Source organism: Pithys albifrons, chromosome 7 (genome assembly GCF_047495875.1).
Source record: "Pithys albifrons albifrons isolate INPA30051 chromosome 7, PitAlb_v1, whole genome shotgun sequence".
NCBI classification, from domain to species: domain Eukaryota; kingdom Metazoa; phylum Chordata; class Aves; order Passeriformes; family Thamnophilidae; genus Pithys; species Pithys albifrons.
Genome location: NC_092464.1, coordinates 43,069,679 through 43,195,757, shown reverse-complemented (window position 1 = coordinate 43,195,757; position 126,079 = coordinate 43,069,679). Strand labels below are relative to the sequence as shown.

The 126,079-nt window shown below is 41.4% G+C and overlaps 3 protein-coding genes across 7 annotated transcripts; 1 reads left to right on the top strand and 2 right to left on the bottom strand.

The window, feature by feature from the left end:
- Positions 1 to 10,295: 10,295 nt before the first annotated feature.
- Positions 10,296 to 64,787, top strand: ZNRF2 (zinc and ring finger 2). The gene is made up of 5 exons (XM_071561193.1): positions 10,296 to 11,281; positions 41,490 to 41,585; positions 61,428 to 61,533; positions 62,254 to 62,331; positions 63,467 to 64,787. Exons 1-4 carry the CDS (start codon positions 10,798 to 10,800, stop codon positions 62,309 to 62,311), a joined length of 744 nt encoding a protein of 247 aa, XP_071417294.1. The 5' UTR covers positions 10,296 to 10,797; the 3' UTR covers positions 62,312 to 62,331; positions 63,467 to 64,787.
- Positions 64,788 to 76,740: 11,953 nt separating this feature from the next.
- Positions 76,741 to 102,463, bottom strand: NOD1 (nucleotide binding oligomerization domain containing 1). Of its 5 annotated transcripts, XM_071561191.1 has the most exons (14): positions 102,377 to 102,463; positions 100,270 to 100,445; positions 95,187 to 95,521; positions 93,168 to 93,342; positions 92,162 to 92,309; positions 90,510 to 91,979; positions 88,362 to 88,445; positions 87,266 to 87,349; positions 85,670 to 85,753; positions 83,540 to 83,623; positions 81,443 to 81,526; positions 80,736 to 80,819; positions 78,551 to 78,634; positions 76,741 to 77,100 (listed from the first exon to the last, which is right to left on the bottom strand). In XM_071561191.1, the coding sequence occupies exons 3-14, from the start codon at positions 95,400 to 95,402 to the stop codon at positions 77,028 to 77,030; spliced, it is 2,670 nt and encodes an 889-aa protein (XP_071417292.1). In that variant the 5' UTR covers positions 95,403 to 95,521; positions 100,270 to 100,445; positions 102,377 to 102,463; the 3' UTR covers positions 76,741 to 77,027. The 5 variants fall into 5 exon arrangements, 3 of the variants coding, with proteins under 3 accessions (XP_071417292.1, XP_071417290.1, XP_071417291.1); XM_071561189.1 differs by having other exon boundaries at positions 90,510 to 92,313; XM_071561190.1 differs by lacking the exon at positions 83,540 to 83,623 and having other exon boundaries at positions 90,510 to 92,313.
- Positions 102,464 to 103,078: 615 nt separating this feature from the next.
- On the bottom strand, positions 103,079 to 113,618 carry GGCT (gamma-glutamylcyclotransferase). Its single transcript, XM_071561188.1, has 4 exons — positions 113,445 to 113,618; positions 109,751 to 109,896; positions 106,443 to 106,578; positions 103,079 to 104,532 (listed from the first exon to the last, which is right to left on the bottom strand). The coding sequence occupies exons 1-4, from the start codon at positions 113,583 to 113,585 to the stop codon at positions 104,383 to 104,385; spliced, it is 573 nt and encodes a 190-aa protein (XP_071417289.1). The 5' UTR covers positions 113,586 to 113,618; the 3' UTR covers positions 103,079 to 104,382.
- Between the last annotated feature and the right edge of the window lie 12,461 nt (positions 113,619 to 126,079).

Genomic DNA, 126,079 nt, shown 5'->3' with positions numbered 1-126,079 from the left:
ATTTTCTAAAGCACTTTCCCTCCACTGTTATTGTCTAAAACAGCACACTGCACAACCATCATCATGCATTTACATTTTTCTTTGTTGCTGAGGACAGCCAGCTTGAATTAGAAGCTGTGCATAGCCAAATTCTGAAGTATCAGAATATTAACTTGGATGTGGCAATGGGTTAAAGCAGGGCTCTTCCACCCCTTCTAGCCTCACAGGGGAGGGTGTTGAAGGGTCATACATCTGCTCCTGGACTGCCACCATTCCTGACTGACATATTTTTCGCTTTACTTGAACACATCAAGCTGTCTGTATCCTTCTGTCAGCTCCAGGCAAGGATGCCAATCTCCAAGATAAGGGCAGCACAATCAGGCAAGGTTGGTATTGTGTCAGCCACCCCAGCTCAGTCTGCTGCTGCTGCACGGGTCTGTACACTGCCAAAACTCTGTCATTCCTGTCTCATCGGCAGCAGCTGTTTGTAAACCACTCTACTGCTTTATGAAAGCTACTCCTTCACCCCAGGCTGGGCATTTGTCAAAGTTCTGAGTCACTGAGTCACTAAAAGGCCCAATAGAGGCTCTTTGACTTGGGTTGTGGTCCCCCAGCCCTTGCTGACAAGTAGGCCTCACTCATGCTCTTTGTATGAACAGGAGTGTTCCCTTCACTAAACCACACTCCTGAGCACAAGGCAAAAGATCAGGTGGGAGGTTTAATCTCAAGTGCAGAACGCTAAATTATTGCCATTCAACCTAACTCACTGGTCCCCAAAATATACTGAAAATTTCATTAAAATAATTAATGTTCTGCACAAAGCAAGTCAGTGCTCTTACTTGGGCATGTATCTGTTATTACTTAGTACCATAATGAATAATTCACTGCCTCCAGACTGCATGCCCTTTGGGCCCACTTGGAAACTGAGCAGGAATGGATGGACAGGAACATGCTATGATGACAGCAATGTTGAATTCAGTGCTATTAATATACATTTGGAACATTTTTCCACCATGTTTTTAAATGTCTTCAGGGAAATTTCCTGAATTCCTGCATTCTTTTCCTGGCATTTCTTTCGGCTTGTCATTTTCTTTCACTTTTCCTTTCCTCTTTCCTGTCCCCCTCCTCTCCTTTTCCTTTTCCATTTTTGTTTCCTTTTCCTGTTCCTTTTCCTTATTTTTCTCTTCTACTCCTGTCTACTCTGCATTCTTGGCTTTCCTATTCTGTAGCTTTTTATTTCAAGAAAATTCTAGACATGTGATAGAGTTTTGCATGCTTTTGCTCCTAATAATAGTTATGGGTCAAATTTGGCACCCTATAAATTTGGATGGATAAATTTGCTGCCATTCCACTGATATTAATGGAATTTAAACTGACATCAGACTCTAACCTGACATTTTAATGATTGATTTGCATGGTCTCAGCTGTGAGACAATTTGTCTTAAGCCCCCATTAAATCAGAAAATGAGTATTTCTGACTGAACATGCCAATCATTCTGGCTTATCTAGTGAGAGATGCCACATGCTTTCTACTGCTTTAGCCTTATTTTTTGACAGCTACTTATGCTACTTATTGTGTAATTGGGTCTGCCAATTCTTCCTGCACAACCCAATCTGTCCAGCCCAGACACAAAAGTCTGAAACATTTCAAAAATCTGCATACTGTTGTTGATTACAAAAGATGGGGAGGGGGAAAGGCAGCCTAGATGTGACAACATGCTTACTTCTATATGATTATTTCTCAGAAAAATAAAAAATTGCAAAAATTGAAGGAAGAAATCATATCTGAATACTTGGGCTTTCTGACTATGGGGGAGAAAGGGCACTGTGGACAGGACAAAACCACATTTCTTCTGAGACATTCGTACTTGCAAGGCAGTAGGGGCTAAATCCTGCAGTTTGTTGCTTTCTGTGCTGTGAAGGAGGAGGAGGTAAGAGCTGTTTCCCAGGTAGTGCCAAATGTTAGGAGATACAGCCTGCTGATGTGGCTCAATGCACAGCATAGGGTTTCTGGAGCTAAAGGATCCCCTCACATGTAGCAACGACTGGTAGTGTAAGACCTGCTTTGCCTCCATGCAGAGAGAAAAGAAGTGCTCCATGCTGGGTCCCATTGTGAAATCGGCCTCAGCAACACCAGGACTCTTTCCATGGAGGATACATCTGCCAACCTCTGCCTAACCTTATGGTTGTGGCTTGCCAAACAGCATGCCAGCATTTGGACTACAGTTTCTCAGTAGGGCTGGCAGAGCTCTGACATCCGCTGGGACCTGATCCAAAGCGCCTGGGATTTAATGGGGAAAAAAAAGTCCATTGATCTTGGTAGCTTTGGGTCTGTCCTTTTGCTCATCTCCTTTGATGATTTATACAACACTAACGTGCATATTTCACTTCTGAAGCACACAGAGCACATGGTTTTAATCTCACCATTTCCCTGGTGACAGGGAAGGAACTGTGCTGGCAGCTAAGATACTGAAAAACACTATTTTGTACATTATTATTACCTTTTACTTTCCCATGAAAGACAGAAATTGCAATTAAAAAAATAAAAAATATTTAGTTTTACAATCTTTGCCTGCCCTTAAAGGCACAATAAATTATTATGAAGTGCAAATGTTTATGTGTGTGCAAAAATGATGGCGATGTTTTGTGTTGAAATAGGAGGTAAGAGAACATGAACAGCTAAAAGCCACTGCTAAACAAATTACCCCCTTCCCTAGAAAAGCCTTAGAGTAGGGAATCTTTCAAATGTACCAGGAAATTCTCTCCTCTGACTGGAAGGTAAGAATATTTCATCCTTGTGAAGTCTTTGTTTGTAAAATCCAGATTACCAGGCCATTGGCAGCACAGCAGTGCTCTCTGTTATGTGGCTCCAAACCAAGTCCTACAGTAACAGTGGCTAAAAAACAAACTTCAAATAAGTCACAATTCCAGATTCCTTGTGTCCTCAAGAGCAGTTTTCAGGGGCAGCCAGGGCTCGCTATGCTCTCTGGCTGCCAGACCTGGTACCGTGTGCATTTCTCCAAGGGATGCCCCAATGCACCCAAGTTCATGGAGCCAAACACCTCCTGCCCACCAGACAGACCCACAAGCAATCAGCCATTTGCATAAAGTAGGAGGGATGCTTTGCTATATTTTTAGATTTTTCATTCCAGTTTAACACCTTTTTCCTTCTTTGTTTCCTCACTGGCTAGTGCAATTTTTTCAGCACTAGATGTCAGTGTGGACTTGCAATACCAGATTGCTCTGTATTGTCAAGGAAGAATTGCCATCCAGAATGAATCCAGTTTCTCCAGCCTCACGATGGGCTTCCTACAAAACAGGTCTTTTGTTTACTGTTTGAGCTCCATGAGGAAAGTGTATGACTCCATTCTGTCCTTGACTGTTAAAGGGCCCTATCAATTTTGTGATCATATAATGTCTGAGTTAAAGAGAAGCTACCATGAGTTCAGAGGAAAAGCTTGGTTTAGAAAATAATAAAGAAAATAAATGGCTCTGAATTATCTTGGTAAGTTGTGACCCTGCTAAGGTAACATTGCATAGGTGCTCAATGGGGGTGATTAGTCCTGTGACTAACAGTACTCATCCCAAGGAGAACCTACTGACAAGACTGAGTCTTTGCATTCCTACTGCCTAGAAAGACAATTGCAACATCTAGAAATGTTTTGCTACACCAGACTGTTACAAGGGCTGTTCTAACTCAAACTGGATTTACTATTTGCCTGGTAATTTCTGAATACTGAACTGAAACCAGCCTGGGGCAGAGCAATGAGCCAGGAAGTGTATGTTGGCTTTCTGAAGTGATGAAATGACTGGTTTCTACCACTGTTCAGAAAACATTTTGTTTCTTTAAGAATTTTAAGTTCTCAGTCTAAATTGTGAGCAGTCCCTGTGCAGTTATGGGACGCCTGAGGAAGATGCATGAAGCACTCCCACTCCCCTCATTCTGCAAGCAGCAATTAGAACAAGACACTGCTCTTACTCCTGCAGAAGTACAAACTGGGGAGGGGCAAAGCAGGGAGAAGAGGAAGCGGGTTCACGATTCTGATTTCTCATCTCTTACTTTCATGGGTTCCAGCTTCTGTCAAGTGGATCTGAGCCAACACAACAGATGGAGCCTTTTACACCACCCTCGTGCTTGGTTTACACCAGGCGTGATGCACAGAAGCCGAGGCAGAAAATGTTGCTGGCAGAGAACGCAAAGTGGAGCATTCTGACATTCCTCCTGACTCGGTCTAGTTGCAGCTGTGATCTAGGCCTTCAAAAAATCCAGTTATGCACTTTTGTATTCTTCACTATGCATTAGTTAATACAGTATGACCCTGATGCATACATCAGTATGCCTGGCTTTTATTATACTTTGAGGTTGTTACTGTCCCTTTGACTTCTGTTGCACAAAGTCACTGCAACACATGTGACTGCCTAGACAGCTGTGCTTAACATTCCTATGAGTAACTACCTAGTGTGTTTTTGTTTCTCATTATTAGGCTTATCAGTAGTAGACTGCACGTAGGAGGCTATAGAATATTAATTAATAATTAGTATTAATATAAAATATTAGCAAATAAGAACAAAGGTATTTTTAATTCTGGATTCTGAGAAGTTAAGGTAAGATTTGGCAGATAATATAGAACCTGAGAGAATATAAACTGTACTTGGCAAATCTAATGTCATATGGCTCTACCACCTGCTGTCATTTCTACAGGTTTCACTGTTATTTTTCTGTAATACTGTTTTCTATTTACTCACCTCCTTCTCTAGAAATCTGGCATTCAAGCAATTAGTACCAATAGCAAAAGATGTATCCTGTAGAAGAGCTTGCTTGAAATCAGCCTCTGAAGACTGAGTTACTTGTGCAATATTCACTGTGCCACACACAACTTGAAGTGCCTTCCTTATTAACTTCCATGAACTGCTCTAGATAAGGCTCTCTGTAAAGCCAGCTGCCTCTTTAGGTGCAGAAGGGTTTTCTGGTCACACCCTCCAATGCAAAGCAAATTAGTGTAATTCAGGAATATACCTTGAAAGATTACCATTATTTTCCTCTGCCCAAGTAAAGGGAGCTTAGGTGATCAATCGTAGTCCTCACTCTCATCCAACTCCTGAATCCACAATTCAGCTGGCATTGCTAGGTATCAATACATGAGATCTGAAAACTAGAGAGAGTAAACATATTTTCCATCTGTTAGTTTGTCCTCCGCCCCCTCTTCTTTGGAATCATAAAAACAGAAAAATGAGCTGATTGGGACCTTGATATGTCAGCTCATCTGCCCTGTACTCCTATCCCATGCCTTGCCCAGATAAACACAAATTGATGTCCCTTCATTTATGAATTGGTGCAAATGCCTTTAGTGTAGAAATGGGCAATAGTCTAAGCAGCTGTTTGTCTTCTGCTATTCCTTGAGCATATAAGGAAAATTATCTGCACATTAGCTTCTGAAGAAAGATAGCATTAGGGGGGCTAGAGTTGCATGAAAGGTCAGGAAACTATCCAGTGGGATGACTGATGCAAAGCTGATACCAAAAAAACTCCCACCAACAGGTAAAATTAATATAGTTTATGGGAGAACCAGTAACAGTACTGGCCTGATCATGTACTGAAATGGCAAATTCATATCAATAGCATTTGGTATTGCATCTGGTTGCCTACACGGGTACCTAGTGGCTACAGTAATACAACTGTGAATGTAGAACAGCTTAGAAATTATTATGGTGAATACCCTTTCCTATGAAAATTCTTAGACTGAAGTATATTTCTTAAAGTACTTACTTTATAGCGTATGGTAGAAGTGCACAGCAGAAATTACCATTTCTTCAAGTATGTTATTTACAAGTATTTCTTCTTGTACAAAATGTCAATCAATAAGGCCAGTCAAAATGTCAGTTTATTTTTAAGATTAAGTTATCTTTTCTGTGAACACCAGTTTTCTCTACAGGTAACTCTAGTGTACCAAATCAAGCATACTGTTTGCAGTGTGATAGAAATTCAAAAAAGCATAAAATTTGACCAAAAGATAGATGGCTTTAAACAGAATTTTTATAAAGCAAGGATAAACTTCCTTATCCTTGTAAGCATCACTACACATATCCATAATAATTTTAGGACCCAAACCTTGAGTTTGACAAGCCGCTTATTTTTTTATTCCATGGAGAGAGATCACAACTGTTTTTCAGACATCAGTGTAAGCACATGCGTAAATCTCCATAGGATTAAAGTCAATAGGTACAAAGAGTTATTCAATGCAAATCAAAATCTAAGATATTGGATAATAGGGTCTCCCGCGTTGAAATACCAGTCACCAGCTGGAGATTCACTCACACCAAAATGTCTCTAAACAGATTCCTACAACAGGTTTATGTATAATTTGTAGTCACACTGAGAGGGATAATATGGGACCCATTTCCCTTAGTGTACAGATGTGAACATAGAAAAGTCTCACCTGCTGTGTAGAGTAACTAGCTGCAGATGTAAGGCATGTGTATTTTACACATCTTATTTCAGAGGGATAAAATGTTCCGTTTTGTTTTCTCTATGAGCAACAGAGCACATTAGAAGTCTCTGTTTTCAGTATCTATGAAGAAGTGGTATGCAGCACTATTTATTTTAAACAGATGAAATACAAGTAATGTAAAAATCGCATTGATCTCTTCCAATCGCAATGTGCACTTCTAATTTGGTGTCTGCTCAGAAAATCTAATTGACCAAACCCTTTTAGGAGCCTACACTAGGTATTGTAAAATTAAGCTTTATGTTATGAGTGTGTGCTGTTCCTTTTTAAATCTTTGTCCTTTAGAAAAGAGTGTCTGATCAATCCTGAACAGAATGAAACTCTGGCTGCCTTTATTAGTTCAGGATCAGATGTTTCTGTCAGAAATGAAACCTTGCTTAAATCCTTGATTCAGTGTCCCTTTAAAAGCCACCAAAGAAGGGGACAGGGGGGAGAGGGGGGTGGCCTGTCTTCATAGCTCACTGTTGAGCAAAATGCAGACCCCTGTTCCATTTAGCAGCACACATTTTCCAAAACGTGCAATATTATGGATTTACAGCTAATTTTGTATGCTTAGGGCACACCTGCCACCTGGTATGCTCAAGGAACCTGGTCAAGAAACAAGTTCATTATTTTCAGTTGCTGATAGATGAGGTGGTATAACCAGAACTGAAGCGGAGTTATGCAGCTTGTAACAAAGAACAGCGAGTGTATTTGCCTGTCTAAACCAGTTTTTTCCCACTATCCTGGACAAGGAACAAGTAGTGCTTATTTAAGTATGAATAAGATTCCCTAGATATGTTTCTACAGGAATAATAGCAACATTCACCAATATAGACCTATCAAAGTAAATTTTTATATAACTATCTGCTTTCCACCAAGTCCTTGAAACCTGTGGAAATATGGTCAGCAGCAAGAGATTCTACTTTCTCCCTGTACTGTTTCCTCTCATTACTAGTTACTTTCTTTTGCAACTTAGGAACGTTTTATGCAAACTACCTTTGGAGTGTGTGAATGAACAAATGGGTGGAGGTTACAGTGCCAGATACTTGCCTCTACAGGACTCAAAAACAAGCAGACATTTGTTAGAAGAAATGTTAGCTTGAAAACCTAACTGTACGGCTGCCTATACTGTACTGCTGCCTATGCAAAGCATATTTCAATATGTAGAAAAATTCTATTCAACAATTTTTAAGAGAGACAGGAAGAATTGAGGGGAGAAAGCTGGCTCAGAGGCATGACACATTGCTTTTCTGAAGATCTAGGTGTTCTTTGAGATATGTGTCTTGTTTTGACTCTCACTTGATATGAGAGAGCTGCAAATATGTACTACATGCAAAACAAAAACTGAAGCCTCACAAAAAAAAGATATAAAAAGAAAAATCACATTGCACTGGAAACACTAATGCTCTCTGAGAAGGGAACACAGGCTTTACTGTTGTTGTGACTTCTTTTCTGTGACATATCCTGTGCTGTTAAAAGTTATTTTCTGGCTGTAAGGCAGTAACTGCTTGGATGTCTTGAGGGCTTTTTTTCCCCCCATAGATTTTATAAATTAATCCTAAATTGAATAAAAGGTTATTCACAGTCAAATATAATCTGTATTTAATACCTGCGCAACTCTTAGATCCACTGTGAAAAAAAACCAAAACTACAGAAAGTGCTGTGGTACTGTGTAGCAATGTACTGTTTTCAAAGTGGTTTTTATTCTAGCAGCTGACCAGCTCTCCTAGCACTCAGTAGTGGAAATTTTAAAAACTCCATAAAATTCTGAGCATGCTCTCTCTAAACCTGCTCCAATAGTGCTTAACATGCCACAGGCATTCTGTGAGCAGCAGAAATTATGAGTCATGTTTGCAACATCCTTTGCTCAAGCAAATTCTTGGAATCTAGCAAGAGAGAAATTCCTACGGTAGCTTTTCTTTCTGTGGGAACATTAGGATCTCTATCTGCTACATAACCATTTATTTTCTATACTGTTAATGTCTCTGAGAGATCTGGCTGAAGCTGAACAAGGATTTAAAAAGTAGCCAGTGGTAGAGCAGACAGTGTATTCAGTGATTTTTTTTTCTATAGGAAACTGAACTAGAAAGTGCTCATGATTGATGCACTTTGGAGTATCTACCACTGCTAGCAGAGACAGCAGCTTATAATTCACAAGTGGGGATGACATAGCTTGGGACGGCCGATTATCGACCCCAGCTGTCTGCCCAGCACCCAGCACACAAAGGACCAAGCTGTTCCTGAGACAGCTGTGCAATCACTGCCTCTTACTGAAACGGGCAATAGTTTACAGCAGCATCCTTTAAATGGGGTTCAGATTATTCACAGAGTGCCTCAGCTATCCAGAAAAGTGGTGTTGGAATGAAGAGTTGGGGCTAGTAACCTCCTGTGCCACCTCCAGCTATGGTACCTCTTCGTGCAAATTCAGCTGTGCGCTGCACTGATGCAAGAATGTGACCACATGCAGTTGTAAAAGATGGGGAAAGGGAGGCCCTTTGCTTATTCACATCTGAGGAGGAGCATCAAATATAGCATAAGTGCACATGTAATGTTCCATGTAGATGTAATGTGTACGTGCAAATGTTAAGATTAATACATCATATATACATAATACATATAAAATTATATATACATGTAATATGTGTAGTAAAATGTTACATAATACTTTGTATATTAAGGGTTTGATCAGTTTTATGGTATTAATTGTAAAATAGCTTGGGTAATATGCCATTGTGACACAGATGTGAGTGTACTCGGGGTCCCTACTGAGACAGTATGATGGACAGACCTGAGTTGGTGTGTACCACTGCCTGATGGTGACATACCTTATTTTATTGCAGACAATAATCCATACAACCAAGCAGTTTTCCTTGGATGACAGGCTGTAGGAATTGCATTTATATAAATTCAATGTACACAACATGTAATATCGTTTACCTTTAAAGAAGAAAATAATTTTATGTCTCTGATTGTTTTATCACGAGCAAACCAAGCCTGTTATCCACAGGGGTATTATTCACTGGGCCAAAATTTTTTGCTTAGTCAATCCTTGTGTAAAAACATGAGTTTTTCCCTGAGTGAGAGGCTGAGGTCTACACGATTTTCCTGTATCGCCTGTGAACCAAAGGCGTAAGAGATTTTCATCCTTCTTGCCCAGCTTCTCTATACATCCCGGTATGTCCTCATTCCAGGAAAACCAAGACTCGGGCAAACTGCCGGGGCTGCAAGTCCCTGACCCGGGAGAGCTCCTGATGGGGACAAGCGGCGCTTACACGGACCTCGCCGCCAGCCCGTGGCTCGGGGAGCCCTGCCAGCAGCGGGAGCCGCCGGGCCCCGAGGTCGGGCATCCGGGCGTTCGCTGGAGCCGCAAGGGCAGCGAACCGAGCGGCACGAGGGGACCCAGGGAGCTGCCTCCCGCTGCAGCCGCTCCTCTCCTCCGTCACCTGCCGGGGCTGCGGGCAGAGCGGACCCAGCGCCCGCCTCCCTGCCCCGGGCACCGCGGGCTGGCTCTTCACTCTTTGCCCGGCGGGGCAGCCGCTCAGTCACAGTCTGCGTGTGTATGTGTCTGTGTGTCCGTGTCCCCGGCAAACTCCCGCGGAGGGGGGCGCGGCTGGAGCCGTGGCGGGGCCTCACCTGGCGGTGCTCCGCACCTGGCGGGCAGCGGGGCGGGATGCGGGGCGGGATGCAGGGCGGGGCGGCGGGCCCGGCCCGTTGCGCCGCCGCTGGGGGCGGGTGCCCCGCGGGGCGCTGAGGGGAAGGAGCGGTGGCGGCCCCCGCCCGCCGTAACCGCTCGCACCCCGCCCGCTGGTGCCGCCCCCAGCATGGCGACACGGTAGAGGAGCGGCTGCGCCGGGCGCCCGCCCCCTCCCGCCTCCCTCGCACGGGCACGGCGCGCCGCGGGCGAGCGAGCGGCCTCGGCGGCGCTGCTGCCGCCGGTGCCCCGCACAAGGCTCAGCTGCGGCGGCGGAGGAGGATGGCGGCGGCGGTCGCGGCGGCGGCGGGCACAGCAGCGGCGGCGGCGGCGAGGCCGAGCGGCCGCGCGGCGGGAGCCAGCACCGTCCCGAGCAGCTCATGGTGGCGCCCCAGACCCGCCGGCAGCGGCCGCGCCGGGGCCGCCAGCTGAGCCGGATCCCGGCGGGCGGCTCTCCCCTCTCTACACCGACCCACCGAGCGACCCGTCCCGCTCCCCCGGCAAGCCCTCTTCCCCTTCCCCGGCGTGACCCGCGCCTCGGATCGCCCCCGCCGCGGCCGGACTGCCAGCACCGCCGGGCGCCGCGGGGGAGGCGGCGGCGAAGGGCACCGGGCAGCAGCGCCAGGCGGCGGCGGGACCATGGGCGCGAAGCAGAGCAGCCCCACTGCCGCCAATGGCCGCACCCGGGCGTACTCGGGCGGGGATCTGCCTTCCTCCAGCAGCAGCAGCAGCGGCGGCGGCGCTAACGGGACCGGCGGGCGCTCGGCGGGCGCTGGCGGGCGGTACGCGCACCTGGCAGCGGCGCCCCATGCCGCTCCCGGCGGCGCGGCGGCGGCGGCCGGAGGAGCAGCAGGAGGTGCCGCGGGGTCGGCACCCCGGAGCAGGTCCTTGGGGGGCGCCTCCGCCTCCGGAGCCCGGGCGGCGCAGTCCGCCCTCAACATCCTGCACAGCGTCGGTCCCTACGGCTCGCAGGACTCGGTGAGCAGCACCCCGGAGGAGGGCGGCCGGGACCGGCCCGCGGCGGGCAGCGGCGGCGGCGGCGGCTCCTCCGGCCCCTCCTCCGGCGGGCCCCGGCTGGTGATCGGCTCGCTGCCCGCGCATCTCTCGCCGCACCTGTTCGGAGGTAAGGGGCAGCGGCGGGGCGGGAGGGTTTTGCTGCGGGGCTGCGGACAGTGAGTGTGGGTGCTTATTTCCCCGGCTCCCGGTCCCGAGTTGAGGCTCGGGGACATCATTCCCGGGACAGCGGCTGCTCCTCTAAACTGGCGTCCGCCGGAGGGGGTACGGGTTTGGAAACGGGGCTCTCGGGTCGGCGTCTCCTGTCGCCTGGGGGGAGAGCTGTGAAAGGGGGAGGTTAAAATTGAAACGAGCTCGCGGCGGGGAGGAAGCGGAGAGTCTCCGGCCGGCGACTTTAGACTCTAATAGCTGTAATCAGTGCCTGTGTAAATACTCTTGCCTACTACTTACATAATTAGAATTTAATTGGATCATGTGTCTCCGCCGTTTATTCTAAAATCGGACCAAACTCCTCTTTAGGTACTGATTAATGTGTGGCTGATTCTTACTTCTCTAAGTTCTCGGGTTCTCGGTTCAGAAAGTCGATAAACAGAAGTTGCAGTAAGTTTCATTGCTTATTGCCGCCCCCTCCCCAGCGATGAGTAGAGCCGGATAGCTGCCCGTGCCGATGGAGTACGGGCTTGCAGCACCGGTACCCTGTAGCCTTGAGGATGGGCAACTGTGCTTTTGAGGCAGGAGAAACACTCGGCTGAACTCGGAAATAACCAAGAAGCTGAGGCACTTTAAGAAGCGTATTAAACGCGGAGTAAGTTGTATTTTTTTTGTCTCTTCTGCGATACCGAGATGCATTGGACTGCATAGGATGAGCATTTTGCTGCCCGTGCTCTTTACCTTAAAGCTGAAAATCATCTTGTTAGTTGCTAGCTGCTTTCAAAGTTGCTGACTCCTTATAGTACAGCTTATTCTGAAGGTCGTTGTTCACATAGGTCAAACATTTGTGTAAGCTGAGTTTTTCAATGGATGCATTTAACTGATACATCTAATATATATGTGTATATATATATATATACACAGACACATGTATTTTAACCTTTCTAAACACTAACCAACTTCCCTAAGGCTAATATAAAATTTCTGTGTTTCTCTGTTCTTGTTAAAACCTTTGTGAATACCATTTGCAGCAGGTTAGTTTTCTTGTTTTTTGTAATTCAGCCAGGTTTTAGCCAAAGTAGAGCTGTCTGCGGCCCGACCCTCGCAGGGTATGTGAGGTTTGAGTCACATGGCCTGCCGCCTCTACGTTGTTGGTGTGTTAACTTCGAGAGTCGTAGCTGTTACTTCCTATTTCTAAAACTGCCTCATCCCAGTGGTCGAACGTCAACAGAAAGCTATTATATTAAAAAATATTTTCTCTTAAGAAAGTAAATATTACTGTTCTCATAGTACCAAGCTGCTCAGTAGGAGGGCTTTGTTGCAAGGATGCTCATTACACTATCAAGGTAGCTTGAAGAGGAAGAAGGTACTTGCCTTTCTCTTGGTGGTGAAACGATGCCCTACCATGAAGCCTTGTGCAGCTTGTGCTAAGCAAAAGGAAATTAGTAGAACATATAGCCAGTTGTTGCTCAAAGGTGAAAGCTTTTCTCCTTTCTTAAACATTGTATTGCAACCTGCTTTGCTGCCATGAGGGAGTGCATTAAATGTAAATATGAGGATCAGTAACCTAGAAAGTTTTATTCAGATGCAGGAAGGTCTCTTCAAAATAACTCTGAATTTGATCTTATGTTTTTATGCCACATAATAGTTTTTTATTTGCTGTACTACAGGGTATTTTGTCCTTTGCAAATCTCTCAATTTGTTACATTAAAGAGGATAGAAGCTGAAACGTTGCAAAACTTGTTGCTTTTACCAGTGCAAGAAAAGTGCCAGGAGAGGTACCCTCTCCTTACCTACTCACTAATACATAAGTACTGTCATATGGTAAGGGCATGAGTAGCAAGTTTCAAGATACACTACCCTTACGTGGTCACAAGATGGTCATAGATCTATTTCCTCCTTCACTAAAAATCTTAGTGTATCTTATTGGGATGAATAATTATTTAATTGTCTAACACTGCAACACCTATGAAGAAGGCCTCAATTAAAGGTACTCTTTTTTTCAATTCAGATTTTGTGCTATCAATGATACATTACTCTACATCACACTCAATGTTGCCATCCTTATTTAGTTGTGTGCTTTATTTTTTTTTGATTCCTTACAATAACTGGATACTTGGAACAAGTAGCCCCACTGGAAATCATGCATTAGTAGCATCCCCATAGTGACAAATAATTTGAAGCATTGTTTTTGTCCTAATGGTAACTAGCTCAAGCTTGTCTAGGTGTGGTGTCTGGCATTTATCTTGTGTATCATAAGCATGCTTGAAGTCCCCTCCCTTGTTTTGTAACTTGCAAATTAGCTGAATTGTTTCTTTTTATCACGAAGACTGCAAAAAGTAATTTTGAGGATTTGCATAGCAATTCTATGAGAATTAAAATAAAAAAGAATAAGAGTAACTTCTGTGAGTTGCCAGTCAGTGACACGTGGGTGTTGCATTTGTTGAATTACTGTCATTAATTTGCCATTAGTAAATTATAGTCTATTGTCACTTTTACTGAGCTGTTTTGCATGCTGAAGTAGTGTATAAATACTAACCCTCCAATGTAACACACTTAAATTCATACTGTGCTTGTTAATGTGCCATTTGAATGAAAATATAAAAAATCATGTCCCTGTCTTGGAAAGTATGTTCCTTTAATAGAAATCACAGTAATAACAGCCTTTCCTGACTGAAGGTCTCATGTTCCTGACTGACCTCAGGGTAGTGCATTTTTATGAACAACATAACAGTGGAGTAAATACTGCTGTGTGACTTACATTTCATCTCAGGGAGAGTTCAATTCACTCAAGAATCAGAGGCCCTGGTCTCACAGAAAAAATATATGTGTGTTTAGCTTTGTGCTGTGAGGATGTCTGAAGTAGGCTTAGAGCACTAAGTAGAGTGAGACCCAAATTCACTAAGATCTTACGGCACTCCCAGATGCAGGGGCCAAACCTGTGTGTGACATTCAAGAGCCTTCTTGCAACACAGTGCCAAGTTCCAGTTTCCTTTAAGGTGATAACACTTATCAGGAGTTTTGACCAGTAGTTTCCCTGCTCTGTTCCTCAGTGAATGAGACTTCCCCTCTCTTTCAGCCCCAGAGTAAATATTCTTACCTTCTGTTATGAACAGTGTGTGGAAGAGTTGTCCCTGAGATCCACAGTTGTTTTTCCACTGTGTTTTTAGGCATTACACAGTGGTGCATGGCCTGTCAGCACTGCAGCAAAGCTACTGCTGTAGTTACAGTATGCCTTGTTTTTGTCATTGATGCCTGCAGCAATTGGTTCAGGTAAAAGTGGATGGTATTTTGGGTTTTATTTTTGCTTTGGGTAACTGCTGATGTGTTATTTCCTCACTTAAAATGTTGACAGATCCTTAGAACCTGATTCATGTTTGTGTACCTGTTTCTGGGTGGTCATAACTGGGAGAATTCTTGGTGAGAACCCCTAGTCTAGTATAAGTAACTTTCTGGTGTTCGTATTTAAAGCTGTTCTTTGGAAGGTTGTTATAAGACAACAAAGCCTTAAAACTTCTTTTTTCTTAAGAGTGTCTTGGGGAATAATACATAAAAATTGAACTGAAGATAGCCGAAACTCACACTGAGTTTTTTAAATTCCCACATCAGTCCTTCATTCAAGCTGATTGAGAACAGACTGTGCAAGTGTTATACAGAATCTCAGATTGTGTTGTGTACAGTCATACACAATTTTATATGGTGTATTTATGGACAGATTTTTAAATATATAGCATTGTCAGATACAACTGTTAACAGCTTTCAGGCATATGTCAAGATTTGAAATAATAATTTGGAGATTAAGTTGCATCTGTTCAACTTTATTAGGAGAAGAAAGTTTATGTTCTTCTTAAGTCAAATAATGATCAGGTTTTTTTTTTGTGAAGTACTTTACAGTGCAGGATTTATCACCAGCTACTGAATGTACATAACACAATGTGGGTAGAACCTTATACATATGTTATAGTAGCATCTGTTTCTAATAATAGCTGGCAGAAGTAATGAATGGATTCTTCATTCTATAAAAGAAAGTTTATGAAAGCCTAAGGTTATAACCTGAATTCCGAGTTGGGATTGTGGAAAGCAGATATCAGTAGAACAATGATGTGAATTCTCAGAAAGAAGTTTTTTAGATGTCTTTCAAACTGACTAGAAAGCCACATCTTGTTTTGTTTCTCGTCAGATCTGTTGAGTTATATGATGCATTTGGAAATGTTTTTGGGGTTCTCTTCATCTTTCTAACAGCTATTTTTGTAGGGCATGACTATCTTTTGGTCACTTTCTTGCCCTTTTCTTCTAGTATGACAAAAGTACTGTTGCTTTGAGAAATCATGAAACTTTTAAACACTTCAGACTGCAATGCTGCTCCCATTTTGCCAGCCAAAGGGGTTGGGGTAAATCTGGGATTTTTGCCCCCTGGACTGGGAGAGGTGTTGTGAATTGTGCCTTGCAGCAAGACTGTTGGGATATCCTGTCTGTGGGAATCACGTTTGAAGCACTGAAACTTGCTACTGTAGTTTCAGCCTGTATGCCTTGGTACCACTTGACATACCTTCTCTTCCTGGCAGTTGGAAATTTTTTTATATTAGAAGGAGGCCAGTGAATCCTTGATACATTTCTCTAAATTGCTTGTTAACCATTCAGAATGAGGAAAGAGTGTAAAGATTTAGTCTAATAAAAGCTGTAACAAATTCCACCCTTTTTTAGAGGTATGATAACATCTCTATTTGCTGTTGTGAACACAAAAAAAATTCCCATGTGTGTTTTCAGATAGTTTTGCTGTTGCAGTTCATAGGTCTTACAAGGTGCAGAACAGTAAAAGTGAAGGCGCTGTCTCTGCATTGGTGTTTTGATATGTTTCTATTCCCTTGGCTGCGCCAGTGAAACACAATCATATCCATGTTTGTGCACTTTGAAAAAAAGAGGCTGACTGAAGTCTACTGATTGCAGAAGGTTAAAATGTAGGCCAGTCTGAAAGCTGAGAGAAATACAAACATACCTGTATGCATACAGGTAACTTTGCAACCACATAGCTGGAGAGGGAAGAGATAGATGTGTGCCTTATTTTCTATTCAGTTATAGCACTGGCCAGACCTCAAAGTGGGAGTCAAGAGTCAGCATTGCAGTCTCTGAAGATAATGTGAGATTTTGGAAATGTGTTAGCATCCCCTTAACCAAAATACAGATTGAAAATTCCAGTGTGGTAGGAAAGGCAGTCCAAGGATGTCTGTTGATAGTGGGTTTCAGAAGAGCTGTTCTGGCAGATGGGTTTGAGGAATCCGATCCCCTTCGGGGTCTCACTGTTCCTGTATTTAGTGGACTCTTCTGTTCCCGCATACATTCAGTGGGCAGCACACAGTTCCCGGTTGGCAGCACAGGTGTAAAACCTCCTAAAGAGGGGCCAAGAAAAAGCAGCAAGAGGTCCAACACCACCAGCTGCCTGTTCCAGCTCAGTGAAACGTTAAATTTTTGGACAAAGTGAGCGAAAAAAACTGTTTGGATCTTCTGGTAGTGCTCACGAAGCCCCTGGGAGCCATCTTTCTTTTCCTTCAGCTGGAAACAGGTCTCTGTGATGACAAGGAGCTTGGGGCAGTGAAGTAAAGACTGAGGTGTGTGTAAGAGGCTCTGGGAAGGGCTCTTTTTTTTTTCCTCTTCCTGCATGGTAAATGGGAGGGGTTAGGAGAAGCCAAATAATATAAAATAGCAGCACTGCATTTGTGGAGAAATGTAAATAGTTAACCATGTGAAGAAAAGGAAACTGCCTAATTGTAATGGCATATATAAATATTTCTTTTGGCTGTCAGGGCAGTGATAATACCTGATTGAGCCTTTGCAATGCCAGTTCAAACAAAGGCCCTCCTCTTTAATGTCTTCTGAATACCTATCCTACCCTGATATTCTGACAGTGTGTCTCTTCATGTTCTGTCACGTAATTGCAGACTAGTCTCCAACAACCTCCCAAGTAATTTCTTTGTCTAATAAAGAAAGCCTTTTGTCACTGCTGGAAATACAAAACTATTTTTAGAACACATTGCCTACACGTCTGTTTGGGTAAGTTCTCCTCTTCTGTTCTTGCCAACTGTTCATGGAAAACTTGATCATGCAAATGATCTTGATTTGCTGTCTTATTCTTGCAGGAAACTTTTACATTTTGAATAAAGTTATGAAGATTTTTGGGTAGGTTTTCCCTGCTAGTTGCATGCAAGCTATTTTATTTTTTTTTCAAATTTTTTTTTGCAGTGTGTCTACGGCCCATTAATAGCTTAATTAGTTTCAGAAGAGATGTATGGTAATTTCTACAGATTGTGTTCATTTACTTTGGTAATGAAGCATGTTTTTCTTTCAGATTTTTAAGTCTTGAAAAGAAAGAAACCTTTGAGTGCTCTGAGTTTCTATTGTGGAGTATCTTTAAAGACGTGCATCTTACCAATCAAAAGAAAACAATTTGTATAAAATCACAGTTACCTGAGTAAACCAGAACAGCACTTTTTAAGCATCTAGAAAAGTGGTTTTGCTGTCTATTTTTTGTGGTTATATAATCCCCAAACAGGTGTTTATGTTCCCAAGGCCACCTTTCCTTTGTAAATGATCCTTGCGACTTTCATAAGGATGTCTTGGTGTGTATCCAGAGCTCTTTCATGTCTGTTGTTTGGTGGACTTCAAAGTACTGATGCTTGAAAAACGGGAGGGTAAGCCATAGAAAGAATGAGGCTGGTTCTCACTTTCACTCAGGACATGCTTCTATTTTTTGCATGGAAATTGAATAGTATTGACCTAGAGAGATCAGGAGGCATGGAGGAAAATCTCACAGGGCTCAGGGTGTCTGACTGCCTGCCAAAGAGAATACTGAGTGTTATGTGGGATTTGCCTCTATTGCTCTTAGTTGTCTTTAGGAACTGACCTACCTGGGTGTTTTCTTCTTGCTTGTCTGCTCTGTCTAAAAATCAGACCACCACAGCCTGTGAAGAGTCCCCAAAGGGTGGGTGTGCTGCATACCATTGGGGATATTTTTAGTAGATTCTGTTTGCTGACTGACTTAGTGTGCTATAAATAGAGTTCTCATCTGGCATGCACTTTGCATGTCTTCTAGTAACTTATAATAAATTCACCTAAGAATAATGGCAAGAAAAAACAAGCTGTTACAATTTATTTGGCTTTCTATATGAAGTGTTATTTGTATAAAACAATTATTTTGTAACATTTTAACTGTAAATGGCTTTTAAAACTAGTGGTATTCCAAAACACTTCCTAGTCAGGGTCCATAATTAATCCTTCTGTCAAATTGATTTATACTGTATTTTCATTATGGTTTTAAAAGTTGGAAGTGGAGTTTTTAGAGGTTAGTTGAGGATCTGGAATGCTGTCAATACTAGCAAATTACAGTCTTTGTTATGCCAATACTAGCCCATTGCTTGAACATGCATAGAGGCTATTCTCTGGGGGAAAATGAAGCCTAGTTATGATTCTCCTGGAATTTTTTCCTGAAGTATACGTGTATATGCAATTTTTTGAGTTGAAATATAGTTAAGGCACTTACCATGTTTTTCTAATTATTAGGACTCAAGGCAAAAAGGGGAAGATCCCATGTCTTATACAGTTGCATCTGTCTTAGTATTGAATTTGACACAAAGTTGAAGGATGGCTTCTTGCTGAATTGAGCTGAGTGTAACCTAAATGCAGTTGTTCTGTGCTGCTAAAATAAAAACTGTCAGAGATACAGTAATAGATGTGAAGTTTTCCATGTGCAGCAAAGGAAAAGTCTGCATAGAGGTGCAGATTGCCTGGGCACACAAGCAGTATTTTCAGAGTCTTAAATTTCTGTTATAATGACATCTGGACCAATCTGGTGATAGTTTTTCAGAAAACTTACAAAATAGATTGTCGCCCTGTCAAGAATCAAAGATAGTTCCTTAAAAACCATGTTGATTTTGAATCCTGGCTTCCTGCAACTATCCCAAGTTTTACTTGTGAAATGAAGAACACCACTCCTTCTTTATTCTTCAGTGTCAATAAGGATTGAGTTGAATATGGATTGAAGTTCCAGTTTGGGGAAAAAAAATCTCGTTTGTCTTGAGAAAACGCTGTGACCCTACCAAACAGACCGAGCATCATCAGTTAAGCAGATTTCAGAGAGTGGATGATCACCAGAATATAAGGAACAGTGACAATAGGTAAAATGTGGTTCTCTATGGCCATTAACTGCTTTCACTGTGAGGCAGTCCTCGTTGTCTTTGCTGCATCAGTAAGGATGACTAGAGTAGCCTAAAGCAAGGATGACTGAATTAGCCTAAGATGCCAGACTTGAGAATTTGCTGTCCATTTTTTTGTGTGTGTTGTTGTCCTTTGGGAGAATGAGTTTAAAATCCCACACCTGTGTTCTGAATACTGGAAGGCATACTGTGCTTGTGCAGTGACTGGCTCAGGGCTCCCGTAGTTTCTTAAACTGGGTGATTGTGGTTCATACTCAGAGCTGTTTGTGATGAAGTTTCCTGAGAGGTCGTATGACTGTGTTCAGGTGTCAAGTGCCCAAATACAGGGTTAGTTATGCAACTTTCTTCTTTCTAAATTTTCACATTGTGATTTTACAACCTTATTGGTAAATCAGGGCTGGTTTCAGTGTTTTGGTTTTGGGTTGGTTTTTTTTTTTACAACCTTATCCATATGGATATAGTTGTTCAAAGTAGTCAGATCAGTGTGCAAAGATACTTGTTTTATTTTTCTACTGGGAGTAGCACTAAGTGAATGACAAGTAGATTGACTGGCCGAGTACAAAGCAGAGCAAAGAAGACCTAGCTTTTTGTTAAAGCTCTAGTAATCTATTAATGAATTACAAACCCAAAATAAAACATAATTGCAAAACTCCTTATTTATTTTTAAAGTCCTGTGTAAAGAAAGAAAATACTTTTCCACCTCTGCAGTAGTGCCATAAGGCTGTTGCTGGCTGAAGAGAAATGATCTATTAGAACAACAAATGAATGAAACCAGCATGCAAATCACATATGTAAAAGGACTGTGTGCTGTCAAAGAAACACCCTTTGAATATCTGATTCGGCTGTCCTAACATTTGCATACTAGATGAGTAGCATTTAGATATTAGATGACACGTGTACAGGCATTGCCTTGCTTCTTAAGGACTGAAATACGTTACTCTTCAGTTAATTTTAATTGTATGCTTGCTACAGCTGAGCCTTGGATTAGTTTATATCTAAGTGTCTCATATCTGTGAATTTGTGTGTTTTGTAAGTGATAACATTTTCAAAGACACGTGATACTGAGTTTCTTTGCAACCATGGATGTGAAAAACCAAAGTGCTGAAAATGCTATTGAAATAAAATACAATACTGGAATAGCTTCTGCTTTTGGAGAAAAAACAGATCCCATTGCTAGCATAATAAACTGTGTACCAAAATAAACTGGTTTACACACACTTGATAAGATCAAGATCCAGTGACAGCATAAAACTAGGGAGTGGAGGAAATGTTCCTTGGAAATTTGTGACTAGTTCTGCAAACAAAGAAATAAGAAGGCTAATGCAAATAATGTGTTTTTTGTTGTGTAAGTGGGGGAAATGGATGATCCGTTTGGCCCAGGTTATTCTCCTTTATATCTCTGCTGTGCCTCTCCAGTTGGAAAGCACACAGTTGTGTTCAGCTGATCAAGTTAGGAGGAGATGATGAACACATTCAGAGCTGGAGAGCAAAAGTTCTTGTGGCGGGCTGGACTGGTATATATTACTTCCCTCTACAGGTGTGCAGGCAACCAACCTTTTACATGTATTTAAAGACTGTACATTTTGCTTTAAAGCTTCACTTGGAAGAAATGCTTGAAAGAGTTTTTAAGCTTGGATGATGTAATTTCTTCACATTAAACTATTTAGTGTATTGGGGAAATCTATTAATTTATGAAGTGAGCTAGAATTAAGCCTGCTGAAGATGGCTTGGACCAACAGCAGTGTTGAGAGTGTTCCTATCCCCACATACAGTGTCATGGAATCTGAAGTCATGGAGCACTTCTCAAAAGCAATCTAATTTTTAAATTCTGACCAGGGATTGTCCAGCTGTAGTTTTGACCACTGGCTAAATCATTCTTTCAAACACCTGTTCCATATTTGACCTTTTAACTTATTTATCATCAAGTGTCAGAGCAAAAAATTTCCAGGACCTTATCTATAGTCCTTGCTTTTAGAATAGTCAGTAGGAATTGATTTCTGTAATTTCTTGCAACTCTTGGAAGAAAATTCTACTCTGAGCAGTCTTTATCAATGCTAAGCATGACTTGCCTTATATTTGTTGTAACAGACATGGCAGTCTTTTTCTGCAAAATACTTGCTTATGTATGGCTGTTGCCTGATTTTTAATAGTGGGTTAATGATGTTGATCTCCACCAAATTGGGATTTTATTGATGAAAAACATATACTTTGGCAGCAAAGCTAGAAGTAGCCAAAAGCATCCAAAAATGAAATGGTCTCTTGTTCAAGTGTATTGGAGAATTGTTTCTCGTATTTTCGTTGTGAAAGTTGTTCCTTCCATCTTTGCCATACCACAAATGGTTCTTTAACTAATGAAAATGGCAGTTGTAGTATGCAGAGTGTAGGCTGGTATTGAAGAAGGTGTAGGATGGTATTGTATGCTGGTGTTTTTCTGAGTCTGAAAAGCGATGCAGACATGGTTTTGGTTTGGTGGTGCACCTGGATTGCTAACTATGCTGAGGAATACGGTGCTGGGCTACTGTAGGATCATGGAATGATTGTTGAAAAGGATCTTAAAGATATTCTAGTTCCAACCCACCTGCCATGGACAGGGACACCTAGACCAAGTTTCTCAGAACTTCATCCAGTCTGGCCTTAGACACTTCCAGAGGTGGGGCATCTACAGCTTCTCTGGCCAGGCTGTTCCAGTGCCTCACCAATGTTGAAAACATGCATTGGAGAATGTGGGCTACATGGCTATTTTAGTATTGGAAATTACTGTACCTACTTGCTCTACTATAATGAGCTGAGAATGGGAGACCTGAAGGTGTTCTAGTCTAGGTGAGATGACACCAGTTTGGGGATTAATCTGCTTTTCCACTTGTTTTGTTCAACAGATACCTTAGCTTGAAGGTTAAGAATGCAAAAGTGATGCATAATTTGTCAATATGAGGAAGGCTCTTCAATAATTGCAAGTAGTCAAACATCTTTACTTTTATTTAGCTGTAGTATTTGTAACATGTTCTATATTTTCCAAAGTGCTGCAAATACTAGTTATAGGATGCACCTCCAGGGACTCCTATTTTATTTCTTTTTCCCGTCAGGGATTTGCACTGTTTCTGGGCTGTTTCACACTCTTTCCCGTGGCAGCCTATTCCTAACTGTAAAACCTTGTTAGCTGCAGCAAGCCAACATTCTTAGAAATATGTTTAAAAATGAATGTTTGTATACAACATGTGGCTGGCCTGACACTATCAACAAAGATGCAGAAATAGAATGATTGAAAAGCATAAGCACCTCAGGAAATGTTAACCTCAAGGGAAATGCTCTGGAAGGAATGCCAAATTTGTAAGCAAGAAAGAGGAGGAAAGGTCCCTACGGAATGCTGGTGTTTGTTACAATACTCTTACCTGGAGGGAATCAGGATACACGGATAGGAGCGCTGATACAGTTGTTTTCCAGTCTCTTAAATTACGATCCTGTGACACTAAAGCTCTGTTTGTGTCAATTATTGAGAGCCTCTCCTATTTTTTCTTCTTTTCCCCTGCCCTTGTGCTGTTTTCTGTGTGGATGAGTCATCTTACTTGCAACACCTTTATTAGTAACTGAAGTGCTGTTGAAAACAAGAATAAATGTGCAGACGTACTGATTTAGCTGGATCTTAAAAAAACATTAAAAAAACCCCCAGTGTTTGAGTTTAGGACTTGTTTCTTTTTTTTCCTTGGAAGACATAATTTTAAGTATTATATTTAATTTGGATTTTAACTTCATTATTCTAGTTTTAACTAGCAGTTGTTATATACCGGTAGTGCTAATGGAGGAGTAAGATTGAAGAGAAACGCACTGAAATGGATAATTAGTTCCATATCAAAGAGAGGCCATTTTGATTAAATTCTGTATTTTAGGGATCTATTTTTTAGGTATTTTGTCTTCAGTTTTTCTAACTTAGATTTCCCCCAAACTGAAAATTGTGATGTAAATTTTGCTTTTCACTAGAAGTATCTCAAAGCACACACGAGTTAAAATGATTAAACTTACTTCTCCAAAGATCTAACCGTGTAAATATGCTGTACGTATAGCACAAGGCATTAAAGCCTGGAACTTAAATATCAACATATTAAGTTCTAATCCTGTTGGTTTTCTGTTCATACCTTAAGGATGTGTAAATTTACAAAATTACACACTTGTAATTCGATTTTGGATGCGAAATTTCCTATAGAAATAGGAAAGGAAGAAAAGCCTCCAGACAGTACCTTATTTTTCTTGTGCTTCATGCTCCTGTAGTTTCTCTCTGGCATATTTAGCCTTGTGCTCCTCCAGGCAGTGATGATAAATGTACTATGTATGATGTCTTTAAGCTATTGGTACAGCTAAAACACTGTGAAGACAGCTTTACTCAAGTCAGTCTTGCACATGCAGAACTTTGGTATACTCACAAATCTGCCTTGAAGAGCAGAATCCCACTTGTCAGGAATTGTCATCTATAACTGACAAAGATTCCTTCCTCTTTTGAAGCAAAAGCTCTTTCTGTAATCTCAGAATCCATATCCTTAAATTTAGATTTATAGCCCTCTGCAGAAACTCCTAAACAGCAACCACATCTTAATGGTGCTTTCCTAACCCTGAAAGTCAGTAAATGCTATGGAAATTGAACCCTGTAACTGAGGAGTAGGAATATCACCACAAATACTTGTCCGTAGAAGGGTAAATATACAACATATTGTATAGAGGAGTAAAGATACAACAGTTACTGTTATACGCAATACTCAAACATTGCATTTCCCTTTCTCACAGAGAAATGTTGTTAATGTTCATAACACTTGCAGGGACCTTGGTTCCTTGGACAGTTCCTTCCTGGCACTGGAATGCAGGATCAGTGGGGTTTAGCCCATTCTGAGTAGATGCTGTTTATCTATACTTTCTTAATCTCTTAATGGAAACCCATCTATTCCCTTGGGCATTTTATTTTGACAGTGAATTTTGCCATTGGAAAAATTCCTAATAAACAAATTACTCACAGTGCTTCACAACTGATTCCCAATTTTGAGAGCAGAAATTTGCAAATGATGCATTTTTATTAATGGGTAGCTCTTTCTTCATTACAAACATAAAGGGTTCTTTTTTCCTTTTTAATTGTACTTGTCTCTGTCTAGCTGTTACATACAATTTCAGTGATGCATAAAGCCTTGAAATGTAACTCAAAGCTCATTTAATTGCAATGTTAGAGTTCAGTATCTCTCAATTTTTTTGTCCGCCTACTTTGAGTTAGGCTTGTAGAAAGCTCCAATTAGGTAGATGTGTCTGACAGAAGATAACCAGGGTGGCAATGAAGAAAACATCATTTAACAATAAAGTAACTGTCTTAAAAAACTTAAATTGCTTGTTTCTGTCAGTGGCTGCCTGCCTAGCCAGATTCAGGAGGATAGCCTGGTAAGAGAATTCATTAAAAACAGACTTATGTGGAAAGTGATCTGGTGTTATTGTTTGTGTTAGGTGGCAAATTTGAAGCTGCTGCTTCTTCTATAAACAAGAAAGCCAGCAGCAGTTATTCTTTAAAACGCAAATCAGCTGTTTGGGCTGTGAAAAACCTTTCCCTAACACAGACAAAGGTATCACTGTGACTGTTTGTACAAATTGGCACTGGTGCTGTATAAATAGGGGGAATTTCATGCCGGTTTTGTGCTCCCATATGCCTCATCATCCTGGTACACAAACTGAAATAGTTATCTTTGTGCCTTTAAGCCATGAATCTCGCTCAAAGACCAAGAGTGAAAACCATTGAAAGGGCTCCATTCTGGCCTGGTTGCAGAAGACAGGCCTTACGTTTGTGTCATTGTTGTGCTATCTGGCTAACTGCACTTATAGCAGGATTAACAAAAGACTGGTAATCGAGGATAGATTGTTCGGGGTTTAAAACACGCTCCGTGGGAGCCATGGAGAGGAGGAGGAAGCGGGATGTGTTCAGCACCCGCGCCCTGGACAGCTCAGCGGAGTCGCGTCCGCGCTGCGCCCGCCCAGGCGCCGCTACTGCCGCCCGGGGGTGGGGACGGGGCCGCCACTGCCGCCCGGGCCCGGGGGTCCGACCTTCCGAGGATGGGGCTGCCACTGCTACCCAACTGCGGGAACTGGCCCAAAGCCTTCTGGCTGGGCTACTGAGCTGGATTGGAAACACCAAGAATTTGTGATTATTGCCTCAGTGCCCTGTGGTTCAGAAAGGAGCTTTGACAGTCCTGAGAGTAGACCAGATGTACTTCCCTGGAAGGCTCTTTGTAACTCTAAATCTGATTCGTAGTTGCATCTTTCATTTTTTTCCCTATTCTCTCTTTTTTTTTAACCTTAATTGGGTTTCAGAAGTTCAGTGTTGATCTATTTGTTCATTTTCATCTTAGAAAATAGGTTTTCTTGTCACAGCTTTCCAAAACATTGCTAAGGTAGCTTCCTTGTTCTTAGTTTCATCTCTGTAGTTTGTTTTTCACGTGGTTTCAGGACTTTCTGGAGCTAGTTCTCATTTTCTGCTAAAAGTTTTGATAAGCTTGTAGTTTCAGCTGGACTTCCCTGCTTGGTTCCTTACAGTAAGTGGAAGTAGAAAAAGAAGAAGCAGATCCTTTCTGTTCTCACACTGTCTATTCAGTTTTCTTTGACACTGTGTGACACCACTTTTTAAAAAGTATTTGACCTTAAATGTTTAAAACCAGGAGAAATTTCTGATATATTTTGAAATTATTATTAGAAAGATGCCTAGAGTAGTAGGAGGCTCACTGAAGGATCCTTTTGTAATAATATTAGTTTTTCTTGACAAAAAAATAAAATCTACAAGGTGGTATTCTTTTGAAAAGGGATAGTTTTGCATTCAGTAAAGTTGAGGTAACAAGACAAGATCCATCTTCTGTGTGCAGGAAAAAGAACAAAACATGTAAATAATTAATTTCACTTAATGGCTTTCAAAGGCAAGATGGAAAACACAGTAATACTTTGATTCATGTGTGAAAACAAGTTTTCTAAATACTTTAGTGACCTTTTTCCTTTCTTTTTCTGAACTTACTGCAAAGAGCTATGCACTTTCTTTTTTTTTCATACTGTTAAGTGTAGTTTATTTAACATAGTATGTGCTGCTTTTCCTCCTTACCGTTACCATTTTAGAAATGTCTTGCAGGACTTTCCTTAGAGGTGGGAATCCTAAGTAAATATTAATTCCTTTTTATGCTGAAGACCTTTCAGTATACTACCATACCATATACCAGCTTCTATGAGAACATTGGTGACTTTATTCATTTTTGTACTAAACAAATAAAAAGAGGAACCCACATGCACTTGCACTCCCTCCCTACTGGAAGAAATAAAGTGAAATTAAGGAGGGAAAGAAAATAAACTGATTTTGCTCTTTCAGTTGTAGGAGTACATTTTCTAAATGAAAAACGGAAATCCATCATTAAAGAAAATTAGTATTAAGAGTTTTCTCAATGTCCTGGAAAAGATGTGCTTCCAAATTGCCTGTCCCTAACATGAGTAACTTTGCTTTGTTTAGGATGGACCTCTGCCATGTATCTGGGAAGTATGGCAAGTTGTTGGGTAATTCCCAGGTTTGCACTCCACCTTTCAATATTATTCTTTTTCCTCCCCTTAAACCTGCTTCATTTGAGACATGATATATAACATAATTTTATTTATAAGTCAAAGGCTTTTACTGAAGTCACATTCTAGAAGTTATTTCCCTGGTGTTCTGATTGTCTAGGTTTGGTATAAGAACAGTTTGTTCCCTGAGTAGTTACAAAAATACAGAGATTGGACAGTGCATAAAATGCTATTTGTATTTGCTTGGTTGGGGGTGGAGCCACCATCTACATTTATATTTTTATAAATTTAAAACCTATTTTAATAGATTAGCCAGTCCGAGACAAAAGCTAGTAGTTTTATAAGGGGTTTTTTTCCTTGCCTTGTTTTAGTTTCTTTCTGAAAAACTGCCCCTGAGGGAATAGAAATTGATAATACAAGTTGTCATAACAGGTACTTTAGAAGATGTTCCTGTATCTTTTATGAATTGCTTGTGTGCAAGCCATTTGTCTATGAAAAAGCTGCCCCTATTAATACATTTGAGATCAGGATTTTTATCTAAATGGGTTTTAAAGACTCAGATTTGTGCAGATTCTTGCCAGAATACTAATAGATCATAATATTGTTCTTTTAGTACTTGAAATTGATTCCAGAAGACTTGCAGTTATTTTGCTGGTTGGTACTACCCTCAACTTCTTGACATACCAGCCTAGGCCAATAGCAACCATAACCCGTTGCAGGTTTATAATCCCACGTAAATTGTAGGTTAGAAACATGCTGACTACAGTTTAACTAAGAACTAGTTAAACTAGGAGCAGGATTTCAGTCTATGCTACCACGTTTTTTGCAAAGTACCTGACAGAGTGTGTCAGGCCGAAGTCTTCTTTTTGCAGAACAAGTTCAGCATTCACTCATTTTTCAGCCTAGAGCTGAAGGATTAGACAGCTGTCAGTTTTCTGTAGCATGCCCACTGCCCTGTGAAGATGTCTTCCAAATAAAAACTCCTGTTGTAGATTATAGGATTAATAGAATGAATGGTACAATGTCTACAAAGTTCTGGAAAGCAAAGACATAATTCTAGTGGTTTAAATGGCATTCTCACTGCCCAGAACTAGGAATTGTATTGAGTATTGCTTTATCTCAAGGAAAAAAATCATAAAAGTTAGTTTTTCTTATTGGCACATCTGGTTTACTGATACCTGAGTTGATAAAACTGCTGTAAAGGACAGGTGTGGCAAGATCTCCTCCAGAAAGAGGAATAGTGTACTTTTGTGATGACCAACAAGAATGCCAGGCTTCCCTCAGGAGCTTTTTTTATTAGGTGTTCTTGAAAATGGTACTTAAAGGCAAGTTTAAAAAAAGTTATGAGATAAAACAACAAAGCCTGGAGGCAGAGGCTGCCCTTTACATGCCTATGGCTTACTTCTCAGAACTCTTTAATACAGATAGAGTGTGCTCTGGAAGAACAGGAACAGGTCTATCTTTTCAACAGAGCTGGCTTAATCTTGCTGTTTTATTGGTGGTCTTGCTGTGAAATCTATCACAGTTGCTGTTGCTGCACTCATCTGTGTGCAGTGGACTTACCTGCCTTCTGAAGCCTTCTGAGTGGATTTTACACTGTGTCCATGAGGGAAACAGCTCCTTTGACCTCTCCTAAAATCTGAAGTAAGAAAGCTGCCTTAGAAAACTGGTAACAAGATTTAAGTGTGAGAGATTTATCCTTCAAGAGCATCATAGGACTTTTATTTTATAAGGCATTTGAAGTAAATCTTCTGTCTACGGAAATGGAAGTCTCTTTGAGGGACTAATGTTCTCTTAGATAAAGCAGGAAATCTAATTTGAAACAGAAAAATACCTATGAATTATGTTGTTAATTCTTGAAACCTGGGTTGTGAAAAGTAACAATGTGACAATGCAGTGCCCAAATACTTAGCAGTATAAAATCTTCCTTGCTTGGGCAATGATTTGCTTAACTTAAAATGCCTTTTGAAAATTATAACTTTTTCATGGAAGATTTTTGAAATTTGTATTTTTTTTCAATCTGGAATGAAGGGTACTGTGGGAAAATTGATATAAATCTGTCTTGCTAATAATTGTGGCATTTGGTTAGTAGTAGTAATAATCCTGAGTAGTGTCACTTCAGGACTTCAGATGTCCAAAGTGATAGATTTATAAATTTTTTTAATGAGTGCTTTACACTTAAAAAAAGCCTATGAGTCTGAACAGAATTAAATCCTCATTGTTTGAGAAGTGCTAGGTGTTGGGGTATTTAACATGTATCATGGAAGTTTTATTTCCTCAAGGAAGGTTTTTGCAGCTGAAGTAGGTATGTAGTACACATTTGGGGTGCATCCTTCATTAGATGTACTCTTTTTCTAGAAGTCCACAGTATTTTGGTGTGGGTGGTTTTTTGTTTGCTTGTTTTGTGTATATCATGGAAGGGTTTCCTTAAATGCAACTTACTGGTCTATGCCCTCTGGCTGCTGCCTTGATCCTGTCAGTCTTCCTTTTGTTTTATACACTGCTGGCAGCTGGCTAAGCAGGTGAAGGGATGAACCTGTAAGTCAGCTGGGGGAATGCAGGCTCAGACTCTGGCATTCTTTATGCTGCCATCAAGAACTGTTCATTTAATGGAAGAGTTATTTAATTCTTTCAAAAACAGCATTTTTTTTTCATTGAGCATTATATATGTTTTAACTGCCCAGTCACTGGATTTATGGATCTGTGGTAAAGCTTGCTAACTCGTTAGGTAAGGCTCTGGTTAAGAAGGCAGTGCTTTATGGAAAGGCAGAGCAAATTTGTGTCATGATTTACTTTTTCTGTGACCCTTGTCTCAATGTCATTGTGGGCAAATAGGCATTTTTATATAAGGTGACACCTAGAGGCTTAGCAGAATTGTTTGACTTTTTGTGTAAGGCAGGGTGAGTCTCTTACTGCCTTTCTAAAGTATATAATGGAGACATTGCTACCATTGTACATTCCTTTTACTTGCCTGTTTTGGAGTATAAGCTCTTTGGAGGAGGGACTAATACCCATATGGGAACAAACATTGTTTATAGCACTTGGCATGCTTTGATACTGATTTAATAAGGGCATTCCTGAAATTGGAGCAATCATGTTTGTTAAAAAACCAAACAAACCCCATAAAACCCAAACAAACCTCAACACTCTTTCTTCTTAAAATATAGTTTATTAGTGTGCTGCAGTTTCAGGCTATCTCGATATTCAAACTGAAGACTGTTCCCTTTTTTTTATGAGTATTTCTGTATCAAAGGACAGATCACGATTGTGTTTGAACAGTGAAGAACAAAACATACTTCTTAAATAGCTGCAGGTTCTCTTACCTTCAGTAGCCTTATGGATGACTAAAGCAATGAAAGCATATAATACTTTACATAAAATATCTAATTAGATAAGTAAAAGCATTTGAGTTGATGTCATTTTTCGAACTGCTGAAAAGTGAAAATATAATTTCATCTAATTTTTTCCAACTGCACATCCCTGTTAACACTTATTTACAATCTCTGCTCTGTGTGTGTATGCATGCATATGTGCATCTTATTAGTGTGATCTGGTTAATGTAAGCTAGATGTTTCTCTTCTAAGCATAGATTTTTGAAATAGGTAACTAATCAAATTTCTCAAAGCTTGACTGATAGACCAATGTAGCAGTTGTAAACAGCAAAAAATAGAAAATGTGTAGTAGCATTGTTTACAAAGGTTAGTTAAAATAGGAATGATACAGAAAATATTTAACAGTTTGTTCAAACAGTGACATCTTACACATGAAAAAGCAAGAATTAGATTGCTGACTTAGTTGCTGTGGTAGGAATAGTGTAGCATGTCACTTGAAAGTTGTGGGTTTGTTTTATGGATATTCTGGAAGATTTTGCGTGTAAGTCACTACTTGATTTTCTCCAGCTTTTATTGACAATAGTTAAGAAAACTTGGTAGAGGGGTTATATCCATTTGACTTCAGTTCTGTCTTCTTCTGAACTAACTGTGCAACTTCTTTGCTGTTCCTCTTACTAGGCATTTTGCATCTTTTCTTCACGATGGTACATCCACAAATGTTCTTAAAAGATTCTGTCTTAGACATAGGAACTTTTGCAAAGAATAGTAATTATATTATGTAAATGTGTATCATTCAAACTTCAGAAAGTGCTCTCACGTTTTATCAAAATTGTTACATAATTCATGTTAAACACTCAAATTTTGTTATTACTGAGGGATTTAATGGTCTAATTTCAGTGTGCACTTTTGAAATTATGTGTTTTGTAATCAACCCTGGGACCTCTCCCCATTTGGTAATAGTCTCTTTAATTACGTTAAAAGTTTGGCTTCTTATATTTCAACACCCTAGTTTTGGCAAAGTCCATACACCAAGGGAAATGTTTCCACATTGGAAGAAGAGAAGTGTCATTGCAGAGTGAACTTGTCTTAGTTGAATTTTCCATTTAAAAACAAAGTGTTGCTTTATGATAAGCAGAAACGTCAGTACTTTTAAATAAAAAGTTCATCTTGAAACAAAATTCCTTTGTGCTAAGAATAAACAGTATTTTTCAGCCTGGACTTTTCTAATTGGCTCAGTTCTTATAAGCCATACTTTTACTATGGAAAAAAACAACCCAAACAAAAGAAGACAAAACAAAAAACCAAACCAACCAACCAACCAACCTAAATACACAACCAACTGATGATATGTACTTTACTCTCACCAGTTTCAATGGATGAAAGTAAATGAATCCATAGGTTAGAGGTTTTCCTGCTGATTTAAGAAACTGGTAGAGGACTGCTACTTTGTAGAGTTAAAGAGAGAAAATACAGAATATAATAATACAGGAAAGTCTGCTGTTGTACTTAGGTAATGAAAATTCTTGTATGTGTGATTAAAAAATTAGATGAAAAGCACAAGAAAACAAAGTATGCATTGAAACATTTGTCCTTGACTTTCTTGGAACTGTACTTTTAATAGATAAAATTCTTCTGTTATACTGAGTAATAAATGTAATGATAAGTACTTTTGGTATATAATTTAATGTTGCTGTCAAAAATGAATAATTGTTATGTTTCAAATTAATATATACATTCCTGGGAACACCCCACATAATAATTTAAGTTTTTACTTGCATATATTCTTCCCAGATGTAATCTTTTCTATTTTGTACTCTGACTTTTTTGTCATTGATTGGTTTTCCCCCTTTTTTTTTTTGTCACTGCTACCTCTAGTTCTACAGGAACGAGTAGGTTATTGGTAAGTATTTCAACTAAATCAGACTTCACAAAGTTTTGCCTTAGTGAGGACTTTTTTTTTGCCCTCACTTACTTTGGTAAAAACTTTGTAGACAACAGACCAATTGTCTGTAAATGCTGTGCTTTCTCAGGTCTCCATTATCGTCTTGTTTGTGTAGTAGAGTAATAGTTCTCAGATTCTCCGAGAGACTGTCTTCTGCATGCTTTCAAGCAGCATCGTTATCTGTGCTGTCTTCTAAGATGCTGCCTTCTCCTGGGGCTTGCTCCTTTGTTCCTGTCTGCTGCGTTTCAAGTGCAGTGTTTACTTTGTCTCTCCCATTTCTTTTTTTCATAAGACCTCGTATGCATTTTGGCCAGTTTGCTCAGAAGACTTCTCTGCGTCCAACGACGTGCTCTGTTTCACGTGTTCAGTTTAGTCATCTTTGTCCACCATTATTCAGCCATTTTCACATCATACCTCTTCCCTTTTAGCTATCATGAAATAAATTATCAGCATGGTATAGCCACCCTCTCCTCTCTTATTATTGTGCTTCGTGTAATTTTGATCAGATTTGTTGTGCTGCACAGAGGTATTTAAGTCTTCATTTTGAAAAAGTAGACTTAATTCTTCTGATCTGGAGCAGCTCTTCCTATACTCTCTTTTAAAGGATGTGATTTCTAAAGGAATCCTTTTTTCAACCCTAGTATGTTTTTGAAAGTAAAGACTTTATTGATGATGTGAATTAGCACAGGGGAGTGTAGACAAACTGGTTCCCTGCACTTAAAAATTTGTAGTTGTCTTGCCAAATTAATGTTACTCAAGAATTGCCTTCTTCTGACCATAGAACACAGTTGTCCTGTCTCTTTCTCAACTTGCATTGTGAAATGATGAGTGGAAAAACATTTTTCAGGTGTTTGAGGAAAATATTGCTCCAGGCAATAAGAGAAAATTGAGGGAGTAGTAAAATTAAGAAAGAAAGAAAAAACCAAATATATAGGTTCAGGAGAGATGAGGAATGGAGAGAATTGTTCCTTCTTGAACTGTGATGAACTGTGATGTTAGTTAAGAAAGTTGGATATCTCTGAAGTAAGGGTTTTCAGGCACTTCAAGTTTGCATCAAGTTTTCAGACCTCCATGCTGGCCTGAAGTAAATTATTTGTCATCATCTGGTAATGCAAGAACTGAGCTTGTTTGACAGGTTAATCTTGCCTGGCAAGTGTAAATAAAATACTTTTGTGCCCCAAATAGTTGACTGTACTTTCTGGCTACTTGTTTTCTGAACAAGGTAGTCATTCAGAATGTCTCTGCTCTAGCTGAGCTGCGTATTCAGGCAACAGCTCAGGTCTGTAAGATATCAGCGAAGTGGCAAGAGCCCCCCACTTGTGTACAGAAGGTTCTGAAATGGTGATAGTATTAGTTTCTTTCCGTCCCACTGATAACAACTCTGCTGGTGTGGCTGGAGGGGACCTTGGTCTTATCTCTGCTCGCAGAATATCTGATGATGAATAGACCGGAGAGACAGGAAAAGTGTCTTTCATTTGTTGTCCCTGGGTTTTTTTGAAAGGGACTCATCACACTACATAAAAGAGAGAGAGGAAGTGTGTTCCCTTGGGTTCTCCCCCTTGCCTCCCTCCTTTGTTCCCTTGGATTCCCCCCCCCCCGCCCCCCCCCACCTCCCTCCTTTGGGAAAGGTGCAGTGGAAATGAATGGTATTCTTCTGGGGAAAGTCTTGTTAACTGGAGTTTTTGGTTGCTAGTTGAAAATACACTTCTCAAGCATAGCAAGCAGACAGCTAAAATCATTTGGGTTTAGGGTGTGGGTGGAGCCATTTTTGCATGAAAACTGATGCTTGCTCTTGCCTTTAAATCTGCCAAATGCAGCCTCCAGTATAGGCTCATATTCACACTTGTCTATCTTCAGCTGCTTCTGGTCCATTGAGAAATTTCTGGTATGGATCTGTGATGGGAGGGATGCGAAGTGTCTGAAATGCAGGTAATAAAGTATTGAGTTAAAGAGTCAATTAATAGCTTACAAGTCACTTTAAAAACTGTTCTTGTTTTTGTGCTTGTCAGTTTGAAAGTGCAGAGACTCGGGGACTTTGGATGAAGGAGAATTGAGCAATCTCTCACTTAGCTTGACTATAAATCCCTTTGGATGGTGGGGTGGGGGGTAAACCACACCCACAAACACAGGTGATGCTAAGGAGATCTTTCCTCCTCCATCTGGGTGCCTGCATTGGTCTGAAATGTCACTCTTAAAAAGCTGTTCCTCTAATAACAGCTGTTCTTATTTCTGTATTAAGGCTTGAAATCAGTCTTTCCACAGGTCTTTCCCACCTGTAATTTCATCTTCTGTTTTGCAAGTTGTTTTAGAATGGGACTTTTTTCTCTCTTTTAATGGTTATATTTATTCAGTTTCTAAAAATGTGCAGTCTCAATTATCATCATCATGATGTTACTTTTACGTTGGTACTAGACACATGAAATTGTGCAGCTGATAAAGGCTTTATTTATGAATAAAAAAGTGTCTTGTTCAATTTCTCTTCTTCATTCTACACTGCATTATTTTTCAGTGATTGCTACTGAAGGTCTCACTTTCCCAATTATGAAGATGAAGTGAGCTGACGAAGTTATGTAATACCATTCTGTCTTTCATAACTTTTTGCTTAGGAGATGAAGTATTATCCAAACATATCTTTTCTAATTATTCTGTGAGCTCCTTAACTAAAATAGTTCAGGTTTGTTTTTATTGCCCACTTTACACATCCCCCCTTTCTCACTGAGTGCTGTGGGAGTTTTAAATTGAAAAATACAAGAGAAAATCCCATGTTTCCCTCAAGGAATTCACAAGTTTGTTTACTTCAGTTTTGTGGTACAGAAGTGGGGAAGAAAACCCCACTAGATTATGAACCCAAAGTCAGTAAGTGCTGAGAAGAAATTGTTTGTACTTATCCTGGTTCAGTTTTCTAGAAAAGACAGAGCTTGGAACATTTGTATTTGTTCCTTATTTCTGTTTGATTTCCTATTCTCTCCCAAATTGAGGGGAGTATTTCTTTATTTCTTTTCATCTCCAGAAGTCTTTCCAGATGGTGCTGTGTTCTCGTGGTGTAGACAATTGACAGCATAAGGAAGGATGAAAGCTAGAGAACTGGATGTATCTTTTCACCAAGACATTTTCTTCCTTAGCAAAAAGGCGTCTGTACATAAAATGGCAAACTTTCCCTGAGTGGCCACTTGTATTTGCAGCTACAGCAACTAGAAATTCTCCTGTAGAACTTTCCCTGGTAATTGGTAATGCTCTTTCTTCTTCCTTTTAACTTAAATGTTTTAAATGATAGTTCTTTGTTCTTGAATTTAGTATGAATAATTTTCGTGTTGTCTTTGATGGTTAGGGCAGACTTGCTGGGTAAGATGTTATATGCAATATGCTTCCATGTACAAAGCTTCATGGTTTTGAGCTTACACAATTACTCTATCTTTCCACTTCAGCTGTCTGAGAAGAGAGAATTCTGTGCCGTATAACTGATAGATTCTTCTTCTAAGTTTCACAAATTAGTTTACAGAAGAAGGGAGTAACAGAATTTTGACTTGAACAGAACTGTTACTTCACTGAGAATCCGAATTATTTCCATTTATTTCTCCGCTGTTCTTACAATCTCACTTTTCTTCTATAATTTGAATGGGAAATGAAGAAGTGGAAGAAGTAGAGGTATTTGACTTTGACTTTAAAAAATGCTTACGCTACTTTGCTTTATATTCTCATTAGCCAACTTAGATCTAGGTAAAAAAGTAGGTGGATGCTGAAATAGTTGGGGAAAAAACCCTGCAGCCTCTCTGGGAGGGCACTTCAAATGAAGTGTCACAGAGGGTCTGCTTTGGGTCTGTTTTCAGTCAACTTTTTGCAGATTGGGCACTTTAAAAAGAAATAAAATGCTAAACTTTTAAGATCTGAGAGCTCTGTGGAGGGCAAAATTGGAGTTCACAGTTGTTTTTATGTCAGAAGAGTGTTCATAATTGATTTAAAAAGCCAAATGAGAATTACTAAAGGTAAGCAGAAATACACCACTAAAATGTGACTTGGCTAGTAACAGTTCTGCTGAAGATTTAGGGATTGTTGTAGGACATGAGAGGAAAGAGCCAATCACCTGTTGATTTGTTTTAAGTGTGCCTACCTGTATACACACACACACACACACACACACAGAGGAGGTATGTCTATGTACAGGTAGATCTATATATAGCTATCTAACACCTGGTGTAATGGAATGATGTGATAGGGACCTATAATGTCTGTTTAGGACTTGTGAAGTCTTACCCGAGGGCTCTGTCCAGTTCTTGGCAATGCAATATGTCAAGGCTGAAGAGAGGCCAGAGGACAAGAGGAATAAAAGGTTTAGACATCAGGGCCTGTGAGGGAGGATTTAGAGTAACTTGGGTTTTTTTCAGGCTGCAGGAAAAAGATGAAGGGCACACACTTTCCAGCATGAACATGTGTTTTATACTGAGCACAGCTGCTGACTGTTCCACGTCTACTGGACACATAAAAAGTAATGAACTTTTTGTGTGTGTGTTGTATTGTTTGCTTTTAGTATCATTATGCAGGCTTTATTTGTGTGACAGTAATTTTGCATATCACCCTCATACCATCATCTCTACTGGATGTTGTGCTTCCAGATTATCTATACATCTTTTTCTAAGTGCCAAAGAACAAGTGTGAATACGTAAGTAACATTTGTGAGGCTTCTTATTGTCAACTATATCTCAGAAAAAGTGTGTGGATGCAAGGATTTTTCTTACAACTTCTTCAGATGCCAACAAGGTGGATTTACCCATCTTATTTGAAAACAAAAGGATACAAAGACTTAAAATACTAATATATTGCCCACGTATTTTAAAAGAGCAGCTGCCCTCATTATACTTTGTTAGGCTTTGGCAGTGTTCCAGTTGATGTTTTCTGCTGAAAAGTTACTCTGATCAGGCTGATTCAGTCTTTTGTGTTGTTTCAGGTTTCATTTGTGCTCAAGTCTTGCTCACAGCTGTTTAATATTGACTAAAACAATTACCTGTTCTTGTGTGCAAGTCTAATACTGCTTTAACACGTTTTCTTTATGTGCGATTCTATGACACTTTGCACTGTGTTGTCTGGAAGCTCTTAGCTCTTTTTTTTTCTTCCACCACAAACTAGATATTCCAGAATAATTGCCAGTATGATTTTGCAAAAATTTTAGAGGTCCAGGATGCTGGTTGGATTCTTAATGTCTGCTCCACTATGCACTGAGCAGCAAGTTAAGCAGTCTGATGTTTGCAAAGCAAGGCAAACCCAGTAAGATATCACTAACAGGTTGAAATTGGTATTAACAGAGTGAGTGGCCACCCATCAACCTGTCCATGTGGGTAGTTTTTAAGCCTACTAGAGATGAAAATTGAGTTTGGTTGATGGATATGAGAGAAGATGGGATTTCTTGGCTAACTGAAGGTTCAGTTGCAGAAGATGGTGGTGTCTCAAAGTAGTGATGCATTCAGGAGAGAATGAGAAACAGAATCCACCTCTGAATACAAGTTCTGATACTTAGGCATGTTTAGTTATTTCAAACTTTCTGTGCCACCTTGGAATTTTCTAGTAGCTTTCTGTTCTGCCTCCATTTCTTGTAACTGTACTTTTTTCCAGGATTTTGGTTTTGTTTTAAGTAATGTGTTACTTTCAGTACTGTAGTCAGGGTTGTGAAACTAGATGATGGGAGCTTGTAAGAATCTGGCTCCCTGCCTGTTAAGGATGCAGTTGGAAAAGTCAGCTAGAGGTGTGTGTTTGCTCAGTTCTTTGAGCTGTCCTTCTGTATGCAGTGAAAGGGGTGAGAGGCAGTTCTGTGAGTGGCAGGTTGTATCGCTGGCACTGTGCTCTCTACGCTGGGAGAAGGGCGGGCAGCTTTGCAGTGATACGCTGACAGTGATGACACTAATACAAAGGGGATAGTATGTCATCTTGGATAAGGGATGCTGTGAAAACAACACCTTCATAAGACCTGGATATTCACCTAGAACTGTGCATTCTCTTGTGCTCTCCTTGTAAAGAGAGTGAGAAAGTAGTGAAGTTTCACAGATTTAGAAGACACTGCACGTGATGGGACCTCATCTGATTACTTCTTTGTTTTCCAAACATTTGTGTATGCATTGTTTATCTACAAAACTCAGTAAAACAAGTCATGTAGAGAGCAAGCTATTTCTGACCTGTTGTTGATTGTTAAAGTCATGTGAAACTTTAAGTTATTGGAATTGTTCTGTGAGACTGATGGTAAAAACAAACATAGGCTATAAATGTTGTTAGCCTGCTGGGCAGGAGCACAATAGAGTCTTTGTTCTTACTAAGTACTTAATTGTAAACTGGGTCATGAAACTATTGCCTTCTGATTTGAGAAAAAGTGGGAAAATACCAGCTTTTTTTTAAGGACCTTTACCTGACTTGTGGACAGTGTTGATTGTTCACTTATTTGTATTTTTCAAAGGCAGTTATAGTAAATATTGTGTCTGCAGTCAAAATAATCTGTTCTTTGGATTACTAAATGAATTGGAAATAGTAATTTCCTTCACACAAAACCTGCACTATGCATCTTTTGGAAAAGATGGCTAAATCCAGGAGCTGGTTATTGCAGCAGAACATTGTGAAGGAATAAGAAATCGGATTTTGCTTGCATTTGAAAAGTGTTACTGCAAGTGTTGTGAGCCCAAGGCTCTTTTTCTGTCATTATTCTAGTCTTTACCATGCAGCTGATTCTGAACACTGAAAAAACATTTTCCACATTTACCCCTGTCAGCTAAGTTGTTCCCTAAGGCTTAGTTAGGTATGATGTCGTCTAGTCTTTGGGTTCTTCAGTTCCACATGCTGAGTAGAGCTACAGCAGTCAGGTATCCCAGACCTGCTGTGTCAGGAGGATATTTGTAGTTGTTTAACCATTACCTTCAGATCTCCCTTGACACGGGACAAGCCACAAGATAACATATTGATGCAATACTTACTATATTGCTAGAATGCAAGTTGTATGTACTTTATTAATAACGCTGTTAACTTTAGCAATGGTTCTAAGGAGCTGTCGGTGGTTGTCCCTGTCCCCTGTCATTCCCAATTACAAGTGCTGATGACACCGGGGAATAAACTTAAAAGAGTTCTGTCCAGAAAGCAGAGAGAACCTGTTAATGACTGTCTCGGTGCTTAACTAGCCATGAACATAAATGTTAACTTGCTGTAATGCAAACACTCCCTTCTGTCACAGCAGGACTCTGCAGCATACAAGGCAGTTACTGGCTTTTTCACGTCAAACTGTGTTGTCAATTATGTCTTACAGAAGCACATAAATGGAGATAATGCATGGGTCTGAGCTCTAGTCCAAACCTAGTTATTGGCTCCATTAGGCTGATAAAGACTGAGTGAAAATTTACCCTGGGTCAGTTCTTGAGGAAAACCATAACAAAACAGCAGTGGGTGAGTTTGGGTGTTCAGAGAACTGAGATACTAATTTCGATTTTGGTCATGTTGAGATGCATCCTTGGGGAAGGAGGCTACACCGGGGCTGAAAGGTCACTGATAAAGCTTTCTACGAGTAAGTTAAGCCTTTCAACTTCTTCTTTCCAGAAGGTGTGTTTGGCTGTTGTATGCTTATTATTAACCTGGGTTTTTAACTGTTGTTTGTAAAGATGTGGGTTGGGGGACGAGGACTAAAAATATGGAGAGAAGAGCAATATTTCAACTGAAGTATAAGATTGATACAAAAAAGAAATAGATATGAACTGCTTATGACTAAAAGGGGAAGAATCAGAACTGCACCTCAGGAAGTGGTTTTCAGTACATGTGTAGCTGCTGCTCTGAGTTCCTTATGATTGTTAGTAGCTGTCCTCTTTGATTTGCTTCCTATTAGCTGTCCTAAAGAAACAAATCATTGTCCTGATAAAGGGAGTGCAGTACTTCTATCAAGTGCTAATGTTTCGGGTTAGTTGCTTGATCTACATCTGGATAATAATTAACAGTAAAAATGAAAATTCTCAGGCATCAGTAACTTGAAAGTACAGCATCAAGTCGCTTGTCATCCTTGACTGACTCTGTTCATTGTGGACTCCCAAGGTTAAAAGTACAAAAGTAAGGGGCAACAGACTAAAACATGTGGGAGCAAGCCCAGATGGGCATGTTGGTGGAAGGTGCAGTGGCCTTTTATATAGGCCTGCATCATTACCTTTCAGCAGCATCAGAAAAGTGTGCCTTTGCACTGGGTGTGGACATAGATATTTTTGCTAAAAGTTGTCCTATTGGACAACCTACCTGTAGGTATGCTCCTTAGCAACTGTTATGCATCAAGATCCATGTTGGTGGCTTTTTGTCTCTTCAGTGGTGTGTTAATTATTCAGCAGATAAAAATCTATCAGGCTTTTCTTAGACTTCTCTGTGGACCATAAATCTTGTCCAGCTGATCTTGTCCTTTAACTGGAAGAGTGCTGTCTTTGGTCATGACATAAATTAAGGTATTAAGCACTTTTGTCATAGACTATTATGCAGTTGCATCACAATCCAGACTGTCTTAATTATTCTTTACCCCATGTTGCCCGAGGCTGTGACCTCAAAAGCTAAACAAGTTGTGCTTAGCTAGGATGAGAGAGTCAAACAAATTCAGTGCTACAGGAAATATTAGTGATTCAGTAAGTGAGGCAACACTCCTGAGTTAATGTTTTCCCAGTGCCCCAAGCCTGGTAACAAAGATGCTGCAGTTTGTATAATGAGATGTAAAACTGAGATCCTTGGTTAAAGTTTCAGTGCAATTCTTCGTAAAAATAGGCATGTTAATTCAGAGTTCTTGCCCAAGTTCAAATTTTCATGACTATGTGCTTTACACATTTCTAATGACTGTTTTACTAGTGTCATATTACCCTCTTCCTCCTGTCCTAAACTGTTTGTAGGATTGTTGGGAAAGTTTGCATTTCAGAGGTGCTGACACATTTGCAATTGGCAACAGAATGATTTCCAGAAAAAATTGTCTATTTGGAGATCTTTTGAAATCAAGGGAATCATATTTATGTAAGAAATGTCAGGTCAAAACTGAAAAGCTTCCAGAATTTTTTTCCTTTCTTTTAATATGTGCAGAATAGCTTTTTAGCTTGAATACACATATTTGCTACATGGTCGAGTGTACTCACATGGACATATTTTTATTTTCCATAGGATTCAAGTGCCCTGTATGTTCAAAATTTGTATCTTCTGACGAAATGGATTTACATCTTGTGATGTGTTTGACAAAACCAAGGATAACCTACAATGGTAAGAAAGTAGTAAGCTGATAATTATTTATTCATTTTAAACATTAGAGTGATAATAGTTCTATACATAATAAGATAATCTGTTAACTTGTTACTGGACTCAGAAATTATGTATGTTTTTTCATGTTTATTTTTTCAGATTCCTAAGAACTCAGTCTTTTTATATTGCATGCCGATATAATTTGCACTGTGTTCTGCAAATATAAAATTATTCTTATTATTTGAGTGTGTATTCCATTTTTTGACCATTGGTCAGTGTGTGTTTAGTGTCCACGTGAGATATGTGTAGCTTACATGCCCTCATCTAATGACATCAAGTAATGAGGTGGGTCAGTAAATCTATTGGAAACTTTATTAAGGACTGTTACGTGGCATGCTGTGCATTTGCACATTGTTCAAGAAAATGACCCTTCTTGAAGGAACTAAAGAACTTCCTCCCTCTTCAGCTGATTGCAAATGTGATACTTCATAAGGACTGGTAGATATTTTTGTTACTTTAATCAAACTGGCCAAATGAATCACATGTAAAGTGGCTCTGCTTTTTTCCCCCCTACTGCTAAGCTCTCCTTCTAGGCAACCTTTGATGCAAGGCAAACAGGACTTTTGCCACTGAAATCAAACCTTTCTGTCACTGTGGCTTAGGCTGGCAGTTCTATGGTGAGCACACAAAATGGCTTCAGGAAACTAGGAATGAGAAAGTTCTACTGAACTCTTAGTGACTGCTTTGGCAGAGCTGCCCTACCATCAGAAGATCTTACAGTGCCTCTTCAGTGAGATTATTGCTCACCAGTCATCAGATGTGAGAACACAATGCAATTAGAAAGCAATTGTAGAGGAGATGAAGCTGGAGGGTTTTTTTGAGGTGCTGGTGCTCACAAGTTGGTGTATAAAAAAATCTGATTCAGTGTAATGTAGAGATGTTGCATAATGAGGGTGATCAAAGACAACAGCAGGTACCTGAAGAGGTTGTGGACCCTCCATTCTTGGACATGATCAGAAATTGACTGAAAAAGGCCCTAAGCAATTTAGTCTAACTTGGTTGTGCTTTCAGGGAGGGGCTGGACCAGAAGACCTCCAGAGGTCACTTCCAACAGAAGTTATTTATTGCATAAATAACCTGCAGTGTTATGGGCTCTTTGACCCTCCAGGCACCTTGCTGCTATGGTATTCTATACTGGACTTTTTTATTGGAACAGGTCTTGAAGAATGGTTGGGCCCACCTTATTCTTTGTCTGGATAGCAATAATGCTGGCCCCTAATTGCAAAAATAATTTGAAATCATACTGTTGTGAAATCCATTTCACAGCACAGCACTTAGGAAAAGTAAGTATTTCTCTTTTCCTTGTGGTGTTACCGCACATATATTTGAGAAGGTTGACTTCATCTAACAGAGAGGGCTTTTTTTCTCTTTGTTTTTCCTTTTTAAATTTAGGACTGAGCACTATTCAAGATAAGTTGTGTACTGAGGGATGTGGACGTTGGAGAGAAGAGGAGCAGGCTAGTCACCCCAGTCAGGGCGGGATAATGTGCTTGGAATCAGTTAAGGGTGGAGCAGGAGGAGGCAGACTGGCAGAGAACAAGCTCTGGCAGTAATCCAGCTGATGGGATGTGCACAAATTATGAGTCAACTGACTGAAATTCTTTGCCCCTGCTGCTTGCTAGATGTACATTATGAGTGCACTCAGCTGACTAACGTCTGTTGAAAGATACAGCAATTACATAAGGTAACCTCTCAGCATCATTTGTGATGTTTGTCTGTATCACAGCAGTGCCATGTTCAGACTCTGTTTTCCCTCCTGCACTGTTTCTCTCAGCTGGCACACTGAGAGAAGGTTGGAGCTCCTTTGGGCCATCTTATTACCTTTGAGCAGTTATTATCAGCAACATGTCATTTCTCAATTTAGGAGTGTACAGTGAGGCTCAGAAAGTCATTCTGGGCAGTGATTATATAAGCTTGAAAGAAGGAAACTACTAAATTAGGTAGGCAGGTTTGAGAGAGATGCTTACTTAGAAGTATGGTCTCATTCTCATAAACACTTAATAGAAGTGTACATTGATCCTTGTTAGCTCCTGGAGTCAGGGATTAAATCTTAAATTATAGCCTAGAGCTGGCTATTCAAATGACTGCAACACAAAGAAATGGAGGACAGGCTTTAGAGTTGTGCAGAGCTCAGTTGTTACTTCTTGGTACAGTTTTGGTCCCTTTAATGAGGCTCATGAATGCAAATTAACTAGCTGATTGGTAACTTAATACTGCCATGATTTCAGGCCCAGAATTGTATATGAATGTCCAAATGCATGCTTTTTCTTGTCTTGCTCTTTGCCATGGTGAGATTAGTGATGAATCTGCCTTTTTGTCAAAGGCCATAAGGGCCCCTCAAGTTTTGTTTGAGAAGGAAAGATGCTGCTGTCAACTTTTGATACCCCCTTCTGAAATGGAAAGCATTTCATTGTGCTTTACTTTCCCATTGTTATCTTGGCCTTATGCCATACTTACTCAAATAGAGCCAACTAGGCACCATTTGCTTGTGTTGGTTACTGATTGTTCCCAGTCCTGTTACCACTAGCAGGAAAAATACTTTTTTTTTCATTCCTTTTTTAATTCTCACCATCTTTTGTCTCTGAGTTTTGTGTTGCACATTGAAGGGAGCCTTAGACTTTGCAGATGCTGAGATATTTAGAAATTGAGCAGTTGGGTTGAACTGTACCTATGTCTAGTTCTGTTCTATTTGTGTTTCCTTACAATACTGTAAAATGTATTAGTTGTTCTTTCTAAGAAACACCAGGGAGCAAATTGTATGCATTTTGTCATCCTGAGAAGACAAACTTTCTTTCTTTTGAAATATGAATCTGAGGCATACAGTCCCTCCCAGAAAAATGCTATAAAACTGTTTAGTTGTCATATGAAGTTTAAAAAAAATTAATAAGTCCTCCCAGCCAATCTCTAATTGCTTTCTGAGCTACCTTTGTGCACTGCATTTGGCAGTTGAAAGGGTCAATGAACTGCAAACTCGGGCAGCTCTCTTATTTACATGTGTTTTCTGAAAGAGAGTGGTCACAAAATTGTCCCAGTTCTCTATGCTGGAAGTTGCACTGATTTTCATATAAATAAATCAGTACATTTTATTATACTTATTCTTTCAAAAATCACATGACTTGCCTGCAACAGAGATCTCATTGCTGACTCAATTTAGCATGTAAAAAGAGCTCTTTCTTTTTTCTGTGGAACTTTGTTCCACATCTCTTTAAACTACTTGTGGTGCTCACACATGAACCAATATCTCGGCATTTTGATACAAAAGCTAATTAAATGAATAGTATTGTGCAAAAAACATTGTAGTGTTTGGTGCTACTGTCTTAAAGAGCCTTCCTTTTCTTAACAATTAGAAAATTGTGTTACTTGCTGAGTTGCTGAGGAACCAGAGCAAGTTCCATCCACTGGTTAACCACAGGTTGCCAAAAGCCACTTCTATGAAGAAAGTGGGTTGCTTGCTAGTTGACAGATTCTTTTAAAAAAAACACTGCTAAAATATTCTGCAGCCATACCTATTTTTTGAGCTTCTCCAGAGTGTTAAATGAGGCCCCTTGCACCATCTTGTTCAAATTTGCCATGGTGAGTTACGAAAGGATCCCACTTAGGCACTACTCTTCAAAAGGTCTTGCTTACAGTGTAGTCCTGTGTTGTGGTCAGGCTGGGGCATTTCTGTCAATTTACTCAGTGCTTTGGAAGCAAATTGCCTTTAACTCTTTGCTGATGATTAGAGCTGGTTTAGGTTTTGAATATAATTATTCATTTTGTGTTGTTACAGTATTGCTCTTTTGTCACTGGAAGGTAGGTGTTCTATAAAAAATTGAGAAGACAACAATTACACCCTATTCCTTCTGAAGAAACCTTGCACTTGGTTCTGAAATAATTCTAGTTTTCTTTTTAAAATTCCTTTGTGTCTCAGAATACTTTGTAAGACTTTATTATTATTAAAGGGCCCCTCTGAGAGCAGGGACTGGCAGCCTGGCACCTGGCCAGGTGGGGAAGCCAGTGACCCCGGAGAGCTGGGCAGAGCCAGTCAGCTTACCAGACTGGTTGGCTGGCTGGGCGAGCCGGCCTGTCCCCTTTCAAAAGTTTTGATTGAATTAGCACATTCCTGTGGAATATTTTGGGTTTCATCAAGTCAGCACTTTCTGTTGGAATGGTGTTCTACTGGAAACTTTCTAAGCTGATCTCCTCAGCCACTCACTCAGGGGTGGTGCTGCTTTGACATTAGTGCTGCTTTCACTCAGACCGCCCTGCATTTAATTCACATGTGGCAGCGGGTCTGACTGTTGGCCAACATTTACTGAGGCTCATTTTGAGGGGAAAAGCTTTTACTAGTGTAATTCAAAGAGGTGGAATGTTGTGCATGAACTGTTGGAGGTTTTTTCCTTACTTGAGCTAAGGACTTTGTGCTTTTCTTTTTAAATTACAAGTGCATTTTTTCAGACCTATCATATTAAAAAAAGAGCAGGAGATCAGACATCCCAGATAGCAGGGATTACAGATGTTATATTGAGAGTTTATCCACTTTCTTTGAAATAGAGAATTAATCTATGGAAAACTGTTACAGACAGAATATTGAAAATTAAGGTAGGTGTACCAGTAGGAAAAAGAGGAGCAGGACTCGGTGTGCTCTTCGTGTCTGACAATGTACTTGGTTTTCTGAGGTGTTTGATCTTGCACCAAGCACAACTAGCTGAGTATTCCCACACCGTCTAACCGAATTCCAATTGACTTGGGCCACAGCAGTGCAACTGATTCGGATTAGCAAGGATGAAAAGGGTTTGGCATGATTTAAATACACTGTTTATTCTAAACCAGTTTCAGGTATTGGGTCAGGTTGTGTCCTGTGCTGAAAGCATTTCTTGCTGGCACTGCCACATTCTGAGGCCAGCTTGTGAGCAGGTGTCAGAATCCTGAGCTGGAATCTGTGTAAGCAATAATCCTGCTAGAGAAGCTGTCAGCATCAAAATGACAGCCATAACATAGGCATTTTGGTCAATGTAGGGACTTAAAAGCTGGCATGAGTCATCTAAGGGACTAAATAAAAAGATATTGGAAATGTTCTTTGTGAATGGGGCTGACCTAATTTTTTTCTAACACAAGTTATAAGCTTTATTGATTGCTGTCTGTTTCAACATCTTTTGGGCAGCTAATTATGCCAGAACTTTTTGAATTTATATAGCACACTAGAAGAGAAGAAAAACAGTGCTCCTTAACCTGATGTTTGAACCACCAAAATACATGATTCTAGTAGTCCTGCCCACTACAGTGACTTGATTTCCTTGGTCACCTTTGTGCACCATGGGAGAGTATTTTATTCAGCAGAGTTGGTGCTCTCAACTGTTTTGACTGATGCACTCAAAATTTCACTCTGAAGTGAAAGGAATTATTAACTTCAAATTCACTTCTCTTCCAGGGTTCCTGAGATCATACCCTGAAAGACCTTGCAAAAGGGCATCTTGCCAGTCAGCCTGGAAAAGCTTAAGCCATCCTCTTTGTCCTCATCCTTTAATAGGACTAGACTTTCAGTAGAGCAGTACAAAAAAAGGCAGACCAGCTCTTCCATTCCACTTCATCCAAGGTGTAAAATTATCCATAGAATTTGTCAATTCTTCCATTTTTAAAGTTTAACAAGACTCTTGACCAGAAGTTTCTAGCTTCTTGCTATGTCCTAGATGGTTCCTGTGCTCTGTCCTCAGGGATGCCAGGGAGGGAGGAGAGCATGCTTTAAGAGGTAGTTTAACAGAACATGTAAAAAGACACTGATCCTGGGCTTGCAGTGAAAATAGTGATATTTACTCTTTGTTTCGATCTTGTGTACTCATGAACATCCTCTGGAGTATGTAGGAGGTTCATTCAGTGTCCCTGCTGCTTTAAAGCATTTTCAAGAACTACTGAAGAAAACAATGCAGAGGTGTTGAACTTGAAGATTTAGTTTAATGTGGTGACAAGAGAACATTACAATAGTAAATTAAGTTTTCATTCCATACACTTGCACAGCTGTTCTTCTGTGAACTGATATAGTATCAGTTCAAACTTTTCATAGCTGGTCTTGCAAATTTTTGTTGCATTTAAGGAGGGAATTGTCATTTTAAGGAGGAAAATTGTATTTGAAGGACTTGTTCAAGATATATTGATTGGTTTATATTTTCTCCCTTCAGGAATTGTTGGTAATGTTTGAACAAGGAGGAAACTTGCACTGGTGTTCACCAGTGTAGGCCATGGATAGCTACTTGTCCAAACCAGAACCAAGAAGAACAAGTGTCAAACTGTACTTCTTCCTCCCTTTGTACAGTAAAGCTGTAATTCCTTCCCACCATTCCAAATCTCCTTCAGCAGTTTTTGGTACCTCACAGAAGAGCATCACTGCAAACAGCCTGTTACAGTTCAGGTTTTGTTGCGAAGGGAGTTTGTTCATTTGAAAGAGTAATGCTGACAAATGTCACTAAATAAAACCACACTCCAGTTCAACCTGTGCCTGCCTCCTAAAGGTGGTAGCACCTGCTTCAGTGACCCCATTTCAGCCTCAGTCACTGGATGAACTGGGTCAGTCCATGATAGTGTGGAGTTGCAGCACTTTTAGAAGCCATAGTCTCTTATCTTCCCTCCACACCCACAAACTGTCAGCCCTTTGCTGTGGAGTCACAAAAGTAAGCTGTGTGTTTGTAATGGTGTGGCTGTGAAGAAAGCTCATGGAATGGGAACAGTGTAGCTGAGAGGGAAGTGCTTTCAATGTCTGGAGCAGCAGTTCCGAGAACTGCAGACTGCCCCATTTATCATGGTAAAATGTAATCTTGAAGGTTTAGTGGTAGTGGTTGAGCTACCGATACTGTTTATTATTTTACTTTTCACACGGGAGAAGGGAAGGTATAGATTTGTAAAGAAGCTGTGACAGCCTCACTTTCATGGTTCAGGTTGGAGATGCTCAACAGATTATGCTGAATTTTCTGTCTGTAATGAAGTAAAGGTGACATGCTTGGATCCTCCTGGGATGGACACACCACAGAGATCACACCTATTACTGTCTTAAACTTTTCTCTGATTTGTTATGCATGTGACTTGTTTAATGAGCCTTTGAGGAGAAGTATATTTGGTGGGTTATTCTCTGCATAGTCTTCCTTGAGTTAGGCCTAAATCTGCTAGACTGAACTTCCTGTGACAAAGCCATGGCAAATCAGTACTGGCCAAAATAGCTACAATGTCACCTCATGCTTAATTCAGTTCTTGAGAGTGAGACAATTTTTTTTCTCAGTACACTGGAACTGCATTTATATAAATACATACCTGTGCCACCGGAGTATTGTTCATGCAGCACTGCATAAATACAGTAAAGCTTTTGACAGCTGTAGAACAATGCTGCTTGTTTCTGAAATAAATAGAGAAAATGGGATCATTCTTGTGCTGAATAGCTCAAGTTGTTTCTTTTACTTCTAAACTACTCCTTAACCTCAGATACTGCCATTGCCTTGCTGTGGTGCTGCTAAAGTCAAATGACAGTTCTTGTCCTAGAAAACGACAGCAACCCCTGTGAACCAGCGCCGCACAAACATGTGCGGGTGCCGGGAGGGGCGATCCCGCTCGGTGCGGTCCTGCTCGGTGCGGGGTACCCTGCGCGCCGCGCTGTGTGCAGTGTGTGCTCTTACATAAGGCAGCGCAGCGGCGCCGCCGGGCTCGCTCCTGCGCCGTGACTCCGCATCATGTGATGCGGCCAGACAGGAGCTACCTTCCATGCCTTACACTTAATCAGTCTTTAGCTCCGAGAGGTCATTCGGAGGATGTCATAAATCGTGTCTGCAACTGCTGCAGTCTTGTGACTGCTGGGAACTTGGCTCCAGGGGAAGTAGCGTTTCTAGTTTTGTATGGTAATTCTGCAGTTTTTTAAAGCTGATACCTCTAAAACCTAAAGATTTTACTCATTTGCTAGCAGCAACATGCGTTTTTTTTCTTCTTTAAATTGCTCTGTGGAGACAAAACCTTGAAAATACCCCTTATCTTAAAGAAATGTCTTCATTGTCAGGATTTTGAAATAAAACTACTTGAAATCATTAGGTTTTTTAAATAAAATTGCCAAACTACCTCTCACTGAGTATCTGTGTAGGAATTTCATGGTATTTTCTTCCCTAAATTCCTCATTGTTTTGCAGGAACTAATACAGATTATTTTCAGACCAGGATTTTTTTCCCCAAAAAAACTATAGAAGAGTCACTCCTTCTTGCATAGAAACTGCCCCAAGGGCAGATCAATTTGAAAGCTTTACCTGACATGTCATTTGTAATTTATGTTTTTCTTCATATTAAAATCTTGCTTTAAAACCTTCTACCCTTTGATTACTTAAATAGTCTTGTGCTTCTGAGTTGCAGACACAACCCTTCAATGTAGAAAAGGAGTCCATCCAGCTTTTGCAGGGGATTTCAGTGACAAAACAAGCCTAATTTAAGAAACAAGCTGGGTTAAAACAGTGTTAATGTGATAGTCTCACTTCTAATCTGGGGATTATTATCATTGCTTACACAGGGCTAAAGTTTGCTTGTTTCTATTATTTTCAACAAAATCCAGTGATTCTAGACCAGGTTCTAAATTGCCTACTGACATAGATGTGAAATACTAGACTTGCCTGTTGTAGCCTCCCTGGAGGAACCTACTTGCTCCCTGAAGTTTGCTCAACTTTTTCTCACGTGGCTACAGATTTGCTTGGCTGCAGAACTAACCCAAAGTTTTAACACACAGGTGAAACATGAGAACTTCGTTCTTGCCAGATTTAGTGCCGAACTATATTAGCACTTAGGAAACCTTGTTGAAGTTTCCTCATAAAAATATCAACTTCCATTTTAACACTGCACCAACAGCTATCTCTAATTTAAAGCTGTATCAAATTTTCATTGTTTGGACTGTGTTCCCTTCGTGCCCTCCTTCCTTGTGTGGAGTTTCATTAGATAATTTTCATGTAATGTGAGGTATTGGATAGCCTCTGTGTAGCTAAGCAATAATGTAGTATTTATTGATAATTTTTAGTCCATAAATAATGTTTATCTGTTTGGAATCGAGATGGGGGGAGCAATTGTTTCATTAACACTTACCTGGTTTTTTTCCTCCCTAGTTCCAAGGAAGTCTATTTTAATCAATGGCTTTATCAGCTGAAATGCTTTGTAGTCATAATGGTGTCAAATAGTTTTCTGAGCCTGTAAAGTGAAAGAAATTAGGAGAAAAATAAAACTTTAATATGGTTTTAGAAAGATACTGCCAGGTTTGGGCATGTAACTTGGTACAAATACTGGAGAATTGTCTTTGGGGACTTCAGTTTTCTTAAACACATTTCCCATGTTAATCTTTTTGTGTTATTTGCGAATGATCATGATTGCTGAATACTGTTGAGATTATATGGGTGCCTTTTATTTAACTTAAATGCTTTAAAATTTAAAAGAAAGTTTATGGGTGGTTTTTTGTTTTGCTGGGTTTTTTTCCCCTCTTCTTGCAATTAACGGCCCATATACTCAGTGTCTTACTGGGCTAGTAATAACTTGTAGGTATATATTAGCACCAGAAATAGTGTCTCTATGCTTGCTGGAATAAATTATAATAGTGGATAATGGGTTAGTGTAGAGCAGAAAAATGGAAATAACTTTGAAAACTCTGACTCATTAGTTGATGTTATCAGAACCTTTTGCATTCAGACATGTTTTGCATTCCATCTATATGACAGGAATAATTGCATTTAAAATAAGAATAGCTTGTAAAAAGCAATCTGTCTGCTGTGAACACTAAAGGCAGGCAAGTAAAAACTATGCAGTGATTTATATCCCTGTCCCATGAACACACGTTAACACCAGACATTCAGTTTTAACTTGGAGAAGGCTGATCTCAAGCCTGGTGGGAAAAGCACCCTGTGGGCCTGGCACCTGGCACTGGGGTTACCAAGCCAGACTTTACCAGCGCTGAGTTTTGGCACCGCTGTTTTCATTGTGTGCCGCTCAGTAATACATTGTATCTTCCCTAAGAATAGTGTCTTAGTCACACACACCTGTCTTTTCTCCCCTCCTCCTGTTCTGACCTTAGGCGCATGGTTTCATCTTTCATGCCATATTCCTTAGTGGTGCTCCCCATGCATTCATTTTGCATCACATCAAACCAAACTCCTTTGCAAGCTTGTGAAGAAATGAGTCAGTTACTTGGCCAGTGTTAACAGATTGGCACAACTCATTGTGCTCAGGGCACATGTAGGAAGCCTGGAATAGTAACCTGAAAAAGGACAAAGTGAACAAAATGTGGAATCAAATCCCTCATCCAACTTCAAAACAAGTCACCATGAAAGTAACCCATGTTGCCTAGAGTAATAGGACAGCTAACTGCATTTCAGCTGCTTCTCTCCATTCATTCTCTGCCTTTGCTCTTCAGGGACACTTTCGTCCTATCCTTTCCTTCCATGAAGTTTTTTAATGTGTTTGCTTCATCTGCCTTCTGTCAGATGAGAGTCCTCACAGATGTCATTAGGCCAGCATGTCCCCACCACACTGCTGATTCACTGCAGACCATGAAGAATGAAACTTCTTAATTGAAAATCATTTCAATGGCTTCTAACTGTAGTTTCAGTGATGGTGAATTGTTAAAGACTTGCCAGGTAGAAAAACTGTTCTGTAGTCTTTTTGGTTTCCTTTCATATTGGGGAGAAAATAAATATAGCTGCTTAAAAAAAGCTGACAAAGCAGAAGGCATTTCCTAACCTCAGTGGGGATGTTTTTTGTACAGCCTCATCAACATCCTGCACTTGCAAGATCTTAACCAGTTTAGGTCTTTCCTTCAGCTTGATCAGAGACTCATCCTCTGTTGTACCTACTCTGCCACATCCGTGCTCTACCTTACTTACCCAGTTTTTATGAATGCTGTTGGTGATAGCATCCAGTTGTGATTTGGAAAAGTTGCTCATTTTAACAGACTTTCAGCATCTTAGTTAGGTCTTATGATTGTAAAGCTATTATAAGAGATCTGTCTCTACACAGTATATTAAAGGAATTCTTCGTTCTCCTCTCTTGACTACAGAGAGATCTTTTCCTCATGAAATCAGTAACTCAGATTCCCAAGTGATTTACTACCATAAGAAGCTAATATAGATAAATATTATTGGGGTTATATGCCTGGACTGGTTGTGGTGTGGTTGTTGGTTTTGGTTTGGTTTTTTGTTTAGTTTGTTTGGTTTGTTTTAGTGTGATTTGGGGGTTTTGTTTGGGTTTTTATTTGTTGTTTTGGTTTTTTAGACTTTTGGTAAAGAAGTTACGTGCTATGCAAGGCAAGCGGGACTTCAGGCCTCTCCTTTTTCTTGAGTGTACCCTGCTGGGTGACAAAACTTAATCTCTGCTGTTTGGTTCAGCCACCTTTGAAACTGGATCTCTGGATTACAGTCCCAAATTTTCAACAGGCCTCAATTGATTTTTCATGTATCATAGCTTCTTAATTACTAGTACAGATTGGCAGGTATATATAAGTAGTGTTTAAATATTTTGCTTTGTTTTACACCACAAGACAAAAATGATAAAATTTATTTTAGCAAGCACAGAGATACAGTATTTCTGGTGCTAACATATTACTATCCCAGTAAGATACTGAGTATACGGGTCTTGAATTTCAAGAGTAGGAAAAAAACCCCAAACCCCCAAAGATCTGTGTGTCTGTAAAATACACTGGTATTCCTTCTTGCCTGCGTCTGTGAGTTTCCTTCATCCAAGCTCTCCAGCTCCCTGCAAGAAGCAGTCCTCTCTAGGTGCAGCACTCTTTGTCAGCAATGCATGCTGGTTGCCTCTGGCCATTCAATCAACCACTCCTCTTTTTGTAGCATATTTGTGGTGTAAGATCCTCTTTGATGGTAAACTCAGCCTTGAGAAGTGTAAATCATTCTTACCTGATGGGGAGCCAAGGAGGAGGCATTCCCCAGGTGATACTTTGTTGAACTGTTTCCTAAGGTATCTTATTTTGCTGCCGTGTTTCTTGTGAATTTGCCCCTTCACGTGCTGCTTTTAACTCCTGACATTCAAGATTAATACCTGATAACCTGAGAGATCATGTAATAACAATGAAAAACCAAGAAATCAACCTAAAGGCAGGTGCCTTATTCCATGTGCTCCAAAAGCAGCTTTGTTTGAGGCTCAACGTGCTGGGGTACACCATTCATGATGGGGTTTCATGGTAGGGCACTGCTTTGCTACTGCTGCATTCAAGATTTTTTCTCCTGGTCACCTCCTGATGAGACAGTATCTAGAAGTATTAGTTTCTGAAGGGAGAGGAGGAAGCCACAGCATGCCAAGGAAGGCTATCCAAGAACAAGGTACCCCTTGTCATTCAAAACACAAATACTCATCAGTTCAGTTGGAATGGGGCCTTAGTAGGGGATGGGTAAGGCTGGCACACAGTCTATACATCATGTTCTGGAGGACAAGACTATGTATTTGTGGTTTATTTCTGAACAGATAGAGCTTGTTGGCTCGTATGTAGACTAAAACTTAACAGTTTAAGGACATGGTAGTTAGAAATGTGATGAATGGAACTTATCTTTAGAAGTCAGTGCAACAGGAGAAAATTGTTTAGCTATCTTGAGATGATCTAATGTCTAAGGACATCTCAAACTGCAAGCAGACCTATTAACAAAAGTTGGAAAGACTAGCTGTAGCTAAAGTTTCAATCAGATAATTCTGTTGAGAGCAAATGTTGAATCACTGTGGAAATGTATAGTCATTCTGGCAATAAATCTCAAGACAGGAGCACAAGACGTTTCATGTCCAATTGGGCTGATACAATTTATCTTGTATGAATACCTGTTTCACCCCAATGCTGTCTGTCAGAAGTACGAATATGGACTGAGAAAGTTGGTGCACTGATCCTGACAGCATAGGAATGGCTGTGGATGTTGTTGCTTGGAAGCCAGGAACTTTATTTCTCTGACTACTTGGCCTTTTTCCCAAGCCTAGCTTTTCACTGTGTGTCCTGGGATGCAAACTGGACTTTGTCTGAAAGCAAGATATCTTATTTGGACATTGTATTAAAGCTGTGTTATTTAAACTTGGGGTTTAAGTTGTTTTATTGGTTTTTTTCGGAACTGTAGCTTGTGTTGACACTATATATCATACAGTTGTAAATAGATTTCCATGATGGCCCCTGAAGCAAAATCTTTTTATAAAAGAACTGTTTTCCTCAGTGCACAAATCTTTCTCCCCTCTATATTAATTAGCTACCTGGACATATTTGTAGTTAGGTAAACTGGATAGGATTTTATACCCATTTTGCTCCCTAAAATGCATGTCTGTCACTGCTATGTCAGTTTTTATCTCTATTCAACACGAGATGAGTGCTTTTTCTCTACCATACACCTGATCATGATCTTTCTGAACGGGAAGCATCTAGCTGTTTCTCAGAATTCACTTCTGAAAGCTGAGAATGTCCCACAAAATTCTAAATCCACTTCTTCAATGTGGGTTAGCTGAGAAAACAGTTAAACTTCTGCAGCTGCCTGCTGCCTCCTAGCTCAGCCTGCTGCTGCCATACAAGTATTTCCACTTAGGTTTTATTCTGTAAATATTTTTCTTGTGTGACTTTCACTTTGGTTTGTGTGCTACCTCCCTATCAGTTTTGTGTTTTAAGAAGAGATAGCACCAAAGACTGGAATGTTTGCAGGAAGTCTTTTCTGTGGGTATCTGTTTGTATGTAGCTGTCTCGGTCTTGGGCCAACACTGGGCAAGGTGATAGGGAAGGGGAAAACAAAGGGTAGCGCTTGGACTTTTGAGTGGGAAATTGTTGTGGGCTGCCTTGTGGCAAGGGGAGAAGAGTGAGATACCAAACAGCATCCTCCCCAGCAATTCATCAGATGCTTTGTCAGTATTGATGAAGTGTCACATTTCTTCTAGTTGGTAAGATTGTTTTACAGATGTTAAGTTTCTGTGTATTGTGGTGGGAAGGGTTTTTATATTGCTTCAGTTCTAGGTATTACCACAGGAGTCATGCAATGGTGTTTGGGGTTATTGTGCTTGTCAGAAGCGCACAAGAAGTTGCAGCCTTGTTTGATTAGCACAAGGGTATTAGTTTTTTCAGCAGCATATCAGAGAATTTGGATTGAAGTTAAGGAGAGCTGAATACTGAATTCCCACCTGCTCAACTTTGTATGTTGTGACTCCTGAAAACTGCTTAGCTGTGGTACAAGTGAAAACAGTGATGTTAAAAATCTCCTCTCCTCTAGAGGAAGTGGCTTGTATTAGAGCAACAAGAAATATTTTGTCAGGAGCCCACTGCTTCATCTAAAGTTGTGTCCCTTGCTGAGGGCAGTGCAAGTTGAACTTCTGGCTATGAAGGTGTAATCTTCATAGGTGAACCAAGCCAATGGCTTTAGCTGTGCCTTGCTCAGTCTGCTGACTGACCCTGGAGCTGGGAAAGCTGAGTGGCAAAGTAAGTGTCTGTAGTGACAGCTGAATCTTTTTCCTGCTATTGAGAGCTCTGAGCACGCAAGAGTCGCCTGTCCTTCAGGGTGTTTTTCTACCTCAACTTTTGAGCAGCAGTGGATGACTGACCTGGTCATCCAAGAATGATCCCTGGCGAATCAAGAGCATTCCTCTTGTGGCAGGTGGAATATTGAAAGACAGCTGGAATGTCAAGGGAACTGCTTGATCTCCTAGTGCTCAGGAGGGACTGGAAAAAAACAGCTTTTGCTTGCAGCCAGTACCAGTTTGTAAAGACAGTTCCTGAGGTACTTGAGAGAAGCACATCCTGCGTAATAGTTTTCTTTTGTTTCATTGTTTGCTTCTCCAAGGGTAATAAAACCCCATATAAGAAAGCTGTCCATCAGATAGAGGCCAATAATATTAATCTCTTCCTCCTTTCTCCGGTGCCTGCATTGCAACAGTAAATTAAATAAGATGCTGGAGAATAGGAGGAGTGGTAGAAAATACAGGTCTAGAGAGAATGATATTTTGGGGAAAATGAATGTGAAAAGGAAAAAGTGTAGTAGGAATAGCTGGAAAGAAACAGAGGGGGAGAAAATAGATGCAGCAGAAGCCAGAAAGATTTAGTAAATCAAGTCAGTAACATTTAATAAGTGTTTTAATCACATACACATGTTTGCTGGCTACTGAATAGTAAAATACATGTGGAATGTGCAGGTCCTCCTTGACTACTTGTGATAGCAATAAAGGTGGTATCAGTAAAAATGCAGAATAAATTCTGCACTATGGATCAATTTATGCTATATTTGTGAACATATGTGTCGACTTCTAAACATCTAGAGCTCTACATACTTCATGTAAAAGCGAGCAAAGACAGTCTCCAGTACTTTACTAAGACAGCTTTTAGGAATCAGCTTCAAAAAGTAAAGAATGTGTAAGAGATACATGGTCTTATGTACCATTTAATGAAGCTTCATCAATATTTTTTAACCTCCTATGGCTTTTGTTTTACCAGTTTTAGTGCTGATAAGATACCATTCAAAGGATGTTTCATTTAAGTTTCAGTTGTATTCCTGAAAAGGTGGACTTTTGTGGTGCCCTTCACTGTTAAGCTAGTTGTGATGGCAGCTTCCATAGACATTTAAGGTAGAAGAAATAGATTTATTTTGAAAAATGTTTGTACTTGATTAAGTCAGAGGTGTTTCTAACTTGGCATTCTGTTTCCAGTGACTGCCTAGAGATAAATAAAATACTGCAGCTCTAAAGTAATATCTCCTCAAATACTCTCAACATCTCCATGATTTGTGACTTGGTGTTTCTAGAGCCTCAGGTTATATCTGTGTCTTAAAAGGAAAACCAAAAAGCAGTAGCACAGATTTTAGTTACTTATTTCATAAGGTATGTATGGCATGCACTTTTGCAGTTTAAAGACAATTTAATCGCAGACTTTGCCTGTAATCCTTACCATGGCTGAGGCAGTGCCTTTGTAACTGTTGGTTGTATTTTCAAAAGTTCTAGAAAAGGTTTTTAATTGGTAAAGTATGTACAAAATTGCCAGGATGATTGTATTTTAATCCAGTACAACCTATTTTGCTATAAATGCAGGAGTGGAGTAGAATTTAGTTTCCAGTGAATATAAAAGCAGAATTTCAGGAGGGGAAAATGCAGACAACTAGAAGTTAAAACAGTAGTAGTAGTAACCGGGGATAGAAGAGAGGAGGAAGAAGCACTTGAGCAGACTCAGGAGGGAAATGCTATATATACTCTTTTGCCAGATTTCATCTTTGACACCAGTCTTTGGCTAGTGAGTACTTGTTGAAGTAGCTGGGAAGGCGGAGGAGTGTTTACCTCGTATTTGGTGCAAGGCAGATGGGTGTGGGGGTGTGGTATTTGTGTATGGACCCACATGTGGGTGAAATGGAAAATGTGGCCTCTGCTTATTTCCTCTTCCCACTTCCGTTTAGGTAATACACTGATAAAAATGTTTTAATTGTAACATTGATGAAATTTTGGACTGTTTTACTGTTCTTTCCTTTGGGCTGTTTTTTTGTTGTTGTTGTTGTTTATTTCGTTTTGGTTTTGTTTCTTTGTTGGTTTTTTTTAAAGAAAAATAAATAATATGTATCTGCTGAATCACTCTAGTGCAGGAAAAGATGAAAACAAAAAACCTGTTCTGACTGCGATGGTTCTGTGCAAAATGATTTACAGATTTTTCTGTAAGAGATGTTTGAGTCATTGTTAAAAGGCCATTAAACTGACTTCCATCTGATGCCAGTGTTGATACAGGAGAGTGCTGTGTGACACAAGTCCAGATCAAATTCTGACCAGATCCAGGTCTAACAGGATTATTCACTCCTCTTTCTTTATCTGGGATAGATGATCCGAATCACCTAAGTGGTCGAAAGGTAGTCAGACCTGAAGTATCATACATCCATGAAGGATTTGGTTTTGCTGTCATCACTCTACATGTGTAATTAATTATGAGCTTAATTACATAGATTTGGAGTCTGCTAACATGCAGTGCTGGGTTACACGTGGACATTTATAGCACTTGGGTGTTTTATACTCATTCCTTCAGTATTTATGCATGAGAGCCTGGTAGGATTAATAAGGTTAACACAGGAAGGAGGGAATGCTGACTTCTCATTATTCCCAAGAAGAGGAGCATTGAAACCTGTTAGCAAAATCTCCCCTGCAGGGTGGCAGAAGCCCACCGTGTTTCTGGGGCCCAGGCCATGCCAGCTGTCATGGATGTTCACACCAACTCCCTGACATAACTAGGCAGAGCCCAGTGTGCGCCTGTGGCTCTCCCCAGTCAGAAAGCCTGGGGTGAAGCCAAGGAGGGGTGGCAAGTTCTTTGCCAGGGACTTGTGTGATAGGGCCAGTATTGGCAAGAGAGAGAGTACAGGAATACTGGAGGGAAAACAGAAGGAGTGTCAGACCTTGCACCAGGGCTGGTGGGAGATACAAATGTTTAAGTTGGCATCGTGCCCTGATGTTAGCCAAAAGGTGCAGAACATTGTTAAATTGCTCAGTGGGAGTTCAGACCCAAGTGTTGTGCAGTCTGGAAAGTGCAGGATAAGCCAGACTTGTACAATAGAGAATGATGGGACAGCAGTTCACAGGAATGCTTTATGTTATTAACTGTATTTTTATCAGACAGCTTTTTAATTTCTGTTATCAAAGCTTGACTAAATGTTTCTCTCTCTCGAGTGCTGAGAGAGCAAGACTGGGTTTAATACATTGGAGGTATCTTAGTGCCATTTTGTTCTACATACCAGCTGCTGATCTGATAAAGGGACTCCATGGAAAAAAACTACTTTTATTAAGTATGCTTTGTGTACATGATACAGGCTTGAATTATTAATGGTGCTGCTTCCAGCAACCCAACTGTGGGAAGAGAGCAGATCTACCCACAGGACTTTTGGCAAAGTTCTTGTGCAAAGAGGCAGTCTAGGAGGGTAGTGTCTGAGAGCCTCAGGCAAAGATTAATATCTCTGTAAGCAGGACAATGCTGTCTGGGGAGTATTTGCCTCCTGGTGTCAGAGATTAGCATATCTTTTTATTAAAAGAACAAAACAAAACAGAAAAAACTCCCACCCAAAACCAACCGCAAGAAAGTATTTATCCTGAGCACCCTCTTCTGGGCAAGTTGACAGGTAAGAGTTCTTAAAATCTTTTGTGTTGTTTTAAATTAATTTCTCTCTGAAGTATCTCTAATGTTTTCAGAAGCTTACATATAAAATACATTTTAAAAATTTTCTTCATTGTGGTGGATATATATTGTGTATTATTTTGCTTTGAATATTTTTCTTTATAACAGTTCACTTCATGTTAGATATTTTTCACACCTCTTCATGAAGGTGCCACACAAGTGGCACTGGTATTTTTAGCATAACCACTGAATATAGCAGAGACTGAAACAAGCATTGTTTTAGAAACCCAAGCACCTTCAAGACAGCTTGCTGTCATTAAGTGGAAACAATGTAGACCCAATTTCCTTTCACTTTTTCTGCCATGATAGCTTTTTAGTTGTCTGTCATTTTCTGTGTTTGGAAAGCTAGTGATAGGTGTTGGAGCCACTGGAGGGAACAGCAGAGAGCTGCTGAGTTCTCAGTCATACCTGGAAACTGTATTTTCCATAGTCACTTTAGGTGCCTTTTGGTAAAGAAGGGGAAGCTTTTGCCATGAAACTGTGGTAAACATGTAGGCTTCGCTTTGCCAAGTGTGCACCTTTCTGATCTGCCAGAGGTTGCCAGCTTGGTTGCTCTGTGGTCCCGGGCTGGGGTTGCTGTGTGGGCTGTGTGAGGTTGTGTTTAACTGGGACTTTTAATCTGCTTCTGGCAAATGAGGCCTTACATGACCTCCTGTTTTGCTTCTTACTGAGACTGAATTCTGCATCCCACATTCTGGCTGAGAGAAGTGTCCAAGAGACAAGGTTTTTATTAAAAATAATATGTTTTCCCAGAAACTTCTTTGTGAAAGCCAGCTCTTCTGCATTCCTAGTAGCTTACTTTTTTCCTCCTTTGTGAACAGGATTTGGTAATGCTGCAAAAAATTCAGTGTCTCCAGGAGTTTAAGGTCATTGGAGCCATACAGCACTTATCTTTCCCTGATGGAAACCTCCCATTTTTACAGCTAACTGTTGCATACCTTACATTGAGAAAAAGGTAGATGGGATGTAGAACATGCGAATATGGTGAGAAGAGGTTGAACGTGTGAAATACAAGCAAGGCTGGTAAAAGAAAAGCAGATGTATAGAAGAGAAATGGGTAGGAGAGTAGAAAAAACAAATAATAGGCTAAGTGTTTAGAAATTGGAAAGAACTCTACCTAGTTATTTACAGTCCCTTGTCCAGAGAAGTGTTACATTCAGGCTTGAACTTAACCTCTATTTTGAAAACTAAGCATGGGCAAGAAAATACAGCTAAGAAAAACCCACTTAGCATTAGTCCTCAAAGTAGTCCTGAAGGTATTACATACCATCTGTATCAAGAACTCAACTTCTCCAATGTTTAACTCTTGGGATTGGCAAACACAATGTTTGTCTGCTGTGGCAGTGGGGTTCAGAGCCTGTGTGATGCGTTTTGGATCTGCTGGGAGAGTATAAGCTCCAAAGGAACACTGACTGTTGGTTGTGGGTACCCTTTATATTGAGCTATGGCAATGTTGTTCAGGAAGGAATCTGAATCATAGTCATATTTTAATTTGAGCAGCCAAGAGGTATCTCATCATGAACCCTCAGGTAGCTGCTGTGTCACTGATCCTTACCTTGACAGGGCTTTCTGCAGGACAAGAAATACCTTCTTCTGTAGCTGACGTTGATGTTCTGAATAAGGAACATTTTGCTTGTAGTAGTCTGCTTTTTAACCATTAACTTTGTGCTCTTTCCTCAGAGGATGTGCTGAGTAAAGACGCTGGGGAGTGTGCAATATGCCTGGAAGAGCTGCAGCAAGGAGATACTATAGCACGGCTGCCTTGCCTCTGCATATATCATAAAGGGCAAGTATTCCTTAGGATGGATATAAAACTGCAGAAGGTTGCATTTACTGGGTAACTGCTTAAGGGGTGCTTAAAGGAGTATTAAAACTTACTTGCTTTTTACATTTTAAAATAAACAACAGCACAACAACAACATCAACCCTAAAGGTGTTTTTTAAATTAAATCTTTCTGCATCTCCACCAGTGTATTTGAAGTTAATTTTCCCTGCTGTAATCGTCCCATTCTTGCAAAATTACCTGTGTGGGGAAGGAGTTTACATAATGGCTGAAAAGCTTGGATTATATGTGCTCAAGTTTTGTCAAATGCTAATAGATGTGGGCAGGGAGGAGGGGGAATGCTTTTTAAACCTGTTTCATACTTTGTTCTCACAAGTGTCTGTAACTACAGGAAGTAAAACGTCAATGAATCATAAAAGGAAGATGATAGTGTTAGGAGTGAAGTAAGCTGTGTATAAAAGCAGGATAGTAATTAGTAAAATGCTTCCTTAGAAAATTTTAACACTTAGAAAATGTAGTTTTTCAACAGTGTTTAATATTGAAATACTGTTGTGGTTTGGGGTTATTAATTTTTCCAATGCTGTGTGTATATGATATACTTCGTACAATATAAAATCATACTAGTCATTGAAATCATGAGAAACCAATTCATATTCATATCTTACCACTAAATGTTTCTGACATTCATGTCAATTATTTTCATTTTTGTCTTGTATCCAACAGCTGCATAGATGAATGGTTTGAAGTAAATCGATCTTGCCCTGAGCATCCATCAGATTAAGACAAGATTCATGTTTTTAGGTAATACTTATATTTAGACACATACATTTCAACAAGAAATATCTTGATTATCTGAAATAACTCTTTATGCTATTTTTTTTCATTTGTGAATTTACTACTGTGTCTCAGAACTGCAATATTGATCAGAAAGCATTGACATATATTGCAATGTAGGTAAAAGGTTTCTGCATCCTTACATGGCATGGTCTGAAAGGCTGTGCTCCAGTTTTAGTCCTGGAAAGTGGTAAGTCATGCCAATAAAGCTTTAGCATTAACTTTTAATGACTATTTTCCATGGAAATCAAACAAAATTGAAGTAATACAGTTGTGTAATTTTGGATTGTTCCATAAGTTACTGGCATTTTCTGACAGAAAGCTTTCGGAATCATATGAAAAAATGAAACTAAGTATTTTCAAAAGTGCTTTCATGTTAATACATTCCAGAATGTTTAAGGTATATAAGTAAATGAAAAATGTTGACATGTTTCTATCCATCCCATCTCACAGAGGTTCACATTTTTCCAGCTTATGTTTTGTGTTAATGATTGCAGATCTGCAATCAGTGTTAAAAGTTTCAAGGAAAGGTTTATTCTTTCAGTTGACTATCGAAAACTTTATCTCACATTAAGCCTGTAAACATTGCAAAACACACCAACAATCATCACAATTCTTAGAGAAATAGAGGTATCTGAAATTCTGGCTGGTATCTGAGAGTTTGGTTTTGTTGTTATGAGGGGAATTGAAGTCTTCCTCACTGCACTAATTTGTGCATTTATTTTGTGTTGCTTCATGAGTCTGTGTTGGAGGAGTAGCAGAGAAAACCTGAAGGACAATGTCCTGCTACCGGGAGAATTGTTTTAACCTCAGGGCAGTGTTACCCAAAATTAGTAAACAAGCACATTTCCTGTGTTGCCCCCAACTACTGACTTGAGCCAAAACCCGTGTGCTGTTCATGAACACCTTTGTCCCTGCACATGCTCATGGGTGTCTAACCTCATGTTAAATTCTATTTGCTTTTCTCACAGCAGAGATGGTGATAACTGGGGGCTTAGGAAAAAGGGGAAGCAAAACATGGTGATGGTTCTCATGCTGTTAGAGCGTGTTCTGTTCTGGAATAGCTGAGATGATGGCACTTTGTCTTCTGCTTTTCCAACAGCTGCTTCCACTGATCAGAAAACATAGGAGATGTGAGGTTCCCTTGCTGAACACAGCATGCCTGGCTTGAGACTTACAGTTCTTTGTGGCTGAAAAAGGCAAAGATGGACAGTGACATGGAAAAAGCATTGCAGACACCAGTTACTTGCCAGTAGTGCTCAGTATACCAAACACTCATGCAAAGGACACACAGGGATTTTGAAAATGCTGCACATCCTGTAACAATCGACTCCCCACAGACGTTTCTGACGCTATTTTGTACTGAAGGCCAAAGTTCCTAATTTCAGCCCAACTTCTGGTTCTGTGAAGAAGCGAGTTATTGGACATGTTCCTACTGCCTCGACTGGAAGCGGAGATGTTCGATACATGCTGTCTGAGACCCTTGCAGGAGGACAGCCCTGGATTTCAGTGGGAACGTTTTCACCTTCTCGTTGGCTGAAGAATAGTAAATGGCAAACTAAATAAATTCTAATAGTGTGACCTTAATTTACTGAATTCACACCTTGTTTTATGTTCTTCACTTTTTTCAAGAACAGAAAACATAAACTGCTCTGCGTAGGAATACTGAATTTCAAAATTTTGTAACTAAACCTTTGTCACAATGCAGTCCAAAGAGTAAAACTGAGACAGGTAACTTATTTATATTGATCAAGCTATAGAGATGGTTGAAATCTGCACATTGTATTGCTGTTTAAGTGACTAAAATGTCTCTTCTACTGCTTGTGAGTAAAAACTACAAAAAAAATGCAGCAAAGCAAAATCTTAAAGCTATGCAACTTTTTTTAAAATAGGAAAAAGAAAAGAATTACCAATTTTAAGTGCTGCCAGTTAAGGTAATTTGTTTAACGGGTATTTTTTTAAAGATGTTTCAGGTAATTATTTTACTGTACTACTCTCATCTCCAGGCTGCCTCCTGAGGTGTAAATGAATAATGGCAAATGTGGGCACAGTGAGAGGTTTTTATAGGCATGGACGAGATAACATCGAGGTGGGATTTGTGTTTAGTTTTTAAAACATGCACAAGTTCATGTTTCCTTGTTTGAATGTTTTTTTTGATGGGAGGATCTGTAGTACTTTGCATCTAAACCCATGGTCTCTTCTTGTGGAGACCAGCATTTGACAGTGTGGTTTATTTTGGTTTTTGGGTTTCTTTTTTTAATGCATCTGCATTTGTTTATTTATTATTATTTTACTGTATTATATTGGTATAACCAGGGCTCCATGAAACACAGGATGTCTCTGGGTGGGTACACAAAGTAAAACTGTGGATAAATAATAGTTCCCATAAAGTATCACAGTTAAAATAAAAGGAAGAAAAAAGACAGTAAACTGGAACAGATATCAGGGCTTAGAAGCATACTTTTTATATCGAGAATTAATTGTAGTAGTTTCTGAATTTCACAACACAGGGAAGAGTTTATGAATATTTATTAGCAACAGCATTCTTAGTGAGTTTCAATAGTTAAAACAAGTTGCACAACACTTCAAATGTTTTCCTTGTATATAAGTAATTCTGGTTTGCTCTTTTTTGTTTAAGTACACATTTCTCTGTGTTGCTACTGTAATTCATATCAAAAAGGGCAAGGAATAGGAGCAACTGCTGCTGTCTGGAGAACAAGTGCAGTGCATGTTCTTAAACTCTTCCATCTTGCTTGAAGAGCAGTTCTTCCCTGGATAACATTTTCTCCTGAATGTTGCTCTGTAAAATGCCTTTGTTATGCTGCAAATCTAAAGGAGTCCAAACCAGATAATTATCGTGGTTGCCAGTGCAGTTTCTTCATTTCTGGGCTTGCATCACTGGTTTCAGCGGAACCTGTAACTATGGGCCCTGTTGTATTCTCTTTTTCAGTGGGAGCAGAATCATTTTGTCACTTGTTCAATTCTGTAGTCACATCAAATGTACAGTCATTCCCTGTACAGAGCCCTTTTTCAATGAAAATATTTGTGTTGCCTTGTATTATCTTGGGGGGGGGAGGGAGGGGATGATGAATTTAACAGCACCTGTTAAACTCAAATAGTGGTGTTGCCTGCAGGCCCACTTTTCCAATGTTTTAAATTCCTGATATCTTCTGAAAGTAAAGCTTTTGCATTTGCGTTGATTTAATGTTTACTGTTGGCTTCATGCCTACAGAAACTCACCTGTAGTAATGTAAAGGGGGTAGGTAAGTGTTTTTGGTGTCCTGTGCTCTGAGGTCATAGATAGCCTTTGGCTTGGGGGTTAAGTAGGTAAATATTATAAACATAAATCTGTTTACAACTTGAGCTCAGTTTGGGTAGTTTGTGGAAGTAGCTGATTTAAAGACCCAGTGGTTATCACTGTGGTCCCATGTTCAGAAACAGTGTTAGAAAGGCATGCCACAAGCCAATGCACTGATGCAGTTTCACAGGCAAGAGTCCGTCGCTGCTTCCATCAGCACAGTAGAGCAGCAATACCTTGGATTATCTGAGGAACTGATATGAGGTCAGCCTTAGTTTGACATTCTTCGTATCCATAAATCTCTTCTGAAAGTCCATGGGAGGTTTGCTTGTATCAAAACCTGTAATATAGACCAAGCCTAGAATGACCCTGAAAGCATGACAGTGATGCTTGGGTTTGAAAACACCTGTGGAAACTCACCTGGGTAAGCTTTCTGTCACCATTAGTTGGTGATGACCATGCTGTAGGCATAGCTGTAGTCATAGGCAACACCTTCATTTTGAAAACATCCTCACAGGGGTGCTGAGTCATTGTGCTTCAGAAGGGGAAAATAAACACCAAACAAGTCCTGTGTCTTGATCAAGAAATACCACACTTGTCCACAAGAAGCAATAACTTATATGACGGTGCGATATGCTTCTTTGCCTGTAAATATCTTGAGATTGCCAATTCTGTGCTGTTTCAGAGTATTTTCTGTCATCTGGCCTATATCTTCCCCAGGTATGTAAAGGTGTGAAATAATTCCCATACTCAGGTCTGCCATAAACATGCTGCTTGCCAGCAGGGGAAGAGTAGACTCGACACTGTCTTGAAATGTGAGATTTTTCCAAACTTGTAACATACCCATGTCTCTTCAGTAGCAACTTGTGTTTTGAAGTTCATAGTGGAGGTGACTGTGAGTTGGATTGTATATAACCGTATCCTGTACAATACCAAGAGAGTCACACTACCGTTGGCACAGGACACGCTTAGTCCTGTCTCTTAGAAGCCAGTACATCCATAATAACACATCCCTTTTGAAGGAAGTAGCTAATTTTTTTTTCAGTGTGTACATTCAACAATGAGTTTGGTGAGATGGAAAAGCAAAAACATAAAGCACACCACAGAGTTTTGCTATTTTATTTTCAGCAGGAAAAAGACCAAAACCAGATGGTCTTATTTGTAGTCAAGTTAGCTGTCATATTCCAGGATAAGTGTACTGCAGTATTTTGAAATTGAAAACATGTAGGTGACCTACAAAAACCTGGGTGGATACTTGTGACCCTGATTTTTTCCCTGCTCTGCCACCTTTATGATGTAAACGGGGTTTATGACGGAGTCTCAAGATTCATACATTTATCCTACTTCTTCATGTTAGGAGCCTTGGCTTTTTAATGAAGTCTTTGCTGAAAGGCTGGAGAGGTGGTAAAATGGACTTCCAGAAGACTAAAATCTCAGCAAATGTGGGAAAGATAATTTTTATTCAGAAATGTGGATCTTTGGTGGTTTTGGATGGATAATGTCTAATACGTAAGATTTTAGTATGCTGCATTTTCTATGTGCGGGCTTCAGAAACTTGCTCTGTTTCTTCTGTGTTCCACCAAAAGCGAGGAACTTGGCAGTTAAATATTACTAATTTTCTCTACACATATTGGTTTTGATACAGGCTATGATCTCGCAAAGTTTCTGTGGATTTTAGCTGCTTTCCCATTTTGAAATATTCATGTGCAAATTTGGTATTGTTGTTTTTTATCTTCTAATTTTGCTGGGTAGTTGGGAGTTTCTTGCTGAGAGACTACCATATACTCAGGAGTGCAGAAGTGCTACTGTGGGATCTTCCAGCTCACCTTTGCCAGTGGAGGATTATCTCCGTTTTTGATGAGTGCTATATTTTGTGATTTACTTTCCACCCTTCCAAGCTTAAACGCCATTTTAGTATCAATTTCTTTTCTTCCTAGCTGAAGACATGATATATTTTAGGCCATATTCCCTCAGTCTTTGGACAGGCTTTCCACTGGCATCAGCAAAAGTAATATAAGAGGTTGTAACTGGAAGGGGAGGCTTGTTATGGGATTCCTATCCAGCCAAACATGATCTTTTCGTGCAGCTTATACCACTTTTTTGTCATTCAAAATACTCTATGTGAGAAAGTCAAACAAAATTATGTCCAGGATTTGTTTCCTGAATGTAAAACTCATGATGTTTCCTGTTTCTCCCTATAAATTAACCTGCTTCTAAAATAAGGTTGAAGATATTTTTGCCTGTTGGGGGTTAAAAAAATCCAACCCAGTCCTTACTCTCAAATTGCATTTGGTTATCTTACTACACAGTTGTAGGCTGCCTTCCCATGGTGCTGCATTGTGTCCTGTAAAGTCATGTTTCAATTACTACATCAGAGCTGATGATGGGATAAGCTGTAAAATGACCTCACTGTGGGGCATTAATAGTTGCTGAAGATTTGCTCAGGTAACCTACCGTAGGAATATCCTGCACCTGAATAAGGTTGGACTTGGTTCTGGTTTTGATCTAGTAAGTTGCCAGCATAAAAGAAGTGGAAAGCAGCCAGACCACTAGCTGATCTTTCTGGCAGCTGTTAATCTATGTGTGTTTGTTTGAGAGACTTTTGCCCTTGGGTGTGCTTTGGCAAAGATTTTGCAACAACAAATAGGATTTGCTCGATTCTGGCAGAGTTTCAAGTGTAAGTAACCTGACATTGCAAGAACATAATCTGTTGCTGAATCCTGTTCCTCTTGTTTTCCCTCAAATCTATCCCTTTTATTGCTAATTTGTTATGTTTAATAGTAAACATTTCTCAACATGACTGGTCACAACTCTCAAGGTGTGAAATGATAAGAGGAAGAGATATCAAAGCTTGATTCTGTACTCCTGTATATATTAAGATGAAGCTGGAGTATTCGTTACCATACAGTCAAGATTTCTCCCCTAGCTGGTATTGCCAAAGCACTATAACTTTCAAGGGAGAAGGAGGGTGGCTCAGCTGTAGAAAGGGATGCTTTAATGAACTAGTTAAAAACGACTTGTAACAAATTTTAAGAGCTGCAATGTCACACTGACCCTGTGGTGATCCAGCGTTAACCTTATCACTTGATAATGAATCTCATTGTGGCTCTTCCGGAGCCTTTGGCAGGTGCCTGCTGGTAGGGAGCAGTGTGTATTCCCTTTTTTTATATGCCTCTTCCTACAGAGCTAACCCTGCCCACAAGGAGTTAGAGGGAACTCCGGGCTAGCTTCTGAACTCCCACCTGTATGTGCAGTGGTAATGGACAAGATATCTTCCTTCATTACCCAGAGCAGAAATTGGAATGTAATTTGTAACGTCTAATGTTGTTTGTTTGTTTTGTTGGGTTTTTTTTAATTGAGCAGTATGATTGCCAGTTGACTTAAGTTGTTCTAAGGTACTCTTTTCAGTGGTTTGCCAGTACATAATCATGAATGAAAATATTTTTTTATTGATTTTTAGGTTGTATGTTTAACATTCCATTCATGTAAAATATGTACAAATATATGTAATAAATCTTTTGAAGCACAGTTTTCCTCACACTTTCAGGTGGATTTTTTTTTAAGTAGTGAAAGAGGCATTGCTGTGGGACAGAGCTGTATGTCTGTGCTGGAGACCGAGCTGAAGCAGAGGAAGGAAAAGCAATGCATGGTGTAGCGTCACAGCTAGAAAAGCAGCTTGGGATCTCACCTGTCTTCAGTACTAAAGGTAGGAGTGCAGACCCTCTGGGTCAGCCTCTGGCCCTCTCACTCTTCACCTATCCTACAAGCACAGATGTGACAGGCTTGTATCCATCTAGCCAAGGATGGTCTCAACAGAACAGCTGTTTTCCTGGGGTGGCTGGAGAGGAGATGTCTCTGGTTGACGTGTCCTCTATTGATCTTCAGCAGATGTGATGGCCCTCAAGGTTAGCATACATTTGGGCTACCAGGTCTGGAGGTGGGGAAACTCATGGGTGGTTTCAAAACAAACAAAAAAAGAGGAGCAGAGGAGGAAGAGGGTAGCAAACAGCCCTTCCTCGTTACCTATGGTCTGGGAAGCTCCATCAAAGCATCCAGGTAGCTTAATACACTTTTCTTTCCTTCAGTTTCCTGTACTCAAATACCACTCTAACTTCCTCCCCAAACTGACTCCCTGCCAGTATATCCATGGCCGGGTAGTACATGGATTTCTTTGTCCCTGGTGGTCACCAGCACTCTCCCGTCTGTCCCTACAAAGCCGGGAGGAGGCTACTATAGCAGGCTCCCGCAGACAGACGGTGCTGGAGGAGGGAATTGCTGTCCACAGTCACTGGAGGCATTAAATCGTATTCCCTGGCAAGGGCGGAGCACTGCGAGGCCGAGTGCCTGGGAACTTTCCCCCGGGGCAGCTGACGAACAGCTCGGGATTCCTCCAGCGCTGCCTCCGGCAGGAGCTCTGAATGTGAGAGCCCTGGCTGGCTGCATTCACTCCAAATCTTCCAGCAGCTGAGGAGCTGCAGCCTTTATGCTAGAAGTACATGAGATGGGGACAGGAGCACCATGTGGTTTTGGGTAGTATACAGCGTAAGCCTCATGCGGGGAGAGCGAGATTTTAACACCTCTCCACCTACACTAGTTGTGAATGGCTCTGCGGGTGCTCTTCACAAAACCAAAGTGCATTTCACCACGGTTATGTGAAGGACATGGGAGAAGAGTTCACTCCCGGGAAGGAATTGCCATCTCTTGTATTGGTGTGTTGCTTCTCAACCCAACAGGGTGCTGGTCCCAGCCAGGGGGACTGTGGCAGGCTGGTAATAGCTGCTGGTGGTGGAATGTGATGCATGGATTTATGGCTCAGGTTCCTCTGAGGCTGGTATCCATCCTTGCTTACTCCACTTTTATGATAAGCCTTTTGGTGTGGCTGGGGGTAGCTGAACCCATTGCTAAAGCACAGTGACAATTAGACTGTCACAATTCTGTGGGAGATGATAGTTTTAGTGCATGAATTATTCAACTCTGCACTGAGAGACAGTTGGATGTTATTGAGGAACGTGTTTGTATCTCTTGTTAGTGCAACTTTTTTCCCACCACCCTGTTTGCTTTCTGGAAAGCGTGGATTTCTTCACTGCCAGTAATTTCTGTGGTTTTTTCTCCTCACTCTTGAGTTGTATTATGGAAGCAATTGATAGCTAGTTACAGCAGAGTTTGGCTGTGCATCAGGAAAATCTGCTGAAAATCATTCTAGTTCAGTAGGTACAGGAATTCATGTGTGAAATTTAAATTAGTGGCATCTGTTGGTATCATATCCTGCCCTTCTGCCTATGGCTAGGACATGAGACATGCCACCTCTGCCCCAAGTTGCTTGTCCTGCAGGGTGAACTGGGATGCTGTGCTGGCCCCAGCCTGTTCCTGGGAACTGTTGGGAACAGATGGTGATGTTGCACGTGTGTGTGTCTGGCCCTGCTACCGCACACTGTTGTTTGGTACAGGCAGTGGTGCATGTCTGCCTCTGGATGCTGTCCTGCTTTTGCTAGGAAGGGGAACACCACCCACAGCCTGTGGTAAAGAGAGCAGGGAGTTGGAGGAGTGTCGTGCAGAGGCTAGAGCTGAATGGGGAAGTGTTTTATCCTTGGGTTTTGCATGCACTGTGCTGGAAGGTCTTGTTCTCCTTCTGAGGGGGTGCGGGCTGGAGCCTGCTCCTCTCTGTAACATTCCCTGGTGTGTTTACTGACTAGAGGAGGTTCCCAGCTCCAGCCCACCCTGCAGGGAGAGGGGTGCCCATGTCCAGAAAGCCAAACAAGGCCATAGAGTAGACTGCTCATGAGGTGCTGTGCGGCTCGTGCCTGCTGTCTCCTCACCAACCAGTCACTGGACAACAAGGAGCCTCAGCAAATGCCAAGTGAGACAGAGTTTTCCAGCCCTCATTTAATAAAGCATCTGTTTTCTGAGGGGGATGAGATCAGAGAAGCAGGGGGGCAGGGAGGAGGGTTTGACATAAATAAATAATTGCATAAAGCCCATCCTCAGTTGACGCAAGATGACTCACTCCTCATAAAGGCAAGAGCGTAGAGGAGGCAGATCACAGGCACAGGGACTTGTCCTCAGCTGAGCTCGGTGGAAACTGCAGGTGCTTGGTGCCTCTCCGCATCTGGCCCGTTATCTTTTGAGTCATGTTTTGCGATGAGCTTCTGCCCTACTTCCGTTTTCACCCTGTTTATAGATTTCTTTGCTTGAACATGCGTTTAAATTTTAACAAAACCTCTCCCCCACCCTTCCCGTCCTAGTTGCTTCTTTAAGCCAGCTTCAAACAGCAGGAAAAGGAAACCACGGAGCCTCTGCCTGAGCCCCATCAGGCTTTGTCACGGAGGAGGAGAACAACCACAATGGGGCTGTTCCTCAATCTGCTGATGGGGTTTCTTCACCTGCTCCCTGCCTCCGTGGACCCGGGTGACTTTTAAAGGGAGAGACTTCTGTCTTCAAAAGTCACCAGGGCCAGGATCAACATCTGCTAAACTCAGGATTAAAGGGTCTGGCAGGTATTGGGAGCATGAAAGCTTGACAGGTTCATTTGCTCCAGTCTGTGAAGTTGAAGTCTCCTGGCTTGCAAGGTTTTAGCAGCTAATTAAGTTGCTGCCTTCAATGTATAAGGTGAATACCCAGACGAAAAACGTTGGGCATAATTTAGTTTGCAAAGGGTTTGCTGGAGCTGGAGTTCTGGCTCTCTGCCCCACAAGCAAAGGGGGACTCTTCCACACCAGGGCTGGTTTGATCTTGGTAACAGCCATTTGCTGCAGTGGTGGAAGTGGCCTACGAATTAGCTGACTGTGCTGGAGGCTGAGACAGGGAAGCATGGCACCTTTCTCAAGGTGCTCAAATCCAGGCTCACCTGTACTGCACAATGTGCAGCCTCTTGGGGCTGTTGGGAGCTCCCCTGTCAGCAGCCCTGGTTTCAGCAGCAGCTTCAGGCTCTGTGCGTGGCAAGAATTTATGTATTGCCACCATAACGGGTTGCCTGACCCCTGCAGATGCTGACCTTGGGTGGCTACGGTGGTATCAGCCCTGCCCAAAATCTGCTGCTTGCCAGTGCAGTCACCCAGGGACTCCTCATGTGCACAGGAGGACCAGGGCATAGGACATCTGCTTTCCCAGTATAAAACAATGGCTCTAGGTTTTTCCCATGGCTGAATAAGACCAGGTTTTATTCCTTAACCTGCCCGCTGTGACCTCTCATGCCTGGATGCTCCTGAAACTGCAGTTTTTTCCCTGCTTTCATGTCCCTCTGCACACCTGAGGGCAGTTATTTCAAACCTTTGCAGTTCATGCCTTCAGCTCTCATTTACCACTGGGAGTATAGAACGAACACTGGCTAACCTCGGCCCTGTCCAGCTTCACAGAGGATTTGAACAGCAATTTCCTAGGGTGAAAGAAGGGACTCCACAGCATCCTGCATCCTCTCAGTTTGTCCCCACTTGGGAAAATGAGGAAGGATTTCCCAGTGTTGCTATTTTGTGTTTCTAGGAACCTCACCTATCCCAGAGAGCAACTGAGAGCGTCAGCAAGGAAGCAGAAACCATCTCCTGTGAGAAGATTTGAAGTCCTGGAGTGCAGCAGGTAGTTCCTAGCCTGGACTCCATTTTCATCTAGCACAATACTGCCATTTTGTTTCTACCTACTGAAGCAGTAGTCAAGACCTTTGTGTACACTTGTTGCTTTTTCCTTCTGAGATTACTTGTTCCATCAGTTGAAAACAATGGCCTCTGCAGTGACCTCTCATTCCTCACAGCAAACCCATCCCTTGCTGCGGTTGCCTGGCCCTGATCCTTTTGCTTTCAACGGCACCATTTGTACAACTTTACAGCAGGCTCCTTTTGTCCTCTGCTGAACTGAGGTAAGGTAGAGGAATGAAGCTACAGGGAAACAGGCATGGGTGTCTCACTGTCTTTCAGCATCAGTCCTGCTCCCAGGGCATGGCATTGGGATCTTGCACTTGCTGTGGTTCAAGAGCAAAGGCTGTGTGGCCTTGCACTGCCCTGCAAGTCATAAACTGGGGTCTAACACCTGGAGGTGCGTGTCTGACACCAAATGAGCAGCACCAGGCTCAGAACAGCATCTTTTCCTGAAGACCTGGCAGTGTGTGACTGGACCAGGACTGCACTGAGTTGCAGCAGGGCTCCCTTGGGCTGCTGTGTTATCTGCCACCAGTGAACACACACAGCTTGCACCAGCCAAATACAAGTAATACCTCAAGCCAACAAGTCTTTGCCCCCAGCAGCGAGTGGAAACACAAAGAGCTCCTGCAGTCACTGTGGCCAGAGAACTATGGGGACATAGCATGGCAGCAGCATGTCCCTGAGCCACCACTGCGGTTTCCCTTGGTACCCCAACTGGATTGGCACCGACTGCTGGAAGAGTCCCTAATGGGCAGAGGCAGCTGTGAGTGGCCTTCTCCAGCTGTGGTAGCTCCTCTATCTCATCTGCAGCCAGAATTAGTAAGGGTGTCACTGTCCTGTCTTGATCTAGCCAAGTGTCTGCTTGACAGGGCTTCAGCAAAGCCAAAGCACTTGCAGGCAGCTTTTTCTTTAAAAAGCTGTTTATTATCACAGTGGATGGGTGGAAAAACATGACGCAGGGTACAGAGAGGCAACTTCAGCAAATGACAAACAAGTCTTAAAAAAGTTACAGTTGTCTTTGAATTTGAGTAAACAAGACTCTCACTGCAAGCTGCAAATGTGTTGCTCCAATGTGCTCTTCAAACAGGCCAGCAAGGCTACGAAGTGCTTCAGCCAGAAATGCTGTGCTGATAAACAAGGACTGTCTGGCTGCTCCCAGAACAGCAACCGGTTTCCCCAGCATGGCTGCCAAAGCTGTGATGTGCTGTGTGAAGCAGACCCTCTGCTCTAGGTGAGTTGGGAGCAGTTGCTACAAAATCCCCTGGTTTTGTCAAATCCAGATTGAGCTGTGCTCAGACTGTCAGCCCAGTCCAAACAAGCACTTGCAGCTGCCCAAAATCACCTCTGAAATGAGTGGCTATTAGTGGCACTGTAATCAGTGCCAAACTCTGTTCTACATGGAGCTGGGCTTGGTCCTGCCATCACTTACTCTGAGGCTGCATTTCACTGCTACAGCTCCGTAAATGCTGCTGTCCCTGAAAACACCCCCTGGGATGCCTGGCTTGTAACAACCGGGTATAGAACAGGATTTGCAACAGGGCAGGGAATGTCCCACTACAAACAGCGCCAAAGACTGCTCTAAATCAAAAAACGGGCAGATGTATCTGCATTGGAAAGCTTGGGGGGAGCTGTTTTAGTCAATCAGTGAAATGAGAACAGGAGCTGGAGTTTTAAATCATATTTTCTACCTGGTAAAAGAGCAAATAATTCCATGATTAAATCAAACTAGGAGCACATTTGCCTCCAACAGAGGCAACTGACACCTCTCGCGAAGAACCTTCCTTACACCAGTGTCTTCTGCCTTCCATCAGAGCAGGCTGGCAAAACACAACATTTTGACAAGGTGCATGAGTGTCTGATTTGTTAAGTCACTGAGAAATCTTTAAAGGCTTTGCTTTGGCAGATGTTTTGGCAATTGAAATCCAGCTCATCTGTAACTGTGCCCTTTTGCTTCAGTAAACAAATGGCTCAGGTGCAGAAATCATTCAAGTTAGCTGACTTTCCTCTGGGATGGTTGAGAAACCTCATCTGGCTCCCTTTGAAAAATCAGTGTTGATACCACAGGCATGGAAGAAAAGCCACTGAAAAATAATAAACACTAAGTTGTTTTTCTTCTTTTTTCTTTTCTTTTTTTTTTTTTTTTACTGCAGGTTTTGTGAAAAGCTTTATGAGTATTTTAAAATGTGTTAGGGAGCTGAACAGAGGAGACAGAATGGGGGGGCTGGGAAAGGTTGGCTACCACATAGGAAATGGAGAAATTCTGACCCACAACGCAAGCCTTTTCTCATCCTTTGTTTTGTGAGGCAGGTTTGGGAGATAGGAAGATAATGGTTCATTGGTCTGGCATTTTAACTGGAGATTCTTCTTCCAGCCTACCATAATTTTGTGGGTTAGTCAGCAACTGGAGAATCATTTCTCATAGTTTTGGGGGATGGTAATACAGGAGAAGGATGGCTTATGATTTTTCACTTTAGGTTCCTACACTGTGGGGTAGAGTTTGAATTTATAAAGCATGCCTAATTTGCCTCCACAAAAAAAATAATCCAATACTACACACCTTTGCAAATTGGTTTCTTTTAAGAGCATTGAAAGTTACACTCCCTTAACAATAATTATTTTGGGATAATACTTTCTTCCTGGTCCTTATTATTACTACCTGCCCCTTGCCTTGCTCTTTCCACTAATTCAAGCACAGACTGAAAGCTTTCCAAGCAAGTCTCAATCCTTCTGTGTGTGTACATGTTGCTGGGAGAAAGGATTTCTACTTGACGCTACTGATTTTCAATTGTCCTTTCTCCACACTGAAGCTGGGCAATGTAATGCTGGTATATTGCCACCAGCATGGTGTCTAGGCTAAGAGCCAAGGCAAAGAACAGCCTGTTAATTAATTCTTCACATTTATCTCCAGACCCCCTCCCCAGAACCAACACTGTGAAAACAGGAGGTAGCAGTTTCCACGCAGCCCTCTGGAAATTTTAAGCAAAAGTGGTTTACTGCCAGTTTTATGGTTTTACAGTGAAGGCAGTAAGGACTTCTGGTTGTGTAAAAGAAAACGGAGTGGCTTCAATATGGAGAAGATTACTGAAAGTAATCTGAACCTGATGTATCCATTTCTACCCTCCAAAATAAAACCCAATTAAAAAAAAACAGGCAGTGTCTACGATGCTGCCTATAGTCAGTGGAGAAATAGGGAACTAAATTCTAGGCAGGAGTGAAGTATTCATGTTGAAAACATTCATACCAAGCAACTACTACAGATACTGTTTTCACTAAAGCTCCATATATTCATTTTCAGTTCTGAGGCAGGTAATACTGTAAGCTGTGGAGTTTATGCATCTTCCATCTTTTCTTGTAGAAATATATATGTGTGTGTGTGTGTGTGTGTTATATAAATAAGTTAGAGATTATTTACATCACTGTACAGAATAAATCTAAATTCAGTCATCAAAATGTGTACACCTGCCAGTGGATTTACTCTGTTAACACTTTGCATTTCATCTTCAAAGCACCATAAAACATTAATTATTTATCCAGGCAACTTCCCACCCACCAAAAGGATTAAAAATAACAAGCAGGGTAAGGGATGGAGCTGAGGGAGTGCAGCATGTTCATAAAAATGCAGCTAATCATGTATGTCTCTCCTGCCATGAGCCCTGTAGATTTCTGCCTTTATAAACACTGCGGTCCAAGTGTAGGAGTAACCTTTATTAACGGCCAACTTGGCAAAATGTCCTCATTCAAAAGCAAATGATCCGTTCTTCATTTTCAAAAGCTTTGGCCTCTTCTTGGCTTATCAGGTTCCCATTCAAACTGGAGGGAAAAAACAAAAGGGATGTGAAAGTAAGGTAGTGACTCTTGCCCATCTTCTGTTTTCCAAAGTTTTAGAACAGAGATCACAGGTTTGCAATGCTGTGTGAGCTGAACGCTCCTCAAGGCCACGCAGCTGGAAAGTGGCATCCAGCTCCAGCACTGCTGTTCCCATTGCATGGATGAGGAACAAGGCTTCTCCTTCAGAAATAAAAACCCAACACACAACTAAACTTCAGTAACTAAACTTGCTGTTGGAAACCCATCTGCTAGCATTTCAGCAAGCAGCATAGAGCTGCTAAAGGTTCTTACCCTGCAGTAGGCTAGTAGTTCAAAAAATTTAAATACTCTTCAGAGCATTTTGTGCCTTCCATGACAACAGGGGAAGAAAACTCTGTTAAGTACACAGTCATTATTAGTGTGTAGAGACCGATAGAAAAATCTTCAATTCTGGCTACTTAAAATTAATCTACATTGATACTTAAATCCCTGAAAATGAGCAGCATGGTTAAGTGCTGCTTACAGAAATGTTGAAATCCATTAAATCATTTAGACTTATGAGATTTTTGGGTTAATGAATGCCTCTGAACATTCGGGCCAGAATCATAAGACAGATTTTAGTTTGAAGATTCAGGATGATCTGAGTGGGAATTGATGCCTCTTCTGGAGACGAATGCTGACAGTGGCTTTTGAAAAAGCACCTCTTCCACATCTCCAGGGAACACACTAGTCAGACACTGAGTCATTGTCTTTCTAAGCAAGAATTCAGTGTCCTTTCACTAAAACAAATACATATATTTAAAAATAAATTTCATGTTCAATAATAAAGTAGCAGTGCTAAAACCAGCTCAGTTCTATTGACTTCTGAGCTCCCTGAGGTGAAGGAAGGAATGTGGTATTTGGCTTTCTCCCTTAAATGCACACATGTGACTGTGTGATGCCCACCTAATCTAAAATAAACAAAGCCTGCAAAAAGTTAATCTTCTTGTAGCTTAGCACTTTCAGTGTGTTTGGAGCACTGCCCAAAGAAAATCCAAGCACAAATTCTACAAACCAAATTAGTAATGCTGATTAAATATAACCATCTCCTGCTTGTTGGGACTTAGGTCCTGAAAAGCATGAGCATGTTCAGAAATTTTAAAGTAAAAAACCAGGACAAACAAAACTTGGTCTATAAATTTAGGCCCTGATTCTGCAAACCCACACATTCTGCAAATCAGATGTGAACATTGCAGACAGATGTGAATTAAGAAAACTGCTTGATGTTTATAACACAAAAGAAAATGTTTAAATGGCAGCAGCTTTTTTACCTGTTAGAAATCCACAGCTGGAACTAAACCCCTGCCTCACATAAACTTGCTCTGAATATTTTAGGCTGGAAAGTAGTAAGGCCAGTAGTGTTTTAAAGGGAAAGAAAGTTTACGAAGTGAGCCTTTGAGGACGGGATCTTTACCAGATTTCTTTAATAGTCGTGTTCTCCTTGAGAGCTTCGCTGAGGCACTTCACCCCTTTGGCTGTAATTTGATTCTGGATAAGCCTAAAAAGAAAGCATTTCATGTCAAACTAATGTGCAAACTAATTTGCAGCGCATGCACACCTTACACTCAGCTTGACATGAAGAAGAAAAGCTGTCTGCCACAAGAAGATAGTTCTGATTGGATCTGTGAGAATGGTACACAACATTGGTCAAATGCCCCACATGCACTTTCAGAAACAGAGAACAGAGTCTTTTCCTTTTGATCTTGCATGTGGTTGCATTCTGGAGATACTGAGCTTAATATATAGCTGACAAATTTCTGCTATGAACTGTTCACCAGTGGTATAAGATTGTTGTATTTGGACTCTCTTAGACAGATAAACCTCTTAGCTCTGTTTGCTTACTAAGAACACTGTGAGACATTTTTAAGTAATGTACAGAAAATTCTGACTACAGATCCTGTGTAGACCTAATGTTTTAGCAGTTATGATCCAGTGGCTGCCACATCTTCCTGTCTTGTTTATCAGGCCAACAAGAGCTTTGAAAAATAAAGCACTGTTTTTGACTCCAGTATGAACGGGTCCCAGTCGCAGTGAAGCCAACCTAGTAGCTATAAATTATGTCCCATCTCAGCTTAGGAAAAAACAAAAGATACACAAGGTCCTCAAGTAGCCCAAGTGATGAAGCAGTAGGTAACCCATATTAACCACTGTTGACCATCCCTGAGCTAAAAATTAAGAAAGGCCCCTCATCTACATGAGTATAAAAAGTCTCATCAGTCTACGCTAATTCAATACTCACCTTTCAGTCTTACCATGGTGAGCCCCATAGCTGTACCCATTCCATGTGACTGGTTGCATGAATCCCTCAGGATTCAGGATGAGGCTGAAAATTTCAGTGTATTGAACAATCTTTTAAGGAGTGAGGGAGAAGGATAGGTTTTCCTATTAAAGGACTTTCTGCACTTGCTAAATTAATCAAAATGCAAAGGGTTCCAGTACATTCTTTCAGCTACTGGAAAAAGACTTTTCTTCTGCCTCAAATTCAACTATCTATATAGGTCACTACTCTTTGGAGGTATCCAGTGGTATAACCAAAAAAGCGGGACATAAATTTGTCTAGTGGCAGAAACTCTTGGACAATACTGAGCCATGGTGAAGACACGTATCTAGATTACTATGCCTGCTGTGGTTGGGGCAAATTTCATTATGATTACAAACCAAACTACTCAGTGAATTGTATCTGCAGCTGTGCACAAAGAAATCAAGCACTTCTCCCACCTCCTTTTTATTTTCAGGGTGATGGGCACTTCAGATTTTGCTGCTTTCAAAAGAAGCTACAAGTACTTGGCATCCATGACAACCAGCATGCTTCCTAAGGGGTGGAAACCAGGATTAATACAGAGAGGGAGCTAAGAGTGTGGTTAGCAAAGTCTTTGTAAAGCTTGTAAAAAGACTCCATTTCTTATGTTCTCTGGATCACTTGAAATGAACGGATGGCTGTTTGTTTCAAAGCCCACATCTGCCCAACTCCATCCATCCACAAATTCTTGTGAACCTCTAGATTAGAAAAGCCAACACTGTGTTTTGTTACAAGTGTAACAAGTCTCATTGTGATTGCTAGAAATAATGCCTGGTTTCCTGGGGTTTTATGACTTAGAGATGAGTGTCTTCATGAGTGTATTGCTAGTCCTAGAAGGAAGCATCAGAGCAACGCAACATGTATTTCAGTGTCTGTCATGTAGGTTCTTGGTTGAAGAGTAAGAGCTGATCTAGTTACTTTCATAGTATGATGATAAATAGAAAGAATCATAATGCCCTTGTTCTATTCTAGTCCATTATATTCCATTATATCTGTCTGCTTGTCTATTTTTTTTAACTTTTGCTTTTGAGGCCAGTACTGTTCCCCTGAGGAGAGATGAAATCAATCCATAGTTTGAAAGTTACCAGGACATACAAACAGATTAAACTTTACCCTGTATGAAAGCAGGTTGAAAATGCTAGACAGCAGCTTTACTAACTTCCCATTAGAACTGTCTACAACCAGTCAGCTGCATCCAGACCATGCACAGAAAGCTTACTGTGACCTACATAGACTTGGAAGGTGAAGCTTTAATGCAGTGACTGCCAAAGAGCCTGTGCCGCTGTGGAATGTAACTCACCATAAATGCAGTAGTTTCTTGTTGACCTTCAGCATCTCTGCAAAGCTCATTGCTGCCTCATCATCCAGCTCATTTTTAGTCAACCTAAGTGGGAGAAAAAATATTCACTTAGCATGTTGCAATTATTTTTTGGCCCCCTGTTTTTCCAGCTTGATTGTGACTTAGCTTTAGACAACCAAAGGGCTATTCCTGCCCTGAGCAATTTGTAAAGGCTGGACACAAAGAGATACTGAAGAGAAGCCCTGGAGGTAAAAAAGATGAGTATCAGATCTTAGTTTCTCTGAGCAACGTTCTAATTATACTTTCTTATGATGCTTTAGTGTCTAAAAGGTGGATGAAGGGTAGTGGGAAAAGGTAAAAAGGTAGAGATAACACTGAAGAGGTGCAAAAACTGAGGACAAAGAACTTGACTTCAGATGATGCAAATGAGAGGAGATAGGGAAAGCAAGCTGAAGGGAGCAGAGTAAGGCATGCCACTGGGTCATTTGAATATGTCCCAAAGGACAAGTGCTGCTGATCCATTACTCATGTCCACATTCTTCCAGAGGGATATCTTATAGCTTGCTGGTAGTGAAAGCGGAAGGGACAAGGGGAAGGAGAGAAGGAAGAGGCGAGAGTAGCAGGGGTGAATAGACTGGAGGAAATAAAATTAGGCTACAGTTTTCTCTGGAGAAAGAAGAAGAGAAGTAGACCACACTGTTAATTACCAGAATATTCTCACAGAGTTGTTGTGTTGCATAGCTTCAGCAATACTTTTGCCTCCCTCTGTTGTGATGCCATTGAATGCGAGACTGTGAAGGAAAGATACAAATGTGTAAGAAACAGCATGACTTGGCTCTTCCACTGCCAAATATTAGTGAATATCCTGGATGATCTGCTTCCCAGTTGTACAGCTCAGCATTTCCATGTTTCAAATGCTCACATAATTATGACTTACAAGTGAGAACAGGTCACAGGCTGCAGCCTGAGTGCAGGTCTATCATACAGGCCATAAAGTTTGCTGTCAGAGAGTTGGGTTTTCAAGGCTGGAAGCAGAGTTGCACCCAGTGATTTTGAGAGTCAAGGCTTTAACAAGGACAAAAAGTTACTCCTAGAAGTACACAGGTTTTCACATGATCCCAAGTCCCTGTTTGAACTTGGCACTTTGTCCTTTTAGTCCTTCAGATGCCCAAATACCTCATTCGTCTTCCAAACACACCACCTTCTGCTGTGTATGGAGAGATGAGCTTGTAAATGTTTTCCATTACAAACCACAAATATTTCTTAGTCTGTCCTTCATTCTTTGAATAGACATTGGCAAAATCATCCAGTTAAAGTTATGTTCCAGGCTTTCAGAGTTCAAAAAGCATCTCTCCTTTCAAAATGCAAGGTATCAAAAAAGATAGAAAGGGGAACCAAGTAGAGCAGTGGCACAAGTATGTATTAGCATGAGTCCCTCCTAGCTTCAGCTGAAACTAGATATTCTCAGTCTTAAAAATGGCAAATAAAGTAAACTGATGCAGTAGGGATTATCTTCTCTTAATCTTCACATAAAGCTACCACTGGTGCTACCTTTGAATTTAAATGATGGAGCAAGATTAACCAGTAGAAGATAAGAAATGAACCCAAGCGCAAATACAATGAGAGCAGAGGATTCACACAGCACAAGTGCCAGCAAAACCAAGCTGCAGACAGCACACTTCTTATTTTTGCAAACACATTCATCAGCATATTTGCTTTTGTCTGAGAATCCACGAACTCTGATTCAAGTTCAAAATGTGTTCTTTCAAGTCTGATGCGTCTGGATGGATTGGGCAATTATGGGAAGATGGCTATTTCAGATGGCTTTTAAGTTTAAATATATCTAGGTCACTGCACCTGTTCAGCTTTTAATTTTTAAGCTCAACTACCCACTTGCAGAAAGGAGGACAAGGCACCAGATCTGAAATTCCTGAATCTGAAGTGGCAGCAATAAACTCTCCAGAGATTCCCAGAGTATTTCTAAAGAAACTAGTGCCATGTGCCACCTTGTGGGGAAACCAAGGAGCCTTGTTTGCTCCCTCACCCTGAAGGCCAGTGGAACTGGGAAACAAGTGGAAAGGGTCACCATGAACCTCAGTGCTCCAGCTGTGTGGATCAGCAGCTGCCACAATATGTATCTTTAAATACCCAGCCAGTATTTGAGAGTCTGAAAGGGGACGGGCTGTTTAACAGTGCTGACTTCACCCCATGCTTGCTTCCAACCTTACCCATGTTAGGGCTTCCAGAAGGCTGGTTTGCTCACTGGAGTTCACAGAACTCCAGGGAGAACTAGCATTAGCACTAAATGTGTGGTGTTGTAGCTCCACTGGAGTACAGGATGAACCCAAATGGAAGAGTGTCCCAGTCCCTACTAAGTTTACCCCCTAAAAATTAATTTGGTAGAAGCTGGTGCACCTTTGCAATAGAAACTGTTAACATTGACCTTGCTGAGAGCCCAACTCTGTGACAGCTGGTGCATCCTTCTGCTAATGCTCCCAGAGCAAAATGGCACCCACTGACCATGTGCTTTCACAAATGCCAGTAACTCTGTGCACCATGAGGGTAGGATGAGCAGACAGAGGAAAAGATGCCAGTCCCACAGTATTTTTTAACTTGCCTAATGACTGCACAGGGCTTTTTGACTCAATCTGGCCTCTTGTTTGCACCAGAAGCCTCTTGGTTACAGCCAAGGCTGCAATGCCAGATGGCACTCCAGGTCAGCACTTAGTGGGAAGAGTCATTGCTCACAGCACAATGGAACAGGCAGCATTACCCTGAGCTGCCTGGCTTCGATGGTGTTTTACCTCACGTTAGTTAACCTGGGGTGGTTCCTCAGTGCCTCTGCAAACGCCTTTGCTCCTTCATCTCCAACTTGATTACCCCACATCCTAGTGAAGAGAGGAAACCAGGAGGTATCAGTTGTGCTGCCCTCCTATTGGCACTGCATTTTCCATTTTTCTCTCCCCTCCCCTCCTCCCTGATTACTTCACAGTCTTTCAAGATTGTGAGAAACCTGGCAGGCACCCTCCCTGCTGAGCCAGGTGTGTTCCACTCCCTGCACATCACACCACAAGCCTCTACTGACTCACCAGGACCCTAAGGCAACAGCACAGAAGCAGCTTTAGAAGACAGTCTGCTGGAGCAGGAATGCTTTTGGGATCACCTTGCTGCACTGGGAAAACCCTCTGCAGCCCTCTATTCTGATGGGTATACAGCGAGCTGCTATGAGAAATGCACAAAGTTCTAAATCCTATGATTTCCTGCTCAGTGTTTTCTCCCCATTATCCTGGTAGTGGTTTTCCTGTTACCTGTTGGGCACAGACTGGCCTCTACACAGTGCAAAGCACAGGTCTTGAAAAGACTCCTCAGATGCACAGCTGCATGGGGACCCACAGCCAAATGGGTGACTTTCTGAAGTGAACTGCTCTACAGGCTCTCCCTGTCCTTCAGAATAGTCTGGTAAAATGGTTACTATTCCTTCAGCTTTATACCGAAATGGCATCTCCTCTCCTGACAGCTGCCAAGAGAAAGATCAAAACCTCATGGGGATAGTATGACATTGGGCTCTTCCACACCTTTATAAGGAATAGTATTTTCAATTGCAAAACAACCCAAGGGGTTAAGAGAAGGTAACATGGTACGGTAGGGATTTGATCAATATTTACTAGGTGTATCTGGTTAAATCCTTTCTCTGCAGACCAATCACTTTGAAAATTCACCCTCTGTTACGAGGTTGGAAAGCACCTCTGCTGAGGTCTAAGTCCTTGGTTTTTTTACAGGGATCATGGCTTGATGACTCAGAGCCACACTCAGCTTGATGGGTAATTAGTTGGCAGCTCTATTAAAATCAATTGAGCTTTGTGGCCTCTAAACACATGGGCTTCCAGTAAGTTGCCCAGAATTTCCTTGTCCTTCTGACCCAGTGCAGTTTGCTCTGTAAATGTTGAATACATCTGTTTAAGCATTTCTGTCCAAGCTATCCTAAATCCATTTGGAGAGATCATTTCCTCCACAGGTGAAAATAGGAGTCCTTCACTGAAATTACAGCAAGTACAGCACAGCAGACTCAGCTATATGGAAGTGTGCAGACTCTTCACTGTACTTGTGAAATGCTGTAGAACAACAAAATTAAAGGCCAAAAATTTGATTGTTCAGATCTGATTTTCATATTTCAGGATTACCGTGACTTTCACATTTCAGGGTTACTGTGATTTTCACAATGGCCAAACAGATTTTAGTGCCATGTACTCAAGTATTAAATTTTAAGAAATATGTTCTCCTGTAAAGTGAAAAGATAAACTGGGATTTGCCAGAAAGGGTGAAAAATAAGTAAAATAAAATAAATCAAACCTAGCCTCTTTCCTGAAAAAGAGGACAGGAACTAAAGGTTTAGAGTACATCCAGACTTCTCTCCAATAATAGTAGACTCTCCAGTAAGGGACAGACTAGAGATGCATGATGTGAATTCCTTTTTAATTTCCCAGCTCACAACTTTATCAGGATGTGATCCAGAAGGTTTGACAATGTAACAATGACATTCATTAACTAGGTACAGTGCCAATAGTCATAAATCCACAGACTTAAAAATAACCAAGTATCTCTAGGGGACCTGTGTTGCCGTAAAGAAAGTGGCTATCTTTACACAGTGTTTTCTTGTTTGTGTCTCCTTTAAGGCTCTGTCAGAACAGTGAAAAAAAAAACCCAGAAACCAAAAATCAAACCAAATATTGTGTGAACTGAAGAACAAGAAAGCAGCTCTTTTTGCCATGAAAAATGTGGCTATGCTTTTACATTTGTTTGTTCTAATGCTGTTGTTGAGGAGGGAAGGAACAGCAGAAGGAGAGAAGGTAAGAATCAAAGAAGGAATCCTAATGGATTTACAGATGCCTTGCCAAGATCAAGCCCCAAGGCCTGTGCCTTAGCACTGAACTTACCCAATTTCAAACATTGTCTTGCTCTTCTGAATGGCCTGGGCAAGCCATTTCCCTCCTTCACTAGTTATTTTGTTTGCTCCTATTCTGCACAAAAACATGAATTGATGAGGTACATCACTTACAACTCTACAGCTATTAGAACATCAGCTCATAAAGCCATACACCTATTTAAGGTTAATTAACCCTGGAGGCTAGCTCCAGTTATTAAAGCAGGCACTTGACCTCTGGCTAAAAGACAAAATTTTATGTTGTCTTGTGCATATTTTGCACGTCAGCTCTCCAAACCAGAAGTATTACAGTAGAATCTTGAGTTTGGTGCTCAGTATGCTGGAAATGAGCTTTAGGAACTGATCCTCAAGGTAAAGACCCAGGCCTAGTTTTTAAAACAGTTCACAGTATCAGCAGTTGCGCACGAATTAAATGCAGCATGTTTCATGACACCACAGGGAACAGAGTATTTCTTGACTGTGTGGTTCCAGGGGAGACGGCAGCCAATAAGCACAGTCTGCACTAATGCTGAGTCTTTCTGTCCTAAGAATGGGCTCCAGGCAGTGGCACAGGCCAGGGCAGCAGTTACTGTCTCCATCTGGCATTCTACAGAAGGCCTTTTCTATTTTCAGCCTATGTGGACATCAAATGGCCAAAGTTCAAGGAAGGGATAATTGTGCAGATTGATGTAAAGAAGAGACCAAACCCCCAGACCCCTCCAGCCACTACATTTACATAAAACCAGCTTATTTGACTGACTTCAGGCACACAAACTTGCACTCAATCTCAAAATAATTGCTGGATTACTATAAGGGTTGAAAGCAACCATTTTTCAACAGGCATTTTTGGTGAAACTTAGATTAAATAAGCAAAGCACTGTGTCAAAGCAGCAAAAGAACCAAATTGCTCTTGGATTTCAAAATTCTGCAAATATTTCAAGTGGGAAGGATGTGGCTATAGTGGGGTTTCAGACCAACTTAGTGGTAGAACAAGGACTAGAACCCAGCAGTCCCTGCCTGCTGGTTGCTACACTCATACCAACAGCTGACATTGCTGCAGTTATCCCTGTTTTCTGCTATGGTCACAATTAAACATTGGTTAATGATCTACCTTTATGTCAAACCACTGTTGTGCAAAGCCAGACACTCTTATCTGGGGAAGTTCCAGGAATTAAAGGGAAAAACTCACCAAGTGAATTTGGGGAATTCCAGAGTGGAGGTATGACTCCAGCACAGCCTGACTCCAGTGGCCCATAAAAGATCAAATACTAAGAAGCTTGGTATTAAATCCAAGGGGGTTTGCTGGCTGGAACTGGCAGCAAGGTTCATGCACAACTTAAGCCTCACTCAGGTGTTCACACTGGACTTAGGTAAAGAACAGGTCTCATGCACTCCTTTAACATACTGCTATATTCCTGAAAAGACTATGGATTCAAGAGTTTCACCTGCTGTCATCCACCGCTAAACTACTGCAAAAGAACATACAACTGCAGCCTAAATTACATTTTATTTAAAAAACAATTTTTATCTTTTTTCTACTCTCCCTCCTCTTTCAAGTTGATTTACCTTAATTAGGATATTAGAGAAAAGAAAAAAAGATCCAACATACTTAACATATTCCAGGCTTGAACACTCTTCAATTAGTTTTGCAACATATTTGGCTCCAACATCAGTGATTTGATTGCTGTATAAGCTTAAAGAAAAATCACATTGGTAAAAATAGGTTATTCCTGCTGTTAAATATTTACAACCTGAATGTTTTATGATGCACACATATGCATCTATCTTTTTTGTATGGCTTTGTACATATTCACAGTTGGTTGTATTTCTATTTTGATACATAATTCATATTGTGAAGGGCCAGATATAAAGTACAAGGAGACCAGACTGCAAATCATGAGAAAATATTTATATAATTTTTTTAATAAATGGTCTCCCCAGGCAAACAAAGCTTTTATTTACTCCTGTGTTAGTATAAAAATAATATAGCCAGGAGATAAGTCAAAAAAGAAAAACACCATAATGTACTTTTGGTCTTGAAAAGTCATAAAATCCCCTGGCAAATATTACTGAAGATCAGATACCTGAGCAGTTATACTTACATTAGGGCACTGAAGGAAGAAAGCTATTCTTGGTATTCATGTTCACCTTTCAAAAAGTCATTTTTATGTAGCTACTTAACCAAGAGCAGGAAGTCAGAGCTAACACACTTTCCAGCTTCAGCTTGATTAAGAACTAATTAAGATTTGAAAGAAATTGCTACCATGAACATGACACTTGAAACTGTGTGTTCCTGATACTAGTCTCTACCAAGCATAGTTGAAACAAATCAGTAGAGAAAACAACAGGCTCAAGCTGCAGAGCACATGCTCTCTTGCTTGTACTCTCTTTCCCTGCCACATCAGAAGGCTTAAAACTATGATGCCCACACAGTTCACTAATCTGACAGTGGTCCACACTGTGTCACAGAAGGGTTTGATGTCAGCAGGAGGCCACGCTGTGAGGCAGTGTGATGGGAGGGGGTGCTGCGGACCCCTGTGACTCGTTAGAGGATGGCAGCTGAAGCATTTCTGACACAAAATGCTGCTTTGCTTGTGGTCAGTAAATGAGGAGGAAACCACACCTCTGCAGTGTCAGTACTGTCAGCATTGGAGTTTTATTTTCTAGTACTGGTATCTAGTGTTCTGCTCCCCAGTGGTACCTACCCCAAGAAAGACACAATCCGGTACTTGGAGAGTTCTTCATACAAGATCCTTACGCCATGATCTGTGACCTGATTTACACTGAGCCTGGAATGAAGGTAATGAAAAGAAACTGTAAATCAATACAGATTACAAGTGTTCATCACCCCTGAGTTAACAAATGGCTGGAGGTCTATGAATTTTCCTCAGATATTTTTACAGGTCCTTATGGCATATATTAAAAGCCATTAAGAGAAATGTGAGCTCAGTTTCATATGCCTCACTTCAAAATCAATGAAAAACTGAAAGCCCCAAATCTCCAAGGTAATGCTCTGGAAGCTTTCCATAGAACTGAAAACAATAAAATGTAGGAAGTCAGACACCAGATAAACATCTCACCCTCCTCCCATGCTTATTGTGATTTAAGGAAGAAAGTCAGATTAACACCCTAGCAGAACCAAGCTGTACAGACTCCTACTCTTGCAACCTTCTCTCCAAGTATCTAGTGAAAACCAGGCATCTTGAAAGTCCCCATATATTCAGGCATCACCGAATAAAGATTGTGAAAAGCCCTGGCCAGAAAATAGAACTGCAGTCCCATGGGTGTACTACATGTTTCTAATTTTGTTATCCCAGCTAGACATAAAACAAGTCAACCTCAGTCATTCACAGAATAAAAATACTTCTTTTCACAGGTTGTGGGTTTTTGGTTTTGTTTGTTTGTTTTTTAGTTTTGCTGCTCTTTGTTTTTGTTGTTGCTTTTTTTTGTAACTTCTCAAGCTTTTTCACCTTGACTAAAAGGACAGGTTCAAGTGAAGTATTTCAATTCTGATGAATCCCATTTTCTGGGCAAAACTGTGCCTATGAAAACATTTTGATCAGCTTTGGTTTCTATACAGACTCAGTAGCTGAACATTCACTGCTGAGTCCCTTATCACCATCAGCCTCCCTGGTCTTTGCTAGTTAATAACTGGGTCCCTTTGAAATGCACAAGCACATAGGAGAAATTAGTCAATTTCTAGAGATCAGAACAGTCTACTTCTTTGAAAAGGATGCTTAAGCTGCTGAAAACAACATTTCCTGATCTGCAGAAACTGGTCATTACAAATGGAAGTCCTAACGTCTCAAGGTCCACAAAGATAAAAAGGCAACCTAACATATTGGTTTGGTGCTAAGGATGGTGTTAAGATCATACTGGGTATGGCATAATCACGTGATAGGGACAAAGAAAGAAAGGCTGGCCTTCCCTTCTTTTTTTTTTCATATACTTATGCATTTTCCTCAGAAGTTTCCTTCTTGCTTTTTCTCAGGAGGCCAGTCAATTTGCAACTGAAAAAAGCAAGAGTCACTTGCTTTGATTTAGTTTTAGAGGAAGACAAGGCAAAGCACAGACAAACAGGAGGAATAAATCAAAATGTAAAAAAAAAAATTCTCATGGGGCTAAAGGAGGTTTGAAAAAAGATATATATGAAGTTCCTGATTTTCTGCACCTAAATGTGTGGACAAACCTCAACAGTGCAGGTGAAACAATTTGGTTTGTGATGTTAGAGGTGGAGTTCTCCCAGATCACACCAAGACATGTCTTACCTGCAGATCACCTAAGGAAAGCACCACATGTAAAGACTTCATCTATATCCTTTCATGAAGTACTACTAGATAGCTTTTGTTCTGTGAAAGCCAGACAATCAAAAGCAAAAAATTCAGAGCTTTTGATCATGGGTTATTCAAAAGCAAAAAATTCAGAACTTTTGATCATGGGTTATTGTGACTAGTAGGTCCTTTTTTTACCCCATCCAACCAAGGGCAGAGATAGGCTCAGGCAATCTTCAGATAATGGAGGATGCACTTCTGTTTCCTTTCTTCTCGCTTAAGCACTTTTTCCTAAAAATCCCCTTTTGCAACAAAAGATTTTGAGATGGAGCTAACTAAACCTACAGGTTTAAACAGTCCTGGCTTCTAAGGACTTCTTATCACCCTTTCCATTAAGGTTTCCAAATTCATAGCTTATCCTGCTCCTGTGACTGCATGAACAAAAATTTCAGAAGATCTGCAGCTTTAATTTCCAGCAGCAGTAATCCTCATCTTTCTCCACTTCCAAGATCAGTTCCTTCAGCCCACCAGTTTGTGGAATAAACCAAGGATCAGAAAAGATGTTCTTACAAAGACTCCTACCTGATCACTGCAAGCTTGCTGAAACAAGGTAGCAGCTGCTTTATTCCATAGTCATTGATGTTGTTGTTGTCCAAATCCAGGGCCAGGCGCTTCTGAAAGTGATGCACAACAAAGGAGATGGCCCTGCAGTCGGCAGAACAGGCATTGCAGTACGCCAGCTTGATGTAATTGGCGTGCATGCGCCTGGCAGCCATCCTCCCCACCTTCTCACTCTGAGTCTCGTAAAGGCACCTCAGCATCCAAACAAAGTTGGGCTGGACCTGGACCTGATTGTAGCTTGTAAGCCTGGACCGAGTGAAGCCTTTCAGGTGGGATTTCATGCTCCCCCCAAGGTATGTGATGAGTGTTTTTCTCTTCCTCTTAAGGATTGCAGGTGAAACTAAATGCCTGAAGAGCTTCTGCTTGGATGCAGAAAGCAGGCCACAAAGAAACACATTGGTAAAATTAAAGTGTTCTTTATTTTGGAAAGGATCCTCCCCTGCTAGTTGTTTCTTCAACCAAGGGATACGAAGACAAGTAGGCTGGGTAGTCTCAATGAAAGAACATTCATTGAAAAACTCCAGTAACTCCTTGGCACCCACTTTCTCCTCAATAACCAAGAACAAAGCCGTAAAAAAAGACTGAAGGGTTAAGTGCAAGAACTCATAAGTGGCCTGACTGTCACAGCCACTATAACCTTTAACTGTCCTAAGAAAGCCCAATTGCAAGTCTTCTTCAGAGATGTTCAAGGAGGAGACCTCCTCCTGCTCAAAGATAAAGAAAGAGTTCTCCATCCCTTTGTATGCCATTTTACCCAAAGCTAGGAGAGTTTCCTTTCTTGATTTGAACAACTCTGCTTGGCTCCTGATGTTATTCTTCAACAAACTTGTTTTCAGAGATCGGTTCAGATGGACTTCAATCATGAGCAAAAATACATCTGTCAATGTAACAGAACTGTCTGGAAGCTCGTGGCTGTCAAACATGGAATGGAAGTGTTCATAGCATTTAAAGATAATCCAACAAAATAAAGGCACTGAACACAAACTACAGAGACTGGGGTTGGCTTCCAACTGAGTCAATACTAATGTTCGTTGCCGCTGATCTTTGAAAAACATAGCAGTGTAATCCTTCAGGTTATTGCTGGAAAAACCACGGAGAAACACTTTCTTTTTAATGATGTTTTTTTGGATCTCAGTTCCTGTCCTTGCTGTAAGAATTTTCTTGGATCCCTTAAGAAGCTTTCCCCTGAGAAGGCTTACCAGCAGTGCCAAGGGGTGGATGGGTTCATTGGGTGAACATATCTCAGGTACACTACTGAGATCAAAGTTGGAATAGATCTCATCAAAGCCATCAAATGTGAAAAGAACTGTATGAGGGAATTGCAAGATGTGATGGAACACTTCTGTGGGGTCCTGATCTGGGTAGCAATTATATTTGAAGAGCAGGTCTTTCAAAGATATGGCTTCATCTTCCTTAAAGCAACTAAACATCCTACATCGAAAACAGAACAAAAATTTAGCCCCTATGTCCAATTCTCTTCTGGCCCAAAGGCTTTGTATCTTCTGCAGCAAGATGGATTTTCCAATTCCTGCATCTCCGTAGACATAAACAGTCTCTCCATCTTCATTAATTAGCCCAACTGTATCATCGAAAAGGGCTTCTAATGGACCCACCTGGCCAAGACTCTCATTGGTAAAACTGACCAGCTCCATAACGCTGTCAGAGTAGATTTCTTCAAGGAGCATCTCCTCCCTCTGAGCGTACAACAGAACAAACTTGGAGTCCCGTCCCAGTTCATATCTGAGTTTCTCACAATACCTGCTAACTAAAAAGATGGTGAACTACTGTTAAAAAGGATATTATTTAAAAGCCTAAGTAGACAATGACACACCTCTCTGGGGACTCAGATGGGGTAATAAGCGAAAGTAATCATCCTGTAAAAACGGTTCTTTTGCAGATTAGTTCTATTTCTGCTGCCATCATCACTCACTTGAGAAATTCAAGTGTTAATGAAAGGTCACATGTTAGCCACCACTTCCTGAAAGCCAGTACTGGTGCTGCATTGGTTTAAGGAGCTGCTCTCTTTCAGCTGAGACTCAAAGCCAAGCCCCTCACCCTTTGTTAAAGGATGCTTTATTCTGTACAAAGTCTTGTTTGAGCTGTTAGTCACTGATTAGCCTTTTCACTGTATTTATATTCTACCTGCAATTCTATCAGGTAGGTAGTTATTCTTTCCTAACTTGTTTGGTCATTTATATTATTGTAAAAAGAAGACATGCATTTTAGAAAACAAATGTCAGGCACCTCAAAAGATTTTTTAAGATGACAAAAAGAATGACAGTCTCAGTTATTGCACAATGTTGGCTTGTGTTTATATTGCATCAGAAACTTCAATTCAAGTGGAGACAAAGTAATTCATGTATTTATGTAGTATGGAAAAACCTCTCAAGAGAAAATAATTTATTTCTGCAATATTTAAACTCTGACTTTTGGTATAGCTAATAATTTAGGATCACAGAATAATTCAGGTTGGAAGGGACTTCAGAAGGTCTAGTCCTACCTCCTGCTGAGAACAGGATCATTTATGACATCAGATAAAGTTACTCTTCTGTCACCTGGTTGGAGCTTTCTGTATAGCAGGGTAATGCTAAGGGAAGGGGTTGAGGTGTATGACCTTACCTGGATCTGTATTTACTACAGGTTTACTACAAATATTCTCTGAAGGCTTGTAACCTATTTCATCCAGCCAAGGCTGAAGTTCATAGTAAGCATCAGTGACTCTCTGCAGGACATAGATGAAATACTCTGAAACTTCTTCTCCCTTGCTTTGAACCAAGTCTAGAATTTTTCGAACCTGAAGAAACACATGAAAGATCATTGATACACAGCATTTGGTCACAGTCACACTTCTTGGCTGCTTTAGGATCCTTTCTGCACTAGAGCAGGGAACCAAAATCAAAACTGGTATTCAAAAACATGAATTCAAAATTTAGCTCTGAATTTGAACCATTGTGAAACTCAATTGCTGTTTGTATTTGGATGCTGCAAGAGAGTTGGCTCTGAAAGTCTGAACTTGTCGCTAAATCATATGCTAACCAGAAACAAAATGGATAAATACCAGCCCTCAAGAAGGAACTCAAAGGATTTCCTCAGCTTGGCTAAATGGTATAAATACTTTGCTGTTTAAAATAAAAAAAGAAGTGGTTTCTCAATGCCTTAAATTCATCCTCTGTTTTAAAAATACTCCAGTCACATTTGGATTTACCTCAGGATCCAGCCAGGTCCAGAGCAGTGTAGGCAGAATTTCTCTCTGGATCTTAATGCTGAGCCAAAATCCTGCAACTCTTAACACAGTAACTCAGTTCTTCAGGCGCTCTCTGTACGGTGGACTCGCTGCCTGCAGCTGTTACCAAAACGAATAGCTACCAGGCAGTGGCTGGAGCAGTTCAAGACTTAGGTGTCATCTCTACAGGCAAGGCAGGCTGCCATCCCTGTGCACCAAAACAGGGCAATCCTAGGGCAAAACCCTCCACAAGACAGAGCTATCATCTGGGGACACATTTGGAATGTCTGGGTCCCTTCACTAGAAATGAAGGAAGAATTCAGTCCTAAACCAGACAAAGACTGTGGACTCTTGTCAGCTTAAAGCAGGGTGAGGTACAAGTAGCACAGCAAACACATGGAGCCTTTTGTGATGATTTGTATGCTCTAAAAAGCAATTTTATGCCTTCCAGAGAAGTTACCAGAGTAGACTTCACTTACACTACTGTGGCCTGCCCTCTGCCTCTGCTTATACTCCTGATGCATGGCCTTCCCCTCAGCTTTGTTACAACAATCATGCATATTATGCTGAACAATAAGAAATTGAGATAATCATACAGTGTGCATTTATTCAGCTTTCACCCTATACACAGAGTGAGCACTGTGTTACCATTTCAGTGTGCCAGCAAGAATGATTATTTTATGAAAATCTGCACTGTTAGTGAAGTCCAAGGTCTCTGAATTTTTTATGGTTTGCCTGCCCCTAACTGTGACAGCATTCTGAAGCTGCATGATTGTTTGGTCTGGGGAACAATCTCCTCAGTTGCATCCAGTCATGATGCATAGAGCAACTGTATACACAATAATTTTCTCCTAATGAAACACCAGGAAATAATTTTCACTGCTGATGCTCAAAGATGAATTAAAAACCCAAATGTGCCAGGATATATCAATTTTCCATAACATTTACAACATACATAGGTCTTTAAAGAGAAAGGAAGGTGTGCATACAGACAACACAGAATCATTAACTTCTAAAACAATATTTCATTTCTGTCTCTCCTAAAGCAGGATGATCTATTCCACAGCATCCTAAAGCAGATACTCCTAGTAATGCTGTAGCAACCATCGTGGCCACCTCCTTATCAGAGGACAAAGCTGCAGCTGGGAGGGACAGAACAGCAATTATCACCCTGTTAGTTCTTAGAGCTGCCAACAGGCATTACAAGCAGTGCCAGGGGCACTACAAGCAGAGCCAGCCCTGCTGGAAAGAGATGCACTGGAGACACTCATCCAGAAGGAATGGGGTGGGGTAACTCCAAAAAAACAGAGATAAGGAAATACATTCGATGTAAAATTGCCAGATAAACCCATAAAATGCAGTAGTAAACTGAAAGTAAGCAAAAGCTTCACTGGCTAGTGAAATAAAAATCATACCTTATCTGCTTGAGTAGGAAATTGGACAACAATCTCTGCATCTTCAGTGGAGAAGTAGTCGTTCTTAATCAAGTTATCAATCAAACACTGCGTGTTTCGGATTCTGCTGACCAGAAGCTCTCGGTGTATCTTCAGCAAAGCAATGAAGGACAGAGGGCCTGCTCCTGGAGGCTTCTTCACAGAAATGGCCAAGTTAGCACAAAGTTGGCCTTCCATAGTTAAAACAGCAAGAACCTGCTTCACCAAGCCTCATCTTTGACAAAGTGTCCATTTGCAGAGGTCAGTTTGGAGTTAAATTCAGGGGAACAGGAAATCTGTCCTTTACATTACTGACTCTGTAAAAAGCAATTGTATAGAACCTCAGTGTAAACCTTATCCTATACACATATACCCTTTAACTAGACATCAAAGAATACTTCCAACCTTTGAGTAATATCATGACCAACTTTTTATTAGAGTTTCTTCCTTAGGTAATTACATTTATTTTGTTAGGTTTTGAAAAATAAAGTATATACAACAGGCGTTGTCCCTTCAGTACCAGTACTTCACTGTAGCTTGCCTCAAACAAAACCACTGGCATCTGCTTTACTAACTGCCTGTTCTTAGTGCATAATTTAATATTTTTTATTAGCTTTTCCATTTCAATAGACAAAGGAGGGCATCTGTCCAAACATAATCTGGACAAGGAAATAAACAGAATAAAATTATATTTCATAGCTATTAATTTTGTAGGAGGAATTAATTTATAGTAGCAATTCACTTTGCTTTTTCTTTGTTACAACAGACACTGTATAAAGTGTTGACAATATGATCCCTGTCCCTGAAAGCAAGGCCTTGTGAACTCTGAGGCAGTTTTAGATAAACTAGGGCAAAGAATTTAGCTTTAGGGCACCAGGTTTGAGAGGCAGTAGTGAGACTGTGGGAAAATCACTGATCAGCTATTCCTGTTAAGAAAACAAAGAGTAAAATGCTGCTAACAGTGAAAAGGCTGCTATAGATTGCAGAGCTAATATACCTCTCAAGGACACAGAGCACTTCCCACCTCCTAAAGCTATTGGTTCTGACAACGTGTAAAACAGGGAAAATATCATTGCATTGGTTTATCTTACCAAATTCAGCAACTATTGAAGTTAAAAATAACTTTTCTGAATCTGAAAAAGAGCAATGTTACAGTATGGACTAAAATAAGTGGTTGTCAGTATACAAGATCCCAAGTCTAGTGTCACACAAAAATTCTGGACCTCTCCTTGAACAGGAATTGCACAGAACAACTGAATTCACAGACTCTTTGCCCATATGACAAACTAGATCTGGAAAATGGCATCACAACTCATGTTCTTTGGGCATCCAACCCACCTCCATCTTCATAAAGGGAAGAGATTGCACACAATGCAGCTGATGACACCAATTTAAACCCTGTGTAAACACTTAGGCTTGAATGCCTGACCTCAGCCCCTAAAGATCAAATATGGTCCTTTAACTCAGACAACTACAGGCTTAGGAAACCTTCTCATTGCTAGAGAGACATTGTTTTGAAACCACACACTTTAGCATGAATGCTCTCTCCTTGTTTACAAATATATATGAGGTATATGTCCTTGCTCTTCTTCACCACCTCTTGGGAACTCTTTTTAGATGGCCATTTATTCCCATTTTTCTCCACAAGGCATAAAGCAAGAGGAATCAGGATCAGACTGCTCTCTGTTGTATTGCTAAGTAGGGGGTTTCTTTAATTGTAGTTAATATATCATATAGGAGGCATGAAGTTATATTGTAATTACAATTCAACCGTAAGTTCATTTAGGTACTATTTAGATACACACTTGCACATATGATTTTCCATGCAAAAGGCAAATTACTTGCAAGATCACAACTGAATTATCTCCACACAGACAATGAGAATTTGCATGATCAATGCAAATTACTGGCATCCTCCAGTAACAGTTAAAATGTACTGTTGCTTCAGCAGGTCAAGGGATATTTGGAAGAGTGTTTTCAGACTCTGATTACATTCATATTAATAAAACCAAAAGATAAAGTCCCTCTTCAACAATTCTGTAAAGGTGCTAACTCTGCTGCTACAAAATTCTCACAATTTCCCAAGATGTTTATAGTGATGGCAAACTTTCCAAATGCTCCCCAGACAAGCTATGTCTGATCCCTGCCACCTCACAGGTTCTTCTGGGAGACCTGTTACTGGAACAAACTAGTTTCAAAGGGTTTTCTGTATCACAAGCTGGAATCTGCATCAGTAAAGCTTCTGCTTGACACTGTGGAAAGAGACAGTTTATGCACATTTAAACTGCATTATAGTGATACTACGTCTCTACACTTACAACTGCAGGGCAAGTCAGCTCCGCTTCTCTGAATTCCCAACAGGTCCTAACTTTGGTTGCTGATCTGCATGGATGCAGATAACTGCATTAAGAGTTGAGCTTTCCAAAGGCACAGACCAGGCAAATCTCCAGCACAACTGTTTTGGATCAGTTCCAACTCCAAAAATGACAAAACTCTTTCAAACAAATGTGACTTTCTTACCACATCAGTAACTGACTGCATCTACTTGGACAAATCAACCTTTCATTATGCCATCCATATGACACACCAGATGAAGTCGCTGATTTCTGAGTCACTCAGCTTCCTAGAAGCCACACTGGCACATCTCTTTGTTCAATAAAGTTCATTCCATAAATAAACTCTGCTAAGAAGACTGCACAATGTTGAAAACATCCCTTACCCAAAAGATTTTGGAGGCTTTTTGTTATAGAGTCACCTTAAAACATGCAGCAGAACTATTAACCCTCCTTTTTCACGATATCACACCTACCCAACATTCCCTTTGCCTATTCTAGGACCACATTATTCTAATGCATTTTCTTTCTTCCTACTTTGTGAGAAGAACTGAGACAAACATTCAGAAAACCACAAGAATGAACCAAGTTCTATCATGTGTGCAAACCAAAGAGAAGTATTTTCTTCACTCTTTCAGTTCCATCTACAAAGAGGGTAAGAAAAAAAATACAGCAGCAGGACATAACATGGAAAATATGGAATGATCAGAAAGTCTCAAAGATGTCTGCCTTGCATCTGACTAAGTCCAAGTCAGTACAAAACCCAGTTGTTGCTGGAAGGGGTGTGCCATACATGTGCTGCAGGACAGAGCATGTTCCCTTTCACACAGAGTGATCTACAAGAGAGTGGAGAAACAAGAAAGCACTCAAAGAGGAATATAAAGTGAGGGTAAATATCAAGGAGAAAAAGAGAAAGAGCAAAAATGCCAAGCAGTGAAGTCAGAACCACAATATGAACTCAGTGACATTTTCAGTGACAATATTAAGGCAAAAATACACACCACCCATTACTGGAGTACACAGTACTTTTCATCAGTTCCTTTTAATAAGAAAAAATGGAAATTTCCACCATGCATAGACTAAGAAAATGCTACATCAGATGAACAGCTGAACACCTTAAACAGTGCTGGAACAGAAAGACTTTCCTGCCATATGAAGTTAAGTGCAAGGTAGGTATGTGCACGTTTGTAGCAAAGTGTATCAGCATTATGAAGAAATTTCAGGTCCTACTCAGACTGAAGAAAACACAAAAACTTTGTATAGTAGCAGTTCTAGGAGCAACAGCACCTAAAGTACTTCCTGACTGACATAAGAAACACAGTTTTTCCTTTAGAGAGGCACACTGTCTGTAGGATTCTGACATACACAATTCTATTTTGTTAAAGTGTGGGGTTTTTTGTTGTTGGTTTGCATTTTTTGGTTGGTTGGTTGGTTGGTTGAGGGACGGAGGTTTTCTTCGTGTTTTTTTCTTTTTTTGGTGTTTTTTTTTTTTTTTTAAACATGAGGCCAAGAGGCCAACGTGTGACATCATGAGGCCTCCAGCTTATCTGCAAGCCCCTCACCTCTCTCTGGAAAAAGTTCCAGCTTCCATAATGCTTTAACATGAGGCTTTTCAGTGAGAGATCACAAGGTTACAAAGTACTAAGTCTGTCGTTGAAGGATCTGTTAGTGTTACAATGCTAGGTTACACATCTGGTATATTTAAAGGTAAATACTTATGAAATTTATAAATAAGCATTGAAAACATCTCCCTGCTTGAGTGTATACAGTATTCTTTGCCTTATCTTGGGCACTCCAGATGCTGGATTCAATTCCAGTGCAATTCTTGCGCCTGATGTTGCATCAGTCATGGGGATGCTCCTATAAAAACCTGAGACATACATTACTGTGAGAGAGCTCAGTGCACTGATGAAGGTCTAAGAACATCCACTGTTGAGAACTACTGCCTCAACTCTGAAACTGTTCCATTTCTGAAAGGGCTAAAATGAAAAACATAATTTTTCTGAAAGCCACCTTAAGACTTTTACAAGTTATGGTAAAGATAAATCACCTGTTCTACCAGCAACAGCTTGTGAATGCATCTGTTTAGAGAAATGAGCAAGCCAAAGGGAGATTTGCAAGCTTGATAGAGTAGCTGAAACAGCAAAACACCTAAAGGGGAATGGAGACAGACAAGAGAGATGATAACTCAGCAGGAAGGCATCTCATATGAGGCGACAACAGGAGAAACACTCATGGGGAAAAGCTTCCAGTCTGGGAACAGAATGGATTTCTTGTTTCTGAGAGGAAAAATAAAAACCAGTGACTTACTCAAGAGGCTGCCAATGATGTTGGAGAGGAAATTCAGTTAGCACTTTTGAGGCCTGCAAAGTCAGTGAGGTGAAGAAGGCAGAAACAGAGTAGCAGGAATTAAAAAGAACAAAAGAGCAGAGTGCTTACCCACCAGTTGTACAGGCAATGAAAGGCCTTGGCCAAATGAAATTTTGATGGGGTTTGAAGTGATGTGAGAAGTAACATTAAGTGTGGCAAGAAATGCCTATCATAAACCTGCTTAAGTGCAAATAACAAAAGGGAAGCAAGATGGGGGTCAGGCCAGGGATAAGGAGGGAAATGAAAAAGGGAACTGAAATCTGTTGCAGTAAGAGGTACAGTAGAAGCACCCTGGCTTACAGCAAGGTTTTGTATAATCCACATGAACAAGCTGCAGCAAAATAAAGTCCTATGCTACTTACCTAGGTATCTGTTGCTGGATTATCTTCAGGATTTTCACAGCATCTAGTAGGCAACTCTGGCAGGACAACAGTGAAGCACACACAGAAACCTCAGTGCCAGTCCAGGGCTAGTGGAGTCCCTTTGGCATAGTCTTCTGTCCGTAGTATTCAAAATGCAATTACTCTTCAAGAGGTACCTGTATGAAAACAGTGCTCCATTTCATATGAGTCTGTGCCCTTTGTGTCTTCAAGCCAGATTGTTTCCTGAGAAAAGCTATTTTAGAATGACAGCTACCTCACTGCAGAGTCATTACAGCAAGAGGAGAAATGAAAACTTTGCCATGCTTGGTAATCTTGACTGTCAGGCCAGTCTAAACCCACCTTTTTGCTATCACTGAGAGAGCCAGAAGACAGACTGATTTTCCACATCTTATTTCATGTGTGCCACAGCAGGTCAGTCTTTAACTAGAAAAACTGAGTAAGACATAACCTATTTCCAGATAGCAGCTCTCACTTTTAAAAAAAATCAGCTATTTTACTTAGTTCGAAAACAGTAAAAAACATGCAGAGATTAGAGTCAAATGGGCACATATGCTACTCAAAAAGTCTGCATGCTTTGATGAGAAGCAATGCAATGTATTTCCCAGAAGTACTAAAAAACCAGCTTTTTATTTTTATAGTACAAATGGTACACTGGTAAAGCTTGTACAAAGTCCCTGTACTGATCTTAAATTATCCTGGTTTTGTGAGTTAAAGCATACTCATCATACCACAGCTCACAATCTCTGTGTAACTATCATCACTGATGCTACATGTCAATAAATGGCCCTGGGAGCCATATGAGAACATCACATTAGTGTAGATCCATTACAATTCATGAGATCTAGCATTGCTGTAGGGTTGCAGAGATCAGCATCTCTCAGTGGGTTTGCCTCCCTCCTCTCTCTCTCTTCGCTGTAGCATAACCTTCGGTAGTCATCCATAGGTATTTGAAGAGCAACAGATATAAAAGAACACAGAGGAAATTATTTCTGCTTCCATGTGGTAAAATGACAAGCTTTTCTTCAAAAGGCACAGGCTTTGACAGAAATATTCACATCCCTTACAGGTTTTGTTCCTACATATCGTAACCCATTACTTTGTAGAAAAACAGAACTATGTGGCTTCCTAATAACCCCTTTCTGGTGGGAAAAGTTCAATAAATAATGAGTAGCCACTACTAAAAAGAAAAGAATTTTTCTCCAACTAGAGAACACTTGGTTTGGTTTTTTTTTAAGAGACAGAGGAGGAGGGGGCAACCTACTGGTGTATATAGAAGTGGAATGCTTTTCTACTGTTATTTACTATTTTCACATTCAACCAGCAGCAAGTCCTACGATGAAAGTTGCAGTGGATGGAATCACGGAACGGATGGAATCACGGCCATGCCACGGTCTCCCCGCAGCTACGGGGCACCTTCCCTGCCCCGGTGAGTCGCTCCCACCTCCCTCTCTTGCAGCTTCTTTCGCATTAAGTGAGCAAAGCACCAGGGCCTAAATGCCTCCCGCGTGAGTCAGCCCATGGATTCGGACCTTCAGTCCGGTTTTCGGGGAATATTTTACACTATTACCGTCGCTCACGGCGCAGGCGAGGCGGGCGCTGGGGCAGGAGGGGAGCGGTGCCTCCCGCCCGGCTGCGGGCGCTGCCTCCCGCCTCCCACCCGTGGGTTCTCGCCACTCTTCCCCAGCAGCCCTCCGCTCTCTGAATACCCCTTATTCCTGGGAGCGCTATTGTGTTTTCTACGAAGGCGTTGTCCCCCACGCCGCTCTCTGAATACCCCTTATTCCTGGGAGCGCTATTGTGTTTTCTACGAAGGCGTTGTCCCCCACGCCGAGGGGCTGCGGGCGCCGCTGCCCGTCCCCGCTCCCTGTCAAACACCTCCTGGCGCCTCCTCCCCGCGGCCGGAGGGACCCTCCCGGGGAAACGGGTTTCCGAAGTTTCCAGTTCAGTAGCGGGAGCCGTCGGGGGGCAGCACTTCCCCTTCCACCGCCCATGTTTTAACACAGAAACTTTGGTTTATAGAAAGCATAAACTTGGGCTCGCACCCTCCATCCCCCTCGTGCGGCCCCTGCCCTTCCCCGGCACTCACCGCGGCGGCGAAGGGACGGCGGCGAGGGGAGGAGCGCGGCTGTGCCGGCCCACGGGCGCTTCCGATCGTCCCGGCCCGCCGAGATGCACCTCCCGCCCCACGCGCGGTCTCTCCGCCCCGGCGGGAAGCGGCTCCTCCTAGCACAGCCACGGCCCGAGGGCTTTCCCTTTGGTCTGCACACCCAGAGACATGCCGGGCGTCCCTCTGGAGCTCCCTCTGTTTTCCTTCAACAGGAGGCATCGAGTACCTTCTGTTAATCCCCCCACTCCTCTTCCAAGGCTGACAGGGTATTGTTTCTGGTGTCTTGCAAGAGTAAAGCACACATTTAGAAGTTCAAGAGCCCAAAGGAGCACGGGAACGGTAAAGCAAGAGAAGTCATGCTAATGTAGAGAAGTGCATTCACACATAGTTTTGCCCTCCCTACTGACATTATACCCATAACAAAACACAAACAGCCAGTGGAGGCTTCAGTTGCATCTCCGCATCACCAGCTTTCACTTACAAACGCTACACAGGCTCTGCGGGGAGGTCGTGGACTCTCCCTCTCTGGAGACATTCAAAACCTACCTGGATGTGCGGCACCTGCTCAAGGTGACGCTGCCTTGGCAGGGGGGTTGGACCTGGATGTTCTCCAGAGGTCCCTTCCATCCCTAACAATTCTGCTATATTCTTGAAGCATGCATTGAACAGGCAGGGGAGGGGTTTGGTAATCGCAGTTTTGTTTACTCAGTTTCACAGTAGAAAGTGCTGATACAGAAAGTAGCATGTTTTACAGCACTCACCATGCCCAACTCTGGAAACAGGTATATGACATCTGGACAGCATCTACACATACCTAGCAGAAGTTTACAGAAAGTATTTTATACAGAGAAGATACTGTCAGTCTGTTGCTATATCATTAGTTTGTCTAAGCAGTCACACAGTGACAATTGCACCCCTCCATCCATCAAGAGAAAAAATACACCAGAGAGAAGATAGGTCAAAATTCACTGATTGGACATCTTCCAGATTGTCAATTTCTTCTTGTCCCCCACAGACTACAGGGGTTGCCATGAAAATAAGTGCTCTGTATTTTACAAAAGCTTTTCAGTTTTGCACAAGACTGTCAAAGCTGTTGGGGGACAAAAAAAGGGACCAAATCTGTTCATTTGGAGTTTAACAAACAGAACCATGAAACAAATGTGCTAGGACTCACAGGAAATTTTCTGATTATCTCATGTGGCCAAGGCCTAGACAGGCAAACAAGCCATACAAAAAAGTAATTAAAAAAACCTTGGAAATAACAAAGTAAAATGAATTCTTTATAAATCTACTGGTTTTAGGTAGCCAGTTCACCTATGATGATTACTAGACACAGAAAGGAGGCCATGATGTTTTGACTGAGATTCTTTGCTGAATCTTGTCTTCAGGCCTGAGCTGGCCTTGTGGACTAACACTTAAAAAACACAGAAGGAGTTAAAAAAAAAACTTTTTTTTCTTTGTTAACTATATAAACAAGAACTCCATAGCATCAGATAGGTTGGGCTTTAAGCCATTAAGTGAAGCAGCAGAAAAAAAGGTTTAGTCTTAGAGTTTTGAGTCTACTTTGCATCTAACAAATCTTTGAAATTCTTGATATTCATGTATACAACATATAAAAACAAAGGGCCCGATCCTGCAGCCCTTATTCCTCAGAAAGTAACAGGTGCCAAAACTCATCAAGACAGCTTTTTTCATTTAAAAAGGTCAGTAAACAGGACATGAATCATAAACTTGTGTGCAGGACTGCATGACAATTACAGAAAGATAATTTCTAAATATGCAAAAACTTCAGCATGTACTCAAGCTATACATACAAAGAGAAGTTACCAATGTCAGTGTGTCTTCAGACTGCAAATTATGTGTAATGGTTTACTGTAGACACACAGCAAGATCATCTTTTCTTGATAAATAAAGAAGCTGCTGATCAGCACAGTGAGGAGAGGTATCTAAATCAAGGTGAATGGCCAAGCAAATGCAGAGGTATTCTATGCAGAATTTATTTTCTCTGCTTTAATAGCAGCTTCAATCTCTTCCATGATTGGCACTGGTCCTGCATAGTTATTAGTTTCAATAGCTTCTAATTTCTCCAGATAATCAGTTGGCAAGTCATTCTGTTTTGCACCCATGCAGATAACCTGTAATCAAAAGGGGAAAAAAAGCCTTCAGTAACTGTTAGAAAGGACAGACTGCCCCAAACATTTACTTATATGGGAAAAACCATACAAGGTAACAAAAGAATTAATCCCAAATAAGGCTATTTGTACCAAATGATAGCCAAAGGCTTCTAGGAAACCACTGAATACCTGAATAGTGTGAGCAAAATTACTCTGAAAAGGCTTGCACTACCCCTAAGATTCTGAAGTATTACTAACATGCACAAGACTCTAGAATAAGGCTGTTACAAGTTATTCCATTCTTTCATCCAGCAAGGATGAAAACCACTTTTTAAGTGTTTAGCCACCCTTAGTAACACACCTGAGTGAGAAGCAGCATGTATCAATGAAGTTACTTTTAAAACTAAGCTGTTCAAATCCAAAGCACAGCAGCAAGTACCTAGACAGGGTATAGGAGTAACAGAAGCAGACAGTGAAAAAGCACAGATTTCTTAGTTTGTTACTGCAGCTTTCCTTCCACATACCAAATAAACAAATATTGGTGCAGAAGAAAAGATGTGACACTGAGAGGAAAAGAAATTGTAGGAACCACACCTTGAAGGAGACAGTAAGCTCGCATACAGAAATGAATATTCTAAATACTCTTTCATGCATTTAACAGCATGAATTTAAAGGATGAGGTGTCTAGAAAGAATGAATTTTGCCACAAAAATCACACAAGTGTAGATGGATGTAGTTCTATCACTCTGCGCCAATGCAGTCACCTGTGTGAATATCTAGCTCTCTTGCCTGATTAACTTAAATAAACGCTAGGGTGGGGGCCAGGAGGGACAGCAGTAAGAATAGAACTAACAACTGATCCTGAAAACAGCAAGAGAGAATGTTTAGCCACATAAAGTTGCCAGTAGTGAAGGTCTGCTCTTACAGAGTACCATCGAGAGCTGACACACAGCAGCAGACTATGTATTAACCCCTGAAAAGCCCTAAAGATCTGTCTTGCCAAAAGGTGGGTGGGCAGGGACAGGTCTGTGGAATAGCAGAGCCTGCTCCCTAAGCAGCTTTCTCTTCAGCAGTCCCAAAGCAGCTTGCCTTAGCTATGCTCCTGGAAGCTGATTCATAAGAGCAAGTTCCTCAGTTCAGAGAGGGCAGCACACTTGGGATTTAACAGGCTCAAGCCCAGTTTCTTTGCTTTAGGTAGAAAAAGCCAACACGCTACAGTGATGTGTGCCTGCAGTTGCTGGTAGCTGCACCACAGACATGCAGTCATGCCACCCGAGGCAGGGCCTGCATCACCTCTCACAAGCTAAGCAGGTCAGGCCTGCTGCGTGACTGGATCATGTGCCTCTACAGAGTCAGTGTGTTGCAGAACAGTGTTGAAACACTTCTGCCTCACCAGCCATCAAGTGGGAACCCTGCAGTGCTCTGCAATGGTGCTGGAGTCCTGTGATATACTGATGATGCATCCGCTAAAAGGCACCAGGTGGACTCCTGTATTAAATGATAGCAACTACTTCACAAGACAATAAGGATAATCTATGTCCGTGAAACTAAAAGCCAGGTGCTGCATTTTCCCCACAGAAGCTTCCCTCTGTCCTTTTAGTGGAGTACATTAATTTTTCAAACAGAGAATTGCTGCATATATGTAAACAACATCCTTCACAAATCTTGTGTCAGTCATAACTAATTCATGAGGTAAATAGAGATTTCATGTAAGGCACAGCTAAGCCAAAAAAACCACCTGATTTAGTAGGCTTTTAAGAGCTAGCAATCTTCTGTGAGCACCATTACAGGAGTACATTGCACAAGAATTGTTGTATCTTTGCAGCAATTTAGTCACACCTTCCATCCACTGTAATTAAAGTACTTACTAAACAGGACAGAAGTACTGCATTATAAATTTCTGTCCAAAATTACAGTGATGCAACACCTACCTTTTTATACTGCGGAGAAGGAGGACCACAGACATAGTCCTTCATCTGGTAGCTTCGACAGGTCAGTACCTTTCCTGCTTCAGTGTGGACATTGACTTCTATTGGGACGTAAATGCCATCTTCAACTCCCTCTTGCCTGTAAAGGATATATATTCCTTTCATGCCAAGTAACTGATGCATCTTTCAAACAAAGTGCGCAATTAAACACATAGATTTATTATAATAGAATTTAAGGTACAACTTTGGTCTGTGCTATTAACCAACTTAAAGAAACGCAAATAAAGGAAAAGATATTTCATTGTATTTTGTGCAATCTCATTTCATAGCCACAAATATGCATGCAGCAGCATTCAATTTTATAATTTCAACTCTGTAAGAAAAATGACCAGTGGTTCACTGGCAAAATTAGAGAATACTTGTAGATTAACTGTTGTGGAAGACTGGTAGTCTGAAAGAGAAACACAACCAAGAATTAACAAGCCAAGCACGTATCATTCATTACCTGCCACTCAGATAAAGAAACAATTGCAAACTTATCATGTCCATTGTGTTACAGTTTAATATGGGCAAACTTGCACAACTCTTGCAATGCACTTTACAATGAATAATCCAATGTACGTGTCTTGTGCAAATTAAAGGGAACAGCAAAAATGAGCTAGGTCAGGGCAAAAACCATTTTGTTGAGTTTTTAATTAGCAAAAGCAGGCTGTCTTAGGAAAACAAAAACAAACTCAAAACAAAGGCTACTTATTGTCCTTAACTACTGGCATTTAGCCACCAATAAAAATCTAAGGAAACAGCAAGAAGTAAATGAGAAGCTTAAGCAATACAAAACAGACTTTATAGCACAATTAACTTTAGATGTACTTTAAATATGATTTACAACACGGTTCTTAACCCTGCTTGTCACTTGTTTGACAATTCATATTTTTTTCAAAGACTTACTACCATTTCAAGTAAGTTAACATAAATAATATGGGTCACATTTGCTGAGTAACTAGGTTAAGTGAAAGTAGAGACTGAAAGCTAACTGCAGATTCAAGGCCAGCAGACTACAGAATAAGTCACATGGTTGTGCGAGAGCAAGAAAACTGTTAAGTAACATCCATTGCTAGGATCTGTGAGGAGAAAAGGTCATGATTTAATCTGTAACTTATAGATTTGGGAAGTACAGAGGACAAAAAAATCCCCCCAAAAACACAGAAGTGATAGTGAGACACCACCAAAAATGTGTTTGAAGCCAAAGAGTTCAGCCAAGACACCATATAAGCAAAAGGTTCCTCTCCCATATTTGTTTTCTTTATATTACATTATTTTACTAGTATTTCAGTTAGTTATATGCAGCATTAATTACATATTCCCTCCTCTGCCTCTGAATAACAAAGTACAGACTTCTTTACAGAGACTGGGGGGAAAAAAGTGGGGAGGCAACAAGAGTAGGGTTTTTTCCTTGATACATGGAAATTCCAGGAAATAACGTGGTTGACGCCCTACAAACACATCTGCTGGCACATAGCCAAAGAACCCCAAGACCTTCAGCAGGAACACATGCAAGCTCATTTGAGTTGTGCTAGGAGCAATCCTTAAAACACTTTGGACTAGGATTGTTAAAGCCAAGAGCACATCCCATTTCTTTCCATTTCCAGTTCATTTCCATGGCATCAACGAGGTAGCTGGGGAAAAAGTGATCTTTACTACTAGTGTCCATTCTGCAGTTGCTGGGATGTTACAGCACTCAAATCTTTAGCATCTTAGCAAGCATTGAAATTTATCCACTGCCAAACAAATGCCAGGGATTTACAGTTCTACAGTATGCCAACTGTAAGCAGTTGTAAAGCCTTCTGGAAGTCAAAATACAAAATATTGCCCCACATGGTGGGAAACATGCTGCTATTATCAAAAGCAGATGCTGTCAGAAACAATCATCATACTTGTGAAGTTTATGCTTTAGGAAAGCATGGTAAATCAAGAGATTTCAATAAAGGTCAGCACAAAAGGAGTCAGGACATTAAGTGCCAGTGTAAGCAACAACAGGGGAACTCAGGAGATCATAAACCGGGGACATGTGAAGCTCTCCCCAGCCACAAGCATACCAACCAGACACCCTCCTGCTCTGCTTGGGACTAACACTCCCAGCCAAGACAAGAGCGTTGAGACTGCCCGTTCCCATAACGTGTTAACAGACTTTTGGCAACAATTTGTGTATTTCAGGTTCTCTGTAGGCAATGAAAAACCACATTGGAACCAAGTGTCATGGCCAGGGCTCTAAGGACATGCCTATACAGCACAGTGCAGCCATAACCAAAACTGCAACAGTACCAGAGGCAGAACAGTGTTAAGGGAGTGCTTTCGCTGAGTTTACTATGCTCTGCTTCCTCACTAGCCCAGATTTCTACTGGAATTAATGGACAGTGATGAACTGCTCTGAGCAGTCCTTGTGTACCAGAAGCACCATGCTGTGCAGGCACTTCCCAAAAGCTGCAACAAGCACATGGCACTAGACAAAATTTCGGAGACTGCATTCTAAGTCCTGCCTGAGACCCTGAAAGAAGTCATACTACTCCTTGCTTTTTTTACCCATGTAGTCCTCCAGACGTCAGCTTGGAAACAACTTGCTCAGTTGCTGGGTGCCTTAAACTTCTCTTAATTACCAAGCACAGGCAGAACATTCTCCACTATACATTGTGAAGCTCAGATAGGCTCTCCCATTCAAAGGGGGAAACAATAACAGCCCAGCTCCCTGCTTGGATCTCCTCAAGCTCATGCAAGTTTGAATCCTTAGAAGAGAAGACATGTTAAACAACCTCCTCTAAAGGCCCCTTTGACTGTATTAAAAATCTCCTCTTCTGCACAGTCTTGTCCTCATCCCTTCCTTTTCTGCCACAGCTGGAGTCTACAGATGTATATAGACAGAAATTGATGTCAGTCTCAAGGAAGGAAATTCTCCCTAAAACAATGGGAAAAATGCTGTAGGATAAATACAGCATTTAAAGTCACTTAAGGGACACAAAATTGTGAAGACAGGTGCTTAAAAAAAAAGGCTTGATTAATATATTAGCTTCAAGTCAAGGTCCACAGCTGCTCATTAAAATACCCCTCCACAGCTTTAGCTTGAAAACAATGCCATTTTAATCACAAAAGTGTTAGAAGTCAAGGCACATACTGTAAGTGAAATTCACATATTAAAACCAAAAGCATCTTTTTGATTCCAACACCAAAGCTTCCACACAGCTCTTTACCAAAATTGAACTACTACTTTTCAATCACTCTCTAAAGAAGTAGAAGACAGCAAAAGTTAAGTCACCTACTTATCCAGCGAACTTAGATTGCTTGTGTGCATTTTCCACACTATTCCCCATACTTCGTCACCAGGGCTCTGAACAATGGTAGCTGTACCTCCATGCCAGACAGAACTTGTCCTGCCTTGATGATGGCCAAACTCGAGCTTAAAATCCTGCAAATGAAACCAATGCAGAGAATCAATACCCACTTAAGATAAGGGCTGTTGGCTAATCTTGACATGAAAGGGGCAGCTAAAAGACAGTCTACAAGTAGTCAGTTGGAACTACAGAACGAAGAATGGACAAGTGGGACATGATCCAGCTCCCATCTCATGAGGGGCTGAAGTAGCTTTTCCCACCTCCCCATGAGAAACAGCACTGGGACAAGGGGAAGAGAGGCACAGCAAGAAAGCACTGCTGGTAAAAGTCTTGTCTGCAGAGATCTGGATCAACACCTAAACCTCTTAGTCCTCTGGCCTGAAGAGCAAACAATTTCTAGCAGTAAGAAGAATGTGGAGGCAGCCCTTTCTCAAGAGTAGAACACATACCTAATTCTGCAGTACACACAGCAGTGATGAAGAAAGTCAACTTCCTATTGGACAATCTGAAGAGCCCTTGGCTGTATGTCCCATGAAGGAGGGAACTGTCTACTGCCTTCTCGTTCACATCAAAAGATGTGCCTTACCTGGTACCCATTTCTTTGAAGCTTTGGTGCTCTTCTAAGGCTTAAATGCTACACTATGCAGGATCTAGGAAAACAGTAAGGGTAAAGAAGTCTACAAGATGGTGAGCTTTGCATCTTGTCCTCATGCACTAATAAAACTACCCAATTATAAAATATATCCTTTGTATTTTACAGTGTTTCAGAACATTCTTGGCTATTTTTAAGTCAAGGCATATGCTTCCTTGAACGAGCCTATTCAGGTGTTTGCAAATTGACACATCCTTTTAAAAATCAAGTATCACTTTTTTCTTACAAGCAGTATCAAATATATGCAAAAGAGAATAATGGATTCTGGCATTTTATCAGCATAATTTCCCATCTGACTCCATACAATCAGTTTCCTTTCCTACTTAGTCAATTCGTGGGTCGTCTCCTGGCAGTAGAGAAGGGAAAAAAACCCAACCCAAACCCCAACAAGCTTTAAGGAAGACTACCTACTTAAACACAATAACAAAATCTGTGAAAGGCAAAAAGGATTAAAAACAACAACAATAAACCCCAAACCTATACAACCCCACAGCTTTGCTTATTTCTCATAATCACCCTTCTCTGAGCTATGAAATAACTTTGATTTGAAACATACACGTGCATACCAATATTCCCTTTGAGACACATCACCTTCTAGTAACATGTTCTAATAGATATAGGAAAAAGGTTGCAAAAAATTGAGCAGTTGGAGGCTTATACACAGAACAGCACTGATCAGACCACCAGGCAATTTTTGTGTGAGTAAGGGAAAATCAACAGCCTGGTAAAGCCACACTATTCATTCCATCAAGAGAATCATCTTCCTTCCCCATAAAATGTCCCCTATTAAATTAATTTCACTAGGAAAAAAGTTTACTTAGATGCACTAAGTTATTTGCACACAAGTAAACATTCCAATCACATCACAAAGTGAACAAGTATAGATGTGGACAAGTTCTTGCAGGGCAGCCCCAGGGAAATACTCATATAGAGTTAAGTACTCTCATAGCAGCCTAGGTTGTTGTTGTTGGGGGGGGTTGGTTTGGTTGGAGGGTTTTTTTGTTTGTTTTTGTTTGTTTGTTTTTAAACACAATGTGGGCAACAGCAGCAGGCACTACTGAGAAGAGGGAAAAAAAATACACTAGATACTTTTCTTGGGTCAAGAGATTGGTCTTTGTTCTAAGTATCCATGTAACACACTTTCTGTGCTTGTTACACATCCCATTTCTTAACAGCTTTTGGTTGAAGATTAACAAAGCTGTAAAAATTAAAACGAGAGGGAAGTGAATCTAATACCTTAGCGTAGCATCCAAAGTACTCTGGTTACAGGCTGATTTTCCTTTTTTTAAAAGCCCACAAGGCACTACCATAGAGCAATTAATAGGAATTAGCTGCAACCTTTGTGCAGCTTCTTTCACTTCTAAGCATCGGTGATTTTCTAGCTGGAAGCAAGGGAGCGAAGCCACCCGGTGTTGGCAGGGAACACAGCAACTGGTCAAAGGCTGTCTAGAGAAACTAGGGCACGACTGTCTGCTATGCAACAGCCAGACTGCAGTGTGACAAGAGGTGCTTACTAGGTAACCTGGGAATCGACCTGAAAGCCAGGAGAGCTGAAGCCTTCAAAGATAAGCACACAATACTGCTGAGTTCCTCCTTACTTCCAAGGTCTGATCCTGCGAGGTGCTGGGCTGCTGGCACGTTCAGCTCAGGGGCATCTCCAAGTGCCACAAGCTTTACAGGTGCAGGCCTCATTAGCCAGGTTGACAGACCCAAGAGATGTCAAGTATCTGACTATAGGGAGTTTATTAATGACAAGTTTTTGGAACTTGTTCGAACATAAATAATTTCTGGCCAGTTACCCCAAGAGAACCTTTAAGTCATCCTTAACTGGTATCTGCTCCTCCAAGGATCCTTCGAGTTGTACAGGTCCATACATCAATAGCTTAATGACCACGAGCTTGTGTTTCCAAGCCTACACTAAAGCCAAGTGATACACTCACATGCAATAACTCAGACTGAGGAGAACTGCCCCATGGGGTATATGAAGGTGTCAGCCACAGATGTGCATTGCTGGGTGAAATCTCACATTTGCTCAACATGCCTCACAGGGAGGGCTCCTCACATGTACCCAGCGTGGCCAAGGTGAAGGAAGGATTTTGTTTTTTTAACAAAACATCACTTTTTAAAACTGGCGGAAGCTCTCCCCATAACCCCAGATGACCATCTAGAATCATAAAATAGTTTGGGTTGGAAGGGACCTTAAAAACCACCCAGCCAGGTAGGGGGACACCTCCCACTAGATCGGGTTGCTCAGAGCCCCTTCCAATCTGGCCTTGAACACTGCCAGGGATGGGGCACCCACTGCCCACCCATCTGGGCAGCCTGTGCCAATGCCTCACCACCCTCACAGCAAAGAGCTTTATGTTTCCAGGTCCACAGTGCTTTGCTGTGTGGAGGGTCGTGGCTGGCAGCCCTGGAGGTTAACCCCGGTCAGACCTCCCTGCCACAGTGGGGCTCCCACAAACACCCCTTCGGCTGCGGCAGCCCTGGCAGCGGCCCCGTGTGTGTCATTGCCCAGGGCACAGACCCACCAGGGCTGCAAGGGACCTCTGCAGAACATCCAGGCCAGCCCCCTGCCAAGCCAGGTCACCTTGAGCAGGTGACACAGGAACGAGTCCAGGTGGCCTTTGCATGTTTCCAGAGAGGGAGAATCCACAACCTCCCTGGGCAGCTGTTCCAGTGCCTACTGCGCCCCTCAAAGGAAAGAAGCTTTTCCTCATATCGAGGTGGAACTTCTTGTGTTTTAGCTTCAGGCCATTGCTGCCCATCCTGTCGCTGGGTACCACCGAAAAGAGCCTGGCATCACTCTCCGGACGAGTACCCCAGCACTCCCGGGAGGGGCCGGCCGGCCGCAGCCCCGCCCCGCACAGCTCCAGCGGGCACCTTGGGGACACGCGGGCTCCCTTGGAGCACTCGGGCATCCTGGGGACACGCGGGCTCCCCGGGCCCCGCTGCCCGCCCCGCACGCACCTGCAGGCGCGCCAGGGCGCAGAGCTTGGCCGAGGGGTTGCGCAGCAGCAGCCGCTCCCGCAGCAGGTTGCTGCCGTACGCGTAGTACAGGAACCAGCAGTGCCGGTGCCCCGGCTCCTCCTCGCCGCCGCCCGGCTCCATCGGCCCGGCCCGGCCCAGCCCCGCCGCCGCTTTAACACCGCCCTCCCGCCCCGCCTCCCCCGCCGCTTCCGCCGCCGCAGGAGCGGCCGGGAACGCCTCTGGAACGCGTCATGCGGGAGCCTGGCGGGGCAGGGCCATGGGCAGCGAGCGTCCGCCCCCTCCACCGGGCGGGAGCGTTCCCCCCCTTCCATCCAGCCGGGAGCGTCCGTCCCCTGTGTCCAGACGGGAGCCGCGCAGAACTGTGCCATGGTGCCCCCGCGCAGCAGCCGCTGAGGATGCTGCGAGGCAGAGACGTACAAACACAGCCATGAGCTCAGGGACTCCGTCTCCGCTTTTGTCAGTCATCTGACTTGGCTCGTAACACTGAAGACTCGATTTGAATTGCATGGAGAAGCACACAAGCCTGGGGAGAAAACTTTCACCTTGTTCAGAACCCAAATGCTTTTGGAATGAAAAATCATCACTATTGCTGTTGAAAGTCAGTGTTGAAAACAAATGACAATTTTTTGTTTTGTGCAGAATGTCAAAAGTTTCAATAATATAAAAAGTGTTATGAAAGGTTGGTTTGGGGTTTTTTTTTAGAAGATCATTTTGAGATTAAAGAGTAACAATTGCTACAGGCTTCATTACCATTCCTATGTAAGATTTTCCTGTTTAGAAGGAAATGTCCACCTCAGCTTACAAGGGACAGCTTGTAGCAAGCCCAAACAGGTAGCGCAGGATGCACACACCTGGAAAACCTGCTTGTTCAAAGACATCAGCTGTTTCCAGAGGGGCATGCTCCGTGGAGTGGAACATGCCATCCATGAGCAGGGCCTGCATCCCCTGGTACCAAAATGTGCATCCTGGCTGTCTGTGAAATAAACTTAAACAGTGCTGATTTGTAAATGCATTCTGTGAGGAGCAAAGTAGTGCAGCTTTTCCCATCTGGGAGTGCTCAGAGCAGAGTAAGCTGGGGACATGCAAGAGTAAAAGGAGAAGATGCAGGTGTGTGCGCAGGCAGAACTGGAGGCACATGCATAGGGGCACTTCCCTGACATAAGCAATTCTTGAATGGGACTGGAGGAGCCCTTATTGCTGGCTACCCCTAAACATAAACCACTGAAGCAATACATATGTATGTATAATACATCCATGAAAGGCTGTAATGAGCAATAGCATAACAATTAATGGTGAGACACCACTCATTAATGCTGTTAAAGTAGCCCTCAGCCTGAGTAGGCTTCCTGAGCAGAGGCAGCTGGTGCAGGATTTGGCACAGGATCCCTGGCAGCACAGTACCCAGCCTCTTTATGGGCACATCCTTGCCCAAGCAATATGGAAGGGAAAGCAGCTAATTCCTTCAATGATGTGTGCAGCACTTAATTTGAGTCCCTGCTTTAGCTTTCCCGACACAGGCATTGAGCAAGGCAGATGCATCATAAAGCACATAAAATGATAAATGTGATTCTGATCCTTCCTGCCTAGCAGCTTTCCATTTTGAGGAATTGTTTTTCTTGTGTAGAAACAAGTTACTGTGAGAGGGGTTACACAGGTCATGGGATTATATGGCAAGACTTCCTCACTCTCACTCCTTACAACAACCAGTAGGTGATCCTATCTTTTGAAATCTGCTTCTGTTATATGCTTTCAGCCTCTTTTCCCTAAGAAAATGAAAACTCCATGAGAAGTGTCTCTCTCTCACCTTCCATCAGTTTTTGGACCACTGGCTAGTTTCAAACAGAAAGGAAGAGGTTTCCAAGATAACTAAGTTTCTGCTGGTCTCCAGAAAAGAGGGAGAGAATGGCTGTGACACAGCAGGGAGAGGCTTCCAGAGGGGTCCCCAAAGCCCCAGGGGCCAAGCCTTCTGATGGGCACATTTTCCAGGCATTGGTGCTGCACTAGACGCTTGGTCTTCCTACAACCTGTCCCTTATGAGCTGAGGTGAACATCTCTTTCTAAACAGGAAATCTTACTTCGAAATTATAAAGCGTGTAGTAACTATTACATTTTAATCTCAAAATGACCTTCTAAAAAAACCCAACCAGCCTTTCATAAAAGTTTTTAAATTATTAAAACTTTTAACATTTTGGCCAAAAAATGCCATTTTTCTCAACACTCATTGTTTCCACAACAATTTTGATTTTACTTTCCAAAAGCATGTAGATTTCGAACAGGGTGAAAGTTTTCTCCCCAAGCTTATGCTCTTTTCCATGCTATTCAAACCAAGACTTAAATTCTACAAACAGGTGATTTACAAATGAGGAGACAGAGTCCCTGATACCATGGTTGGGTTTGTGTGTGTTGTGGAAATCTCCATTAGCAAAGGCAGTTAGTGAAATTACAGTCCAATTTATGGAAGGAGAATCAGTGTAAAACACTGCCACTTAAAATTCTAATTTGAATTTGAAAAGAGCTTTTCAAATTAAAATGTCTTGAGGTTTCCATCTTCTGCTGTCTGTACTGAATACCAAGCCTATTCTATGACTAAGGAGCAGTAGCCAGTATTTGCAGGAGCATGGTTTTGGTATGCATGGTGTCTAGATGTAGATTCAAATGCTATTTGAATTATCTAGGTAAACCCTAGATTTATGGTGATTATTTTTAATTGAAGTGAGTCAATCAATTTGCACTTCTGAAGGCCCTTTCTTCCCCTGCACAGCCCACAGCAATTTGAAAACAGCACATTGAGCCTCTCAACTATTCATGAGTGCTTTAGACATAAGACTTGAATTGGAAGGGCTGACACTGCCACTGAGAGTCAGTGTTGCAGTGAGTTTTGGCTTTAAACTACCTGGAAAATATAAACCTCTATTCCCAACAGGTTTCATTAAGCCCTCTTTTATTAAAGCCTTTTTAAAAACTATAATAGATAGAGCACCCAAAGGTGCACTGTGTGTCCTGAGCCAGGGGTCAGTGAGATGGCCAATGGCTACTGCATATAGATGAGGCCTCCTGAGTCCAGAGAGGACACAAAGGAAAATTTAAAGAGGGAATGTTAACTCTGAAATCTACTGTCAGAAAAAAGGGGATTTAGTGATAAAAATATACCAAGGCAGTCTTGCTCATTAGGAATCAGACTATCTGTAGCTTCTCACCATAGCACTGTGAGGTGGCACAGCTTAAATTCCTCTATTCATAGACCTACAGTGGAAGAAAAAGACCTGCTATGAGTCAGAAAAGGGACAAAATGCCCCAGGCAGGGCTGCTGAGGCATGCTGCATGAATGACCCTGGGAGCAGGACTCCAACCCGAGTCTTCCTGGTGTCATCAGCACAGTGTGGCCAGTCTGATGGTAAGGCAACGTGGGAGGGAAGTCAGTTTGGTCTGGAGAGGAAGCTTTCCAAGTCTTTCTGCTGATGTATGTTCAAATCATGGCCAAATGGCTGTACGTGCATAGGAAAATACTAGGGCAATATGGGCAGACCTTGCTTTGAAACCAAGTTTCCAACTGAAAAAACAGGGTAGAGAACCTTTCCCGTAGCAATTTGAGACGAAACCTGCCAGTCTTTGCTCGTGCTACCAGATTTTCACATTGCTGGTTCATGACCTTTTCAGGTGAAAATTGACTCCAGGAAAGGAGGATGTTAAATGAAACTCTGGGATTTTTTTTGAGTTAAATCAGTTCCAGAGTGGAAAGCAACCTCTAGAGCAGCTGACATGAGACCTGTGTTAACCTGTTTGAAGCCCCAAACAATTTGGAAGCATTGTTTCCCCTTGCATGTAACTACAAAACCTGCGCAGAGTAAGCAGTCAGGAGTACGTCCTGTCCGGGACCTTCCCAAGCATGGGCGAAAGCTCTGGATATCCACAGTGATTTGCGTATTGTCCATGGAGGAGATCAACAGGATTATTTATGCACAGAAAGCAGGAATTTGTTTCCCTCAGGTTTTTATCCCTAGATGCAATATATTCCTGAGCATATCCTTCTTGGTTTTTTAGGGGAAGAAAAAGGAAACTAGGAAAAAATAAGGAATTAGTTAAAAATGAGATGTAGTGGCGTAAGTTAAACCTGTTGAAATGTCTGCCAGTCACTCACTGTGCCTCCCCATCACTCCCTCCACACCCCATGGTTGTCGCAGCATGAGCCATAATTGATATTGAAGAAAAAAAAGGAAAACCTGGAGGAATCATAAGGGCAACTGATGCAAATGAACTGCGTCTGCAGTCCTCCCCACAGCTTTTCTCTCCTCCTTGAGAAGCCTTAGTAGGATGTGCTCTGCAATTAGTATTTCATCAAAATTATACCTTTTAGCTGCAAGATAGTTACAGCTGGTGGTAGCTTCTTAATACAGTGTGCAATGTCTAGGGGTCTGCAGAGATTTCATGTTAATGCAAATGAATGCAAATGATTTTACAAGGTGTCATGATGTTTCTGTGCTTGTTCCTTCCCTACAGTACAGGGACAATGCTGTCCTGCAGAAACTCAGCCTCCTTCCCCCCACCCCTGACAGAACAGCCACTGAGCCATGGGGCTTGTGGCTCGGCCCCACTAACAACTAACAGGAGGGATATCCATCGTTCATTTTGTAATTCTGTTTTCACATGTTTCTGCAAATAGTGCAGTCATTTAGGAGAGATGGACTATTAAAGTGGCTGTGCCTGTGCATGTATCCACCTGCCTGTATCTATGTATTGCTTTTGCTTGTATCTCCTGGAGCTTGGGTGTGTACAGACTGTGACGATCTTGTTGTTGCTTAAGCTGCTTCTGACTCTTGGAGGGACAAAATGTATGGACCTATTAAAAATAAATTAAAAAGCACTAAAAATTTAATGTGTATGAAATCTGGCTACATGAAAAGTGGGAGAGAGCTTTTGCAAACAGGTTCCAGTGCATGCAGTCCTGGTGTGCAGCTGGCTTTAGTCACTTCGTCTTGTAGTGGCATCTGCTCTTCTTATAGACTTACAAATACCTGCAGGTGTGACTTCAACAACTGGTTAATAAATCCTGTCAAATACATCTTGTTTCAAAGGAGTAATGCTGGGTTGTGCTGCATAGACTGTACCTGGTGCCCACTGTTTCTATCTTGTATATGAATGTACACTGGGAACAATTTATTGTTGAATTTCTGCTCATCTTTGTGTAAGTACGTGCCAAATCCATCTTCTGTCCTATGACTTAGTGTTTTACTTCCCTCATTGTAAAGCTCCTCTGAATGACAACAGTCCTCTAGTGAGACAACACAAATGGTTACAGGACATTTTTATTGAAATAGGTTCCCCTGATACCGAAATCTCTTTGCTGTGTCAAGACGATTTGTTGGTGTGTTGTTTCTGTGTCCTGTTGTCTCACAGTGCATTAGCATCTCCCACCACAGAAGAGATGGCTCTTTCCAGAGGACCAGTTTGCATTGCCATCTGTCTCTGGCAGGGACTTGTGTCTCACCAAACAGGTTGTCTCTCAAGTCTGTCAAGAACTTGAGATTTTTTCCCCTGAAAGTTATAACTATCAAATGTACACTGGTAGATAAAAGGGCTGTATCCTGCTTTCTTTAGGCTGCTCTGCTATTCAGTGTTCTTTACAATGCATTTCTGGTTTTTTAGTTATCTTTAGTATTATTTATAGTTTAATGTTAATTTGCTTTCTTCCCATCCTTTTTCCTTCTGTAGGTTGAGAGCACTCTTGTTAATTTCTCCTTTTATTCTCTTTCAGCACAGGAAAACTATCAAATAAAATCAGTTCTGGATGGTATTTTCAAGTGCTGTAATAACCCTTTGCACTTGAACTCTGCCATGTGTTTCACATGAACTAAGTTGATACTTCTCCTTTTGCACTGCTAAATCTGTAAGTACCTCTGTGCTTCAGCCTGCAGAAGACATCAGATGGCTCCAGCCACGATGCAGGAACATGTCTCATAACCATGTCCTTTCCCAGAAGCAGCATTGCTGCCCTTTTTGAGTTCTGAGGGCAGCTATGGATGGAAAAAGGCATTTTTTTGTTACAAGATTTCTCTGTTAGTAAGAGCAGTGCTAGAGATGTTGCAGAGCATGTGGCATGGATATCAAAATAGGCCCTGGTTGTACCATTCTTCCTAGTTCTGCACAGACCTCGCAAAACATGGTGTGGATCCCCTCTGAGTGATCCTGAGCAGAAACATAACAATTACCAGTAAAACTAATTGAGTCCTTCCACTAGGCTGGTGGCCTGTGTGGATGCTTTTGTTGTGGAATAAAAGCGGCACTGTTTTTCCCCTTGTTTTAGACTCATTTTAGCATGACATAAGCTAAACCAGAAAAATCCCTGTGTGTCCCAAAAAGAGGTTGACCCTGAGCATTGCACTGGTGTGACAACAGCAGTTTGAGCTCACACTGTGGCTTACCAATGCCCTGCTCTTCTGCGTAAAGCAGATCTTTGACCAGCAACAGGACTTGGGCCAACTCAGCTGCACAGAACTTGACAATGGTTAGGAAGTTGGCAGTGTTTTCCTCACTTTCTCACCTGTTGGAGTGAGTTCAGAAGAGGGCCACTAAGATTATTAGAGTGATGGAGTCTGGAGAAGAGAAGGCTTCACAGTGATCTAATTTGTGGCCTTCCAGTACCTGAAGGGAGCCGACAAGAAAGATGGAGAGAAAGTTTTTACAAGGGCATGAAGTGATAGGATAAGGAAGAATAGCTTCAAACTGAAAGACAGTAGGTTTAGATGAGAAATTATGAAGTAATTCTTTACTTTAAGGGTGATGAGTCACTGGAACAGGTTGCCCAAAGAAGGTGTGAGTGCTCTATCCCTGTCATTGTTCACGGTCAGGTTGGATGGAGCTTTGAGCAACCTGGTCTAGTGGAAGTTGTCCCTGTCCAGAGCAGAGGGGTTGGAGCTAGATGACTTTTAAGGTCCCTTCTAACCCAAGCCATTTTATCATTTGATGATGATGATGATGTGCTGCAAAACCAGGAGGGGAAGAGAGCAAGCCTAGAAAAAGCTCTGTGTGTCCGGAGAAGATGGGGCAAGAATATTAATGTTCCTCTGTCATCTATGGGCACATCTCAAAGAGAAACAAGAAAGAATATATCCTTTGTCCCTCAAAGATGTTTCTGCTTTCATCTTGCACTTCCACATTGTTGCCTTTTAATAACTGTATTCCTAGCACTTGTTTCCAGTGGTGGAGCACTTTGCCTACTCGTTTTGCTCTTTCTTACACAGTGTCTGCCATTGCATCAGGAGTGCAACCCTTGGAGTAGGACAGGAGAAAAAACTTGCTGGTGGGAAAGGTGCTGGCACTTTGTTGCTCTCTTTACCAGGTGAATCTTCCAGGATATACCAGAAATACATCATGTACTATCTCATTTCTCATACCTTGAGGATCTCTTGAGCTAAAAAAGGTAGAGAAGCCATGCTCAGGCTGTACCTGCAGATCCTAATCTTCATTAAAACTGACAGCAGTGTTCACATAAAGTCACCTTTTTGTCAGTTGCTACCCGTGCTGCAGCTATACTAAACACGTGGGCATCCTTCTCTGAGAGCAGTTATGGTCCTTGGGAAAGGGAGCCTGGCCCGTAGGGAAAGCCAGCCCTGGTGGCTTCTGCATTGTGGCAGTTATAATTGCCTCATCTTTGCTGTTGTAATTTCTTTGCAGAACAACAGCTATGGAGAGATGGATTGTGTTTCTCACAGCCCCAGACTTTGTAGTCTGTTTTCCTAAGGAAGTGCAGCATATGCTATCACATGCGCCTACACCAGTGTGTAGCATCCTTCACTGCCCGTCCTAGAGACTGCTGAACACATTGGACAACTTCTACCAAGCCTGCAGAGAGGTAAGATCTCTGAGATGGTGTGTTCCTGTGAATTTTAGGAAAGGGCACAGCTGGGCAAAAAATAAGTCTCAAGCAGTGAAAGACAGCAATTTGCATACAGCTGCTCTTAGACAGGCCAGGAGAGAGACGGGGGTCCAGCTACATAACAGCTTCCAGTGTGAGTTTCTGTTTGTCAGAACTAGAGAGACAGACAACATCTCAGTCTCTGATCTCTAATGAAGCAGTCACCCTTCAGCTGCACAAAAATCACTCAGCTGCAAGATCTGGGTTCAATGGAAACAGGCTGTCTCAGGTTCAGGGCTTTGTGTGGGCTTGTTTTTCTGTTCATCTCTCAGAAAGAGACCTTCTGCACCAAAAATTCAGCTTGCTAGGCAAGTCAGTGATGTCAGGAGCAACCTTGGCAGAAGTTCTGCCTCAGAGCACATCTATTACTCACAGGGTTTTCAGAGTGCAGGGAGTTACAGAATTCGTGTCCTGGCAAGGCACAGAATGGCTCAATGACAGACAAAAGGAGAATAACAATATTTTCTTCCAGGGCGCACGTGGCCCTAATCATCTCTAGGGATGTGCATTTGGTAGCTTATTGAAAACAGACTTGCTTTAGCTCTGCCTGCATAGGAAGCCCTGAATATTTTTTTAAGCAGTCAGGAAAAAATTATAAACGTTTTCAGCAAGCTAGGACAGGTCCTCATTCCTTTCTTTCCTTCCCACAATGAGTGGACAAGGAGCCTCATGCAGTGAGTGTGCTGCAACAAGAGGTTGTGAATTGGCACCACTTGCATGACAAGGGGCATCAGAAGATAGCGAGTTACGTGACTAATTGCAGCCAGCAGTTGTCACAGATCTAGTAAATCAGGACTACATTACACCAAGTGCTCCTCCGTCATTTTCACTGCATCAAGCACTCAAAAAAATAGTAATTAAAATCAGTTTGGCTAGTGTGAGAGGGATGTGACCGCCAGGTGCCACTCTTGCTCCACGGAGAATGCAGGGCAGCTGTAAGGCTGGGTATTGTTTGCGGGAAAAGCCAAATCAGACAACCATCATTCATTTTGTCCATCTCTGGATTTTCCTATAGGCCATATTTAGCTGGAACAGCAGCTTCTGCCCATTCCCCAGTAAGGGGGATGCTGGAAAACCATGGGTTCCACTCCTTCTGGTCTGTTTGTGTGCCAGCAGCGTTTTTGCTGGAGTATTTTGAGGGTGGCATGTAGATGGAAAGCTGCTGCTTGAGAATGCTGTGGCCTCTTTCACCATCTCCTCATTCTGTTATACATGGGGAAAGTTGGTGCTTCTTCCAGCCCACATCCAGATGAACACCAAGTGGTGTTATTTAGCATGGAACAGAGATTTTGTAGTTGCTTTGAGCTCAATAGTTACTCCTGAAGTTTTGGCCATGAATTGAACCATGAAGTTTCCACAATGTAGCCTTCCTGGGTTTGCTCATCTTATGAAATCAATCTTTTCTAGAGCCACAGCCAGTGCCAGTCTCTGGGAGCCTGAGTACACAGGTTTTCATAGAGAGAAACAGACTTTCTTACCTGCTTGCCACCATGAGAGTTGTCCTGAAGCATAAGTGGTGTTACCAGTGGCCCCAGGGAACAGCTTGTGATGGGGTGCTGTAAGCACTAGCATTTTTTAAGACGGAGGGGGTGGGGAAAGCACAGTTTGCACCTCCACTCTTGATTTTTTGTTTTGGTCATGTGAGCTGATGTTTGAGTGCAGCAGTGTTTGAGAAGGAAAGGCCTTCTGGAGCTCTTAGGGTCAGGTGGGCATCAAGTATACTTCTCATGTGACTAAGTCACATCAATAAGGTCAATTTTACCTCTGCTTCTGCTTGCTTTGCTCTCCCTTTCTTCAGGTCTCCATCCTGTCCTGCTCTTAAATGACTCATCAGACTTGGTTTTTGATGTAGCCTGTAATATCCCACTTCAGTTCTCTAATCAGATCTCTTTCTGTTTGAGTTCCCCATGCACTAAACAAGCCTGGCATTGCCCTTCGTCTCTGGTTTATCCTTGATGCTGTTTACCTTTTCTTTTCCTAGATCATGAATAAAGATGTTAAATACAAGGTCACTGGGGGCTGCTGATTTTCCAACCCTAGAGCTAGTGATATTTCAAGATCAATTCCATTATGTGATTATGTTTCATTTACTGAGTTTTCTCAGGGAAATCATTTGTCACAGAACAGCAGGCTCCAGCATCCTGTAACCCTCTTAAATCAATCCCATCACATCGCAGAAGCCTTATTTTAATATCTTTCATTGTAATTGTTTAATTCTTTACTTGAAGAGGCCTTCCTGGTGTATTTAGTAGCAACCAGGTTTTTCAATAAACAAAGGAGCTAAAAAGAACATGCCACATGAGCAAAGAAACACCCAAACAAATCAAGGAAAAATTATGAACTGAAAAATCTGTTGAAAACTGTCAGCCTCCCATTGATGCAGCCCAGCTCTTTGGGGTTCTTGGGTTCTTTGGGGGGGGGGGGGGTGAGTGAGGTACCTCATATAGGGCTAATAAAGATTTAATGTTTGGCAGGGTGAGGAGTGGAGAATGCAACACCCATATTTGAATGTATGGTGGTTATCCCCATGGACACTTTTGCAACTGTATTTTAATGTTCTTATTCTGATGGGCCCCCTTGAGAAAACTGGATGAGCTGATCTTTAGAAACCTTAAAAAGTATTTCCTGGGGAAAAAACCAAACGTAGTCTTAAGAAATTCAAGTCACTGGCTTGGGATCCTGCTTCATATCTGATGTGAAGGGTTCATGTCAGTGTGGTGTCACATGGTGTGGTCCCTTAGTGTGGTGAAAAGAAAGGCAGTAATGGAAAGAACTGCTAAGGACCCAGCTGTCTGGAAAGACACCTGGTGTGTTCTTTCTAGTTATGGTGTTGTATGAAGGCAATACAGGGTTGTCAAAAGTATCTTTTCTGTCCAGGCAAAAATCTAGCTGAGATCACATCACAGGGAAAAAACCTGTGACTGTAGTTCCTGAAAGGACAAATAAGCACTGTCTGTGAAAAAATAAAATAAACCCCGATACATTTTAATGACCTGCTATGCATCCAGTGATGTTGTGGTCTAAAGGGCTGAATGCCTTTCCCAAAGCAGAGCTTCCCCTCATCTATTTTGAATTAACTGCAGTCATTGTTCTTTGCTCTCTTGAGGGCTATGCCTATTCCTAGAGCTAATTTAAATTAGCTGTCTCAATTAATTAAAGCATCTTAATTAATGGAAAAATACAGAGTCTTTATCAGGCACTCCTTGTCTGGAATACAGCCTAAGATACCACAGCTGAGCAGAAGAGAGAATTTTCTTTTATACTTTAAATAGCTTGCTAATGTTAAAATGTGGTTATAACCAAACTCTTGAGGATGAAGTTGTTTTCCCACAGCTATAACCTAAATCTGGATTGTTGCTCCCTTTCCACTCAAACTTCCACTGAAGGCAGGGTGCTATTGCCTGAGGAAACACTTGGTTTGTGTGGGATGGTCCACAGAGGAAGTGCAATCAAGGATATAAGCAGAAGAGAGCGTGAAAACACTATTACTCACTTCCCTGTGAGAGGAGAGAGAGGGTGACACACTGGCAGTGGCTGGTATCCTCCCCCCCGCCCTCCCAGCCCCATGGCATCAGCTGGGCCGAAGATGGCAAGAAGCACGACAGGGGCAGGCTGGTCCTCCCTCGCTCAGACACCCTGCTCGAGGCACAGGCTGTGAAGGCCAGTGGTGCCATCCAAACAATCCCATGGGAGCTCTGTAGCTGCATGGGCCAGGGAGTTGAAGCCACAAGCTGACCTAACACCAGGACATGCACAGTTGCCTCTTTGTGGAGACAATATTCTTCTCTTGCTGTTTTCAGATTCACTGGCTGAACAGGAGAATTTTCTTTGGTCACTGAGCTTCCTTCTCTTCAGGTTTCCCGGAAGTTTTTATCTTCCTGGTGTTTTCAGCTTCTCTGCTGCCCAGGGGCACCTGACTCCCAACAGAAATGGGTCTGGGCAGCAAAGGATGCAAGTGGCAGAGCCTCCAGGAGCTCCCTCTGAACTCTGACAGCAAAAAGACAGGAAATTTTATAAGCAGTCACCAGCATGATGACTACAGTGGTACAAGTTTTAGAGGACACATTAAACCAAGAAAAGTAATTACTATCCAGTTTAATTAGTTTAGAATTTAATCACTCTTGCAACTGAAGAAAAAAAGCAGGGTCTGTCTGTTTCTAACATACGCAGTACAAAATTTCTCAGTGCCTATCCTGGAACACCAAATAGGTAAATCTGCGTACCTTTTATCTCTCATGACACAATCATCCCTCTAACTCCCTATTCCATCAGTGATTGTAGGGATCCACTGGATCATTTAAAACAATTGGTACTAAACAAGAGTGATTGTGAAGCCCCATTTGTGAAGCACTTGTTTTTTCTGCTGCCACAGATAAAATATTCTTAGCTGATCAGAATACCATTTTTATTCCTGCAGTGTTTGCAGGAGAGTGTCCTATCCATTCTGGTTTAAAGAGGGAGGGGGATGAGAAATGTTCCCTTGGTGAACACTTTGCTGTGCAAAGACCATTCAAGATGAATAAATTTTGGTCTATTACATCAACAAAGCAGATAATTTCTTCTATGCTTCTTCAAGCTGTTGGTGAGCTTCTTTATGCTTGACTCAAACCAGATCCCTCTCTTCCAGTTTGCCTTCATTTTTCTTTCCTATATTGGCTTCTGCTAAGACTGGGAAACTATCTGATGGCCAGCTGGTGTCTCA

Bases quoted from the DNA above. Each gene is read 5' to 3' on its own strand.
- ZNRF2 (XM_071561193.1), top strand. From the start codon at position 10,798: ATGGGCGCGAAGCAGAGCAGCCCCACTGCCGCCAATGGCCGCACCCGG. The intron at 11,282-41,489 runs GTAAGGGGCAGC...TATTTTCCATAG, and splicing joins CTCGCCGCACCTGTTCGGAG to GATTCAAGTGCCCTGTATGT. The intron at 61,534-62,253 runs GCAAGTATTCCT...TGTATCCAACAG, and splicing joins CTCTGCATATATCATAAAGG to CTGCATAGATGAATGGTTTG.
- GGCT (XM_071561188.1), bottom strand. From the start codon at position 113,585: ATGGAGCCGGGCGGCGGCGAGGAGGAGCCGGGGCACCGGCACTGCTGG. The intron at 106,579-109,750 runs GTAGGTGACTTA...TATCCTTTACAG, and splicing joins AATCTAAGTTCGCTGGATAA to GCAAGAGGGAGTTGAAGATG. The intron at 104,533-106,442 runs GTAGGTGTTGCA...TTTTGATTACAG, and splicing joins CTTCTCCGCAGTATAAAAAG to GTTATCTGCATGGGTGCAAA.
- NOD1 (XM_071561189.1), bottom strand. From the start codon at position 95,402: ATGGAAGGCCAACTTTGTGCTAACTTGGCCATTTCTGTGAAGAAGCCT. The intron at 92,314-93,167 runs GTAAGGTCATAC...CCATCTTTTTAG, and splicing joins TGTAGTAAATACAGATCCAG to TTAGCAGGTATTGTGAGAAA. The intron at 83,624-85,669 runs GTAAGTTCAGTG...TCTCTTCACTAG, and splicing joins AAGACAATGTTTGAAATTGG to GATGTGGGGTAATCAAGTTG.